Source organism: Martes martes (assembly GCF_963455335.1).
Source record: "Martes martes genome assembly, chromosome: 3".
Taxonomy (NCBI): Eukaryota; Metazoa; Chordata; class Mammalia; order Carnivora; family Mustelidae; genus Martes; species Martes martes.
This window is the reverse complement of record NC_137890.1, coordinates 70,170,396-70,314,574: the sequence shown is the minus strand read 5'-3', so window position 1 is coordinate 70,314,574 and position 144,179 is coordinate 70,170,396. Positions and strand designations below refer to the sequence as shown.

General features: G+C 38.2%; 3 protein-coding genes across 5 annotated transcripts; 1 reads left to right on the top strand and 2 right to left on the bottom strand.

The window, feature by feature from the left end:
• Window positions 1-36,406: 36,406 nt before the first annotated feature.
• ZAR1L (zygote arrest 1 like) lies at window positions 36,407-44,084 on the bottom strand (the record flags this gene model as incomplete). Its single annotated transcript, XM_080799697.1, has 4 exons — window positions 43,349-44,084; window positions 42,695-42,787; window positions 40,569-40,643; window positions 36,407-36,550 (listed from the first exon to the last, which is right to left on the bottom strand). Exons 1-4 carry the CDS (start codon window positions 44,006-44,008, stop codon window positions 36,407-36,409), a joined length of 972 nt encoding a protein of 323 aa, XP_080655823.1. The 5' UTR covers window positions 44,009-44,084.
• Window positions 44,085-46,606: 2,522 nt separating this feature from the next.
• Window positions 46,607-103,692, top strand: BRCA2 (BRCA2 DNA repair associated). Its single transcript, XM_080799693.1, has 27 exons — window positions 46,607-46,803; window positions 47,516-47,621; window positions 50,013-50,258; window positions 56,235-56,343; window positions 57,012-57,058; window positions 57,151-57,191; window positions 57,373-57,484; window positions 58,225-58,274; window positions 58,503-58,614; window positions 60,149-61,264; window positions 62,899-67,911; window positions 69,686-69,781; window positions 71,780-71,849; window positions 76,227-76,660; window positions 77,127-77,308; window positions 78,439-78,626; window positions 81,552-81,722; window positions 82,224-82,578; window positions 86,225-86,380; window positions 86,485-86,629; window positions 88,004-88,125; window positions 90,002-90,200; window positions 90,420-90,583; window positions 90,730-90,868; window positions 99,356-99,600; window positions 101,129-101,275; window positions 102,777-103,692. The coding sequence occupies exons 2-27, from the start codon at window positions 47,555-47,557 to the stop codon at window positions 103,413-103,415; spliced, it is 10,365 nt and encodes a 3,454-aa protein (XP_080655819.1). The 5' UTR covers window positions 46,607-46,803; window positions 47,516-47,554; the 3' UTR covers window positions 103,416-103,692.
• Window positions 103,693-105,709: 2,017 nt separating this feature from the next.
• N4BP2L1 (NEDD4 binding protein 2 like 1) lies at window positions 105,710-139,565 on the bottom strand. Of its 3 annotated transcripts, none has more exons than XM_080799695.1 (5): window positions 139,258-139,565; window positions 110,808-110,935; window positions 110,404-110,492; window positions 108,309-108,377; window positions 105,710-107,350 (listed from the first exon to the last, which is right to left on the bottom strand). In XM_080799695.1, the coding sequence occupies exons 1-5, from the start codon at window positions 139,431-139,433 to the stop codon at window positions 107,294-107,296; spliced, it is 519 nt and encodes a 172-aa protein (XP_080655821.1). In that variant the 5' UTR covers window positions 139,434-139,565; the 3' UTR covers window positions 105,710-107,293. The 3 variants fall into 3 exon arrangements, with proteins under 3 accessions (XP_080655821.1, XP_080655820.1, XP_080655822.1); XM_080799694.1 differs by lacking the exon at window positions 108,309-108,377 and adding an exon at window positions 108,427-108,503 and having other exon boundaries at window positions 139,258-139,564; XM_080799696.1 differs by lacking the exon at window positions 110,404-110,492 and having other exon boundaries at window positions 107,159-107,350.
• Between the last annotated feature and the right edge of the window lie 4,614 nt (window positions 139,566-144,179).

Here is a 144,179-nt window from a genome sequence, read left to right as displayed (position 1 = left end):
GAAATAGGGATAGTTTTAATATACCTCTGGGATAATATCAAGCACACAAATTAATATTCATATTATAAAGGTCCCATGAGAAGAGAAAAAGGAGCAGAAAACTTGTTTTATGAAATAAAACTTTTTATAAGAAGATACAACAGCTGAAAAACATCCTAAAAAAGGAAACAGACACGCAGTCCCAAGAAGCACAGATTGTCCCAAACAAGGTAAGTCCAAAGAGATCCACAAGAAGGCACATTATAATAAGAAAATTAAATTAAACATAAGAAAATTTTAAAAGTAAGAAGAAAAAATTAGTTATATCTAAGGGAACCACCATAAGACTATCAGCCTATTTCTCAGCAGAAATTTTGCAGGCCATAAGTGGTAGGCATGAGATATTCAAAATCCTAAGAGGAAAAACAAGCTTAAAAAAAAATGCTCTACCCAACAAGGTTATAATTTAGAACTGAGGAGGAGATCAAGAGTTAGCCAAACAAATAGAGGGACCACACAAAGAACAGCAGGAGAGAGATACATGGTACCGATGGAAATCCCACACCTGATACTACAAGATGCAGCAGAAAGAGATAGCATTAAAGGGACCATGCTCAATTCCCCCAACCTGAGATACAACAAAACAAAACAGTTTAAAGGGTAACTAGACTTTAAGTGAAGAAAACTCATTTATAACTCCTAGAGCTTCTGCCCAGCAATGGACTGCTACAACTCTCTCTGTGGCCATGGGTACTGGCGAGCACCACTGTTTATGCTCCCCCTCCACCTGATAGCAAGAGCAGAAACAGGGCCCAAATGCTTTAGCCAGTTGGCCACCTCCAGAAGCCCCAGACTCCTAGCCCATAGCAGTTCCAGCCATCATCTCAAGGCAACCACAGAACACACTCCAGTTTTGACCATCTCACCACAGCTGTCTTTGGGTGGCACACACCCTAACACCCCTGACCTTTGCCCACTACAACCAGCCATCCCACCAAGGTAGCCTGGGCATAGAGCACCTCAGGACATGCTGGCTTCTGCTCCACCCATCCCACCAAGATGCCCCTGCATGTAAAGCCTCAGCCCATACCCACCCAAGCTCTAGCCATCCTACCAGAGAATCTCCATTCCAGAGTGCCCCAAAACACTGGCCTGCACCTGATGAAGCTCCAGCCAGCTGGCCAAAGCTGCCAGATACACGCCATTAACACAGGGGATGTTGCTACACAAGGCTACTCCTTTAATATTGAGAGCAGTAGCCATTTTCCTAATTCAAAGAAACAAAACGAGAAGAATATGCTCCAAAAGAAAGAACAATACAAAACCTCAGAAAAAGAACCAAACAAAATAGAGATAAGCTACCTGATAAAAAATTCAAAGTATTGTTCATATAGATGTTCACCAAACCTAGAGAAGAGTGGATAAACTTAGTGAGAACTTCAACAAAGAGATAGAAAATATAAATAAGAGTTGAAGAACAAAATGACTAAAATGAAAAACACTAGAGAGAATCAACAGCAGATTAAAAGATACAGAAGAACAGAGCAGCGATCCAGAAGACAGAACACTGGAATGCAACCAAGCTGGAAAAAAAAAATTTTTTTTAACAGAAAGATAAGGAAGTTGGGAAGATAGCAGAGAAGGAGAATCCTGAGACACACCAAGGCAACAACTACATCTATGCAACTAACTCAGATAATGACCTGAAGACTGACAGACCAGACCTTCCACAGTTAAGTCAGAGAGAAGACCACATCAAAAAGGATAGGAGAGGCAGACACTTGGTTAAGAACCAAACTGCCAGAGTTGATTAACTATAAATGTGAAGGACACCATAATCACTGAGAAGCAAGGGGTCCAGGCCCCACACTGGTCACCCCCAGCCCTGGGATCCACACTGGAAAGATAAGTCACCCACGCCTGGATTTGAAAATCAGCAGGATTTAACTCCAGAAGCTTTAAAAGTCAGTGGGGCTTAACTCCAAAAGACCCCGAGGGTGATAAGAGACTGAGTCTCTGCCCTAAAAAAGTCGTCACACTAAATAATTTGTCCTGAGACACAAGCACAGAAGCAGCAATTTGAAAAACACCTAGGGTATACATAAAGGAGTTTTACTGACTAATTTTAGAAAGGCTGCCCCAAAAACAGGGATCTGCAGAAAACATCTCTGGGAATAAAAGTGCTGATGGGCACCATTTTTCTTGCCCTACCCCAGCCTAAAGAGCTGAACACCTATGGGAGCCAGTTCTAATCAACTTTCTTTACCTTGCTGACACCACATGCCCTGCATCAACATACCACTGTAAACCTGCCACCCAGCCCACTGGGCTTGGAAGGTGTCCCTACAAAGTGGGTCCTGTCCCTCCCTTCTCAGTAGGCAGCCAAAGTCAGACCAGACCAGCACCACATCAAAGTGATTCCTGCCCTGAGAAGGTGGGGGAAATAACCACACACCAGTGTGCCTGCAGTTCCTACAGCTGGGCCTCTTAGTTGGCTGTGCAGGGAGCAAGTGTGCTTGCAGCTGTGACAGAGGCTACTTGCAGACAGATAGTCTGAGTGCTGGCCCCACCCATTAGTAAATCCAGGTGGCTAAAGGTGGGCCTCTAAACAGCATAGGAAGCAAATCCTGCCCGGTGCCCCCACAGAAGGCCAAGTGGGTTACTGGAGTTAGCTGAGGTGAAGAACAGCCCCTACCACCAGTGTGTGCTTAGCAATCCCACCTTAGCCACAAAAGGAGGGCAGTGCAGCCTACACAGGGAATGGACAGCCCTGGAATGCCTAGTTCTGGTGACCAAGGGGTATTACATTATAGGACACCACAGGATCTCTCCTATACAAAACCACGTTCTAGATCAGGAAGAGTTGCTTACCTAAGAGCATTAGAAAAAGTAAGGAGACAGAGGAATATCTCCCCAATGAAAGAAAAACACAAACATCACAGAAAAAGATCTAAATGAAATGGAGATAAACAATATGTCCGCACGAGTTCAAAGTAAAGATCATAAAGATACACCTCACTTGAGAGATGAGCAGATGAATCAGTGAGAATTTCAACAAAGATATTGAAAATATTAAAAAGAATGAGTCCATAAAAAGTTGAAAAGAGAGCTTCCCTACAAACCAGGATTTGCATTACTGGGTATTTACCACAAAGATACAAATGTAGTGATCTGAAGTGGCACCTGCACACCAATGTTTATAGCAGTAATGTCCACAATAGCCAAACTATGGAAAAAGCCCAGACGTCCATCAACAGATGAATGGATAAAGAAGATGTGGTATATATACACGATGGAATATTATGCGGCCATCAAAAAATGAAATCTTGACATTTGCAATGACGTGGATTGAACTAGAGGGTATTATGTTAAGCAAAATAAGTCAATCAGAGAAAGACAATTATCATATGATCTCACTGACATGGAATTTGAGAAACAAGGCAGAGGATCACAGGGGAAGAGAGGGGAAAAAATGAAACAAGGCAAACCCAGAGAGGGAGACAAACCATAAGAGACTCAATCTCAGGAAACAAGCTGCAAGTTGCTGGAGTGGAGGGGGAAGGGGGGATGGACTGGCTGGGTGATGGATACTGGGGACAATATGTGTTGTGGTGAGTGCTATGTATTATGTAAGACTGATGAATCACAGACCTATACCCCTGAAACAAATAATACATTATATGTTAATAATAAAAAAATAAATAAAAAGAACCAGTCAGAAGAGAACACAATAACTAAAATGAAAACTATAGAAAAGGGGATCAACAGCAGACAAGAGGATGCAGAAGAATGAATCAGCAATCTGGAAGGCAGGGTAATGGAAAGCAACCAACCTGAATGGCAAAAAAAGAAGATCAATAATAAAAAATGAGAATAGGTTAAGCGAACTCTGCATTATCATCAAGGGTAATAACATTCACATTATAGTGATGTAAGAAGAGAGAGAGAAGGAAGCAGAAACGCTACGTGAAAAGATAACTGAAAACTTCCCTAATCTGGGAGGAAACAGATATCCAGGTCTAGGAAGCAGAGAGACCCTAAAAAGATAAACCCAACAAGGCCCCAAAATACACATAATTAAAATGGCAAAAAAAGTAATGATAAAGAGAGAATCTTAAAAGTTGGAAGAGGAGAAAACAAAAAACAAAAAAAAAAATCATTACCTACAAGGGAAACCCCATAAGGCTCAAAGGTCATTTTTCACCAGATTCTTTTCAGGCAGGAAGGTAGTAGCATGATATATACAAAGTACTAAAAGGAAAAACCCTACAACAATGAATACCCCACGAGGCAAGTATATCATTCAGAATTGAGGAGAGATGGAGTTTCCCAGATTAACAAAAGTTAAAGGAGTTCACCACCACTCAACAAGCCTTGCATGTAATGTTGAAGGGAATTCTTTAACTAGAAATAAAAGGCCATTACCAGGGTAAGTAAATTATGAAAGAAAAAATTACCCAGGTAAAAGCAAGTAATTATTAAAGATAGATTAATTACTAATTACTTGTTAATAACTTATAAAACGGAGATTAAAATACAAAAGTAATAAAATCAATTATATCTACAAAAATTAGCAAAGGACTATATAAAATAGAAAGATGTAAAATATGACATCATATACATAAAATGTGGAGGGGAGTCTAAAAATTTAGTGCTTTCAGAATGTATTCAAACTTAGCAACAACAAACTTTTAATATATACTGTTAGACACATACAATGTTATATATGAACCCAATGGTAACGCAAAATCAAAATCCTATCATAACCTATACAAAAAATAAAGAGAAAGGATTTAAGTGTAACCCTAAAGAGAGTCATCAAAATACAAAGGAAGTGAACAAGAAAGGGAAAAAGAATAACTATTAAAAAAACAAAAAACAATTAACAAAATGATGATAAGTACATACTTAACCATAGGTACTTTAAATGTAAATGGAGTAAATGCTTTAATCAAAAGACACAGGATGACTGAATGGATAAAAGAAAACAAGACCTATTTATATGCTCTATATAAGAAATTCTCTTCAGACATGAAGACACATACAGAGTGAAAGTAAAGGGATGGAAAAAGATATCCCATGCAAATGGAAACAAGAACTAAAAGCCATTGTAGTAATACTTATATCAGACAAAATAGAGTTTAAAAACCAAGACTGTAGCATTAGGGAGAGAAGGGCATTACATAAAGGACATTACATAAAGGGATCAAGCCAATAAGATGCTATAAAATTTTAAATATCTATGTACCCACCACAGAAGCACTGAAATAAGTAAACCAAATATTAAAAGATGTAAAGGCAGAAACTGACAGTAATACAGTAACAGAGGGAGACTTTAATAACATACTTATATTACTGGACAAATCATCCACACAGATAATCAAGGAAATAGTGGCTTTCAATCACACATTAGAACAAATGAACCTAACAGGTATATACAAAACATTTCTTCCAAACAGGGGAATACACATTCTTTCCAAGTGGATATGGAATATTTTTAAGGCTAGATCACACTTAAGCCATAGAAAAAGTTTAAGAAATTTCAAATTTATATCAAGGATCTTTCCTGACCACAATGTATGAGACTAGAAATGAGTTACAAGGGGGAAAAAAAAAAAAAACAGAAAACAACAACAACAACCTGGAGGCTAACAACGTGCTAATTAAAAAAAAAAAAAATGGATCAATGAATAAATCAGATAGAAAACAAAAAATATGGAGACAAATGAAAATACAGTAGTCTTAAATCTTTGGAACACAGCAAAATCAGTTCTAAGAGGAAAGTTTGTAGCGATATAGGCCAACCTCAAGAAATGAGAAAAGTCTCAAATCTAACCTTATACCTAAAGGAAACAAAAAAAGAAGAACAAATATAGTACCAAGTTGGTTAAAAGAAAGAGAGAGAGAGAGGATGAGAGAGAGGAAGGAGGGGAGGGGAGGAAGAGAGAAAGGGAGGGAGGGAGGATGGATTACAGTGGAAATAAAGAGTAGAAAAATATAGAAAAGATCAATGAAACCAAGACCTGGGTCTTTGTAAAAATAAACAAAATTGATAAACCTTAGCCAGTTGCATCAAGAAAATAAGAGAGAGGACTGAAATAGATAAAATCAGAAATGAAAGAAGATAAATAATAACTAAGGGGCACCTGGGTGGCTCAGTGGGTTAAGCCTCTGCCTTTGGCTCAGGTCATGATCTCAGGGTCCTGGGATCGAGCCCCGCATCGGGCTCTCTGCTCAGCAGGGAGCCTGCTTCCTCCCCTTCTCTCTGCCTGCCTCTCTGCCTACTTGTGATCTCTGTCTGTCAAATAAATAAAATAAAATCTTTAAAAAAACGATAAATAATAACTAAAACCACAAAAAAAATAAAAATTAGAAGACAATATAATAAAAAATTATATGCCAACAGATTGATCAACCTATATAAAAACAGATAAATTCCTAGAAACATACAACTTTCCAAAACAGAATCAGGAAGAAATAGCAAATTTGAAAAGACCAATTACTAGTAACAGAATTGAATTGGTAGTCAAAAAATTCCCAATAAACAAAAGTCCAGGAACAGATAGCTTCACAGGTCAATTCTACGAAACATTTAAAAGGAAAGTGAATACCATGCCCTCCTTAAAGTCCATCACCTGGTTACCTCATGTGATGTAATGAGCACTGGGTATTATATAAGACTGATGAATCACTGAATTCTACCTTTGAAACCAATAATACATTATATATTAATTGAATTTAAATTTAAAAATCAATCAAAAAATATGCCAACTCAAAAAAAAAAAGAAAGAAAAGTGAATCTTAGTCTTCTCAAACTATTACAAAAAATAAAAGACAAAGGAAAACTTCCAAAGACATTCCATGAGGATAGCATAACCCTAATACTAAATCCAGACAAAAACACTACAAAAGGAATACTACAGGCCAATATCCCTATTGAACATGGATGCAAAAATCACGTATATAGATAAGCAAACTGAATTCAATAAGGTTTTAAAAGGATCATTCAATATGATCAAGTAGGATTTATTCCAGGTTTGCAAGGATGGTTTGATATTTGCAAGTCAATCAGTGTGATACATCACATTAACAAGAGGAATAAAAAAAACCCATATAATCATCTCAGTAGATATAGCAAAGGCATTTGACAAAATACAACATTCATTCATGATTTAAAAAAAAAATTTGGTTTTAGAGGGAATATACCTCAACATAATAAAGACCATACATGAAAAACCCACCACTAACAACAGACTAAATGGCGAAAACCCAAAAACATTTCCTTTAAGATCAAGAACAAGATAAGGATATTCATCCTCACCACTTTTATTCAACAGACTACTGGAAGTTCCAGATATACCAGATAAGAAAAAGAATAGAAGACATCCAGATCGGTAAAGAATAAATAAAACTATTACTATTTGCAGATGCCATGACACTACACACAGAAAACCCTAAAGACTCAACCGAAAACTATTAGAATAAGTGAATTCAGTAAAGTTACAGGATACAAAGTATGCAACTAACTGTTACATATCTATATACTAATAATGAAACAGCCTAAAAAGAAATTAAGAAAACTATCCCATTTACAATTATACCCAAAAGAATAAATTTAACCAAGGAGGTAAAAGACCTATATGCTAAAAACTATAAGACACTGATGAAAAAAATTGAAGATGACCCAAAGAAATGGAAAAATAAAGTATTCTCATGAACTGGAAGAATTAATATTGTTTAAAATATGCATACTACCCAAAATATTCTACAAATCCAATGCAATTCCTATATCCAAATACCAATAGCATTAAAATTGATCTGGAAAAATTAAAAACCTCAAATAGCCCAAGCAATCATGGTAAACAGGAACAAAGCTGTAGGTATCAAAATCTCAGATTTCAAAATATACTATGAAGTTATAGTAATAAAAACAGTATGTTACTGTCAAACAACAAAACAAACAAAAAACTCCACAGATCAATAAAACAGAATACAGAACCCAGAAATAAATCCACACTTACATGATCAAATGATCTATGACAAAGGAGGCAAGAATATCCAATGAGAAAAAAAAGAATATACAATGTTGAATATACAAAATTCAACAAATGGTGTTAGGCAAACTAGACCACTACATGTAAAAGAATGAAATTGAACCACCTTCTTAGACAAAAATTACTCAAAATTAATTAAAGATCTAAATTTGAGACCTGAAGCCATAAAACTCCTAGAAGAGAACATAGGCAGTAAACACTCTGACATCAGTCTTAGCAACATTTTTCTAGATAGTCCTCCTCAGACAAGGGAAACAAAAGCAAAAATAAACTAGTGAGACTAAAGCAAAATAAAAAGCTCTTGCACAGTGAAGGAAACCATCAACAAAGAGAAAAAACAACCTAACTGAATGGGAGAAGATATTTGTAAATGATATATCCAATGAAGGGTTAACATCTAAAACATATAAAGAAGTCATACAACTCATACAAAAAAAAAAAAAACCCAAAAGAAAAACCACACACACACACACACACACACACACACAAAAAAAAAATCCCAACATATAATCCCATCTGAAAATGGGCAGAGAACATGCATAGTTTTTCAAAGAAAACATACAGGTGATCAACAGTCCAATAAAAATATACTAAACATTATTAATCATCAGGGAAATGCAAATCAGAACCACTGGAGATATCACCTCACACCAAGCAAAATAGCTAGCATCCAAAAGTACAAAGGATAAACTGATGGTTGCCAGAGAAGAGGTGGGCACAGAGACGGGTAAAACAGGTGAAGGAGATTAAGAGGTGCATACTTGTATTACAAAATAAATAAGCCCTGGAGGTGAAAAATACAACATAAGAAATAAAGTCAATAATATTGTGGTAACATTATATGGTAACAGATGGTTACTACACTTACCATGCTCAGCACAGAGTAATGTATAGAAATGCTGAATGATTATGGTAGACACCTGAAATTAATATAACATGATATGTCAACTATACTTTTAGTAAGAGAAAAGAAACGTTCATGGTAATGGTAATGTTCTATATCTCAATAGGTATTTGGGTTACACGGGTATGTATGTATGCATTTACTAAAATGTAGTGAATGTACACAAAAAATACGTTCAGTACATTATATTTAAATTGTGTATCAACAGAAAAACAGAATACTGGCCTAATGATATGCATGCTGAAGTATTTAGGATCAAGTGTTATTGTTTACAATTTACTTTGAAATGTTTCAAAAAACTAAAATGGAATGAAGGATGGACAGAGGAATGGATAAATGACTACATTGTGGAAAATAAGTATAGTAAAATGTTAAAGGTAGATGTTATGTGGTGGATATGAGTATTTACTGTAAAGTACTGTCAATGTTTGAATATGTTCATTAAAAAGCACTTTTTAAAAATGAAGATAAGCTATGGACTTGTACAACATCAAGCTTATGAACTCTTGTTCTAGAGGGTCCAAGTAGGAGAAGACAGAAAAGGGCAGAAAATTTATTTCAAGAAATGATAGTTGAAAACTTCCCTAACCTGTGAAATCCAGGTGTAGGAAGCACAGAATGCCCAAATGAGATGAACTCAAGGAAATCCACACCACAACACAAATAACTAAAATGTCAAAAGTTAAACAAAGTGAGAATCATAAAAGTAGAAACAGAAAAACTAGTTACATACAAGGGAAACCCCATATGGCTATACACTGATTTTTCAACAGAAACTTTGCAGGCCAAAAACAAGTGACATAATATATTCAAAGTGCTGACAGGAGAAAACCTACAATCAATACTACCTTACCTGGTGAGTTTATCATTCAGAACTGAAGGAGAGAAAAAAACAAACAAAAGTTAAAAGAACTTCATTACCACTCATACACCAGGACACCTCTGGTCAATACCCCTTCCATGCAAAGAGCCCTGGGATTACCACCCCAACCCCCGGCCCAGCGGGCAACTATTTCATCTTCAGCTGTCCTGCCAGGACACTATCCATGCAAAGAGCCCCAAGACTGCCTACCGTGCCTCAATTTCAGCTCAGGCCATCCCAACAGGGCAGCCCCAATATAGAGTATCCCAGGAACTCCAGACAGCACAAGTCACAACTCCAGCCAGTCAGCCAAAATCACCATGCAATCTCAGGCTACACAGGAAACAACCATATACAAGATCATAGTTTTAGAGAAGTACTTGTTCCACATAATTGATAGAAACACAGGAAATCAAGCGAAATGAGACAGAGGGATATGCTCAAATCAAAGAACAAGACAAAACTTCAAAATAAAAACCTAAACTGGGATGCCTGGGTGGCTCAGTTGGTTAAGCGGCTGCCTTCGGCTCAGGTCATGGTCCCGGGGTCCTGGGATCAAGTCCCGCATCGGGCTCCTTGCTTGGCAGGGAACCTCCTTCTCCCTCTGCCTCTGCCTGCCTCTCTGTCTGCCTGTGCTCACTCTCTCTGACAAATAAATAAATAAAATCTTTAAAAAATATATAAATAAAAAAATAAAAAAAAACCCTAAACTAAATGAGGAGGAGATAATGACTGATAAAGAGTTCAAAGTAATAATTACAAAGATGCTGACAAAACTAGGGAGAAGAGTGAAATAACTCAGAACTTCAACAAAGAGATAGAAAATATAAACAAAAATCAATCATAGATGAAGAATACGATAACTGAGATGAAAATTACAATAGATGGAATCAACAGATTTGAGAATGCAGAAAAATCAATGACTTGAAAGGGTAATGGAGAGCACCTGAGCTAAACAGCAAAAAGAAAAAATTATTTTAGGGGTACCTGGGTAGCTCAGTGGGTGAAGCCTCTGCCTTCGGCTCAGGTCATGATCTCAGGGTCCTGGGATTGAGCCCCACATCAGGCTCTAAGCTCAGCAGAGAGTCTGTGTTCCCCTCTCTCTGCCTGCCTCTCTGCCTACTTGTGATCTCTCTGTCAAATAAATAAATACATCTTTAAAAAAAGAAAAACTATCTTTAAAAAATGAGGATAGGTTAATGAATCTCCTGGACAACCTCAAATGAACAAACATTCACATTATAGGGGTCCCAGAAGAAGGGAAAGAGGGGTGGGTAGAAAACATATTTGAAGAAATGATAGCTGAAATTTCCCAAACCTAGGGAGGGAAACAGACATCCAAGTTCAGGAAGCATTGAAAGTTTGAAACAAGATGAACTTAAGTCCAAAATGTGACATATACTAATCAAATATCAGAAATTAAACAGAAAGAATCTTAAAAGCAGCAAAAGCAACTAGTAACAGAGGGAGAAGGCCCCATAAGGCTATGAGCTGATTTTTCAACAGAAACTTGAAGGCCAGAAGAAAGTGGCATGCAGTCAAATGCTCTACAATTGAGCTATACCCCCGAAAGTGGCATGATATTTCAAAGAGCTGAAAGGGAAAAACCTGTAACCAAGAATACACTACCAAGCAAAATTATCATTCAGGAATAAAGAGTTCCTCAGACAAACAAATTTAAAGGAGTTCATCACCACTAAACTGGACACCCAAGAAATGTTAAAGCAAATTTTTTAAGTGGGGGGGAAAAAAAAAGGCCACAATTAGAAATAATAAAATTACATAAGGACAGGGACGCCTGGGTGGCTCAGTGGGTTAAGCCTCTGCCTTCAGCTCAGGTCATGATCTCAGGGTCCTGGGATCGAGCCCCGCATCGGGCTCCCTGCTCAGCAGGGAGCCTGCTTCCTCCTCTCTCTCTCTCTCTCTCTCTCTGCCTGCTTCTCTGCCTACTTGTGATCTCTCTTTCTGTGTCAAATAAATAAATAAAATCTTTAAAAAAATAAAAATAAAAAAAATTACATAAGGACAAATTTCATGAGTAAAAGCAAACACACAAGAAAGGTAGTAGATCAAACACTTACAAAGGTAGTATAAAGGTAAAAGTGTGGAAGGGGGGCAAGATGGCAGAGAAGTAAGATACCCTGTTTCAACCAGTCCCCTAAAGTGACCAGAACACTCTGAACACCCATGAAATCAGCTTGAGATGTAGGATTATACACTTCTGGATCTCTATGGGGGCAGAAGATGCCAGTTGAGAGGTAAAGCTGATACTGGAGAATAAACAGAAGAGGGAGGGAGCTGCCAGAAGTGACCCATTGGAAAGTACTATCCCAATATGAGAGTGCCCTGTGATTGGGGACCAACATTAACTTGGAGTCTGGTTAAAAGCACTCAAAAACAGCAAAATATCTTAAAGGGCAACTGGTGGAATCGGGTAGGCACAGGCGCGGGCCTAAGGCCACTGACCCAGGACAGCCACCACCAGAGAACACCCATGCCAGGGAGAGTGTGGCAAAGCCTCCAGGCCCTGGTCCCTGAGCCACCTGCTTTCCGGGGATTTGCACCAGCACTGGGCCAGGTGCCCTCCCTCCAGGAGGGAGTCCGATGTGTGCACCAACCGGCGCTCTCTAGAACCACAGCGTTTTGCACTCTGCACATGCACTGCGCTACTGGGGACTGAACCCTGCTCCCCACCCACACCTGAGAGTGTTCTGTGCCGGCGCTAGCTGGTGGGTGCTAGGACTGGCAGAGAGTCTGAACACTCCCAGCCTGGGCTTGAAAATCTCAGCATGCTATCTCTAGTCTACCACAGTCCCAGCAAGGCAGCCACTGGAGCAGGCTCCCTGGACCAGTATCTCTCATGGTTTTAGTAGCACGGGGTTGCAGAGACAAGCAGGGGTGCTTTGCATGACCCCTGAGAAGGTGGCTGGGGACGTCAACTGCCTGTGGAAGGTTGACAGCTCAGCAGATTTCGCAGAGGGGGAGTCTGTGTGTTCTGGACCACCCAGAGGGGAGCAGACTGAGGCTTCTCTCTGAGACAGAGGTCTGGGTGCAGTTTGCTTTCCACTAAACCTCTAAAAAGCCACAAAAAGCTGCTAAAGAACAAAAACCTCCAGAGAGCAAAAGCCTGAAAAACCGGTGTCAACAGAGCCCAGCCCCTTGATAGGGAGTAGGAGGACTCGACCTAAGCAAGACTGACTAAAAAACAACACGACAGACCCCTCCCCCAGAAAGCCAGCCAAAAAAATGAGAGGACCACCACCACAGGGTCCACCATAAAACTGTAAAACCCAAGTATCAGGGGAAAAGAAGATATTAAGCTCCCAGTATTGCCCTAAAACTTGTACATTTCATAGATACAACGTTTATTTTTAAATTCGTTCTCACTATTCGTTTTTAATTTTTTTAAACCTATTTACCATGATAACAAGAGGTTCAATACAACAAATTCCATAATAACTTTTTAACTTGAACTTTTTTCATACATATACTCGTGTTTTTCTTTTGCTTTTCTATTTTTTTTAATACACATATAGATATAATGTTCAAGGTAATCCTCTTTCCCTAATCAATACTAACCCTATACATAAACAAGTTTTAATCTCTCTTTATCTCTGGAAAGTTGAGTCCTTTAACAAAGATATCAAGATACACCCAGGAAGAATCAAAATAACCTTCCTGGCCCATGTTGAGGATTTATAACCACCCTCCCATCTTTTTCTTCTGATGGTGTTTCTGTATATTTGTTTTTGTTCTGGTATTATATAAATCTTATCCTTGGACTTCATTTTGGCTGGGTTCTTTTTTTTCTTGTCATTTACCTTTGCCGGTCTTTTTGTTTGTCCATTTTTGTTCATACCTTATAAATCTTATCTTTGGGGCCCATTCTGGCTGGGTCTTCTCTCTCTCTCTCTCTCTCTTTTTTTTCCCCTATCTCTCTTTTTCTCTCTCTTTTTCTTTTTCGTGGTAACTTCCAGTTGCTCAGAAGCATTCCAGGGTACACCTTGCCTGGATCACAGTTGATATATTCAGCTGCACATCCCCTCAACCACCTCTCACCAAAATGACTAGGAGAAGGAATGCCCAACAGAGGAAAAATTCAGAGACTGTGCCCTCCCCATCAGAGCTATTGGATATGGACATAAACAGTATGTTGTAAAGGGAATTCAGGGTAACAATTATCCAGGCAATGGCTAGGTTGGAGAAAACCATCAATGACAACATGGATCTGATTAGAGCAGAAGCCAAAGCCACCTGGGAAGAAGTTAAAAATGCTATCAATGAGATCCAATCTAATCTAAATTCTCTAACAGCTAGGGTAACCAAGGCAAAATATAGAATTAGTGATGTAGAGGACAAAATGTAGAGAAAAAGGGTCAGGAGAAGGCCTGGAACAAACAGCTTAGAAGCCGTGAAAACAGAATTAGGGAAATAAATGACACCATGAAACATTCCAATGTCAGATTATTGGGATCCCTGAGGGGGAGGAAAAAGAAAGACTAGAAGATATAGTTGAACAAATTCTCCATGAAAATTTTCCCAATCTAGGGAAAGGAACCAGTGTCTGTGTCCTAGAGGCAGAAAGATTTCTCCCCAAAATCATAGAATCTAAAAAGATCTTGAGACACCTCATTGTGAAACTGATGAATCATAATTATAGACAGGAGCTCTTGAGAGCAGCTAGGGGGGGAAGAGATTCCTTATGTACAGAGGAAGGTCCATCAGAATAACATCAGACCTATCCACAGAAACCTGGCAAACCAGAAAGGGCTGGCAAGACATATTCAGGGGATTCAATGAGAAGAAAATGCAACTAAGAATACTTTACCCAGCAAGGCTGACATTCGAAGTGGATGGAGAGATAAAGAGCTTCCAAGACCGGCAAGGTTTAAAAGAGTATGTGACCACCAAGCCGGCACTACAAGAAATATTAAGGGGGATTCTATAAAAGAAAAAAGAACCCAAGAGTGTCATAGGACAGAAATTTACAGAGACAATCTATAGAAACAAGGACTTCACAGGCAACATGATGTCAATAAAAAGGTATCCTTCAATAATCACTCAACGTGTACAGCGTAAACACTCCCATAAAATGGCACAGGGTTGCAGATTGGATAAAATGACAGGACCCATCCATATGTTGTCTATAAGACACCCATTTTGAACTTAAGGATACATCCAGACTGAAAGTGAAGGGATGGAGAAGCATCTTTCATGCCAAGGGACCTCAAAAGAAAGCTGGGGCAGTGATTCTCATATCAGATAAATTCGATTTTAAACTAAAGACTGTAGTCAGATATAAAGAAGGACACTACATCATTCTTAAAGGGTCTATCCACCAAGAAGATCTAACAATTATAAATATTTATGCCCCCAATAAGGGAACAGCCAACTACATAAGACAACTGTTAAGATAAAGAGTCAAATTGATATGAATGTATTAATAGTAGGGGATCTTAACACACCACTCTCAGTAATAGATCATCCAAGCAGAAAATCAATGAAGAAACAAGAGCATTGGATAACACATTGGACCAGATGGACCGCATAGATATATACAGAACATTCCACCCTAAAACAACAGAATACTCATTCTTCTCAAGTGCACATAGAACTTTCTCCAGAATAGACCACATACTGGGCCACAAATCAGGGCTCAATTGGTACCAAATGATTGAGATTATTCCCTGCATATTCTCAGACCACAATGCTTTGAAACTGGAACTCAACCACAAGGAAAAGTTTGGAGGGAATTCAAAAACTTGAAAGCTAAAGACCACATTGATTAAGAATGTTTGGATCAACCAGGAAATCAAAGAAGAACTTAAACAATTCATGGAAACCAATGAGAATGAAGACACTTCAGTCCAAAACCTATGGGATAGAGCAAAGAGGGTCCTATGGGGGAAATACATAGCCATCCAAGCCTCCCTCAAAAAAATTGAAAAATCCAGAATACACCAGCTCTCTTTACACCTTAAAGAACTGGAGAATCAACAACAAATTAACTCAACCCCACATACAAGAAGGGAAATAAGATTAGAGCAGAGATCAATGAGATAGAAACTAGAGATACAGTAGAACACATCAATGAAACTAGAAGCTGGTTTTTTGAAAGAATCAATAAGATCAATAAACCATGGGCCAAACTAATCCAAAAGAAAAGAGAGAGGACCTAATTTAATAAAATTATGAATGAAAAGGGAGAGATCATGACTAACACCAAGGAAATAGAAACAATCATCTGAAATTATCATCAATAGTTATATGCCAATAAGTTAAGCAACCTAGATGAAATGGATGCATTCTTGAAAACCTATAAACTTCCAAAACTGAATCAGGAAGAAATTGACAACATGAATAGACCAATATCTAGTAATGAGATTGAAGGTGTGATCAAAAACCTCGCAAAAAAAACAAGAGCCCAGGACCTGATGGATTCGCTGGAGAATTCTACCAAACATTGAAAGAAGAAATAATACCTATTCTCCGAAGGCTGTTTCAAAAAATAGAAACAGAAGGAAAACTTCCAGACTCTTTTTATGAAGCCAATATTACCCTGATCCCCAAACCAGGCAAAGAACCCACCAAAAAGGAGAATTTCAGACCAATATCCCTGATGAATATAGATGCCAAGATTCTCAACAAGATCCTAGCTAATAGGATCCAACAGTACATTAAAGAGATTATCTACCATGACCAGGTGGGATTTATCCCTGGGATGTAAGGGTGGTTCAACATTCACAAATCAATCAATGTGATAGAACAAATCAGTAAGAGAAGAGAGAAGAACCACATGGTCCTCTGAATAGATGCAGAAAAAAGCATTTGACAAGATACAGCATCCATTCCTGATTAAAATGGTTCAAAGTATAGGGATAGGGGGAACATTCCTCAACTTCATAAAATGTATCTATGAAAAATTCACAGTGAATATCATCCTCAATGGGGAAAAGCTGACAGTCTTCCCTTTGAGATCAGGAACACAATAAGGATGCCCACTCTCACCACTCTTGTTCAACATAGTACTAGAAGTACTAGCAACAGCAATCAGACAACAAAAAGAAATAAAATGTATTCAAACTGTCAATGAAGAAGTCAAACTCTCTCTCTTTGCAGATGACATGATACTTTATATGGAAAAGCCAAAAGACTCCATTGCCAAAGTACTAGAGCTCATACAGCAATTCAGTCATGTGGCAGGATACAAAATCAATGTACAGAAATCAGTTGCTTTCTTATACACTAACAATGAAAATATAGAAAGGGAAATTAGAGAATCTATTCCATTTACTATAGCACCAAGAACCATAAGACATCTGGGAATAAACCTAACCAAAGAGGTAAAGGATCTGTACTTGAGGAACTACAGAACACTCATGAAAGAAACTGAATAAGACACAAAAAGGTGGAAGAGCATTCCATGCTCATGGGTTGGGAGAATAAACATTGTTAAAATGTCTATACTGCCTAGAACAATATATACTTTCAATGACATCCTGATAAAAATTCCACCAGCATTTTTCAAAGAGCTGGAACAAACAATCCTAAAATTTTTATAGAACCAGAAGAGACCCTGAATGCTAAGGAAATGTTGAAAAAGAAAAACAAAACTGGGGCCATCATGTTGCCTAATTTCAAGCTTTACTACAGAGCTGTGATCACCAAGACAGCATGATACTGGCACAAAAACAGATACAGAGGATCAGAGTAGAGAGCCCAGATATGGACCTTCATCTCTATGGTCAAATAATCTTTGACAAAGCAGGAAAAAATATACAGTGGAAAATATCTTCAATAAATGGTGCTGGGACAAATGGACAGCTACGTTATAGAAGAATGAAACTCGACCATTCTCTTACACTATACACAAAGATAAACTCGAAATGGATAAAAGACCTTAACGTGAGGCAGGAATCTATCAAAATCCTAGAGAAGAACATAGGCAGTAACCTCTTTGACACTGGACACAGCAACTCCTTTCAAAACATGTCTCCAAAGACAAAGGAAACAAAAGCAAAAATGAACATTTGGGACTTCATCAAGATCAAAAGCTTCTGCACAGCAAAGGAAATAGTCAACAAAACAATGAGGCAACCCACAAAATGGGAGAAGAAATTCGCAAATGACACTACAGACAAAGGGCTAATATCCAAGATCTACATAGAACTCCTCAAACTCAACACACACATAACAGATAGTCACATCAAAAAATGGGCGGAAGACATGAACAAACACTTCTTCAATGAAGACATACAAATGGCTAACAGGCACATGAAAAAAATGTTCATCATTAGCCATCAGGGAGATTCAAATCAAAACCACATTGAGATACCACCTTGCACCAGTTAGAATGGCCAAAATCAACAAGACAGTAAACAACAAGTGTTGGAGAGGATGTGGAGAAAGGGGAACCCTCTTACACTGTTGGTGGGAATGCAAGTTGGAGTAGCTGCTTTGGAAGACAATATGGAGATTCCTTAAGAAATTAAAAATAGAGAGCTTCCCTATGACCCTGCAATTGCACTACTTTGTACTACAAATTGTAGTACAATTGTACTACAATTGCACTACAATTGTACTTACTCCAAAGATACTGAGGTAGTGAAAAGAAGGGACATCTGAACCCCAATGCTCATAGCAACAATGGCCATAGTCGCCAAACTGTGGAAAGAACCAAGATGCCCTTCAATGGACGAATGGATAACAAATATATAGTCCATATAGACTATGGAGTATTACACCTCCTTCAGAAAGGATGAATACCCAACTTTTGTATCAACATGGACGGGATTGGAGGAGATTATGCTGAGTGAAATAAGTCAAGCAGAGAGAGTCAATTATCATATGATTTCACTTACTTGTGTAGCATAAGGAGTAACAAGGAGGACATTGGGAGATGGAGAGAAGTGAGTTGGGGGAACTTGGAGGGGGAGACAAACCATGAGAGACTGGACTCTGAGAAACAAACAGGGTTTTGGAGGGGAGAGGGGTGGGGGGTTGTGTAAGCCTGGTGGTGGGTATTATGGAGAGTACCTATTGCATGGAGCACTGGGTGTGGTGCATAAACAATGAATGCTGGAACACTGAAAAGAAATAAAATAAAATGGAAATTTTTAAGTAAATAAATAAATGTCAATAAATAAATAAGTACAATGCAAATAAATAAATTAAATGCAAAAAAAAGAGGTAAAAGTGGTAAAATCAATTCATATCTACAAAATTAGTTAAGGAGACCCATGAAACTTTAAAAAATGTAGCAAACAACAATCTATACATAAAACATGAAGGGCGAAGGATTAAAAATAAAGTTCTTTTAGATGTGTTATAACTTAACTGACCATTAATTTAATACTAAATTATTACTCTAATAATACTAAATTATTAATCTAATACATAAATTATTTAATGCTAAATAATTTAGTGTTAAAGTGATCCTTGTGGTAACCACAAACCAAAACCTATAATACACAAATAAAATAAAACAAAACAAGCAAAACACTAAAAGTGGTGAATCACAAAGAAGAGCAAAAGAAAGAAAAAGAGAGGAGCTATAAAACAACCAGAAAACAATCAAATGGTAATAAATACATACCTACCAATAATTACTTTGAATGTTAATCATCTGAATGTTACAACTATAAGACACGAAATGATGGAACGGATGAAAAACCAAGATCAATGTATATGCTGCCTACAAGAAACTCACTTAAGACCTAAAGACAAGTATAAGTTGAATGTGAAGACATGGAAAAAGATATACCATGAGAAAAGAAGCAGGGGGGAGGAGCCTAAGTAGTTGTACTTGTATCAGACAAGATAGAGTTTAAAACAAAGATTGAACAGCCAAAGCAACCTTGAAAAAGAAAAGTAAAGAAGGAAGCATCACAATCCCAGACTTTATATTAAAAATTTGTAGTGATCAAAACAGTATCTACTGGCATAAAGAAATAGAAACATAGATCGATGAAACAGAATAGAAAACCCAAAAATGAGCACACAACTATATGGCCAATTAATCTTCATAAATCAAAGGAGGAAAGAATACCCAATGGGAAAAAGTTTCTTCAAGTATTTGTGTCAGGAAAACTGGACAGCAACATGCAAAAGAATAAAACTGGACTTTCTTACACCAAACAAAAACTCAAAATGGATTAAAGAACTAAATGTGAAACATAAAACCATCAAAATCCTAGGGAGCCACCTGGGTGGCTCAAGCATTAAGTCTGCCTTAGACTCAGGACATGATCCTAGGGTCCTGTGATCAAGCCCCGAATCAGGCTCTCCGCTCAGCAGGAAGCCTGCTTCCCCCTCTCCCACTCCTCTGCTTGTGTTCTCTCTCTCGCTGCATCTCTCTGCATCAAATAAATAAATAAAATCTTTTAAAAAAAAAGAAATCCTAGAGGAGAACACAAGCAGAAACCTCTTTGACATCAGCCATAGCAACCTCTTTCTAGATATGTTTCCTGAGGCAAGGGAAACTAAAACAAAAATAAACTATGGAGACTACATCAAAATAAAAAACTTCTGCACAGTGAAGGAAACAATCAACAAAACTAAAAGGCAGACGACTGAATGGGAGAAGATATTTACAAATGACATATCCAATAAAAGGTTAGTATCCAAAATGTATAAAGAACTGATACAACTCAACACCCAAAAAAGAAATACTCCCATTAAAAAATGAGCAGAGGACAAAAATAGACATTTTTCCAAAGAAGACACACAGATAGCCAAAAGACACACAAAAAGATCCTCAACATCACTAATCATCAGGCAAATACAAATCAAAACTCTATACAAAACTCTATTCACACCCGCCAGAATAGCTAAAATCTAGAACACAAGAAATAACAAGTGTTGGTGAGAACATGGAGAAAAAGGAATGCTCTTGTCCTATTGGTGGGAATGCAAACTGGTAGAGCCACTCTGGAAAACAGTATGAAAGTTCTTTGAAAAGTTAAAAATAGAACTACCCTAGGATCCAGCAGTTGCACCACTGGGTATCTATCCCCAAAATACAAAAACATTAATTCAAAGGGATACACGCACCCCAATGTTCATAGCAGCATGACCTACAATAGCCAAACTATGGAAGCAGCCCAAGCATCCAGAGACTAATGAATGAATAAAGAAGTGGTACACATAAACAATGGAATATTATTATTCAGCCATTAAAAAATTAAATCTTGCCATTTGCAATGATGCAGATGGATCCAGAGAGTAAAATGTTAAGCGAAATAAGCCAGTCAGAGCAAGACAAATACCATATAATATCACGCATATGTGGAATTTAAGAAAAAATCAAATGAACAAAGGAGGGGAAAGAGACAGACCAAAAAACAGACTCTTACGTATAGAGAACAAACCAGAGGGGAGGTAGGTGGGGGAATGGATGGAGTGGAGGGATTTAAGAGTACAGTTATCTTGATGATCAATGAGTAACAAATGGAGTTGTTGAATCACAATATTGTGCACCTTAAATGAACATAACATAGTATGTTTACACTGGAATTTAAATTTAAACAAATAAAGGGGGAATTTCAATAGTACATTGTAATCTATAGTCATAAAATGTAGTGGAGAGTTTTTTTTCTTAACTTCATAAAACAATAGAGATTTGCTAATGTGGGAATTTTCTACTTTTCCTCTCTTTCTTCACCTCCTCTTCTCTGAGTGTAGGTGAGGAAAACTGTGTAAGAGAAAGGTCCCTGAAAGCTACAGCCCCACCCCAACTCAGTCTGGTAATAATTATAGACTTCTAGTCAAATCTCCTTGGGTATTATGTTGTGCCTCTGTTACTGAAGCATTAATTTTCACCACCCCAGGGACACAGAGGAATGGAAAGAAGATGAGGGGTAGAGATAGAGTAGATATCTAACAGATGCTTTCATGATAAGAGAAATGCTTCCTCTTATCTCAGTGCTCTCTGGCACTGAAACAACATGCACATTTTATCCATTGGCATAAAAAAAAGCAATTTAGATAGGTGCACCATAACTTGGACTTAAGCTGATTAAAATTATGGGTGTTTTAGAGCACCATATATTTTAGAGTTACATGCAAGTCTTATTCCCATTGATAAGTGAAAACACTAAGAAAATGTGTTAGTGCAGCTGTGAATAAAGATGCTTATAACCATTAGCAACACACACACAAACAAACATGCCCAGAAGCAGGTCTTAAGGTGCTTCTGGCTCCAAATCCTAACACTGATCTTTCCTGTGAATTGTAGAATCATAGAAACAAGGGTACCTCCTGCTGCTTGTGTCAATAGCTTATACCTGTTTCCAAATACCGGCTTGAACGGAAACATTAGTGTTCACAGGTGAATTTTATGTTAATTATATCTCCATAAAGCTGAGTGTTTCAAGTTTTTGATACACTTACTTACGATTATTAACATTTGCAGGGTTTTTTTTAAAAAGATTTTATTTATTTATTTGACAGAGAGAGAAAGTACAAAAAGGGAGAGAGGCAGGCAGAGGGAGAGGAAGAAGCTGACTTCCTGCTGAGCAGGGAGCCCAGTGCAGGGCTTGATCCCAGGACCCTGGGATCATGATCTGAACTGAAGGCAGGTGCTTATCAACCGACTGAGCCACCCAGCTTCCCGGATTACTAGCATTTAAATATTTATCATGAGCTGAGCTTTTTCCTACATTCACCAAATATTTATTGTGTGCCCACTGTGAGCTAGACACTGTTTCAGGGGATACTACCGTTATCAAAACAGATGACATCTCTCTATTCAAGGAGCTTACATTTTAGTGAGGGAAGATATACTTGTTTGTCTGTTAGGTGGTGCCGAATGCCATGAACAAAACAAGGACAGACAGTAACCGGGGTGTGGTGCTACTTCAGAAAGGGTTAGAAGGGGTTAGAGAAGCCTAAGGTGAAATCTGAGCAGAGGTCTCGGTGAAGTGAAGACACAATAGGAGCTTCTGGCAGAAAGAAAATTCCAGCAAAGGAAAAAACAAATGCAAAAGTCCTGAGGCAGGAGCATGATTCTATTGTTAAAGGGATAACAAGGAAGCCAATGACTGGAGTGAAATGAATGAAGAGGAGAGTGGTCAGAGAGGACAGCAGAAGGGATTATGTGAGTCAGGAAGGAGTTGGTCCTTTACTGAATGAAGCAGAAATTCACTGGATGTTTGGGGGCAAAGCAGTGACATGCTTTTGTCCTAAAAGGATCATTCTGTTTTAATGATGAAAAAGTTCTAGAAATAGTGGTGACGGTTTTATAACACTGTGAATGTACTTAACACTCCTGAATTGTGCATTTAGAAACAATAAATTTCATGTTATATATATTTCACCACAATAAAAGTAAATTACTTAGAAAGGATCACTCTGGATGTTGTATACAGAATAGACACAGAAGGGCAGGAGCAGAAAGGCCAGTTAGGGGCACCTGGGTGGTACAGTCGGTTAAGCATCTGACTCTAGGTTTCATCTCAGGTGGTGATATCAGGGTTGTGAGTTCAAGCCCCACATCAGGCTCCACACTCAGCAGGGATTTGGCTTGAGATGCTCTCTCTCTCTCTCTCCCTCTCCACTGCTCAAATAAATAAATCTTAAAAAAGAAAAAAACAGGAAGAAAGCTGTTATAATAGTGCAGTCAATAGATGATGAAGGCTTGGGCTGGGGTAGTCACTACAGAGGTGATTACAAGTTGGTATATTCTGGAAATATTCCAGAGGTAGAGCCAACAGGACTTGATGATAACCTGTGAAACAGGAGAGTTTCCAAAGTTTGGCCCAAACCAGTGGGATAATAGAATTGCCTTTTACAGAGATGAAGAAGTACATATTTGAGAGGTGGAAATCAAGATTTAATTTTCAGACATGATAACTATGAGATATATAATTATACATCCAAGACCAGATGGTGAGCAAATGGGTGGGTATGCAAGTCTGTTGTTGAGAAGTCTGGACCAAAGACATACAGACAGTATTTAAAACCCCTGAAGAAAAATTAGAATTCTTGCCTGTCTCCCTTGTAAGAATCCGAAGGTAAGAATGATGAAATCGAAACCTTAGTTGCACATTACATTATGTGGGAAACTTGAAACACCGTTACCCAGGCTCCACATCTCTGGATATTGATATAACTGGACTAAAGTGTACTCAAATTCCAGGGCTGTTTAAGGGTTGAAATCTGTTGCCAAGATTGAAACACTGCTTTAGTGGTTCTCAAATCTAAGAATCACCAAGGGTGCGTGACAAAAATGAAGATTCCCACAGTCAAATGCAGAACAGGGTCTACCAAATCAGCCATCCAATAACTATCCCATTTTGAAAAACATTTAATTTGGAGAAATGTATTCTCCAGCAAAGTGCTCTTCTACAACACAACAACAATCATTTTTTGATGTAGGATGTTTGTGTAGTGATTCAACCCCAAATCTGTCATTGTTTTGTGACTTTATATTTGGGATCACCAGAAGTGAGCAGCTACAATTCACTGCAGTCCATGTACAGATCAGTTTCCCAGCAGAACCTTCCTTCTGTCACCACTGCCTCCAACCCAGACCCTGATTTTAATAGCAATCTCTTGCTCCTACACTGTGTGCTAATTCATGTTCCAAGAACTTTAGCCACCCGCCACCAACTTCTAGAAGTTCCTAGGTCATGAAGTTGAGAAAACTCCTCCCTGCTTCCCTCTGTTTCCAAACATTTTCTCATTTCTATTTCACAAAGTCTGGAGACAGAAATTCATGCCACCCAGCTGTACTAGCTATCCTTCCTAAAGCCCATCACCAAAACTCACAAGAGAGGTTGTAAACCTTATCTATACAGTAGAAATATTAAGAAAACTTTTAAAAGGTTCAGAAACACAGGCCCCACCCCAGATCCCTTAAATCAAATGCTGAGGGGAGGAACCTTGCCTTAATTTATAAAGTTCTTTCTATGATTTTAAGTGGCAGCTGTGTTTGAGAACAGCTGATCTAAAACCCTCTTGCTCACACCCCTTTTCTCACTAAATAGACTATAACTTATTGCTCATTGCCTTCTTCTTCACCCCAAGGATTAGAGGATACTGTTCTCAGGGATTGCAACATCCTCATGCATGACCCACACAAAATCTTTTCCTCCTAGTTTTCACATTCTAACCTCCAGAGGTCTTCACCCCTCTACTCCACCTTGACCACCCAATTTCAAGGTTATATCAAAACCCTATCAGTAGTAGTAAGTATACCAGCTGCAGCACCTCACCTTTCAGTATTCCATGTGGGAATCCTTCCAGTTCCCTTTTACTCTCACTCCCACCCACTCTCATAATTCTTCTCCCATCATAAACGACAACCTGTAGATCTCACTATTTTTCCCACTACCCATCCCCTACCTTCACTCCTCTGCTGAAAAAGTTTAAATTCCAGGGACGATAATCATCCCTTTGCTGACATTCTCAAATATCTTACACCTGTCTCACTCAACTAGTTAAAACTAAGATCTACATTTCCCATACCTGCGCCGGAATCCCCTACATTTGACATTACTAGAACACAACTGCAACCTTAAGCATAGTTCATACAGTACCAAGTCTCAAGCTCCCAATGCTATCAGAAAATCCTATAATACAATTACGCTTCCCTGATATCAAATTCCCAGTACTTTACTTCATTCCTTGCTTTTCCTCCTCAGCTTCCCACCCTTTTTCCTTCCTACATGCCTCAGCTAATGACTTTGCTTCATAATGCATTGAGTGCATAATACCGAGGGTCTCATCTTCACCCCAAAATCTATAAACTTATTTTTAGCCCCATGTCCTAGGGCTTTTACAGTAAAGAAAATATTGTTTCCTCTTGCGCTCTGGATTTAATATCTTCTCCCCTTTCAAGGGCTTTGCTCCTGTAGGCATGTCCTCTACTGGCTGTACCATCCATTTCTCTCTACTAAATTATATTTTTTCTCTCTACTAAATAACTTCCATTAATATACAAACTTACTCAATACCACGCTTTCCCCCCAAATGCCCTTCTTGCTACCATTAATTTCTCTGCTTTTTAACAACAAAACTTCTAGAAAGCATTATCTCTATTCAGTATATTTACTTTCCTTTCTCTGGCTTTCATCCCCACCATTCCATTGAAAACTTCCTTCAAGATCATCAGTAACCTTTGTGTCGCCATTCCAACAGACATGTCTATCTGCATCTTTCTCACTCACCACAGGAATTGACTCAGTTGACCTTGAAATAGTGTTTTAGCTTTGCTTTCGTGACATCATCCTCTTCCTATCCCTCTTGACCTCCTATTTTACTAACCTCTAACCTCTTTCTAGTCAAGGTATGATCCAGAAGACCAGCAGTGTTGATAGCATCTGGGAGTTTGTTAGATTTGCTCAGATCCCAAATCTACTGGATCAGAATCTGCAATTAACATGATCACCAGATAACTACCAGAACATGAAAGTTTTGGAATCACTGCTCTAAATGTTGGTGTATCCCAGAGCCCCATGCTATGCTTTCCTCCTAAGTGGTCCCATCCACACCTGAGGCTTTAAAAACTATGTATTTTTTTAATCCTCAAGTCTTTCTCTCTCTCTCTCTCTCTCTCTCACACACACACACACACACACCCACCCACACAGAGCTCTGAAAGCCCTTCTAGATTCCAAATTCATATATTCAAAAGCCTACATTACATGTCCATTTGGATGTCTCAAATATTTCAAACCTGATATGTTGAAACAGAAACCCTCCCCCATCTCACTACATGGCTCCACTGAAGTAGAGTAGCTCAGTTTCCTGAGCCCTCACAATGCTACAGGCACGGTCTTCAGTGCCTAACACATTATCAGTTCCTTTAGTCCTCACACCACCACCAAGTACAGGTACTATGTCTGTTCCCATTTTACAGAAGACTAATTGAGACATGGAGAGTTAAGTAGAAGCATACCTTGTTTCATTGTGCTTCATTTTACCACACTTTGAAGGTTTGTAGCAACTCTACATCAAGCAAGTCTGTGGTCACCATTTTTTCCAATAGCATTTACTCACTTTTTGTCTATGCCACATTTTGGTGGCTCTCACAATATTTCTACCTTTTTCGTTACATATTTGTTATGATAATCTGTGATCAGTGACCTTTCATTTTACTATTGTAATTTTTGGGGGTTGCCTCAAACTGAGCCCATATAATATGAAAAACTTAATCAGTAAGTCTTGTGTATGTTCTGACTATACTACCAACCAGTCATTCCCCCATCTCTCCCCCTCTCCTCAGGCCTCCCTTTTGCCTGGGACACAACAACATTGAAATTAGTCCAGTGAATAACCCTGCAATGGTCTCTCAGTGTTCAAGTGAAAGGGAGAGTTGCACATCTCTCACTTTAAGTAGAAAGCTAGATGATTAAGTTTAGTGAAGAAGGCACATCAAAAGCTGAAATAGGCCAAAAGCTAGGTTTCATGTGCCAAACAGGTCACCAAGTTGTGAGTGCAAGGAAAAAGTTCTTGAAGGAAATTAAAAGTGCTGCTCTGGTGAATACACAAATGATAAGAAAGTAGAATAGACTTATTATTGCTGGTATGGGGAAAGTTTGAGTGGTCTGGATAAAGGAAGAGCAAAGTAACAACAACATCCCCTTGGGCCGAAGCCTAATCCAGAGCAAGGTCCTAACTCTCTAATTCTATGAAAGCAGAGAGAGATGAGGAAGTTACACAAGTTTAAAACCAGCAGAGGTGAGTTCATGAGGTTTGAGGGAGGAAACCAGCTCCATAACATAAAAGTGCAAGGTGAAGCTGTAAGCTGCAGCAAGTTATCCAGAAGATCTGCCTACGATAATTCATAAATGGGCTATACTCAACAACAGATTTTCAAGGTAAACAAAACAGCTTTCTGCTAGAAGAAGATGCCATCAAGGACTTTCACAACAAGAGAGAAGTCAATGCCTGGATTCAAAGCTTCTCTTGTTAGGAACTAACACAACTGATGACTAAATTGAAAACAATGCTCATTTATCATTCTGAAAATTCTAGGGTGCTTAAGAATTATACTAAACCTACTGCCTTTGCTCTATAAATGGAATAACAAAGCCTGGATGACAGCACATCCGTTTACAACATATTTTACTGAATATTTCAAGCCCACTATTGAGACCTATGGCTCAGAAAAAAAGATTCCTTTCAAAATATTACTGCTCATATTGGTTGTATAGTGGTGAGCATAGCTACCTTCCAAAATATTATTGCTCACTGACAATGTGCCTGGTCACCCAAGAGCTCTGACGGAGATATACAATGAGATTAATGTTCTTTTCATGCGTGTTAACACATAATCCATTCTACAGCCCACAAATCAAGGAATAATTTGGACATTTAAGTAGTATTATTTAAGAAATACCCTTCAAACTGCTGTAGCTATCATAGACTGTGATTCCTCTGATGGATCTGGGCAAAGTAAATTAAAAACACTTCTGAAAAAGATTCACCATTCTCGATGCCATTAAGAACATCTGTGATTCACAGGGTGCCTGGGTGGCTCAGTAGGTTAAGCATCTGACTCTTGATTTCAGCTCAGGTCATGATATGAGGGTCATGGGATCAAGTCCTATGTCCCAGCTCCATGCTCAGCACAGAATCTGCTTTTCCTGCTCTCTATACTCTCCCTCCCCATCCCCACATTCTCTCTTTCTCAAATAAATAAAATCTTCAAAAATAACAAAAAAGAACATTCATGATCCATAGGACAATACCAACAGTTTAGAAGAAGTTGGTTCCAACCGTCATGGATGACTTTGAGGGAGATTGATATCTCAGTGGAGGAGGTAACTACAGATATGGTAGAAATAATAAGAGAACTAGAATTCAAAGTGGAGCCTAAAGATGTGACCGAATTGCTACAATCTCATGATAAAATTTGAACAGATGAGGAGTTGCTTCTTATGGATGAGCAATGAAAGTGGTTTCTTGTCTACTCCTGGTGAAGATGCTATGAAGATGGTTGAAATGACAACAAAGAATTTAGAATATTACATGATCATATTCTAGAAGTAGAGAGGACAGCCCCCACAAGATCAAGGAGGGAAGATGGACCCCCGGCATGTGATAGTGAAACTCACGAATCTTAAAACCAAAGAAAATATCTTAAGGACAGCTAGGGGCAAGAGATTCCTTACATACAGAGGGAAGAACATCAGAATAACATCAGACTTGTCCACTTAAACCTGGAAATCCAGAAAGGGCTGACAAGATAATATTCAGCACACTAAATGAGAAGAACATGTATCCAAGAATACTTTATCTGGCAAGGCTGTCATTTAGAATGGGTGGAGCGATAAAGTGCTTCCAAGACCAGCAAAGACTGAAAGAATATGGGACCACTAAGCCAGCTCTGAAAGAAATATTAAGGGGGGAGGGTTTATAAAGAAAGACCCCTAGAATGATAAAGAACAGAAATTTACAGAAACAAGGACCTCACAGGCAATGTGATTATGATGATGATAAAAACATATCTTTTAATAATCACTCTCAATGTGAATGGCCTAAATGCTCCCATAAAATGGCCCAGGGTTGCAGATTAGATAAATAGACAGGACCCATCTATACGCTATCTACAAGAGACTCATTTTGAACCTAAAGATACATCCAGACTGAAAGTGAAGGGATGGAGAACCGTCTTTCATGCCAATGGACCTCAAAAGAAAGCTGGGTAGCAATTCTCATATCACACAAACTATATTTTAAGCTAAAGACTGTGGTCAGAGATACAGAAGGACACTACATCATTCTTAAAGGACATATCCAACAAGAAGATCTAATAATTATAAATATCTATGCTCCCAACAATGGGAGCAGCCAACTACATAAGCCAACTGTTAATCAAAATAAAGAGACATATTGATAAGAATACATTAATTGTAGGGGATCTTAACACTCCACTCTCAGCAATAGACAGATCATCCAAGCAGAAAATCAACAAAGAAACAAGAGCTTTGAATGACACACTAGACCAGATGAACCTCACAGGTATATACAGAACATTCCACCCTAAACAATAGAGTACTCGTTCTTCTTGAGCACACATAAAACATTCTCCAGAATAGACCACACACTGGGTCACAAATCAGGTCTCAACAGATACCAAAAGACTGAGATTATTCCCTGCATATTCTCAGACCACAATGCTTTGAAATTGCAATTCAATCACAAGAAAAAGTTTGGAATAAATTCAGACTTTTGAACTTGGAAACCAATGAGAATGAAAACACATAGGTTCAAAACCTATGGGATATGGCAAAGGCAGTCTTAAGGGGGAAATACTTAACCCATTCAAGCCTCACTCAAAAAAAATAGAAAAATCCCAAATATACAAATATTCCTTACACCTTAAAGAACTGGAGAATCAACAACAAATTAAGCCTACCCCGTGCTCAAGAAGGGAAATAATTAAGATTAGAGCAGAGATCAATAAATTAAAACCAGAGATAGAGTAGAACACATCAATAAAACTAGAAGCTTTTTAATAAGATTGATAAACCACTGGCCAGACTAACCCAAAAGAAAAGAGAAAGGAACCAAATTAATAAAGTTATGAATGAAAGGGGAGAGATCATGACTAACACCAAGGAAACAGAAACAATCATCAGAAATCATTACCAAGGGCAATATGCCAATAGGTTAAGCAACCTAGATGAAATGGATGCCTTCCTAGAAACCAATAAACTTTCAAAACTGAAACGGGAAGAAACTGACAACCTGAATCCACCAATAACTAGTAACGAGATTGAAGCAGTGATCAAAAACCTCCCAAAAAACAAGAGTCCAGAACCTAATGGATTCCCTGGGGAATTCTACCAAACATTCAAAGAAGAAATAATATTTATTATCCTGAAGGTGTTTCAAAAACCAGAAACAGAAGGAAAACATCCAGACTCTTTCTATGAGGTCAGCATTACCTTGATCCCCAAACCAGGTAAAGACCCCACCAAAAAGAATTTCAGACCAATATCCCTGATGAATGTGGATGCCAAGATTCCCAACAAGATCCTAGCTAATAGGATCCAGCAGTACATTAAAAAGATTATCCACCATGACAAGGTGGGATTTATCCCTGGGATGCAAGGGTGGTTCACCATTCACAAATCAATCAATGTGAAAGAACAAAGAGAGAAGAAACACATGGTCCTCTCAATGGATGCAGAAAAAGCACTTGACAAAATTCAGCATCCTTTCCTGATTAAAACTCTTCAGAGTACTGGACGCTTGGGTGGCTCAGTTGGTTAAGCAGTTGCCTTCAGCTCAGGTCATGATCCCAGGGTCCTGGGATGGAGTCCCACATCGGGCTCCTTGTTCAGCAGGGAGCCTGCTTCTCCCTCTGCCTCTGCTGCCTCTTTGTCTGCCTGTGCTCACTCCCTCTGACAAATAAATAAATAAAATCTTAAAAAAAAAAAAACAACTCTTCAGAGTACAGGGATAGAGGAAACATTCCTCAACTTCATAAAATCCATCTATGAAAACCCACAGTGAATATCATTCTCAATGGAGAAAACTTGAGAGCCGTTCCCTTAAGAACAGGAACACAACAGAGCTGCCTACTCTCACCACTATTATTCAACATAGTACTAGAAGTACTAGCAACAGCAATCAGACAACAAAAAGAAATAAAAGGTATTTAAATTGTCAATGAAGAAGTCAAACCCTTTCTCTTCACAGACGACATGATACTTTATCTGGAAAACCCAAAAGACCCCGCCCCCAAACTACTAGAACTCATATACCGATTCAGTAATGTGGCAGGATACAAAATCAATGCACAGAAATCAGTTGCTTTCTTATATGTTAACAATGAAACTGTAGAAAGGGAAATTAGAGAATTGATTCCATTTACAACAGCACCAAAACCCATAAGATACCTTGGAATATACCTAACCAAAGAGGTAAAGGATCTATACTGAAGGAACTACAGAATACTCATGAAAGAAATTGAAGAAGACACAAAAAGATGGAAAAACATTCCATGCTAACGGATCAGAAGAGTAAACAATGTTAAAATGTCTATGCTGCCCAGAGCAATCTATACATACAACGCCATGCCAGTCGAAATACCATTGGCATTTTTCAAAGTGCTGGAACAAACAATCCTAAAATTTGATGGAACCAGAAAATCCGAGTATTTGGGTATGGGACCTGAATCACCAAAGAAATGTTAAAAAAGAAAAACAAAGCTGGGGGCATCATGTCGTCTGATTCCAAGCTTCATTACAAAGCTGTGATCACCAAAATAGCATGGTACTGGCACAAAAACAGACACACAGACCAGTGGAACAGAGCAGAGAGCCCCGATATGGACCCTCAACTCTATGGTCAAATAATCTTCTACAAAGGAGGAAAAAATATCCAAAGGCAAAAAGACAGTCTCTTCAATAAATGGTGCTGGGAAAATTGGACAGCTATATACAGAAGAATGAAACTCGACTATTCTCTTACACCGTACACAAAGATAAACTCAAAATGGATGAAAGACCCCAATGTGAGATAGGAATCCATCAAAATCCTAGAGGAGAACATAAGCAGTAACCTCTTCGACATTGGCCACAGCAACTTAATTCAAGACATGTCTCCAAGGCAAAGGAAACAAAAGCAAAAATGAATTTTTGGGACTTCATCAAGATCAAAAGCTTCTGCACAGCAAAGGTAACAGTCAACAGAACAAAGAGGCAACCCACGGGATAGAAGAAGATATTTGCAAATGACACTAGAAAGGGCTGATATCCAAGATCTATAAAGAACTTCTCAAACTCAGCACCCAAAAAACAAATAGGTCAAAAAATGGGCAAAAGACATGAACAGACACTTCTCCAAAGAAGACATACAAATGGCTAATAGACACATGAAAAAATGTTCATCATCATTAGCCATCAGGGAGATTCAAATCAAAACCACATTGAGATACCACCTTACACCAGTTAGAATGGCCAAAATTAATAAGACAAGAAACAACAAATGTTGGAGAGGAAGTGGAGAAAGGGGAACCCTCTTAACTATTGTTGGAAATCAAGTTGGAGCAGCCACTTTGGAAAACAGTGTGGAGGTTCCTCAAAAAATTAAAAATAGAGCTACCTTATGGCCCGGCAATTGCACTATTAGTTATTTACCCCCAAGACACAAATGCAGTGAAAAGAAGGGCCATATGCACCCCAATGTTCATAGCAGCAATGTCCACAAGAGCCAAACTGTGAAAAGAGCTGAGATGCCCTTCAACAGATGAATGGATAAAGAAGATGTGGTCCATATATGCAGTGGAGTATTACTCAGCCATCAGAAAGGATGAATACCCAACTTTTCCATCAATATGGATGGGACTGAAAGAGATTATGCTGAGTGAAATAAGTCAAGCAGAGAAAGTCAATTATCACATGGTTTCACTTACTTGTGGAACATAAGGAAAAGCATAGAGGACATTAGGAGAAGGAAGGGAAAAATGAAGGGAGGGAGTCAGAGGGGGAGATGAACCATGAGAGACTGTGGACTCTGAGAAGCAAACTGAGGGTTTTAGAAGAGAAGGGGTGGGGAGTGTGGGCTGGTCTGGTGATGGGTATTAAGGAGGACATGGAGCACTGGGTGTTGTATGTAAACAATTAATCTTGGAACACTACGTCAAAAACAAATGACATAATGTATGATGACTAATGAAACATAATAAAAATAAATAAATAAAACCAAGAATTCCTTAGGGATCTAGCCTTGCTCTTCTCTGCTTTTGTCCTATACTCTGGTCCATGGCTGCTCTTACCTCTTTGTGTGTCAAATTCTCTTCCCCTACCCTACACAGAGACTTCCCACATTCCCACTGGACATGTGGCTGTTAAACAGTTCCTCAAATTCAACATGCCTGAACCCTGACACCTAGTCTTTCTCCTCGATCTTTGCTCCTGACCTCCTCCGATCCAGCACATCACTATATTCCACATGGTGGAAACTTAAACTCCTCTTTCCAAACACAAAAGTTACAACATCTGCCAAGTCCACCTCCTACAATGCCTCCCATATCTGTCCTTGCCCATTCATGAACCCCATCCTGGCTCTTGCCCTTGTTATCACTCCTGTGTCCCAGTAGCTTTTAACCGTTCCTTTGACCATGAATCTGTCCCTTTTCAAATCCATGCTTCAGGTCACCATATGACTTATCCTACAACTGCTACTCAAATCACATTACCCCTCTATGCAAAACCCAGGTCTCCCAACTACCTAAAGAAAAAAAAAATCCTTGAAGTAACATTCTGCAATCTAGAATCACCCTCATTTCTGGCCCTTTCTCCCACTTCATTTCCCAAACACCCTATGCTTAGGCCACATAAATCCTTGCAATTTCTCCAAAACTGCTCATGTAGCTCTCTTTTCTCTCTTGGAAAGAGCATAGCTTCTTGAAGCAATGCATCTGAATTCAAGTGTGTTTGTGTGATATCAAATTGTGTCTACTTCAGATTCCCCAGCTTTACAATAGGGATAACAATTACATGTACCTCTTGGAGCTTTTCTGAGGTTTAAGAGATGATGCGTTTGAAAGAGTTTAGTACAGGGGTACCTGGGTGCCTCAGTCAGTTAAGCCTCCAACTCTTGATTTTGGTTCAGGTCATGATTTCAGTGCTGTGAGATAGAGTCCCACATTGGGCTCCAAGTTGGGCATGGAGTCTGCTTAAGACTCTCTCTCCCTCTGCTCCTCCCCCACTCTCTCTTCCCCTAGATAGATAGATAGATAGATAAAAGAGACCTAAAAAAAATATATTACACCAACTTAGTTGATAAGAGACCTGTATAGTTTGAGAGTAATGATTCCAATTTTGAAAGAAGTTCTACTATGGGTAAAATGCTATCAAACAGCATCACATGCTACAGAGAAATCATTCATGAAAGGAAGAGTCCATGGATGAGACAAACTTCATTGTTGTTTTAAAACAAGAAATAAGAAATTGCCACAGCCATCCCAACCACCCTAATCAATCAGTAGGCAAGCACCACCCTGATCAGTCAGCAGCCATCAACATCAAAAATTACAACTTGCTGAAAGCTCAGATTATTTTTTACTAATAAAGTATTTTTGAATTATGTACATTTTTAGTAATAATGCTATTGCACACTTAATAGACCACAGTATAAATTATAGTATATGTAAATATAACTTTTATATGTACTAAAAACCAAAAAAATTAGTTTGATAGACTTTATTGAGATACTTTATTTCAGTGGTCTGGAAACCTACAATAGCTTTAAGGTATGCTTGTAATTTGCCCACAAGCGTACATAAGGTAGCACATCCAGGATTTGAAGTTAGGTAATCTGATGCTAGAACATGCTCCTAAATATTATACCTCTCAATTCCATCTGCACCATGGCTCAAAGTAGAAATCTAAAAGTCATCTATTTCTGTATTATCCACTTCTAATCCTTTGTAATTCCAACATTATCTTGAATTGATGTACTTCTCTCCATCTCCATGGCCATCACCCTTGTCTAAGCCATCATTTATGCCTGTGCATTCTGGTCTTCCCCCAACAGAGAGAGTTCCCTGCTGCCCTAATTTTTATTTTTATTTATTTATTTTAAGCTTTGGGATTTTATTTATTTTTTATTTTATTGTTATGTAAGTCACCATACAGTACTGCATGTTATACACAAACAATGAATCATGGAACACCACATCAAAAACTAATGTACTGTATGGTGACTAACAGAAGGTGTTTTTTTAAAGTAAGACTGATGTCACAGTCTTGTTGAAACTCCTTTATGGGCTGCTGCATGCCTGACCATGGCCAAAAGAACTTTCCATGACCTGAGCCCTGTCCTCTCCAGCCTCTGTCCCACATTAGCTTCAGGGGCCCCTATTCCTGGGACATGCCAAGTATGTGGCCCACCCACTCAGAGCCTTTGCTCTTGCTGTTCTCTTGGATCAAAACCATCTTTTCTCCAAGCTCCCTCCATCCTGCAAGGTCTCAATTCTCCTGCTCCCTCATCCCAACTACACTATCTAAAAGCTCACTCTATGATAACACTCTGTTTCCTTCACAGCACTTACCACATCTGAATCTGAGGGGGGGAAAAAATGTAAATGTAGTAGTTCAAGCCATGGAGCAAGTTCGAGTCCATGTGGGTTCAAACACTGGCTGTATACTATGATCTGTGTCTCCCTCTCCTCGTCTGTTAAGAAAAGGTATAGTAGTTTCTGCTTAGTATGACTGCTGTGGTAAACTGCAATCCCTAGCAAATAAGTGCTGTTTAAGTGTTAAGTGCTGTTTGCTGTAATTACTGAAGGCAATATTCATGCCCGTGATCATCTCTATGTCCCCAGTGCTCAGAACACACAACTAATAAAAGTTTGTCAAATGACTACAGTTCCTCTTCATTGTTCCCTTTATAAAAGTGACAGTGTCTACTATTTCCCAGTGCCATATGGAGGTTTTTACCTCGTGATCACAATTAATGTAACTTCATGGTCTATTTTACATGCATTTATTTTATTCTACTGACATTGTACAACTGTTATACAACCTACAAAAAGTACAAAAGCCTAATCCATTTTCCAATATCAGTTCAGAGCTAAGCTTCAAAAAAGGAACAGTACAGTAAGTCACAAGGAGAGTTGGGTATGGGCACCATTCGTACTGCCTGTCACATGATGTATTTAAAGCTGTAAGTATTGCCACAGGAGAATCTCTTGTCTTTGCAGCGACCACACAGTTCCTGTCGATGAGGCCTCCTTAGATCAATGTGCCTTTTCTTTTGAGAACAGGAACAACGAGACTTTGAACAGGTCTTTAGAAAACAAGGAATAGTTTGGACACTAAATAATTAAATCAGTGTTTCAGATGTAATCAAATAAAAAATACTTCTCCCCACCATCCATATCCCTCACATCTTCATACCCCTTTGAATCTTATGAGAAGTCCAGGACCAAGTTGTACAAAACCACTCATATCCTGTCAAATGGCATGCATTTTGCAAGAGGAAAGAGCAAAGATGATATTTAAGAGAATACTGCTAAGCCAAGTAAGAAGATCTAATATAAAAGACAGGTTTTAAGAGAGTTTATAGGTTGTCCTCACTAATGGGTTTTTACATCTGTAGCCAGGTGGGGCTGAGGGGCAGTGAGTGAGTAATAAGTGATTTGATTAGCTAGGCTAGAATATTTGAAAACACCAGAGCAGTGATTCTCAACCAGCTGTATTTTACCAACCAACAGACATCTGGCAATGTTGGGAGATGCTTTTGGTTGTCACAACTAGGGGGAAGAGGTTCTAGAGGAAGTTAATTCTCTTTTCTCTCCAGACATGCCTAATCTTTACTATAATGTAGAGTATTCTTAACCATTACCCCATTCTGTCTACTGACAAAAATAATACCCTATGGAGACTGGTATATTGCCCTTGTCCACCCTCCCAAACCCACTAATCTTTAAAATTGATCATCAATGTTCTATTTTATGCATATGGTCATATGCAGAAATGAATAAGTTTTACACTTTATATTGTGCAAACAGGGATTTTCACTTTGCAAATATAAGTCTTGAATATGATTTATGAAATGTTGTACTACATTTATATCTTCCACTCTTCCAATGACAAGAATGCATCCTTGTAAGAAAATTCTAATAGCTAATACATGCTGTTTACTATACATACTGTCCTAAGCACTTTATATAAATTCATTTACTCCTCACAATAGTCTTATTGTGGAAGAAAAGCCTCAATTAAAAAAATAAATAAAAATCAGTATGTACTCTAAGGTAGGTTTTTGTTTCTGGCAATGGTGGACTAGGAGGTTTTGACCAAGCCTCCTACTTAGGATAACTAGGAAAGCTGAGCTAAAGAAAATAACTTTTTTTTTTTTTAAGATTATTTATTTATTTATTTATTTGTCAGAGAGAGAGAGAGAGCGAGCGAGCGTGAGTGAGCACTGGCAGATGGAGGCAGAGGGAGAAGCAGGCTCCCTGCTGAGCAAGGAACCCGATGTGGGACTCGATCCCAGGATGCTGGGATCATGACCTGAGCTGAAGGCAGCTGCTCAACCAACTGAGCCACCCAGGCATCCCTAAAGAAAATAACTTTTAAAAGGAATTATTTGAAGGTACTGGAGAATTAGCTAATCATTAGTGAAAGAAACCCAGAAATGGGGGCACCTGGGTAGTTCAGTGGGTTAAAGCCTCTGCCTTCGGCTCGGGTCATGATCCCAGGGTCCTGGGATCGAGCCCCAGATTGGGCTTTCTGCTCAGTGGGGAGCCTGCTTCCTCCTCTCTCTCTCTCTCTCTGCCTGTCTCTCTGACTACTTGTGATCTCTGTCTGTCAAATAAATAAACAAAATCTTAAAAAAAAAAAAAAGAAAGAAAGAAAGAAAGAAACCCAGAAATGGAGATGAGCCTGACATTTGGGACTATTTCCTCTCTAAAGGTCTTTCAATTCTGGAAGAGGTGAAAGAAAGTGGGAAGCTGAAGGTAAGTTTGACAAGTTGATAAAGCTGAGGGATAATTTTAAACATGCCCAAATGGAAGAGACCTGGTATGCAGTTCAGGTTTTGTGTTGGGACCCTGGAGGTTACAACCTAAGAATAAAGATGAACCAAGAATTGACCCAGCTTTCACAGATGATGAAGCCCAGCTTCAAAACAGCTTAGAGAATAGCAATCTAAATTGTTGGTGTCTCTCATCTTCCCCAGAAGCAAACAAATCTCTTGTGGAGGAAGATACTATCATGGGCTTCAAATTATCACTATAATTCTTCATATTCATTAGAGAGCACTCAATCAAAAATAACCATACGAGGTGTATGAGGAGACAGAACCACAGGAAATGAAGAGCATAGCAACAGAACCATAGGGCATTAAGTTAATGGAGTCACCTAATACAGATCTCAAGATAATTACACTTAATACATTCAAAAGAAACAAGACTGATATTTTCAGCAGAGATCTGGAAGTTATTTTTTCAACACATAAAAATTGTAGCACTGAGAAACAGAATAACTGAAATCAACTCAATAGCAGATTGGAAATAGCTGAGGAAAGAGAGAAATGAAGGATAGTTTAGTAGATGATATCCAAACTGAAGCAAGGAGAGACAAAACCATAAGAAATATAGAAAAGAGCATAAAAGGCATAAGGGAGATGGTGAAAGGTCTAATATGAGTAACTGGAAGAGAGAATGGGGGCAGAAGTAATATTTGAAAAGTTAATGGCTGATAACTTTCCAAAAGAGATAAAAATCTTCAAGCTACAGATTCAAGAAATACAATGAATCACAAATAGGTTAAATACAAAGAAACCACAACTAGGCATATAATTGTAAAAGCAAAGCAGAGAGAAATATTTAGAGGTAAATAGATTTAAGAAGGAGACAAAGAACAGGAGATATTACTTCAAAAGAGCTACAAAATACTAATAGCCAACTTCACAAAAGCAATGAAGGTCAGACCCTTAAAGGGCAAAAAGGAAACTACTGCCAACATAAAAATTCTATACCCAGCAAAATTATCCTTTAAAATCCAAGAGGAGATGCCACCTTCAGACCTGCACTATAGTAAATATTAAAACATGGGGCACCTGGGTGGCTCATTCAGTTAAGCATCTGACTCTGGGTTTTGGCTCAGGTCATGATCTCAGGGTCTTGAGATTAAGCCTTGTGTTGGGCTCTGTGGTTAAAGATTCTCTCCCTCTGCCCTTCCCACTACTCTGTCTCTAAAATAAATCTTTAAAAAAATATTAAAAGGTAGTCTTCAGGTAAAAGGAAAGTGGCCCTAGATACAGAAAGGACCTAAACAACGGAAAAGAAACATGTAGCTAAAGCTGATGAATGACTATATAAAATAATGTCTTATAAAGTTTAGAATTAAAATATACAATAGCAGTATAAAAACTAGTATGAGGCGATAAGGAGTTAGAGTGTTCTAAGTTCATTGCATTGTCAAGGAGATCAAAAATTCACAATTTATGTAGACATTGATAGCTCAAAGAATCATGTTGTATTGTCTAAGGTAACCACCAGAAGAATAATAAACAATGAAAACTACAAAGGTAATAGAGATGGGGAATCTTTTATTAAAAAAAAAAAGTCAATTCAACTGAACACAAGAAAAAAAAAGTAGTATAATAAAAATATATTTAAACCTGACTTATATTTTAAAAACAGACTAAAAATCTAAAGGTAAATAATTTAATTTCTATTATTTCTATTAATTTCTATTTCTATTATTTCTATTAATTTCTATTATTTCTATTATTTGTGTAAACTTGAGCAAGTTATTTTCTTATTGGACTTTAGCTTTCTGGTCTGTAACATGGGGATAACACCTACCTCAAAGTTTAGATAACAGGAGATAATGCACATAAAGCACTTAGCCCAAAGTTTGGTACATAGTAAAGCTTAATACCGGTAAACTATTAAGTTACTATATCCCTATGGAATTGTCAAAACCTTATATTGTGCACCTGAAACTAATATAACTGTATGTTAACTAACTAGAACGAAAATAAACTTTTAAAAAGTTGCTACATCCAAACTACACACAGGTGTTTGAGAAACACAGATAGCCCATACATAAAACACACCATATAAAGCAACTTTAAAAAGTCAGTCTTATTCCCCTCCCTACACCCCTCCAAAATCTAGAATTTATCTTTTATCTAAAATATTATTTAAATTCAAGGTATAGAAAACTTAACACTCTGATGCAAATACCCAATTCTATCAAATCACAACATTTTGCCACAACATTTTGCCACAGAAGCTTCTATTTAAAAATGGCAACATTAGAGACACAATGAAAGTGCTCTATATGCTTACCTGACATTGGATTGCTTCTACTCGATACGGGTTAAAACTCTTTAGGCATTTGCAACATAGTTGTTTGAAATAAACCTAAAGAGAAACAAGTCTATTTTTTTAAATACAAGATTATTTGTACCTTAGGCTCTGAGTTCTTAATTTAAGTACTCCATTCCCCCAGTTTGTGCCTGGCTTTTGCCCCTCTGCCCTGAGGTCTGAAGCTCTTCTGGTGCTACGAGCCACTTTTTCCTCACTCTTTGCACCTCAGTTTCCTTACCTGTAGAATCAAGATACTACCACTTATTTTCTATAATTGGCAACTACCTAATAATGTACACAAAGTACCACAGTAAAAATCTTCAATGGGAAGTAGCTATTATAATTTTATTGTGTGGGCTGAATCCTTGACCTTCTCCTTCTGACCTAGTGTAGGAGCCTCTACTTTTTCATTTTCTCATATTTTCCCACCTGAACTTCAAATTATTTGTAGCTACCCACCCATACTTACTGTTTCTCAACTCCGCATTTTCTTGTGCACATTTTCTCCCTGCCTTACTTGCTGAACTCCTATTTATCCTCTGAAATCCTGCATGGCCATCAGGATGCCTTCCCTCCAAAATGGTAACCATGCCCCTCCTGTGTTACTTCTGCAACACCTCCATGCCACTGGGGCCACTGTGTCTACCACTGAATTGCATTTTATCTGTGTCACTCCTAGGAGAATAAATTTCTTAAGAATGAGTTCTAGGGGGGCACCTGGGTGGCTCAGTGGGTTAAAGCCTCTGCCTTCGGCTCAGGTCATGATCCCAGGGTCCTGGGCTCAAGTTCCACACTGGGGTCCTTGCTCAACAGAGAGCCTGCTTCTCCCTCTGCCTGCATGCTTGAGATCTCTCTGACAAATGAATAAAGTCTTTAAAAATCCATTTGCCTTCAGGGTCTAGTAAATGGCTAGTATGAAAAGTCAAATTTTCACTCAGGCTTTAGCATGCTTTCTTGCCCTCTCCTCCTACAGATCATTAGCCAGAAAAGCAGTATCTAAAATGTGAAAGCACAGGGAACTCAAACTCAAATGCTCACCCAAGTTAATGAAATAGACCAGGTGTAGACTGTTGCAAAATGAAGTGTGCATGCCCACTGAAAAGAGCTAGAAGCTGCTGAGCCCCAGCCTACTGTCGTCACACTGAAATGAGAGTCTATAGTGACCAGAGTCTATCAGGGAAATCTGGAAATGCAGATTGTGAAATCTTTCCCAACCTCAATACGTTTTCTTTTTTGTTTTTTAAAAGATTTTATTTGTGGGGCACCTGGGTGGCTCAATGGATTAAAGCCTCTGCCTTCAGCTCAGGTCATGATCTCAGGATCCTGGGATCAAGCCCCACATTGGGCTCTCTGCTCGGCGGGGAGCCTGCTTCCTCCTTTCTCTCTCTCTGCCTGTCTCTCTGCCTACTTGTGATCTCTGTCTGTCAAATAAATGAATAAAATCTTAAAAAAAAAAAGATTTTATTTGTTTATTTGACAGAGAGAATGGGAATACAAGCAGGGGGAGTGGGAGAGAGAGAAGCAGGCTTCCCGCCAGGCAGGGAGCCCGGTGCAGGGCTTGACCCCAGGACTCTAGGATCATGACCTGAACTGAAGGCACACACCGAACACCTGAGCCACCCAGGCACCCCACAGGTTTTAATATGTTGACAACTAATTCAAATTAAGGGGGAAAAACTGCTTAGCCTAAAGAAGTCTCTCCAAAGTTAACCGTCACAATAGATTATTTCTCATATTGCCCCACCTTGTGGCCAGACCATGGAAATTTCCAGGAGCTAAGGCCCAAACAGGTTCAAAATATACCAATTTTAAGACTATAGACAGTTTCACCATACATAAGGACAAGAGTTCACTTAAATAACCTGAAATTTTGTTCAACAGAACTACCAAACCAAATGTAACACCAGCTTTAAGAGCCTCAGTAGTTCATGTAGACAGTCCAGTTCAGTTTAAGTATTAATTAAGTACCTATTAAGGGCCCCGCACTAAGGCTGCCAAATGAATGAGACTGCCTAACGGTCAGGCTCCATCAGGAAACACTCTCCCTCGATATAACATCTGTGTCTCCCCCATCCTCCTCCCATGTCTCGCTCACTTTTACTTACCTTATTAGTTCCAGAAATGCACCACACGTAAGCACTCTCCCATCTGGTCTTACAATCTTTACAGTGAAAATAGCCATATTTTGGTTCCAAAAACTGCAGATAAGGAAGAAAAGTCTTTTACAATCTTGGGGGGGTGGGCAGTGAATCCAGATCCTCTTCCATCGTGGCTTCATATAAAAAAACAAAAAGCCAAAAATAAAAAATAAAAAACAAAACAAAAAGCCTCCTAACCTCATTCATAGCTGTTCTCAAGGCTACCAGGCTAATTTAGCATCTCATCTCTCAAGGATTACTCTGGGATCCTTATTGTTCCCATCTCCTGTACTTTTCTAATGTTCTTTCAACAATGCCACCAGCACATTCTCCCCTAAACGGGAAACTGATCATATATTTGACAGACTTGAAACCCCATTTTATCTCTTTCCCAAGACCAGTGGCTGCCAGACTTTGGGTTTTCACATGCTTAAAGTTGGCAAAAAGTTTCACCAAAAAGTTACAAAACCTGTAGGACATGTAAAACACATGTTTTCAGAATAACCTCTCCTTCATCAAGTAAAGGGAGAAAGTGAAAGATCTTGCTATATTGCCCCAGAAATGGAAAAGAAGAGAGGATGAGGCTAGCCGAGGACTGAGGACAGGGAGGAGAAAATTCACCTGGAAATTGGGTTTCCTGAGCAGATCTTCCCCACCAACTCCCTGTGCCTGCTTGCTCTTCCTTTCCGGAGGACTTGAGGCATCTTCCTCCTCCAACTCATTGTGCTGGTGAAGTTCCTCCTGTTCATCCTCTTCCGACCGTGGCGTTGGTGGTGGCTGCTGCTGCTGGCTGGCCTCAGCAGGACCCAGAAGTGCCTTCCTCTCCTGGTCTTCCTCCTCCCTCTGCAGCTGAATCAAGCCCCTGCGACCTATCACTGGTGAATAGACTCCCCAGGCTGACAGGGGTGCCTTGTGGCCTGTGCTGCCCCAAGGGGAGCGGCTGCGCAAGGTGCGAGACCCCAGTGAGCACTGCACTGACTTGTCCACCCGAGGGCTCACCTGCACGCCCACCTCCCTGGTGTGGGCCTTGTAAAGACGCAGGCTTAGGCTGGGGTTCATCTGGGAGAGAACAGCCTTAAGCTGCGCCCTCTTGTAAGGGTCCATGCAGTAGTCGGAAGCATTTGCAGGCACCAGCAACCCAGGCCTGGCCAGGAAAGTGGGGGGACCAGTGTTTGGCCTCCAATCAGGCTGTTTGTGTTCAGAGAGTCCAGGATGGCCCGAAGGCATTGGATTTCCATAGCCCTGGTACAAGCCATAGGGAACAGGGACAAAGCGCTCCATCGGCCCAGTGCCCAGGCGCAGCACAATATCCCTGGAGGGGGTTTGTTTGTCTCCTTGTTTTGCCTTCCACCTTCATCCACCCCCCCTTCCTTTTTACCCTGATCAAGTTAGTGTTGGTTCATTCCAAGCTGCTCCCTTTATTTCAGATCCTGATGGAAGCTGCTGCCTATTATCCTAATTAAAGGACAGGCAATCTACCTGTCTACAGAGGTCTAATTTCCACCTGATTCCTAATTGTTCTTCCCTATCTCTTCAATTCACTGTTCCTGAATCTTCTTCAAAGTTGTTTTTCATTTCTGACTTCTTATTCATACACATGCTTTCGTTAGCAAGTCACTCGTGTATCCTATAGTAACTATTTTAGAGATCCTGTTTTAAAGCATATACTAAATCAAATACAAATAATAATTTATCTGAGCAGCAAACTAGAAGAGTATAAGGAAGTAAGTATACTGTGGCAGAGCTAATGAATGTAAAGATCCCAGAACCACAGAAGCAAGGAGCATGGGGGGAATGTTATATATGAGAAAATGTATTGCAGAGGGTTGTAGGGCATGCCAACAAATCTCGTTAATTCACTCCTAGTGAGGAGGATCCCTCTCCCAAAAAAGGTGAAAAAAGTCAATTATTTTTATCTAGAGGGTAAACAGAAACTTAACCATGGGTTTAGTGTCTGAAATCAAAGGGACTTGAATTGAAACCGTGGCCTTGTTACCAGACAAGTTACTTAACCAGGTGATTTGGTTTCCCCAGCTGAGAGTACTAATATACATGATTGTAAGATTTAAGTGTTCAGTAAGTGGTAACTATCACAAGCTTTAGTATCTGTATTGATAAGACTTCCTGCTTAAAGCTCAAGACTATGATCAAACTAAAATGACACCTATATAACCACATAGAGCCCACCCTTTTTCTAATCCAAGGTTGTTTCGCTGTTTACTTGCTCAAGAGCTTTCTGGAAGCAGCAAGGTCTATGAGCAGCTCTCTCTCCACACCAGTTGAAAGCTTTCTAGGTTATACAACAAATCTGAACTAAGGCTCTTGCTGCACATGTCACAGACCCTGTGAACGAGGACAGGTTCCCTTCTCCTGTTATGGCCGAGTTTTCGCGTCCGAGAGACCACCAAGGAGCCAAGCACTGATGCAATCACACGAGGGTTTATTTGACAAGCTTAAGCTTGGGCCCAAGTATACCCGACACAGCAGAGTAGGGACTTGGACTCTGAGGTGACATGCTTTGGCTTGGGCCCAAGTATACCCGATGCAGCCGAGTAGGGACTTGGACCCCGAACCAGATTATAGTCAGAGTTTTTAAAGGCAGAGTAGGGGTGAACTCGGCAGTGGGTGAGGACAAAGGGGGTTATGGATGATGTAAGTCTCTAAGGAATTTTGGAAGCGAGGTCTCCAGGACCTTGAGGGGCTAGCTGTTGTCTGGGGAAAAGGTTATTCATTACCAATAACAAAAATCTTCTTGTGAGACCCTTTAGATGTATATCACTGGGCCATATGCTTCGGAATGATTGCTGACACTATCTTGGAGGTTTAGAGATAAAGTTTCACATTTCTCCTACCAAGCGTCCTTGTTAGTGAGATTTAGGTTTAGAAGAAATTTAACTTCATTTACATTTCCTTCTGCCTCAACCTCCTTCAGTTTTATGGTGGGGATGGCGACATTAGGGCTTAAGGAACTGAGTTATTTGCCTCTGGAAATTGTGCTATTGTTAAGATAGCTTCTTTGTTGTAAATCTCTAGGACATTGGTAAACCAAGGGAGACTCCTGTCTTGCAGGATTGTGATCTCTGCAAGTTAACTATTTGTTTTTCTTTCAGGGCAGCCAGGGGTGGCTGACGAATGTCACACATACTACTGAGGAGAGGGGAGCAGGTGGAGAGGGGGTGCAAGGTGCCAGCTTTTGCTTTGCCAAGATGGCTGTACTTATGTCAGAGCTAGACTCGAGGTGGGTACAGCCTTGTTTTTCTTGGCCTCCACACTCCCAGGGCGACTTGGAAAGAAGACAGGCACAGAACGAGGTCATCACCACCCCAAGAAAGTAAAGGATGCTACGGAAGCCTGCAGAGGGTAGTGAGTGGAAGAGTAGAGAGTGAAAGTGGTTTCACAATTTTTAAAGGGGGCAAACAGCTTGGAGGGCTTGAAAACTTGCTACCTAGGAGCAACACGCGGGCTAGAACTTAAGCCCTCTGGCTTCGAATCTCATCCTTTTCCACTCTGTAGAGAGCACGCAGCAGGCAAGTCAGCTACAACCACGGAACACTTTGGGGGACCGCCCTCTCTAAGGGCAAACAAAGGTCTTTCAAAGACCCCAGGCCATCCCCCCGCTGCCACCCAAACGTGAGGTGGAGGAGAGAGAAGGGGGAGGAGTCGGGGAGTATACACAGTGGGCGGTCGCGGGCAGGAGCGCCACCTCGTACTCCGAAGGCTCCGGGAAAACAGAACACCACCCCAGCTCTCTCTTCACGCGGTTCCGGGCCAACTGTCCAGCGGTCCAACAACGACTTGGCTTCCGCCACACAGATGCGCCAGCCGCCCTCCCAGAACCTGACTTCCGGGTCGCACGCACGCTGCGTGTTACGTCACGGCGACACCGCGCGACGTGTCGGGAGAGCGGGCTTTTGGCGCGAGAGTCTGAAATAAGATCGGCGGAGGCGGAGCTGCTGGGGCTCGGCGCAGCCGTGGATCGTCGCAGAAAGGAGCCTGCGGGTCAGCTTTCTGATCGAAGTGCCGGCGCGGTTTTTGTCAGCCTTCTCCGGCCAAAAAGAGCGGCACCTCCGGAGGCGGTTAGTGTTGGCCGGGTGGAGACCGATAGGCCTGTCTCCCGCGGTGTGGGGCTGAGGGGGACCGCTTCCCATTCCCTGGGTGGGAGCCGCGGCCTCCAGACCCTGACGGTCTCCTGCCGCGGACGGTCTCTGCCAGCCGCGAGCCCCGCCCCTTCCCTGGAATTCCGCTTCCCAACTTTGCGCCCCGCCCGCCGCCCAGGGTTTACCCCTGAGCTGCCCTAGATGTCCCACTCTGAAATTTCCTTAGTTGGAAATACGATTACTTTAAGGGAATATTGTAATTTTAGAAGATGTTTCACAGCTCCTGACACACTGTATCGGCCTTACTTAACCCCCAGGGAATTGCTGTATTACGAAGACTTACTGATTTGACATTGTCAAAAGGTATTTATCTCTAATAGGACCCCTCGTTGGCTGTGCACCCTCTAGCCACACGTGACTAGTTAATTAAAATTAAATATTTAGAATTCTGTTCTGAGTCCTACTTGCCGCATTTCAAATGCTTAATGGGGATAGTGGCCACTGTATTGCACAGCACAAATAAAGAATGCTCCCATCATCGCAGTAAGTTCGATTATTGTCCCGAAAGATGGGACTGAAGACAATAAACAATATAACTTTAGGCAAGTTTACCTGCTTTTGATTTTTACTTCAGAGTCGGTTAACAAGGACTGCATCACTGTGAAGTGTATTTTGGTGTTGTCTTTTGCAGAGTTATTTACCTAGCGTTGGAGTAATATTGTAGATAAAAATGCCTATTGGATGCAAAGAGAGGCCGACTTTTTTTGAAATTTTTAAGACGCGGTGCAATGAAGCAGGTATTACAAAGTTTATACACATCGATCATTTATGTTGCGAAAATGTTTTCAGAAAAATATGTAACTGCTTGCTTGCTAAGAAGAATCCAATACCTAACGTTTTGTTTTCCTGTAAACTGTTTCGTATGGGGTCATAAATCCAGTTAAGAAAATGATCATTTACAGTTAATGAAATGAAAACTATAGAACCCTGGGGATAAAGAGGGTACTGGCCTCTTGATTAGCAGGAGAATGTACTGTTTTTAAAGCACAGAACTTTTAGCACGGGTAATGTTACTTTATATTAGAAGTTGTCAAACTTTAGTCTTAGTATTCCTTACACTCTTGAAAATGATTGAGGACCTCAAAGAGGTTTTGTTTATGTAGGCTACCATATAGAAATTAAAACTTAGAATTTTTTAAGATGTGTGTTAATTCACTTAAAAAATAAAAAAATCCATTGCATATTAACACAAATGAACCATTTTATGAAAAATAACTTTTCTCCCAAAAAGAGTGGCTCTGTTTTACAGTTTCGCAGTTCTCTGTAATATCTGGCTTAGTAGAAGACAGCTGAATCCTCATACCAATTTCTGCATTTCATCTGTTGCAGTATAGTGTTTTGATAGAAGTATATAAAGAAAAGCCAGCCCCCCACAACAATGTAGTTGAAAAAAGGAGTATTTTAATAGTCTTCAGTTAATTGTGGGTATCTTTGATAATATACCAGAACTAGACAAGTGGTAGTTTTAAGAGTTGCAGTATGGAATTGGAAATCATAACATAAACTTTTCCTTCCCTTTGTTACATTTAACTCTATTAGTCTTTCTTGCACTTTGAACAAATTGTTTATCCATGCTGTAACATCAGGCACTGATCATTGGGAAAGGTCAGTGTTCTGAATTACACAGATATTCCATGTATTGACACATTGTATTAAGTTATAAAAAGTACGTTTGGTACTTTTTAAGTAAATCTCATCAGAAAAGTCTTTTAATATTAGGAAGATGTCTAGTTTACAGGGGCTCATAAAGTTTAACAAAATTCTAATTCCCTTTTAAAAGCTCCTATTTGGGGGCACCTAGGTGGCTCAGTCAGTTAAGCGTCCAACTCTTAATCTCAGCTTAGGCCTTAATATCGGAGTCATGAGTTCAAGCCCCACATTGGACTCTGCACTGGGCATGGAGCCTACTTTTAAAATTTTTTAAAAAATAAAAACATAAAAGCTCCCATTTTATCATTGACAGCAAACTTTTTTCTGGGTGATAGACTTACTTCTTTTTTAAGGAAATGTCTACCAAATCACCCAACTCAAAATGACTTGTTAGTTGTTCTTTCTATTAAAATTGGCTTTCCATGAGAAAAAGTGCTAATTCAGCTCCTAACTCATCACAAGTGCCTTTTTAGATATCTGTCATACTTAAATATGCAAAAATGCTTTATGCATACTTTCCATTTTGTCACAGAGAATATTAAAAGATGTGCTCAAGAGTTGGGCTTTATAAAACTAATTTTTACTGCTTAATTAATGATATTTTAAGTTGGACTAGCTTTTTGGTTTTGTTTTTGACAAGTGTGTGATGTGAATACAATTACTAGCAGTTTATTGCCACTGCCTTGACTCATGCAAAGATGTCATCAGTTTTACTCACCAGCTGCGCAAATGTCAGCATTGTGAAAAAGAGAAACAATGCCTTAGTATTATTATAAAAATAGTTTTACATCATGGACCTCCTGAAATTGTCTTGGGGACCTCCCCACACCCCCTCACTATCCCCTGCCATAGTCCACAGACCACACATTGAAACAGTACTTTAAGGGTGGATAGATCATGATATAGATTTTGTCATTTCTCTTTAACAAGGACTCTTTTTATTCCATTTTATTTCTGAGTCTACATGTTCCTGTACCTGTAGATTTATCACATCCATTTATATTGTCATTATAATTAAATTGTATCTGTGGAATGCATTCTGATTATTGAATTATTGAATTATGAATGACTTTTGTCTCTGAATCATGAATATAAGAGAAAGAAAACTTTAGAAAGGCTAGCTAATATAGCTAGGAGCAAGCACCTTATAACTTTTGTAAACCCTTGTTATATCTTGCTACAGATTGAAAGGATAACAGGTTAATGTTTAGTAAATATGCTTTATTAAAGTATATTAATAATATGCTTTATTAAATAATAAAGGTTTTGTTAATTTTTTAATTTTTAAAATTTTTTTTAAATTTTTAAATTAATTTTATTAATTTTTATTAATAATAAAGTTGTTTAATAAATATGCTTTAACGAAAGTAATCGACAGTCAAAATCTCAAGCATTCTTTTCTTTATTATGATTTTTACAGGCCATGAACTTACCTGTCACTGATTAAAACCAAGATGGAATTTTTATTTTTCTTACAGATTTAGGACCTCTAAGTCTTAATTGGTTTGAAGAACTTTCTTTAGAAGCTCCATCCTATAATTCTGAACCCACAGAAGAATCTGCATATAAAATCAGTTATGAACCAAACCTATTTAAAACACCACAAAGGAAACCTTATCATCAGTTGGCTTCAACTCCAATAATATTCCAAGAGCAAGGTCTAATTGTGCCAATGTACCAACAATCTCCTTTAAAAGAATTAGATAGATACAGATTAGACTCAGGTAAGTAATGTGGTATAGTAAACTAGGGAAAAACATGAACCAAAAATTCAGACAAACCTATGTTAAAACTCCCAGCTCTGTTGTTAATTGTGTCATGTTGGTCAAATCAACATCTTTTGCTCACTTTCCCCACCTGGAAAATAGAGATTGTGAACATAATATCTGATTAAGTAAAATAATGTGGGTACTTAGTAAGTGCTTCTTTTCCTCCCTCCTTTCATTATATATCCTGTTTAGTGAGATTTGTTAAATTATGTCTTTCCTTTACCAAAAAAAAGTAGGACTTGTTTTGATGTTAATTAAATAAGTTCTGTTCCTTTAGGTTATCACAGAGGACAGGGAAGGTTATTTTTATCAATTTTCTTTAAATGTCTTGACTTGGTAGCTGTTTCCTTGGCATACATGCCAGATACTCCAGTCAATCATGTAATAAGATAATATAGTCAGTCATCAAATGTTTATTACCTATTTAAGTGACATATTCTCCCTTTCTTTGGAGTATGACTCTCAAATAAGGGGAATTAACAGTAGACCGAGAACAGTCTAATATTGAATTTGGTACGTGTGAAAAACGAAGTACAAAAAGTGCAATGAGAGTTGAGAAGAAAGATCATAAATAGGTTTGGGACGAGTTAGGGAGTGATTCATTTGAATTAAACCTTGAAGGATAGGTGAGATTCAAAAATTTGAAGATGGCATAGAGTAATAATGTACGGGGGGGAAAACATGAGGAAGATGATGTAGGTTGTTAAGAGAATGTTAAGTAATTCAGATTGTTTGGAGTGTTGCATGTCAAAAAGGGACCAATAAACTTAACCTAAGGCTAAAAAGAGCACATGGAGCCAGGTATTGATTGCCAGACTTAAAAAACTGAAACCATTTGAGAGGTTGTTGAGCAGAAAAATCCCATGTAAATTTGATCATGCTACTTCCTGCCTCAAACCTTGATTACCTCCTTTTGCCTTCATGATAATATCTTAACTCCGTAATATGATTTACAAGATTCTTTATAATCTGGTCTCTCATTAACTCCTGCCTCATGCTGCCATAATCCCCCTCTCACCCATCCTGAAATTGCCATTCATTCATTCTGAATTTTTTTTTGAAACCACCTTGCTCTGTGGCTCTTTATACATTGTTACCTCTACCCAGAAGTTAGTTACTTCCTATCTTTTTATCTAGCTAACTCATGCTCATCTTTTAGGTCGTTTTCCCTGTCATACTCATTTAGCTTCTAATGGAGGAGACTTACATGAGCAATTAAAGTGGAACAAATGCTAGGAAAAAGGAAATTCCCGGTACTAGAAAATGTATATACAAAGAGGATTTAGGTATGGGCAAAGGTTTTCTTGTATGTTGTTGGATACCAAGTGGCATACAGAGTGACTACTCAGTGAAAATTTCATAGAATAAACGAGTATTTGTTTTGCTTTAGAAAGCCTATAACTGGGGCGCCTGGGTGGCTCTGTCAGTTAAGGATCAGACTCTTGATTTCAGCTTAGGTCATGATGTCAGGGTCCTGGGATCAATCCCTGCATCAATCTCTGTGCTCAGCAGGGGGTCTGCTTGAGGATTCTCTCTCCCCCCTCTCTGTCCCTCCCCCGGCTTACAGGCTCTTGCTTTCTCTCTCTCCTTGTCTCTAAAATAAAAAAATCTTGAAAAAGAAAGAGAGAAACAAACAAAGAAGGAAAGCTGGCAGCAGTCTTTGGAGATGTGTTTTCAAAATGTGATGCCTGGATCATGAGAATCTCCTGTAGTGCTAAATGAAAGAGAAGATTTCGGGCCCTGATACTCTGAATCTACTAAATTAGAATCTCTAGAAATAAAATTCATAGGTGTACATTTTAAACTAACCAGGTGATTGTCATGGAAACAAAGACTGAAGGCAAACGGATCAATTAGACCTATAATGGTCCAGGTGGTAGGGGCCAAGTGCCTGAATTAGAGAAATGGTAGTGAAAGTGGATATGGGAGATAGAAACTATAAGACCCCACAGTAGTCTAGACCTGGAGATTTCAAAGAAAGGATCAAATCATAGGTTTAGAGTATAACTAGGAGTATAATGGTGACATTCATAGACATCGTAAGCACTGGCGGTAAAACGGGTTTAAGAGGGAAAAGGCTTCAGGGCACCTGGGTGGCTCAGTCAGTTAAGCATCTGCCTTTGGCTCAGGTCATGATCTCAGGGTTCTGGAATCAAGTTCCACATCAGGCTCCCTGCTTAGTGGGGAGCCTGCTTCTCCATCTGCCTCTGCAGCCCACCCCCCTATCCGGTCTCTCATGAAAAAATAAAATCTTTAAAAAAAGTGAAAATGCTTGAAAGGATCAAAAAACTAAAAACAGGTTGAGTTTTGGACTGCAATTTGGAACAGTAAAAGGTTGTTAAGCTGATGTCCCAAAGGCTTTGGGAAATACAAGACTGAAACTAAAAGGGTACAGGCAGAAAAGAAAGTCATAGGAACCAACTATCTATTTGGAAAGTGATAAAGTCATCACATGTAGTAAGGAAATTGATTGTAATGAGGCCTAGGATAGAGCCTTAAGGAATATTTAGCAGATGAAATGCAGAACACAGAAGAGGGAATCATTCATTCAATATTCCATGCTTACTTTGTGCCTGGCAACTTGCTAGGCATTCAGGATACAAACTGATGACTAGATGAATAGATGACTTTTGACTTTTAGGAACTCAGTCTTGTATAGTACAAAATATATAAATAAATACATTGGTGTAGTACATGTTATAATAGGAACATATACAAAGTGCTGTGTTGTGGGCATAGTAAAAGGGACGGCCATCTTTTTTAATGTGCTCAGGAAAAACACCATAAACCAGTTAATGCCGAATCTACTGAATCTTGGAAGACCTACCTAGAGTCACTGGTTTATTCTCTAATTTAACCTGTTGGAATTGGTCCATCTATAATTAGGGAAGGATAGGAATGAGTAAATAAGGCTACTCTGGGCTTGCTGCAAAAATATTAAATTTTTTAAGATCATAGTGCATAAATAATTCTGACTGTAGTTTCCTGATACCTTTTGTTTTTGTTTAGTTTATATTCAGAATTAAAATGTAAGGCTTAAGCTGTTTTTTTAACATACATGTTTAGTTCTAACATCTACTATTTAAAAAGAACTATCCTTAAAGTTTCATGAGGAAATGTGCTATTTCTGCTTCTCAACATCCTTAGTTTTACATAAAATCATCAAGTTTATCTCACCATTATTCAGCCTATTTATGAGATTCTCAGGTTACTTGGGAAATGTTTATTTGGGTATGAACTTATTTTTGCCTGGTTCGTTTTTTTACTTTTTTTTTACATTTTGGTTTTTCATTGCTAAGCCAATACTGATACTTTATTATTAACTGAAGTTGTTTGTTTCTATTAGAGTTCATTCTCTGTATTGGTTTATGGATTTTGACAATTATATAATACCATGTATACACCATTACAGTATCCTACAGAATAGTTTCACTGCCCTGAAAATCCCTTGTGTTTCATAGCACTCCCCACCCAGCCCTGGCAACCACTGATCTTTTTATTGTCTATGGTCTTTTCCAAAATGTCATATAGCTGGAATCATACAGTATATAGCCTTTTCAGGCTAGCTTCTTTCACTTAGCAATGTAAGTTTCCTCTACGTCAGTTCATGGTTTGATACTTCATTTTTTTGTTTGTTTGTTTGTCTGGTTTTAAAGATTTTATTTATTTGAGAGGGAGAGCATGAGTTTGGGGAGAGGCAGAGGGAGAGGGAAAAGCAGACTCCCTACTGAATGTGAAGCTAGAAGCAGGGCTTGATCCCACCCAGGACACCGGAGATCATGACCTGAGCCAAAGTCGGTCAGACGTTTAACTGACAGAGTCACCCAGGCATTCCATAGCTCTTTTCTTTTTATCACTGAATAATGCTGTGTATGCATATACCACTTTGTTTATCTGTTCAACTACTAAAGAACATCTTGGTTGCTTCTAGGTTTTGGCAGTTCTGAATAAAGCTACTGTATCATGTGCAGGTTTTTGTGTAGATCTAAATTTTCAACTCATTTAGGAAAACACCAAAGAATATGATTGCTGGCTTTTATGGTAGGAATATGTTTAGTTTCGTAAGAAACTGCAAACTGAATTCCAAAGTGGCCACATCATTTTGCTTTTCCATCTACAGTGAATGAGAGTTTTTCTTGTTCCAAGACCTCATCTTTATTTTGGACTTGAGCCATTCTATTTTAAGTGTGTGTAGTAGTAGCTCATTGTTTGGTTTATTTAACTGCGGGGTTTTGGGGTTTTGTTTTGTTGTTGTTGTTTTTTTTTTTTCCTGATTAAGATCTTTGTTAAAGTGAACAGGGAAAAGGTGAAATTTTAAAAAATACATTTAGATAATTTTTAGTATCTTTAACTAAAAGTCTTGTTAGAGTTGGGTATTTTGTTCAGGTGGGGTTTTTAACTCAATGTTTATTTGGCTTGTTAGTGATTATAACTATTTCCTGTTACTTGAGAAATGAAAATATAAAGCAGTGTTTTGTTTGTGCTACTGCAAAGAGTTCTCAGTTTGGTCTTTGCCTCATTAACATTGATATGACTTATTTTTCCCAAAACTTTTCTCAGTTGGAGATTATAGGATCAGTTAAAGAACCTATTGTTTTAAATCAATTTTTATAAGAATAATAAGTAACCGAATGCCATATTTGTGAAACAAAATAGGAATTTTGAAAAACTATAAATGGGATTTGATAGAGCTACATATAGCTTTAGAAACCCTATCTGAGCATTATTGCTCAAAAAGTAGATGTGTTCAACAACAGAAGTATTTCCTAATCATTGCTAATTCATTCAGCCAGGAATTGTGGTATGACTATAATATCAGACATTGATTGTAGTTGCTAAAGACAAGCTCTCTACCTCAAGGAGCTCAGATTCTAGTAGGGGAAGCAGGAATGGAGTATGATAAAATCTGCGGGACCATATGGTAGCAACAATCACTTAATCTCATGTTAGGGACCACTAAATTTTTCCAGAGGAGGGAGTTTCAAAATGGAAGGCTGAAAGAGGATATTTGAGATCAAGAGAAATAAAGAGAGAGAAACAGTTTGTACAAAGGCCTAGAGTAAAAGACTGCATTCTTACAGGGTATGCAAGTGGTTGGGTATGGCTGAAAAGTAGAATGTGAAAGAATGTCCTAGAAATTAAGAAGTCAGAGCATGAAAGTCCTTGTCAGAGAAGTTAAGAAGCCAGATCATGAAAGTCCTTGTTATTTGGGAGTTTTGGGGTTGTTTTGTTTTGTTTTGTTTTGGGGAGTTTAAGCCCGATCTTGAGAACAAGATCTTGAAAGGTTTTCAGCAGATCAAATTTGGTTCCTTGGTAGATTTTGGTAAATGTCTTTTGCATTATTCTTTGCCTCCATGATACCACAGTGCATGGTAATAATCATCAGAACATATAACATTCTGTTCTGTATTCCATTTGTGTGGAATTTCAAAAAATTCCTCCTGCTATATTATAAACTCTTTGAAGTTAAAGCTGTCTTGAATTGCATTTCCCGAAGTGTCTTATGTATATTATATGTTTGTTGAATAGGGGCAGACATCCTTTGAGACATCCCCTTTTGGGAGGAATCAACAAACTGAGAAACCATTTCAGGCTAAACTTTACATACATTCTCCTTCCCAGTATAGATGAGACTTTTTGTTTTTAAATACTTGTAGGGATGGGGGCTTCTGCGTGGCTCAGTTAAGCGTCTGCCTTTGGCTCAGGTCATGATCTCCGGGGTCCTGGGAGGGATTAAGCCTCATATTAAGCTCTGTGCTCAGCAGGGAGTCTGCTTCTCCTTCTCTCTCTGCCACTCCCCGTGCTTGTGCTCTCATTCTCTTTCTCTCAAATAATAAAAATCTTTATAAAAATAAAAATAAATACTTTCAGAGAATGAAAATTCACAATCCAGAGCATATACATCCTCACTGAATTATTGTTCTGTTTCAGGAAAGGATATTACCAATAGTAAACATAAAAGTTGTTGCACAATGAAGTCTAAAATGGATCAAACAAATGATGTTACCAGCCCACCCCTAAATTCTTGTCTTAGTGAAAGGTATGTTATGTTATATTAAAATATTTAAATGCAACATTTTCCTACATATGCTATTTGTTTTATAGAAATGCATCTAATTTTCATGCTAATACTTTGAGAGCCTGAAAGAGGATTTTCTATTTTTAAATAATCTTCTAGGTTGAATCCTTTAATACAGTAATTTTTACATTAGAAACATTTACTTTTTTTTTCTTATAATGTTGAACTCATTGGTCTTTGTATCTATTCTATGACTTTTTTAGTTACAAAAATAATGATGAAAAGCAGTGCCCTTGAAATAGCAGCTTAATATAAATTATTTGTGCACTTGGAATCGTTTAAGAGAATATGATGCTTTTATAGATTCATGTTACATAATTTTTAAATTCAAAACATTCAAAACAGTTCCTAGGAGCTGAAATTTGTGAATACTTTATACATTACTTTTAGTGGACATTTTAAGTATAATTTGGTAGTCACTTACAAAGTAGTTACTTTGTTACTTAAAAAGCAAACATTGCGAGATGTTTGCTTTTTAAAAAGTAACAAAATATTAGAAAGTAGTGTAAGTCTAATAATTGTGACTGAGAATCCTTTTTTCCAATAAGATTAATGTTTTGTTTCTTGCCATTTCTGTTATCTTTGGATAATCTGAAAGGTTTGTGTGATTTTTTTTTTTTTCATTTTAGTCCTTTTCTACGATGTACACATGTAACACCACAAAGAGAGAAGTCAGGTATGATTAAAAACAAGGCTTTTTATTTCTAGAAGACTCTTAAATTTTAATAAATATAAAACTTAGTAATTTTTCCCTCATTTTACCCCCAGTGGTATGTGGAAGCTTGTTTCATACACCGAAGCTTATGAAGGTAAATATTCTGCCTGGTTTTTTTATTCTGTAGTAATTGAGAATTTGACAACAGAGTCCTACATTTGCCCTGAGATTCACAAACATGTACCTACAATCTCACGTAGGCATTCAGTAAATGATAAATGAAAAAAATAATCATCAGTGCATTTCTGTGAAATAAATATTTTCTTTATTTCCAGGGTCAGACACCAAAACGTATTTCTGAAAGTCTAGGAGCTGAGGTGGATCCTGATATGTCTTGGTCAAGTTCTTTAGCCACACCACCAACCCTTAGTTCTACTGTGCTAATAGGTAAAACTAGCAAATGAGTATTATGTAAGACAGTAGATGATGTTGGTATAGTGTCATCTCTAAGCCTTCTGACAAAAAGAATATATGAAAAGATAAGTAGTAATTAGGTAATACTGTCTTTGAGAATTGTGTTAGTAGTTCAGAATAATTCTACTTAGTGTAGATTGGGACAAATCACAAGGACATAAAGTGGTGTTCTAGGAGTATTCTATAGGAATCCATTTATGGGCAAGCAAGGATTTTTTAAATTATTATTCTAACAAAAATACATTCAATTTTGATTTCTCTTTAGCTGGGAATTTAACTGTTTTTTTGTTGTTGTTGCTTAGATGAGATAACAGGTAAAAGCATGTTAAAAAGTATGAAGTATTTAACATAAAGTAAACTTTTAGACAGTAATATTATCTAAATAAATGCTTAAGTCTATAAGCTTTGTCTTTTAAGTCATGATCCCATAGCTCTATCTGATTCCTTAAGTCTTCATGGATAATATCACCTAAAGTCAGGGTCATCAAACCAGTTTCTTAGAAGCACCTTATGAGTGATACTAAGGAATTGAATGTAGCTTATGTTGATTGACCTTTCTAATTACCATACTTGAGTCAATTTGTTTTGTTTCAAATGCACCATTTACTTTAATAGTGTGTCTTGTCTGACCAAAAAATACTGAAGTTTTCACATTAACTTTAGGGTATGATGTATAATACATTATAGATAAATTGAATTTTTTTTTTTTATAGTCAGGGATGAGGAAGCATCTGCAACTGTATTTCCTAATGACACTACTGCCGTAAGTAAATATAACAACTTGATTATGCTGTTGCAGTTGCTTACAATTTTAGAATTCTTGAAAAATTACTGATCTTGCATTTTTTCATTCCTTAATTTATGAGTTATCTAAGCCTGATCCTATATGTGATTTTCTTGACTTCATATGAAGTAATTCTGTCTCTGAGGTTGAATATAAATGCATAGTGAGAGTTTTTATACTAGTGACTTTAAAATATAACTTTTGCAGATTTTTAAAAGCTGTTTTCCTAAACATGATGAAAGTCTGAAGAAAAATGATAGGTGTATCCCTTCTGGGCCAGACAAAGAAAACAAAAATCAAAGAGAAGCTAAAAGTCAAGGTAAGTCCTTCTGTTTAATTGAACTGCTATTTTTAACTGACATCATTGAAGTATTGCTCTTCCTTTCTTAAAGAGAAAATGCATTGTTTTCCTTTCATTCTTGGTTACTGAACATACCGTGCATAGAAGGTAACTTGATTTATTTTTAAAAAATATTTATTTATTTGAGAGAGAGGGAGGGAGCAAGAGAGCATGAGCAGGGGGAGGGGCAGAGGGAGAGGAGCAAGCCGACTCCCAGCTGAGCAGAAAGCCCAAAGCAGGGCTGGATCCCAGGACCCTGAGATCATGACGTGAGATGAAATCAAGACCCTCAGCTGAGTCACCCAAGGTGCCCTGAAACTAACTTGATTTAAATGAAAATGTTTAATCATGGTAAGATAATACCATTCAAGATGCTATTGTAGGGGCACCTGGGTGGCTTGGTCAGTTAAGCTTGGTTTTGGTTTTGGTTTATGCTTGGTTTTGGCTCAGGTCATGATCTCAGGGTCCTGGGATCCAGTCCTGTGGTGGGCTCAGCCAGGAATCTGCTGCTCTTCCTTTCCCCCTGCCCCTACCCCAGTTTGTGTGCACTCTTTATCTCAAATAAATAAATCTTAAAAAAAGAAAGAAAAGAAAAATGATGCTATTATGACACAAAAACAAAACCTATAACTCAGACCTTACAGAGAGAAGAATAAAACTAATAATCAACAAATATAAAGGTCTTATTTTCTAATTACAAGGTAATTAGGGTATCAGGGGTACCAAAAGTTACCTAATCAGATTATCAGAATATTGCATTCTTGGGGTCACCTGGGTGGCTCAGCTGGTTAAGCATCTACCTTCAGCTGAGGTCACGATCCCAGGGTCTTGGGATGGAGCCCCACATTGGGCTCCCTGCTCAGTAGAGAGCCTGCTTCTCCCTCTCCCTCTCCCTCTGCCCCTCCCCGTGTTTGTGCTCTCTCTATTGCACTTGCTCATGCTCTCCCTCTCTATCTCAAATAAATAAAATCTTAAAAAAAAAAGGAATATTGCATTTTTCTTAGTATATGTGTATGTGTAAATATGTAGGATTGGATAACCATGTGTATGTGTATGTGTGTATAAAATCATATTTTACTCTCAGTTATTGTAGGACCACAAACCAAGAGCTGAATGCTTAACCAACTTTACCCTCCAGGTGCCCCGGGCCACAAAATTAATTTGGAACATCTGGTTTGATAAAACCTAGAATGTTAAATTGCATATATATAGTAAGATTAAGTGAGTTTTAAGTGTACAGAGCTGATAAAAAAAGGTTATTGGGACCTGGAGTATGAATAAAAAAGGCTTTGGGGACATTGGAATCAGTCTTTACCAGAAGAACAGTAGAAGGGTGGCACTCCCTTCCTCTCCCAACCCCCAAAAAAGCTAGCACTCAGGATAACCCTTTAAATACTACTTTTTGTGTTATTTAGTGTATACTATTTCTATGAGAAAGGTTGCAAGAATAGTATAAATCATATGACTATATTTTGAAATGTTATTAATATACTTCTGTTTTAAATTTAAACAGGTTTGGGGAAAATGCTAGGGAATTCATTTGGTAAAGTAAATAGCTGCAAAGACCATTTTGGAAAGTCAACACCAAATGTCCTAGAAGATGAAGTACGTGAAACAGTTGCAGATGTTTCTGAAGAAGATAGTTTTTCATTATGTGTTCCTAAATATAAAACAAGAAATCTACCAAAAATAAAAACTAGCAAGACTAGGAAAAATATTTTCGATGAAACAAAGACCAATGAATGTGAAGAAACTAAAAAGCAAATGAAAGAAAATAAACATTCATTTTTATCTGAAATGGAACCAAATGACAGTGATCTGCTAGATTGGAACGTAACAAATCCGAAGCCCTTTGGGAATGGAAATGAGAAAATCTCCAAGGAATTTGTACCATCTTCAGCCTCTGAATGGTCCCACCTAACTCTTTCAGATCTAAGTGGAACCCAGATGGAGAAAACACCTCTACTGCATAGTTCTTCTTGTGACCAAAATAATTCAGAAAAAGACTTCACAATTACAGAGAAAGAAAGCGCCAACTTTATAACTTTAGGAAATTCTTTGCCACAGATTTCAAGTGTACCAAAGTATTCAGAGACAACATTCAATAAGGAAACAGTGGTAAATAAGATAGATGAAGAGAAATGTCTTGGATCTCATGAAGATTCTGTTCTTTCAGGAAAGCAAACAATATCTGAAACTGCTGTAATACACTCTCCACTTCATGGTATCAGAAAGTCTATATTCAGAATAAGAGAATCACCTGAAGAGATGTCCAGTGCAGTGTTCTCAAATCATATGACTGATGTAAACTCTAAAGAAGAAACTGACGCCCCTGAAAGTGCACTGGAAAAATATACTATTTGCTCACAGAAAGAGGATTCTTTAGGTTCAATTGATAATGGAAGCTGGCCAGCCACTACCAGACATACTTCTGGAGCTTTGAAGACTTCAGGTTTAATATCCACTTTGAAAAAGAAAACAAAGAAGTTTATTTATGTTATAAATGATGAAACATCTTATCAAGGACTGAAAAAGCAGAAAGACCAGGAATTGGGACTAACTAACCATTCAGACCAATCTGAAGCAAATGCTTTTGAAGGACCACTGACATTTACAAATGCTGATTCAGGTACCTTTGGGTGTGTGTGTCTGTGTGAGTGAGAGAGAATGGTGCATGTAGTTTTATGGATGGTGACAAGTTGTCTTATTTGAATATGTGTCTCTTTAATCTTCCTAAAAAATATACTGCCTGCTTTCCTTCTTTAGTTTCTTTTTTGGTTTTCCTTCTTAGTTCTTTGGTTTTTTAAAATCTCTCTATCTTCTATTCAATGTTAGGCAATGTCTGTAGGCATTGCTTGGGCCTTTGATTACCAATGTTCAAAATTGTTTTATTCACACTTGTTGAATCGGTTTGCATAGTATATATACAATCATTACTCTTGAGACAGAGCATGTGATACATAAGAATCGAGAATTTCACTACTTCTGCTTTAATTTTATTGTATACAAACTAGGCAATTCTGTAAATATTTTGTGCTGTTTACTTTATATTCTCTAAGTCAGGTAAAAAAGATAGGAAAAAAGCTAATTGCTAGCTAAGTTTAATGTAAGCTGGTTCTAAAATAAAAGTGATATTTGTTATTTTAGTTGCATACTTTTCTTAAATATTTAGAGATTATTTAGAGTTATTATTGTATCTCTGGGTGTCAGAGTGTGCACAATGAAACTCAGTTTTTATTTGAGCAACGATTCCTTTATCAGTAGCTAAATTGTATGTTAAAAAGATGATTTCATCTTCCTTTGAGAAGATTTTAGTGGGTGGAATATCTCTGTGAATATTAGGTTTGGTGGAACTGGACTACAGAGGAACTGTTTGAGAGTTGGGCTAATTTACAGAGAAAAATGTCTGATACTCTGTATGTCAGAATTAAAATCAATGAAAGAGCTAATATGTAGTGGTGGTCACTGATTAAATAAAATGAGATTAATAATTTTGATTTGCTAATAGGGAATTCAGAGGATTGAAAAAATTAGAGCACTTTAACTCATTTGCCTTTATAATTGAGATTAGGTCATACTTAAGGCATTTCATCTGTAGAACCTGTTTTTAAAAATTGATTTTTGGGGGGGCATACCTGGATGGCTCAGTTGATTAAGCATCTGACTTCAGCTCAGGTCATGATCTTTAGGTCCTGGGATCAAGCCCTGTATCAGGTTCCCCACTCAGCGGGAGTCTGCTTCTACCTCTCCCACTGCCCCTCCCCCCACTCATGCATGCACATACATTCTCTCTCTTTAGCTCTTGCTCTCAAAGTTTTTAAAAAATAAAAGTTGATTTTTTTCAATATCAAAGACCAAATTATCTAAAGGAAGTGATTACTTTTCTAGTTCCTTTCCTTTGCTTTGCTTTTTTACCTGCTATTACGCCAATATTAACAATGAATTTTTCCTGATTTTATTTTCCAGTGAAACACTTTTGAGTCTTACTTATGGTAGCTAGCTGCTTTCTTGAACTACATACTAATTTTGATTGAATCGATAAATGTTAGAAAAAAATATTAAGTCCTATTTATCTTTAGTTGGAAAATGTAATAACTTGAAATAGAGTATATTTAGAATTCTTTGTTTTAAGCCTGACATTCTCTTCTTACTTTTCATGTAATTCTTGTTCTACATACTGCTTTTTTTACTTGGTGGAAAATACTTAGTGAATCTAATTGATGGCACTTCAATTTAATTTTGTCACTTTGTCTTCATGCTTAGGTTTATTACATTCTTCTGTCAAAAAAAACTGTCCACAGAATGATTCCGAAGAATCAACCTTGTCTTTAACCCGCTCTTTTGGGACAATTCTGAGAAAAGTCTCCAATAATGGAACCACTTCTGTTAATAATAAAACAGCACCTCGGGATCTTGATTATAAAGAAGCAAAAATTAATAAGGAAAAGCTGCAGTCATTTATAACCACAGAAACTGATTGTCTATCATCCTTGCAGGAAAAACATTGTGAAGATGATGCAAAAAGTCAGAGAGTTTCAGATATAAAAGAAAAGGTCTTGCCTGCAGTAAGTTACCCTCCTGTGCCACATTCAGAAGTAGAAGATTGTGGTATTCACTTTCAATCTCCAGAAAGCTTTTCATCTGACCATGATAATACCAGTCTAACTCCTAGCTCCAGAGATCCTCCATCAAACCCAGTCATGACTTGTAGAGGAAGAGAATCATATAAAATGTCAGAGAAACTAAAATGTAAGAATCATGAAGGTAGTTTTGAATTAGTCAAAAATATTCCCATGGAAAAGAATCAACAAATGCATGTTTTAAATGCAAATTCTAAAAATACTGAGGTGTTGTCAACTGAAAAATATGTAATAGTAGCATCACCTTCCAGGAAGGTACAATTCAACCAAAATGCAAATCTCACCACAATCCAAAAAGACCAAAAAGAAACTACTTTAATTTCAAAAATAGCTGTCAATTCAAACTCTGAAGAACTTTTCCCAGATGATGAGAATAATTTTGTCTTAGAGATAACTAATGAAAGTAATATTCCTGTTTTAGGAAATACTAAGGAACTTCATGATGCAGACCTCTGTTGTGTAAGAGAACCTGTTCTCAAGAACTCTACCATGATGGTATATACAGACATGGATGACAAACAAGCAGTCAAAGTGTCGATTATGAAGGATTTTGATTCATCAAACATAGATGATCTTACAGAAAAGAATGGAAATAGCATAAAGCAGCAATTAAAAATGACTCTAGATCTAGATTCAAAATCAGACATCACCTTGGATGTAGGTAGGAAATCAAATGGAAATAATGACTACATGAATAATTGGGCAAGACTATCAGATCCAGTTTCAAATCACAGTTTTGGAAATGGCTTCAGAACAGCTTCTAATAAAGAGATAAAACTATCTGAACAAAACATTAAGAAAAGTAAAATGCTCTTCAAAGATATTGAAGAACATTATCCTACTAACTTAGCATGTATTGAAATTGTTAATACTTCATCGTTAGAAAGTCAAAAGAAACTAAGCAAATCTCTCGCACTTGATCCACAGTCAATTAATAGTGCATCGGTGTTTGTGCAGGGTAGTGCTTATGTTTCTGATAGTGAAAGTGGTCACATAGCCCCTCCAACTTCATCTTTAAAGCAAGATTTTAATTCAAATCATAATTTAACACCTAGCCAAAAGGCAGAAATTACAGAACTTTCTACTATTTTGGAAGAATCGGGAAGTCAGTTTGAATTTACACAGTTTAGAAAACCAAGCCACATAATAGAGAAAAATCCATTTGAAATGCCTGAAAACCAGCTGACTATCTTGAATAGCACTTCTGAAGAATGCAGAAATACTGATCATCTCACAATTAATGCCCCATCTATCATTCAGTTAGACAGAAGTAAGAAATTTGAAGGTATACTTGGAGGTAACCAGAGGTTTGCTTGCTTTTCGAGAACCAACTGTAACAGAATTGCTTGTGGCTGTTTAGCAGATAAAAATGAAGTGAAGTTTAGAGGCTTTTATTCTGCTCGTGGCACAAAACTGAATGTTGGTAGTGAAGCACTGCAAAAAGCTAAGCAGCTGTTCAGGGACCTTGAGAATATCATTGAAGAACCTTCTGTAGAAGTAGATAGAAGAAGTTTCTCCTCAGTTAAATGTAATGATTCTGCTGTTTCAATGATTCAGATAGAAGATTGTAACAATGATAAAAATTTTAATGAGAAAAATAATAAAAGCCAACTAATACTACAAAATAATACTGAAATGACTGCTGGCATTTTTGTTGAAGAAAATACTGAAGGTTACAAGGGAAATACAGAAAATGAAGATAACCAGTGTACTGATGCCAGTGGAAATACTCACAACTTAGAATCTGTTGGCAATGATTCAAATAAAAATGATATAGTTTATATTCATGAAGAAGAAAACAGCTTGCCATGTGTTGATCAGCACAACATCGATCTAAAATTATCTAGCCAGCTTATGAAGGAGGGAAACACTCAAACTAAAGAAGGTTTATCAGATTTAACCTGTTTGGAAGTTGCAAAAGCTGAAGAAACATTTCGTGTTAATACCTCAAATAAGCAACAGTTCACAGCTAATACAATGGGACAAAACATAAAAGATTTTGACATTTTTGATTTATCCTTTCAGACAGCAAGCGGGAAAAATATAAGGGTTTCCAAAGAGTCATTAAATAAAGTTATAAATCTGTTTGATCAAAAATGGACAGAAGAAGAATTGAATAACTTTTCAGATTCCTTGAATTCTGAATTACTTTCTGGCATAGATATCAACAAAATAGACATCTCACGTCATGAGAAAACAGAAAACAGTGAAAGAAAAAACAAAATAATGAAAGAAAGTGACCTAACTGGTACTGAAAATAAATTACTGACCCTCCAACGAAGACCAGAAAGTGAAATAAAAAAGATCAAAGAACCTACCATGTTGGGTTTTCATACAGCTAGTGGGAAAAAAATAGAAATTGCAAAGGAATCTTTGGACAAAGTGAAAAATCTTTTTGATGAAAAAGAGCAAGGTGATAGTGGAATCACTAATTTTAGCCATCAAGGGGCAAAGATGTCCAAGGACAGAGAGAAATGTGAAGATGGGCTTGAATTAGCACGTGAGACCATTGAATTAACTGCACCGAAGTATGAAGAAATGCAGAATTCTCTAAAGGAAAAAAAACTTGTTTCTAGTGAGATTGTGGTGGCACCCAGGCTCTTAAGTGGTAATTTATACCAACAAACTGAAAATCTTAAAATATCAGATCAAGCCTCTCTGAAAGTTAAAGTACATGAAAATACAGAAAAAGAAACAGCAAAAAAGCATACGATTTATACAAATCAATTCACTTATTCAGCTATTGAAAATTCACCTTTCGCATTTTACACAGGACATGGTAGAAAAATTTCTGTGAGTGAGACTTCACTATTTGAAGCAAAAAAACGGCTTAGAGAAGGAGAATTGGATGATAAACCAGAAAAAATAAATACTGCCAGGGTTATCTGTTTAAAAGAATATCCTGATGATTATGTTGAAAATCCTTCATGTGGAAATAGTTCAAGTAGTACCGTATCTGAAAATGATAAAAATCCTCCCTCTGAAAAACAAGGCTTGACCTATTTAAGTAATAGTACCGTGTCTAACAGGTATTCATACCATTTAGATTTTTGTCATTCCAGTGAGGTGTATAAAAAATCAGAATATCTTTCAAAAAATAAAGTTGATAATTCTGATACTGAACCAGTAGTGAAGAATGTTAGAGAAAACACTATTTTTTCTGAAATAACATCCACTGTAAGAGAAGCAGACACAGACCCACAAATTATAAATGAAGATATTTGTGTTCAGAAACTTGTGACTAACTCCTTGTGCAAAAATGAAAATACAGCCATTAAAGTAGCCATATCTGATGCAAATAATTTTAATTCAATTCAGAAATTGAATTCAGATTCAAATAATGCTGTACCTGCATACAGTACAGCAAGTAGTAAAAGAGTCTTTGTTGCACACCAGACAAAAGCGACAGAGGGATTTACAGACAACTGCAGTATGATAATTAAGCAAAACCCCAAGAGTAAATCAGACACTTGCCACATGAGAATTGTGGCAGGTTATCCTAACACACTGGACGATTCGGAGGATATTATTTTTCCTGACTCTCTGGATGATGCAGAACATAGTTCATCTTCACGTAAGGTTTTTGCTGGCATTCAAAGTGAACACACTTTACAACTTAACCAAAGTATATCTGGATTGGAGAAAGTTTCTGAAATACCAACTTGTCAGAATAATTCAAAAACTTCTGATACATGTAAACTTAATACAGGAAAGCTTCCAAAGTCAGTCTCTTGTACGAATGCTTGCGGGATTTTTAGTACAGCAAGTGGAAAATCTGTACAAGTATCAGATGCTGCATTACAAAAGGCAAGGCAGGTGTTTTCTAAGATAGAAGATAGTGCCAAGCAACTCTTTCCCAAAGTATCATTTAAAAATAGTGAACATTCAGACAAGTTCACAAATGAAGAAAATGCTATGCTACAAACCTCCCAAAATTTACTGTCATCTACTTTCTCCGGATTTAGCACAGCAAGTGGGAAACAAGTTCTAGTTTCTGAAAGTGCCTTATGCAAAGTTAAGGGAATGTTAGAAGAATTTGATCTGATCAGAACTGAATGTGGTCTTCAGCATTCATCTATATCCAGACAAGATGTATCAAAAATACCTCCTCCCTCTTGTATTGATAAGAGAACCCCAGAACAATGTGGCAACTCCAGATTGGAAAAGGCCTACAATAAAGAATTTAAATTATCAAGTCACTATAACATTGAGAGGGGTTCTTCAGAAAATCATCGCTCCATTAAAGTTTCTCCATGTCAGTCTCAGTTGAAACAAGACAAACAGCAGTTGCTACTGGGAAGCAAAGTATCTCTTGTTGAGAACATTCATCTTTTGGGAAAAGAACAAGCTTTACCTAAAAATATAAAGACAGAAATTGGGAAAACTGAAACTTTCCCTAATCTTCCTGTGAAAACAAATATAGAAATTTGTTCTACTTACTCTAGGGATCCAGAAAACTATTTGGAAACAGAAACAGTAGAGATTGCCAAAGCTTTTATGGAAGATGGTGAGCTGACAGATTCTGAACTGCTAAGTCATGCCAAACACTCTCTTTTTACATGCCAAAGCACTGAGGAAATGGTTTTGTTAAATTCAAGAATTGGAAAAAGAAGAGGAGATGCACTTGTCTCAGTTGGTAAGTGTCTATTTTTTCCTTTTAGGTTGCCAGTCACTTAAAATTAAGTCTTTAAAAATCATGGAATGTTAGCTTAAAGCAGTGCAGGTATTATAACCTATATTTTTATAGACTTTTATGTATAGTTTAGGGGAATGGGATTTCACTCTTGATCTGAGTCTGAACTAAGAAACATGTTTTATATTCTTTAATGTATTTTTAGAGATTATTAGTATAGTTATAATTGAGAAATTACTGTAAAAATTTGTTTCCCTAGAAAATCTGAAACTTCTATGCTTATAACAACCTATATAATACAACCTGCTGTTTTCAAGTATGAATGTGTTTATAGAGAGAGCACCCAGAGGTTCCACAACTCTGGCTCTTAACGAATTTTAAAAGTAGGTTTCAGCTATGGTGCTGGTTTGCCTCCTTTTTTTTTTTTTTTTATCTAGGAAGTATTCTAAAATCAGTTATTTTTAGCAGATAGCATTCTGGTCTTAATGCTATTTGGACTGTAGTCTAACTTCTCTTTTTGAATGTATATGTAACAACTTAGTTCAATTAGGTTAATTGGAGGTGTGATTTTTTTTCTCTTAGTATTTCTGACTAGGAATAGTCTTAAATAATTTAATCTGTTGATCAAATACAATTAAAGTAAATGCCATAACTAACTTTCCTGCTTTTAAGTGGATGATCTTAAATAACTAGCTCCTTTTAAAAAACTATAAACTCATAGACTTGAGTTATCACAGGTCTTGTCCAGTCTCTTCAGATTATAGGGAAAAACAAGGAAGCCAATCAGTTCACTCTTTCACTTGGTGCCTTCAGTAACCTTGCTGGGTACAGATTTGCTTAAGTGTTATCCAGGTCACATTATATACCAAGTTTATGTTATGGGAATAGTAGTAAGTTTATGATACTTACTTTAAACTATTGCTGGGATCTAGCAAAAATTCTGAAGTGCAGATGCTTTAAGAGATTCATAATTCTTTTATGGAAAATAATGGCTTTTTGTTCATACATATTCACAAATGGGTTGGCCTGCTTAGGAAAAAAAAAAAAACTCAGACTTCTAATAAATGTTCTCAATAACATCACTGTTTAATTTCCCTCACCTCTATTATATATAAATATATAGGTTAACCACCTTCTGCCTCCTTGAATAGTACCGGCCCTTGTTAAACAATTAAATCACTTCGTAATCTAACACTTGATAAAAGCTTATATGGATAATTTTACCTCTTATTAAATTCTACAAATTTATTCCCTTTAATAAAGCATCAAAAAGCAAAGTACCTATTATCACATATTATCTCAGTATGACATGAATATGCATAACTTGAATTATGATTTAATTTTACTCTCAGCCTTTGTAGAATTTTTAAGTAAGTAATACTTTTAATTATATATTCTTGTAATTTTGGTAATTTTACAAAGTCTTTTCTTCTCACTGTAATTCAAGGACCTACACAATAAATTTCTTCTCAAGTTTAATGCAGAGTTTATTTGAAGAAATTTTGTTTGTCCATATTTCCAGTAAACCTACAGTTCCATTCAGTGCCAATATATTTTATTAAAAAGTAGTGTATTTTCAGTAACTGGTAACATACTTTTATCCCTAGACCCTATTAGACAGTGGTGTTTAAAACAGTTCAAAATAATTGATATTGAAAAATGAATTGTCTCTTTCAAAATAGAATGGTTGCTATTTAAATTATTATTGTGTATTTTTTTGCCTAATAAATTATAAGAGTCAGTTCTTTTAAAAACATGTATGGAAATTTCTTTTTAGGAGAACCCCCAATTAAAAGAAACCTGTTAAATGAATTCGACAGGATAATAAAAAATCAAGAAAAATCCTTAAAAGCTTCGAAAAGCACTCCAGATGGTAAAATTTGCTTTGCATTCATATCTTTTTCCCTCTTTGTAGGTACTACACACAGTATTTTTAAGTTCTTTTTCTAAGCTTTTTGGGGTATATAGATAATTGGATAAGACTTTACAGTGTGGTTTGCTGAAGTTGCATCTTGCTTTGTTATGTGAGCTCTTCCTTCATAATACCTGGTATGATGTGGAGGTTCTCTATAATTGGGAAGCATGAAGTAATTATAAAATAATGACTTTTTAAATTAAACTGTAAAAATTTAGTAAGATAAAATTTAGTACAATAATTTAGTACAAAAATAATATAATACAAAAATTTAGTAGAATAATTTAAATCTTAGGTTCTGTAATCTAGTCAAGTTTTTTACTGATCTTCACCATTCCACCAAGATCACTCTTTTCTAAGTCATATGGTGATCTCCATGTTGGCAAATCCAGCAGTCATGTCTATGTCATTTGGGTCCATCTTTCAGCCACACATTAGACAGTGGGTCACTCTTCTGAGACTACCACATCCTCTTGGTTCTCCTCCTGCATAGCCACTTCTCCATTGTCTTTGCTGGCTTTTCCTTATTGTTCCTTTCTCTAAACATAAGAGTGCCCCAGGGCCCTGTCCTCAGAGCTCTTCTCTGCCTAAGCTTCAGTGACTACTAAAATTGTATCTGCAGGCTTAACCTGTCCTGGAACTCCAGACTTATTTATTTTTTTGCCCTTGATACTTTTGTACTTATATTGCAAATAGGCATTTCCAAGTCACCACAGCCAGTGCTGAACTCCTGATTCCATCTCTCTCCCAAACCCACTCTTCCTGTTCTTTCCTTTCTCACTGTCATTCTGCCAATTGACACATCAGAACCTTAGTGTCCTCATTTACTATTTTGTTTCCTCATACTCCACATGCAGCCCATCAAGTTATATAGGTTCTCCTTTGAAATATAACAAGAATCTGATCATTTCTTCTCATCTCTGCCCATACCAACTTCATCCAAGCCATGGTCATACCTTCTAACTCATCTCTCTGTTTCTGCCTCTGCCCCTCCTCCAGGCTGTCAACACAGCAGCCAGCATCATCCTGGTAACAGAAAAGTCAGATCATGCTCCTTGATTGCTTAAAACTCTCCATGGCTTCCTATCTCATTACCATGGAATACTTAAAAATAAATAAAACCTTTAACTATTGCTCACTATATACTTGGTTCCTGGGTTTGGAAAGGAAGAAGTCAGGTAGTGAGGAATAAATGATTTAGACTATAGAGGCTTAGTTCTGAAACACATGGAATAAATCCCGCAATAAATCTTTTATGACTATGTAGAGATCTTTCTCATTCTTTTTTATGGTTGCATAGCACTTGATCTATTGGTTATATCAATGTATTCTAGTTTATTCAGCCAATCCCCTACTAATGAACTAGTTGAAGGTTTAAGAAGTACAAGTTGCGGGACACCTGGGTGTCTCAGTTGGTTAAGTGTCCAACTCGTGGTTTCTGCTCACGTAGTGATCTCAAGGGTCATGATGTTAAACCCTGTGTCAGGCCCTGTGCTTGGTGGGTAGTCTGCTTGAGGTTCTCTCTCTCACTCTTCCTCTGCCCCTCCCCCTACTAATTCTCATACACTTTCTCTCTTGCTCTCTAAAATAAGTAAATCTTTTTTAAAAAAAAGTACAAATTACATACTGAGAATAATATCTAAAGTTTAGCTTGCAATCATAAGACTAAATTTTAAATTCGATATTTGCATGGCAATTAGCAAACACATTTGAGTTATGATTAATGTCAGCTGATTAAATTTATACTGACTTCCTTTTTATATTTACACTGAGTTATTTGGTATATAAGTCATCAATTTTTGAGTCAATATTTCATTTATAATATCAAAATTTTATGTAAATATTTACAATACTGTGTAAAAACAGGCATACAAAATAAAATCTCCCATTAGATTTTCATTAATACATAATGTAAAATACATTTCCATTAATACATAATGTGAAATATTTTTCTAGGCATCCTAAAAGACAGAAGCTTGTTTATGCATCATATTTCTTTAGAGCCAATTACCAGTGGACACTTTCGGTAAGACATACTTAGTTTTGTTTTGTTTTTTTTAATTCTAATATAGCGTAGGAAAGGTACAGTTTTTGAAAATAAATATTTCTAAAAATAATAATGCCACTAATATGCAAAAAGAAGTTAACACTTCCCTTTTTGAAATAACCTACAAGATTAAGTAAGTGTACTTTGGTAGTACTTTATAGTGCTATTTGGTAGTATTTTATAGTGCTATTATTATCTCATTTTTCAGTTTCTTAACATCTTTGGAAAGTAGACAGATTTTATTCCAACTTTATGGATAAGAGAGATTAAGAGAGAATAAATCAATAAATAAAATCAATTTCAAATATATCAAAAAAGATGGAATGTATTGAAAATATCTCTTGCCTCTCCTCCCTCTCAAAGCCCTACCCAAATTACTAAGAGAATTTTTTTAACTTACAAATCTACAAGGACAGTTATGAGAGAAAAAAACAAATTTTGGAACCCAGAAGCATGAAAGACTTAGTAAGCCCATAAAAAGCTAAAACCTCACACTGGAGCAAGCAGAGAAGCTACCCAGTTTCCCCCAAAGAACCCAAGAAAGACTCAAATTGGCAGCACCATGTTCTTCTGAGGGTGAGGTAGAAAATAGATCAATTCAAAATCTGTTTAAGAAACATCTATATCCCCTCCCCCACTGCAGGCAGCCAGTTATCCCTTTTGTGCCAGAAGACCAGAAGGTTATTATCTGGAAAAGATGAATTGGAGGGATTCTGAGTTGGGAGGGTGGAGACACAGCAGGCACAGTTGGGAGGTACTGAAAACTGAGATTAAGTAAAAAATCTGTTTATTGAGTAGTGAGACTCCCCAGCCTCCTTCCCACACTTGGCTCCCAAATACTGGCAATGAGACTCTAGGCGGAAGACTGGAAGATTTTTTTTCTGGGGAACATGACTAGCTCAATAGAAAAGATTATAAATACTGACAGTTGCAGGTACTCCAATGAAACCACATAGCCAGAGCACCAGGCTGTAATGCCAACAGTTGAAGAGCCCCACCAGCACACACTTCACTCTTAAATAAGAAGAGAGAATCAAGTATCACTAGTTATTAGAAGAAAGCCTCTCTGAAAGATAATATCCACAGTACAAAAACAAACAAAAAACGGAACTTAGAGGAAATAGATCATGCAAAGAAGTGAGTGAAATTTCAAAAAACTTACTAATATTCTCAGGATAGAGAACATATGGCATCCTTAAAATAAGAATTTGCTATAAAAAGAGTTCTTATAAAACTATGATGACAAATTAACTCAGTAGAAGTAATAGAAGATAAAAGTTATGAAACCTCCAAAACTACAGAATAAAAAGAAAAGATGAAAGAAGAAAAGACAGTTAGAAAAGTCAGTCCTATAGGCCTAACGTCTGAAAATTTGGAGTTTGAGAAAGAAGGAAAAGGGATAATTTAAGATACTTTATTCGTACTGAAGGACAAGAGTTTCTTTGATTAAAAGGGCCCTCTGAATCAGCACATGAATAAAAATGACTCACATTAAGGCGCATCCTTATGAAATTTTAGAACGCTAAGGGCAAAAGGAAACCTTAAATTTTCTAGTGGGCAAAAAAATCACATTTTCAACAAAGTTGCAAGGGTCCTAATGGTATAAATTCTCTTTGCTGTTAACAACGGAGGCTAGAAGATTATGGATTCTATAATGTATACTACAGATCAGTGCCTTTAAAATTCTGAGAGAAAGTGATTTCCATCCTAGAATCCTATCACTGACCAAGATATCAAATAAGTTGTGAGGTATACATTTTTCAGACGCAGAGTACCAAAAGGTGTATCTTACACACACCCAAGATAGGGAGACCACAGTGGCTGTTTTTCAAAGTATATGGGAGAAAACGGATTCAAAATCATAATGGGGAGAGGAAAGAGCCAACCATGTTACATTTGGAGAAGCCTCAAAAACGGAGGAATTCATGAATCTTCAGAATTGATGGTGAAGAAGGAGGGAGCCAGAACAAGGGTACAGGTTGAAAATACATCCCCTCCTCCACTCCATGAAGCTAGACAACTACCTCTTGTGCACTCTAACAGAAGACTAGGGTTAATTCTCCATGGAGGGTACATAATTAAATATTGGCAATCAAATACATAACTTGGGAAGCTGGGGAGGCAAGGAAGAGAGGAAGGAGGGACGGAGGGAGGAAGAGAAAGAAAAGAAAGGGAAAAGGGGGGAGGGGCAGGGATGGAGGAAAGGAAAGAAAGAAAGGGTGTTTAGTAAAGGAGAAGTGTTGACAAAGAGCTAAATCATCACTTTCCAGGTGGCTCTTCAAGAAGTAGTTACAGAGATGCTACTTAGGGATAATGTATTTGAGTATCATAGAAGCATCTAAAATTGTAGAAAGTGGTTGTGATTTTTTTTGGTTTTCATTTCCAAAAGCAGGTTGTAATATTTAAAGTAAATGCTGATTTATCTGCATATTACTTTAATTTATACATATAATGAGAAAACAGTCTTGTGCATTTAAGTAAGCATGCATAAATTCCTAAAGATATTTATAGTGTACAAATATCACCTTACCAATAATGTTTACCTCACCAACCTGTATAAAATATTACTTACTTACTTCTGTTGGACACTCCCTGTCCCACTTACCATGCTTTATTTTTCTCTATAGCATTGAATATGAATATTTGTTTGTCTATTTCCCTCCACCAGAGTATAAACCCTGTGATTTTATTTTGTTCCAATTATATCTTCCACCCAAAACAGTGTCTAGCACACATAGTAGGAACTCATTAAATATTTAATGGCTAGGGGCTTCTGGATGGCTCAATCCATTAAGCATCTAACTGTTGATCTCAGCTCATATCTTAATCTCAGGGTCATGAGTTCAAGCCTTGTTTGAGCTCCACAGTGAATGTAGAGTCTACTTTAAAAATAAATAAAAATAAAATATTTGATGACTAGATGACTAAATAAATGAGTTCTAGGGTGACTTTGAGTTCCAGGGATTCAGGTTTGATTAAAAGGAAGTATGGGATTTTCAACAAAATATCAAATATGAGGAAAAACATGTATGCTAGGGAAGGTGATTAATTTAATGTTGAGTTTGAGATGAGTGTGGAACATCAAGGCAGAGGTATATGGTGCTCTCCGAAGTTCAAAGTGCAAGAATAACACCTGGGGCAAAGTTGGGCATGAAGATACAGATTAATACTTTTGTTATATGATAATTTAAGCATTTGAAATGACTCACATTACCCAAGGAGAATATCTAGGGAAGAAATCCAAGTTTAGAGATGGGAATTTTTTTAAGAGTCAGAAATAGGAAAAACCAGCAAAAAAAAAAAAAAAAAAAAGAAGAAGAAGAAACAGAGGGACAATCATGGTATAGATATTAGTGGAGAGAACTTTAAGAAGGAAAGAAGTCAGGGCACCTGGGTGGCTCAGTGGGTTAAAGCCTCTGCCTTCAGCTCAGGTCATGGTCTCAGGGTCCTGGGATGGAGTCCCGCATCGGGCTCTCCGCTCAGCAGGGACCCTGCTTCCCCCTCTCTCTCTCTGCCTGCCTCTCTGCCTACTTGTGATCTCTCTTTGTCAAATAAATAAATAAATAAAATCTTTAAAAAAAAAAAAAAGGGAAAGAAGTCAGTTGTCAGAGGCCAGGTAGAATGAGTTTACACACAAAGCTATATGAGTATAGGCACTTGGGAGGTCTTTAGCAACCTTATTGAGAACAATTTCTATAGAACAGTGGGAGAAATGAGAGTTCAATGAGTGGAAATTGAGGAAGTGAAAATAGCTAGTTCAGATTACCTATTAGGGAAGATTGGTCATGAAGGGTATGTCACAATGAGTATTAGCTCAAAGGGGAGATAAGGCTAAGAAAAAAGTGTTTCAAGGATGCACTTGGCTTTCTGGTTAAATGAGAGGAGCACTAAAAAATAAAAGTATAAATAGGTAGTAGAAAGAGAAAAGAGAGGTAGAATAATAATTCAAAGAGTGCATTTCCTGAGGAGACTGAATTATTAAATTAGGTGTCAAGAGTATAGTTGAGGGTGTTAGCCCTGAGAGGAGGACGAATAGGTAGAACCTTCTCTGGTAAAGGATTTAAGTAAGGAGTACTGTGATAGAACTAGAGGAGACAAACAAGATCCATGTTTGACAGATTATATGAAGTAAGTAGTAGAAGCTGGACATCAGTGTGTGAAAAATAGTTAGACTTGAAAAGTGTGGTATTGTCTTGGATGGCAACCGTAATGAAATGCAAAACAGTTGCTGGAGTAGGATTGCCTTATGGCAGTTGAGGTTGGAGTAGGGGAGGGGGAATAAAGCATATTCCAAAACATTTACATATATGTCCATTTATTGGTAAATAATCAAACTTAAATATTTTCTCATTGTAGCACAACTAAGGAACGGCAAGAAATGCAGAATCCAAATTTCACCGTACCTGGTCAAGAATTTTTGTCTAAATCTCATTTTTATGAACACCTGGCTTTGGAAAAATCTTCAAGCAATTTATCAGTTTCAGGGCAACCATTTTGTAAAGTTCCTGCCACAAGAAATGAAAAAAGGAGACACTCGAACACTCCAGGCAAACCAGTGAAAGTCTTTGTCCCACCTTTTAAAACTAAATCACGTTTTCACAGAGATGAACAGTGTATTAGCAAGAACACTAATTTGGAAGAAAACAAACAAAACCCAGAAAACATCGATGAACATGGCCCTGGTGAGAGTGAAACAAATATTAATGATGGTGGAATTCATCAGCTTAAGAAAAATAACTCCAGTCAAGCAGCAACTATAATATTCACAAAGTGTGAAAAAGAACCTTTAGGTATTATGTGAAAATTTGTGTTGACACATTTTTGCCTTCCAGTTAGATGTTTCTCATATTTAAATAATGCCTTGAGGATTTGACCCCTTTTGTGATGATTAATAATTTCAGAACCTTTTTTAATGCTTTTAGATTTTTCCTAAGTCCAAATATTAGATTTAAAGTAATCTAATGTTTCTTTCAAAGGTAACTACTTGTGGCCTTTCTTACTTTAAAAAAAAAAAATTGAACAATCTAAGACTGCTGTTACTGGAATATATATTTAACAATCTACTGGGTTTTTTCCAAATTTAAAATAAAAATAATAGATCTATTGTTTACAAATTGAAATTTGCTTACCCCTGAAGATTTAGACCAAATTAACCCTGAAAATTAGAGCAAATTCATATACGACTTTATAAAACAAAGGTTGTGCTTTTTAAATGTTACATGCAAGTTTATTTTTTGCTAACTTATTCTTTAATAGATTTAATTACAAATCTTCAGAATGCCAGAGATATACAGGATATGCGGATTAAAAAGAAACAAAGGCAGCACATTTTTCCACAGCCAGGTAGTCTGTACCTTGCAAAAACCTCCACCGTACCTAGAATCTCTCTGAGAGGAGCAGTGGAAGGTCAAGTTCCCTCTTCGTGTTCTCATAAACAGGTATGCTTTTGCCCACAATGCTGCTAAGTTCTATAGTCAAGTATAATTTCATTTTATTAACTAGTATCTCCTCATTGTTTTATTCAAAGAAAGAATAAATGAAAGTGCGAGTGGATGAATGAAATCATTTTGTTTCCTAATCAACCAGCAGTGGCAGCCTCCTTCTCTGCTGCCTTATCCCGCTAAAGTGATCTGTGCTCCAAAATTCATGTTTCTCTTCCCCCTTCGAAACGTACTCATTTTATTACTATAGTGCTCTCAGGTGTTAGAAGAAAGTAGTCTACTTGAATTTGAAGTGTGAATAACTCATAGCCCTGAATCCCTTAAGAGCTATTGACATTTTTTAAAAAGCATTCTTATTAAGTCAGTTCTGTCTAGTTAGAATTTTAGGCAATGGAGAGGTGAACATAATCTGAGAATATTATTAGGTAACATTTATTGAGTAGTTTTTGTGTGCTCATCACCCTTCTAAGCACTGTGCCTGCACTGGTTCCATCTCACTCAATCTTCACCAGCATCTAAAGGAAAGGCACATCGTTTTGTTCACTGTTTGCAAATGAGAGAACTGAAGCACAGAGAGGGTTAAGTAACAGCCCCAGTGTCACTTAGCTAGTAAGTTTTCCTCTGTTGGACGCAGTTCCAAAGCAAAAAGTGTGACTCCAGAGTCACATCTAAACAAAGGGAAAGATACTTTGGATGAAGCATGCTGGGGTGGAAGTAGGCTAGGCCTGCGTACAGATCTGAGCTCCTGATGTCAGATCCCCTAAAATACTTAACGCTTTTCACTGTTCTTTCCTTTCTGAATTTTTTAAGAGATTTTGTAAAATATTAAATAACTTTTTTATCCCCAAAACAACTTCCTATGGCAGCTGTAGCAGGAGGCATATGCACAAGGGGAATGAAAAGGCTATAGCAAACTCTTGAATGTAGGAGTCATTTATATTATATTAAAATGTTTAGCTTCTAGTAAGTAAGTTAAATATTTTGATGGTGAATATTTTAATATTTAAATGAGAAATTTTGTAAATTCAGTTTTGATTTAGTATAATTTTTATTCTAAGAAACATGCTCTTTTGTTTGATTTTGTTTTTCATTCATTATTAAATTTTTCTATCATTTATTTTATGCAGCTCTACATGTATGGCATTTCCGAACATTGTGTAAAAATTAACAGCAAAAATGCAGAGTCTTTTCAGTTTCACACTGAGGATTATTTTGGTAAGGAAGGACTATGGTCTGGAGAGGGAATACAGTTGGCTGACGGTGGATGGCTCATACCCTCCAATGATGGAAAGGCTGGAAAAGAAGAATTTTATAGGTACTCCCTGCAAAAAGAGATTGTGTTAACTTTTCTGTATTCCACCATCTCTCTTTTTGTCACATATCTCTTTAAAACTTAAGTTGGCTAGAAGTCAAATTTTTATCTAGTGACTTATTTTAAGTACATTGTGGTTCAACATTGTGGTTAAGTACATTGTGGTTCATTCTTTTGTAATCTTTTGAAAAGTGAATTATAGTTTGTCCTAGAATTTAATGAATTGGTTTTTCTTAAATTGAGACATTTTTCATATGCGTTTATAAAATTCTGGTAAGAAAAGATAAGTTTGAGTGACCTTACTGTAGATACACACACAGACACACATACACTTATATCCTATTCCCTTTCATTGTATATTTTAATATATATAAATACTAGGAGCTAAGCAGAAGTACTCAAGTGTCAGTAATACCAAATAACTAGTAAATTTTACTGCCCTAAAACATCAAGTTTAAAAACTATATAACCTCTTTATAGTTCTAATGTTTTTACAAAGGTGATTTAAAATTTTTGCTATCAAGGATGAAATTAGCATGCCAAGGGCAAGAGAGTAGAAACTTTTTTCTAATGTGCTTATTTTTTAAAATCTCTATATGTCTTTTCAAAATTTATAGTTTGGGGAAATTGGTAAAACATTTTTCCTGAAACTTCTGTTATGTTTTTGGAATACTTTAAGACAGGAATATGATTTACATCTTGCACTTGTCTCCCATAAATATCTGCTATCAATTCTAGGTGGAAAAGTATACTAAATAGTTACATTGTTTTCTTGTATTAAGTATATATTATACCTGCAGAGTATAGAAGTTAAGAGTAATTATCCTGTAATCAGGTGAGCATGATTCATAACTTTGACTGTTGAAGCTTAAGCTGTTTTTTTGATCATTCAACAAATATTTATTGAGGACCTACTTGTGCCAGATTAGTCTTCTGGATACTCAGGATAACAAAAGAAAACAGAAATCTCTGCTTTAATAAGTCATACATTATAGTAGAGGGGTTTGGGATGGGGAATGAAAATTTTAAAAAGAAATAAGTTATGTAGTGTATTAGAAGGTGATGAATACTATGAAGATAAAACTAGAAAGAGCAGAGCTCAGGTGAGGATAAGTACAATTTAAAATAGGCTCAGTAGTCAGGAGTCTTCACTGAGGCCCTGACATTTGGTCAATGTCCTGAAAAAGGGCAAGGGAGTAAGTGTAGGACCCTGCGGGGGAAGCATTGATTGTAAGCAGGAAGCATGCTTATTTGGGGAACAGGAGGAAAGTGAGTGTAGCAGGAATAGAATGGGCAAGAGAGGAGTAGTAGCAGATGAAGTCAGAAAGATAGAGCCATATAGACCTATAAGAAGTTTGGCTTTAACTCTGAGTAACAATTTTTGGCCTAAGTAAGAATGTTTAAAGGAGAGGAATGACATGATCTGCCTTGTTTTTGAAAGAATAACTCTGGCTGCTATTAAGATTAGACTATCAGGTGGGAAGATGATGGAAGGAGAGAGACCACTTAGGAAACTGTTGAGGTCATCCAGGTGAGATGTGGCTACTCAGACAGAGAAGGTAGCAGTGGAGTTGGTGAAAAGCAGTTGGATTCCGGGGTATTTTGAAGGTGGCACCATCAGGATATGATCAAGGAATGAAGAGTGTGAGAGAAAAGGAGAATAAGAATAGCTCCAAAGAGTTTGGCATTAATGGCTGGAATTCCATACATGGAGAATTGAGAAGATCAAAGATGGAAGAGAAATAGAATGTCCAATTGGGACATTTTTTTCAAGTGGGCTGGGCTTGAACTCATGACTCTGAGATCAAGACCTGAGCTAAGATCAAGAGTCAGATACTTAACCAGTTGAGCCACCCAGGTACCCCACATGGGACATTTGAAGCTTAAGATATTAGTAGACACCCAAGTGGAGATGTTCAGTAGGCAGTTGGATATGCAAGTCTGGAGTTTATAAATGAAGTATGGGCCAAAGAAATCAATTTCATAGTTATTAGCATATAAATTAAAGGTATAAAAGAGAGACTGAGAAAGAGCAACCTGAAAGTTAGAAATTAATACCAAAGAGTGTGGTATGTTGCAGGCTAAGTGAGGACAGAGCTTCAGGGAATAAAGAATGACCAGGTGTCATTCACTGCTGATGAGTAAAGGAAGAAGAGGACTGAGAATTGACCATGGATTTAATGACCAATGTAGAGGTCATTATTAGTCTTAATGAAAATAAGTCAGTAAATTGATGGGGTGAGAAAGTGACAGTATCTAGAGAAGGAACTGAGAGTAAAGGGTATAAGTTTTATTGTGTTTAAGGAAGAAACTTAATTTTATACTGGATGGAAATTGTTCAGTAGAAAAGAAAGAAGTTGAAGATGAGGAGAGAGAGGAGGCATTTCCTAGATCAGGGTCCTTAACTAGGCAAGAAAGGGTGGGAGCTAGTGTGGCAGGAAAGGCAAAGTGTAAGGGTCCAGATGCTGGTGCGTTGGTGAATGTGAGGGTGGAAGCTTCCAGAAGTCCTCTTGATTATTTGTTTCCCTAGTACTCAAAGTGAGAATGGGAAAGGAAGAAGAATTAGAGATTTGAACAGAGAGAGGAAGATCTCTAAAAAGTACCAAGACAAGAGAAGGATGTTTTTAGATAATTTTTAGAAAATAATCTCTTTTAAGAAAAATAAAACATAATTATTTTAAATTAAGGATCTCATTTTGCAGTTGAAATAATTGTTGTGACTAGTGTGTTTTCTTAGTATATTTTGATACATGTCAAATTGTTTTCTAAATTATATAACTTATAGTCTAACTCATAAAAATTTACTAAATGATCTTGTATGATGCAGTGTTTGTGCAAATAGTGGTCATGGTTATTGAATATCATTATTGAATATCATCTTATGTGTTTGTTTGTTTTTTTAATATTGTTCTACCTTAATTTGTTCAGGGCTCTGTGTGACACCCCAGGTGTGGATCCAAATCTTATTTCTAGAGTTTGGGTGTATAATCACTACAGATGGATTATATGGAAACTGGCAGCTATGGAATTTGCCTTTCCTAAGGAATTTGCTAATAGGTGCCTAAGCCCAGAAAGAGTGCTTCTTCAGCTAAAATACAGGCAAGTTCAATGCATTATATTATGTAATCACATATTTGTGTTAAGGGTCAGACTTCTGCGCAGGCTGTGACTTCCCCATTGTAGAGGTACACAAGTCAGTTGTCAGTGACAGTCGCCATCCCACCCTGCTGTTCAGTTGTAGACAGCAGTTCTCTTGTCATCTTCCAGCCCCCATAAGAGAAATTACACATTCCTACACCTCTTGTTGCCCTCTTCCCCCACCCTCCTTAACCTCTTGGCCTGTGAGAAGAATATGAATTACTAATTTGATCCACTCTTCAGGTCTTGCTAATAAACCATGTTTGCAGGGGAGTTTTAATATTTAATTCATATTTTAATAAACTTATTATACTGGTAGCTACCAAATTTTAAATTCTCTTCTGTCTCAGTAGTTCTTCAGTAAAGGTATTTAATTTTTATTCTCAATTATTTGGTGACCTTTTCACAATGAAATTCTAGACTCACAATTCCTAAAATATGCATTTTTCTTTTTACTTTTAGATATGATGTGGAAATTGATAGAAGCAGAAGATCAGCCATAAAAAAGATCATGGAAAGGGATGACACGGCTGCAAAAACTCTTGTTCTCTGTATTTCTGAAATAATTTCATCAAGCGTAGATATATCTGAAACTTCTAGCAGTAAAACTAATAGTGTGGGTACCAAAAAAGTGGGCATTGTTGAGCTCACAGATGGATGGTATGCTGTTAAGGCCCAGTTAGATCCTCCCCTCTCAGCTCTTGTAAAGAATGGTAGACTGACTGTGGGTCAGAAGATCATTATTCATGGAGCAGAACTGGTTGGCTCTCCTGATGCCTGCACACCACTCGAAGCCCCAGAATCTCTTATGTTAAAGGTAAATTAAATTAATGCATACTCTAGGTAAAAATCAGTCACTGATTTAGTTAAGTTCTAGGGAGGTTTTATATTTTAAATTTTAAACTTGGGTCTATGAAAGATGCTCCATTTCTTGAAAACATACTAATAGTTGGAGTGTAAGTGGCAAAATTCTCAGACTGTCAATTTTTTTTTTTAAGATTTTATTTATTTATTTGACAGACAGAGATCACAAGTAGGCAGAGAGGCAGGCAGACAGAGAGGAGGAAGCAGGCTCCCTGCTGAGCAGAGAGTCCAATGCGGGGCTCGATCCCAGGACCCTGGGACTATGACCTGAGCCAAAGGCAGAGGCTTTAACCCACTGAGCCACGCAGGCGCCCCAAGTCAAATTTTTTTTGTGCTACTTTTAGGAAACTGAGAAGTATATATTGAGCTAAAACAATGCAGGAGCAAATTTGCACTGGATTTGATTTGGGGCAATGGGTGCCTATAGCCCTTGGTGCCGTATTGTTCTCATACTATTGCTCTGCTTCCATCCTGATTACCTGATTATTAGATCTTTATTTCAGTATGATTAGAAAATTAGGTTTCAGTGATTCTTAAATAATAATAATAAAATGTTCCTTTCATCTCTATGTAGACTTAAACTTATGTAATAGGACTTTGTCATATTGAATAGTCTACAATATTGATATGAGAAATTACTAATATTGTAAGTCAGATTTATGAGATGAAACAGTTTACTTCTGTCATATTCTGGATCACTCTATTTCAGGAAGGTGTTTAATAAATTAAACATTTTTAAGGTAAAGAGATACTTTGTCATTAACTCCACATTGTTGCTTTTAGTCAAGCTGAAACAAGCTTTATGTAAAAATCAAAGTTGGGGTAGCTTTCAATCTTTTTGGGTTTTTTTTGTTTGTTTTTTAATTTTTTATTTTTTGTTAACATATAATTTATTATTAGCCCCAGGGGTACAAGTCTGTGAATCGTCAGGCTTATACACTTCATAGCACTCACCATAGCACATACCCTCCCCAATGTCCATAACCCACCCACCCTCTCCCTACCCCCCTCCCACTCTGCAACCCTCAGTTTGTTTTATGAGATTAAGAGTCTCTTATGGTTTGTCTCCCTCCCAATTCAATCTTTTGTTTTGCTTTTATCAAATCAGTGCGTGTGCATAATTTCAAAACTCATGTAATGTAGCCTTATGACCACCACCCCGCCCGCCTCCCCCCCCCCAGCAGAAAAGCAGTCACCGAAGCCATCTTACCTAAACTCTGTTCGTGCTCCCCAAAGGCAACCACTTCGAATCTCTGGCAGTTTCTTTTGCTTATACTGCTATGTTATCTTTTCTCCTTTTGTTAAGACATTAACTGTTAGCTTCCTGCTATGAAAGTTGAGGAGTGAAGTCTGTATTCACTGTTTACATTATAATGATTGGGAAATATTTTTCAGAACACAGCATATAATATACCAATTACATTTTCCTTATAACTTACTGCTTTCCCTGGAGTGAACACCTGTCTTGTTTTTTGTTTATTTGTTTTAATTTTCTGTACCCTTATCACCAACTCATTCCCACACAAGAGATATATAAAGATCATCCCAATATGTTATAATGCCTTTATTGATTCTGTTTCTTTTTCTTGGCAGTCTCTTGGACCTTTCCATACTCCTGCTCCATTCTGAAGCAGTTACCTTCTATGTATGCAGCACAGTTACATTTCTAGAAATTATTTTCTCCTCTTTCTGTGTTGGAAACCTTATTTTCTGGATTTCATATCTCTATGGATTTATTTCCTCGCTCTAAGGGCATACAAGCAACCCCCCAGATACTTCTTAAGAGAAGGAGTTTGTAGCTTTTTCTTTGAGCTTTTTGTTAGGTGGTTGAATATAGAAGTTGAGAAGGAAATAATCTTCAGAATTTTGAAGACATTTTCTCTACTACCTTTTTTCTTCTGGTATATCTTCTGCTACATTCAATGCTATTCTTATTCCCAGTCCTTCACTATATGAACTGTTTCTGGAAAGTTTTGAAGATCATTCATCTGCAGTGTTCTGAAATTTCACAGCAAGTTACTTTGGGGTTGGCCTATCTTGTAAAATCGTGGCCCTGGGTACACAGTGGCAAATAGTCTATAAACATATGTCCTTCACTGAGTTCTAGAAAATTTTCTTGAAGTAGTTCTTTGATAATTTTGTCCCCCTCCATTTTTCCCTTTTCAATTTCCTTGAACTCTGATATTTGATATTTGGGCAGTAGGCCTCTTTGAGTTGTCTTCTAATTTTCTCATCTTTTCTCCTATTTTCCATTTTGTTGTCTTTGCTCCCCCTACTTTTTAGTTCTAATTTTGTAGTTCCTAAAGTGAATATATGCCTATTGACATAATTTTCTGTTCTCTGAGGCCCTTATTACTCCCTAAATGTTTCTTTTTTTTTAATTACATCCTTTTCTTGTTTGATAGATGCAACATCTTATCATCTTTCTAAAGATTAATATTTTGCTTTATTTTGTTTTTTTTCTGCTTGCTGCACTTTTACCCCCCTATAATAATCTCCTTCAACTGATTGTTAGCTGATTGTTAGCTCTTCTTTCCTCTTCCAGACTGGGGCACTAACAACCTGATCAGAAGCTCTGTGTGAGGTGGGCATTTGTCAACTTGTAGAGTGATAAGATGGGACTTGCTTTTGTTAGGAGACCCTCAAATATCAGTGACTGAGAGCTGAGCAGATTAAGAAAAGTAATAAGGAGACTCATAAGGATTTTTATTGCATTCTTGTTTTCAGTATAGCTTCTCATCCCCTACCCACCCACCCCCCCCACCGCCAGATGCCTCTGCCTTGTGTTCCAGAGTCCAGCATATGTCTGGTTCAGCCTTTCCAGAAAGTAAATTGTCCTGGGTTCTTGGTGTAAGGGAAGGCCTCCTTGGGATAGGAAATGAAATCTGAGGTCTTAATTATCTTTCCTTCCATTTTCAGCTACAACTCATACTCCTTCCTTCAGAGGTACCTGTTGCCTCCAAATTCTGAGTGATTTCCTTAAATTTTGATTCCTAGTGGTGCCATACAACTTTGCCAGCTGAGTAATGTTGGGCAGGTTATACTTGAGTTTCATCATTTGTAAAATGGGAATAAGTCTTCGGATTGTTGTAAAGATTAAATGTTAGTAGATGTAAAGCACTTAACACAATCCAGGCACCATAATAAGTGCTTTAGAAATGTTTCTTATTTTTATTAACTGTAATCATTCTCAGGCTGCTTCATTATTTACCAGTTGTCCAATAAATTTTTAGCTTCCAAGATTTTGCTAATGTCTTTTTCACTGTCCTTCTCTCCCAGTTCTTTGTCCTTTAGGTCTTTTGAGGGAACCTAAATAAATAAGTATATTTTAATCCATCATGTTTAAATTGAAGTCTCTTATTAATTTTCTAAAAATAATATTTACATTAAGATTCTACAACAACATAAACAATTTTTTGAGAGACTGTATTTTGAAAGTGTTTTCACTTTTGCACAGGTTTTCTACATTCTTATTTTCATGAGGCTTTTGAAAATGAGTATATTTGAATGAATGGAAGAAATGAATGAAAATGTTATGCCATCTGAAATAGTATTGAATATATAAACTTATAAATCAATTTGTTCATTAATTTGTCCAGATTTCTGCTAACAGTACTCGTCGTGCTCGCTGGTATGCCAAACTTGGATTCTCTCCTGATCCTAGACCTTTCCCTCTCTCCTTGTCATCACTTTTCAGTGATGGAGGAAATGTTGGTTGTGTTGATGTAGTTGTTCAAAGAGCATATCGAATACAGGTATGATAACATTCTTGAAGCTTACTATGTATTTCTTCCTTTTGGGACAGTTAATTTGAATGATCCCTCCCTAACATGTGTCTTTGTTTGACACGTCTTTACAGTGGATGGAGAGGACCCCATCTGGATTATGCATATTTCGGAATGAACGAGAGGAAGAAAAGGAGGCAACGAAATATGCAGAAGCCCAGCAAAAGAAACTAGAAGTCTTATTCAATAAAATTCAAGGGGAATTTGAAAAACATGATGGTAAAATGAATTGTATATTACAAGTTCTTTTTAAGACTAAGGTTTTTTATAAAACCTTATTTATAAAAATAAGGTTTTATATATAAGGTTTTTTAGAGACTTCTGATTTAACGTCTGTAATTGAGTGAATTTTTTTAATTTGAATAATAGACTTCTTTCCTAATCCTGTATCTGAATTTTTTAAATTTTTAAAAAATATTATTACAAAGATATACAAATAAGCATAGAAGTGACCCCAAATTATCACCTCTTTATTCAACACATTGGCCTTTTAGATACTTGTAATTATCTTAGACAATAAAACATTACATAACCACAACACGTCTCAGAAGTCTTATGTAAACTTCCTCTTAAGCTTCAATATTAAAGTATTTATAGTATCCTTTTTTGGTATTAGAGAAAGAATAGTAGCAAGGGAAAAAAATTGCCAAATTATTTTCTCATAGACAAGTACAGTATGATGTCGCCTAGGTACAGAGTGTAACTAAAACTCATTAAAAAATATAAAGTAAAATGGTGGTTATCAGCAGACGAGGGGTGGCAGGATAAAATTGATGGTGTTTAAAGGTAAAACAACAATGAGCAAATAAGCTATAGTGATCCAGTGCTCAGTGTAATGAATATAGACAATATTGTACTAATGTGACACGATGAATATCAATACAATGGCAATCATATTAAGTATATAAATGAATCAAAGTAATACATTGGACACCTTAAATTTATACAATGTTATATGTCAGATATATTCAATAAAAAGGAAGGATAAGCTCTCAAAAAAAATTTTTCCCAAGCCATATATCATTTTCTTCAGTATCCTTACCTACTTTTTATATAACTTTTGTATTTTCATTGTTGTAGTTGGTTTATGTATTATCACACCTAGAGCTAGATCTTGTTTTCCCGGTGGCAGCAATTTTAATAATTAAAAAATTATAGTATTTTTAGCATAAAGGACATGAAATTGATGTTTGTTTTTTGCTGAAATTTTTGTGTTCTGCATTTCTTCATGATTTTCAACTTCCTGTTCTATATAAATCTGTACAAAAATTGGACTCTCAATGTTCGATTCACCAGCTTATGCTGTTTTCGTGATGAAGTAAATCATGAAATCATTTACTTAATTTACAAATTACTCTAAGTGCTCTGTGTGACAATTTTTTAAACCAGGAGTGAGTGCACTAGTTTGAAATTTTCCTAGAAAACTTTTAGCAGATAAATTGTGTTTTACTTTTTAGCCTCCCTTCTTTGGCTACTTTTTGCTTGTTTCTCTAGCTTTCAAGGTTCTTAAATTTGTGTTATGGCTTATTTGTGTGTGTGTGTGTGTGTGTGTGTATGTGTGTTATGGCTTATTAATGATGCTTTTTTTCCTAGAAAATATAACAAAACAATGTAGACCATCATGCGCATTAACAAGACAGCAAGTCTGTGCTCTGCAAGATGGTGCAGAGCTTTATGAAGCAGTGACGAATGCACCAGACCCGGCTTATCTGGAGGTGGGAGACTAAGAGGGCATCCTGGGAGGCTTAATCTTCCTCCTTTACAGTGGGAAGCTTTGGTTGGTCTTCTGGCCATCAGGGCAAGTGCTGTGTTGAAATAGTGTGTTTCTCAAAGAGGGTGTGTACATTTCTGGGGTCCTCTGTGATGTGCCAGACCAGTGCAGTACATTTGCGATTCTATACAAAATGGAGGATAGAAGGATTAAGTAATTTTATATGTTAAATAAATGTGGTTTAAAATACAGGCAAAACTTGTTTACATTTAAGGTAAAATAAGTATTTTCAAAGCATTGTCTTAGTTTCCATATGCTCACTTCTTTCTCAGATCCTATCTAAAGTTTATCTCCTAATCTTCTACCTTAAGAATGTGTTGGTGGAAAAGTGTCCGAAGCATGAACCTGTGTAGGAATTATAACTATGCCATTTATTAGCCAACAGGGCACAAAATAGCTATAAAATGGGCATAAAATCAGTTGTTTAAGGATCAAATTAAATACTGTATATTGTTTTATTTTTATGGAATTTATTTAAAGGAGGAAATAGGGGGGCAGAATAAGAGTTAGAAGACTAAGTTGTAGACCCGGTCCTGCTACTCTGTAGCTGGACAGGTGATTTCTCTCTTGAGCCTCCCCACCACCTCTGTCAAGGGAAAGCCTGTGAGGGGCTTCTCACTAGGTCCTGAGAGTACATGATTCTGGAGATTTTACTTAGATACAATTTTCATTGCAATTCTTGGAGGAAAAAGTAGCCATCCATTTCTAAAAGACCCTGCCCTGCCAAAGGGTTTGCTTTCAGTGACCATGTTGAATGTTGGGGGACTTTGTGTTTCAACTAAACATTGTCTGCATATTTAGAAAGACCTGTTCATGGGGTGCCTGGGTGGCTCAGTGGGTTAAAGCTTCTGCCTTTGGCTCAGGTCATTATTCCAGAGTCCCGGGATGGAGCCCCACATTGGGCTCTCTGCTCAGCAGGGAGCCTTCTCCCCCCCACCCCCACCGCCTCTCTGCCTACTTGTGATCTCTGTCAAATAAATAAATAAAATCTTAAAAAAAAAAAAAAAAAAAAGGAAGACCTGTTCAGGGTACCAAGATCTCATAGTGTCCCTTCCCAGTATGAATTTGGCTATTAAGATGTATGAGGCAGCTACAGTCTAGTGTGTTGTGTGTCAGGATTCCATTTCCTCTTTCATTTGATTTTATTTTTTGTTTATTCATTCATTTTTGTTGTACTGGGTGTAGAGTCCCAAGAGATACAGACAGCACTTTGCTAAAATAACCAGGAGAGAAGTGTGGAGGCAGAAATAAGTGCTTATAGCACGTGTGTGTTTTCAACAGTATCTACTGTTCCAGAGAGTTAATAAAATTATACTACCGCGGGTTAAGAATGAGAGCTCTTGAACTACCTCTACCCGTACACCCCTGAAAGTTATTTATTCTCTCTGTACCTCAGTTTCATCTTCTATAACATGCAAACAGTACTAGGGCCCACCTCATTGGGTTATTGTAAGGCCTAAATGAATTATTATATTTACCATGCACAGATCCATTCCTTAGATACAGGGAGCACTTAAATGTCAGCCATTTATAATGTTGATGGTGGTTATGATTATTAGAGTATACTTTTAAGTAGGGGGTTGTCTTGGCCCTCAGGAAATTTGTCACAAAATAAGTGACAAGTTTAAGGCACCTGAAAATATTTGTTATGTGATGAGCTGAGTATACTAGTCTCAATTTTTACGTTGTCACATTGTTAAAGTGAATTCGAATTCTATTGTATTTTATACCCATTTAGACGGTTTCATTTACAGTGGGTGAGGTTTTTTGTTTGCTTTTTATTCTAATATCATTTGCCTTAATATATTAAATGATCCTAGGGTTACTTTAGTGAAGAGCAGTTAAGAGCCTTGAATAATCACAGACAGATGTTGAATGATAAGAAGCAAGCACAGATCCAGTTGGAATTCAGGAAGGCTATGGAATCTGCTGAGCAAGGAGAGCAAATTTTATCAAGGAATGTTACAACTGTGTGGAAGTTGCGTATCATAAGCTATGGAAAGAAAGAAAAAGATTCAGGTCAGTATATAAATTTTTTAAGTTAAAGTACTAATTAATAAAATGAGCTCAAATGCTACATAAAGTATAAAGTTAATGTGTATCAGAAGAGCAAAAATGGGCTACCACTACCCACAAAACAATGGTATAATCCTTGGATCTTTGTTGTTATGGTATTTGTTTTACAAGAATTGTAATGCTTATCAGTTCTTCCATTATGTCTTTTTCCTCTTTACCTAGTTACGTTAAGTATCTGGCGTCCGTCATCAGATTTATATTCCCTGTTAACAGAAGGAAAGAGATACAGAATCTATCATCTTGCAACATCACAATCTAAAAGTAAATCTGAAAAAGCTAACATACAACTAGCAGCAACAAAGAAAACCCAGTATCAACAGCTACAGGTACAAACTTTTCATTATAGTTTTTTAATTTTGATGAATTATTAGCTTGTAATATTAGTTTATATTAATATAGTTTATATTAGTTTATATGGCATATTAGTTTATAGAATATATATGTACACATTGATTTTTTTTTTTCCTTGTAGGCTTCAGATGAAATCCTATGCCAAATTTATCAGCCAAGGGAGGCCCTTTACTTCAACAAACTATTGAGTCCAGACTTCCAACCACCTTGTTCTGAGGTGGACCTAGTAGGATTTGTAATTTCTGTTGTGAAAAAAATAGGTAATACAGAATGTGTTTTTAATTATAGCTTCTTATGGATGCTTTTGAAAAATAATAGTTTTTAAAATTTGTCTTCCTTATGATTAATTAGAATTACAAATCAGCAAATTTGGTGACTAATGATTTGAAAGTAGGCCTGTTTTAACCTTAATTCTTAATGAAAAGCAGTTCTGCATTACTACAGGGAAAGAACTTATATCCCAATTCAGTGCTACTTAATTTTAAAGAAATTGCTAGAAATGTTTTGTAGCATTTGAATGATAACTAGACAAATAATTATAATCTCCCTCTGCAGTTTTGAGCATTCAAGTCTCCACCTCCAGCTTCTCTGCAGTATCCCTCATCGTAGGGACTAAAGCCCCTTGTTCTAAAACCTACTTTGTTTAGTGTGGCTCCTCCTACTTATTTATTGTTATTTCTTGTTTATATGGTACTTCTTTTCCCCACTCTTATTTTTAACCCACCAGCGTCTTTGTATTTAAATTGGGCTTCTGACAGCATGGTTGGATCTTGTTTTCTTATCAGTCTGAGGGCCTGCCTGTCTTTTAACTGGTTTGTTTAATCTGATCAGCTTTAATGTAGTAATTGATACAGATGGGTTAAAATCTACCACCTTGCTAGCTGTTTTCCCCTTGTCCCATTTGGTTCCTTGTATTGGTAGGCTATTCTCTGTGATGTTTATGCACATTTTATATCAGCCATTGTTTCAGACTCTCACTTTAAGAATGCTTTTATAGCAGAAGATCTTCTGCCTCCTACATAGAGGGCAGATTTGTTTCTCAACCAGGAAATCTGATCCCTTTTTCTGAGTTTGGTTTTTTTGTTTATTTTCATTGCTGTTGTTACTGTTGTTTAGATTCCACATGTAAGCAAGATTCTGATTGTACTTGGAAGGAGGTGGACAGTATAGGTAAAGAGAGGACTCAAGAAGTCAATGCCAAGGTGTTTGGGAAAAGAATTGCCATTTACTGAGAGGGGAAGAGTGCAAGAAAAACAGTTATGTGTTGACAGTCAGGAGCTCAGTTTGGTCAGTTAAGTTTTAGGCACTTAATCTAAACAAAGATTTCTCCTTGACTAGCCCTTTATCTGTTATGTCATTTGCAAATATCTTCTCCCATTCTGTCGGTTGTCTTTTGGTTTTGTTGATTATTTCCTTTGCTGTGCAAAAGCTTTTTATCCTGATGAAGTCCCAATAGTTCATTTTTACCCTTGCTTCCCTTGCCTTTGGTGATGTTTCTAGGAAGAAGTTGCTGCGGCTGATGTTGAAGAGGATGCTGCCTCTGTTCTCCTCAGGGATTTTGATGGATTCCTGTTTCACACTGAGGTCTTTCATCCATTTTGAGTCTATTTTTGTGTGTGGTGTAAGGAAATGATCCAATTTCATTCTTCTGCATGTGGCTGTCCAATTTTCCCAACACCATTTGTTGAAGAGACTGTCTTTTTTCCATTGGACATTCCTTCCTGCATTGTTGAAGATTAGTTGACCATAGAGTTGAGGGTCCATTTCTGGGCTTTCTATTCTGTTCCACTGATCTATGGGTCTGTTTTTTGTGCCAATACCATACTGTCTTGATGATTACAGCTTTGTAATAGAGCTGGAAGTCTGGAATTGCGATACTGCCAACTTTGGTTTTCTTTTTCAACGTTCCTCTGGCTATTTGGGGTCTTTCCTGGTTCCACATAAATTTTAGGATTATTTGTTCCATTTCTTAGAAAAAAATTGGTAGTATTTTGATTGGGATTGCATTAAATGTGTAGATTGCTTTAGGTGGCATAGACATTTTCACAGTATTTGTTCTTCCGATCCATGAGCATGGAACGTTTTTTCATTTCTTTGTGTTTCCTCAATTTCATTCATGAGTATTTTTTAGTTTTCTGAGTACAAATTCTTTGCCTCTTTGGTTAGGTTTATTCCCAGGTATCTGATGGTTTGCGGTACAGTTGTAAATGGGATCCACTCAATTTCTCTTTCTTCTGTTTTATTGTTAGTATATAGAAATGCAACTGATTTCTATGGATTGATTTTATATCCTGACACTTTACTGAATTCTTGTATGAGTTCTAGAAGTTTTGGAGTGGAGTCTTTTTGGGTTTTCCACATAAAGTGCCACGTCATCTGCAAAGAGTGAGAGTTTGACTTCTTCTTTGCCAATCTGGATGCCTTTTATTTCTTTTTGTTGTCTGATTGCTGAGGCTAGGACTTCCAGTACTATGCTGAATAGCAGTGGTGATAGTGAACATCCCTGCCATCTTCCTGAACTTAGGGGAAAAGCTCTCAGTTTTTCCCCATTGAGAATGATATTCGCTGTGGGTCTTTCATAGATGGCTTTGATGACATTGAGGTATTTACCCACTATCCCTACACTGAAGAGTTTTAATCAAGAAACGATGCTGTACTTTGTCGAATGCTTTTTCTACATCTATTGAGAGTATCATATGGTTCTTGTTCTTTATTAATGTATTGTATCACATTAATTGATTAGCAGATGTTGAACCAGCCTTGCATCCCAGGAATAAATCCCACTTGGTCATGGTGAATAATCCTTTTAATGTATTGTTGGAACCTATTGGCTAGTATTTTGGTGAGAATTTTTGCATCTGTGTTCATCAGGGATATTGGTAATTCTCCTTTTTGGTGGGGTCTTTGTCTGGTTTTGGGATCAAGGTAATGCTGGCTTCATAAAATGATTTTGGAAGTTTTCCTTCTGTTTCTATTTTTTGGAACAGTTTCAGAAGAATAGGTGTTTTTCTTTAAGTGTTTGGTAGAATTCCACTGGGAAGCCATCTGGCCCTGGGCTCTTGTTTGTTGGGAGATTTTTGATTACTGCTTCACTGTCCTTGCTGGTTATGGGTTTGTTCAGGTTTTCTATTTCTTCCTGGTTCACTTTTGGTAGTTTATATATCTCTAGGAATGCATCCATTTTTTCCAGATTGTCTAATTTGTTGGCATATAGTTGCTTATAATATGTTCTTATAATTGTTTGTATTTCTTTGGTGGTGGTTGTGATCTCTCCTCTTTCATTCATGATTTTATTAATTTGGGTCCTTTCTCTTTTCTTTTTAATAAGTCTGATCAGGAGCTCATCAGTCTTATTAATTCTTTCAGAGAACCAGCTCCTAGTTTCATTGATCTGTTCCACTGTTCTTTTGATTTCTATTTCATTCATTTGTGCTCTCATCTTTACTGTTTCTCTTCGCCTGCTGGGTTTAGGCTTTATTCGCTGTCCTTTCTCGAGCTCCTTTAGGTGTAGGATTAGGTTCTGTATTTGAAACTTTTTTTGTTTCTTGAGAAAGGCATGTATTGCTATATATTTCTCTCTTAGGACCATCTTTGCTGCATCCCAAAGATTTTGAACAGGTGTGTTTTTATTTTGATTTTCCATGGAATTTTTTAAATTCTTCTTTAATTTTCTGGCTGACCCATTCATTTTTTTTTTAAGATTTTATTTATTTATTTGACAGACAGAGATCACAAGTAGGCAGAGAGGCAGGCAGAGAGAGAAAGAGGGGGAAGCAGGCTCCCCGCCGAGCAGAGAGCCCAATGCGGGGCTCAATCTCAGGACCCCGGGATCATGACCTGAGCTGAAGGCAGAGGCTTTAACCCACTGACCCACCCAGGCGCCCCTGACCCATTCATTCTTTAAGAGGATACTCTTTAGCTCCCATGTATTTGAGTTCTTTCCAATTTTTCTCTTGTGATTGAGTTCTAGTTTCAAAGCATTGTGGTCTGAAAATATGCAGAGAATGATCAGTCTTCTGGTACCAGTTAAGGCCTGATTTTGACCCAGGATGTGATCTCTTCTGGAGAATGCTGCATGTGCACTAGAGAAGAATGTGTATTCTGTTGCTTTGGGATGGAAGGTTCTGAATGTATCTATGAAGTCCATCTGGTCCAGTGTGTCATTTAAAGCCCTTATTTGCTTGTGGACCTTTTGCTTAGATGACCTATCCATTGCAATGAGGGGGATATTAGAGTCCCCTACTATTATTGCATTATTATCTATGTGTTTCTTTGATTTTGTTATTAATTGGCTTATATAATTGGCTGCTCCCATGTTAGGGGCATAAATATTTACAATTGTTAGATCTTGTTGGATAGACCCTTTAAGTATGATATAGTGTCCTTTGTCATCTCTTATAGTCTTTGGCTTAAAATCTAATTTGTCTGATTTGTCTGATTTCCACCTCAGCTTTCTTTTGATGTCCATTAGCTTGGTAAATCATTTTCCACCCCCTCACTTTAAATCTGGAGGTTTCTTTGGGTCTCAAAGGAGTCTCTTTCAAACAGCATATCGATGGGTCTTATTTTTTTATCCAGTCTAATACCCTGTGTCTTTTGATTGGGGCATTTAGCCCATCTTCATTTGGGGTGACTATTGAAAGATATGAATTTAGTGCCATTGTATTGCCTGTAAGGTGACTGTTACTGTATATTGTCTCTGTTCCTTCCTGGTCCATGTTACTTTTAGGCTCTCTCTTTGCTTAGAGGATCCCTTTCAATATTTGTTGTAGGCTGGTTTGGTGATTGCAAATTCTTTTAGTTTCTGTTTGTCCTGGAAGCTTTTTATCTCTCCTTCTATTTTCAATGACAGCCTAGCTGGATATAGTATTCTTGGCTGCATATTTTTCTCGTTTAGTACCCTGAATATAATATGCCAGTCCTTTCTGGCCTGCCAGGTCTCTGTGGATAGGTCTGCTACCAGTCTAATGTTTCTACCATTGTAGGTTACAGACCTCTTGTCCTGAGCTGCTTTCAGGATTTTCTCTTTGTCTCTGAGATTTATAAGTTTAACTGTTAGATATTGATTTTGAGGGGATTCTCTGGGCCTCCTGGATTTTGACGCCTGTTTCCTTCCCCAAATTAGGGAAGTTAGCCACTATAATTTGCTCTAATATACCTTCTGCCTCTCTCTTCTTCTAGGATCCCAATTATTCTTTTTTTTTTTTTTGCTTTATGGTATCACTTATCTCTCGAATTCTCCCCTCATGATCCAACAGTTGTTCATCTCTCCTTTTCTCAACTTCTTTATTCTCCATCATTTGATCTTCTGTATCACTCTCTCTTCTGCCTCATTTATCCTAGCAGTTAGAGCCTCCATTTTTTAATTATACCTCATTAATAGCCTTTTTGATTCTGACTTGGTTATATTCTCTCTCTCCAGAAAGGGATTCTCTAGTATCTTTTTGCATTTTTTCAAGCCCAGCTAGTGTCTTTATAATTGTCAGTTGGAACTCTAGTTCCAACATATTACTAATGTCCATGTTGATTAGCTCCCTGGCAATCGATATTGCCTTCTGTTTTGTCATTTTTTCAGGAGAATAGATGAATGAGAGAACAAAATGTTAAAAGGGTAACAGCGACCCCTGAAAAATATATAGTAAATAAATCAGAAGAGACTTGAATTGGGGCAGGGAGGGGAGAAAGGGAAAAAAAAAAAAAAGAATATAATCATGCTGATGAATAGAACAGAGCCACACACTGGATTTGGGGTGTATTTTGGTCTGTTAGAAGAAACTGCCACCCAAAATATAACAGAAAGAAAAACATAAATATATATACATACACACACACACACACACACACACACACATAACAGTAAATACAGTGAAGGGATGGAATATGACTATAAAAATGAAAATTTAAAAAGATTTTTAAAAAGGAATTGATATGAAGTTGGTTGAAAAAAGAAGAAAATTTTTTTAAAAAAGAGAATATGATCAGGCAGGTGAATAGAACAAAGCCTAACACTAGATTTAAGGTATATTTTGGTCTGTTAGAAGAATCTGCATCCCAAAATTTTAAAGAAAGAAAAATGTGTGTATATATATACACACACACACACACACACACACACACACATAAAATAAGGTTAAATAAAATGAAGTGATAGAATATGACTGTGAAAATGAAAATTAAAAAAGATTTTTGAAAAAAAATAATAAGTTGGTTGAAAAAGGAAAGAAAAATAAAAAAAGAAAGAGAAAGAAAAGAATTTAAAAATTTACTTTGAATGACTAAAGAATCATGGGGGGAAAGCCATGAATTCTATGTGCTGTATTCCCCTAGTGCTGGAACTATGGTTCTCATTGATCAGTAAACTTGGTCTTGGCTGTATGTTCTTGCTGATATTCTAAGGGAGGGGCCTCTTGCAGTAATTCTCAAATGTCTTTGCCCAGGGCAAAATTGCACCACCCTTGCCAGGGGCCAGGCTAAGTAATCTGTTTGGGTTTGCTTTCGGTAGCTTTTGTTCCCTGAAAGATTTCCTTACAGATTTGGAGGACTGGAATGAAAATGGCAGCCTCCCAATCTCTGTCCTTAGAGGAGCTGAGAGCTGGGGCAGGCACCTCCTCAGTGTGTCCTCAGAGAAAAGCAGTCAGTCACTCCTGTTTCCCTGGTCTCTGGCCACACTCTGTGCTCACCCGGCCTATGACTGAGCATTTCTATCTCTGGTGCACGGCCCCGTTTGGAGCCTCCAAACCCAGCAGATTCCTGTGGTGGGCTCTGTGCTGCTCCTCCCGGGAGAGGAAGGAGTAGTCTCCCCAGATCTGCTGCTTGTTGGGCCTCTTAGTTTTTTACATAGTATCAGATCATCTGCAAATAGTCAGTTTTACTTCTTCCTGACCAGTTTAGATGATGTCTTTTCTTTCTCTCTCTCTCTCTTTTTTTTTTTTTTTTTTTTGGTCTGATTGCTGCAGCTAGGACCTCTAGTACTGTGTTGAATAAAAGTAGAGAATGTGGGCGTCCTTGTCTTGTTTGTGACCTTAGGAGAAGACCTCTCTCTCACTAGTGAATATAATGTTAGCTATTTGTTTTTCATATATGGTCTTTATTATGTTGGGATATGTTCCCTCTAACCCTACTTTGTTGAGGATTTTTATCATGAATGTATATTGTACTTTTTCGGATCCTTTTTCTGCATCTGTTGAGGTGATCATATGGTTTTTAGCCTTTCTCTTATTGATGTGATATATCACGATGATTGATCTGTGAATACTGAAGCACCCTTTTATCCCAGAAATAAATCCCAGTTGATTGTAGTGAATTTTTTTAAATGCATTGTTGGATTCAGTTTCCTAATATTTTTCTGAGTATTTTTACATCTGTGTTCATCAGGGAATAAATTTCAAAGTTCTCCTCTCTCTCCTATTTTTTTGGAATAGTTTAAGAAAAAGAGATAGTTGTTCCTATTTAAATGTTTGGTAGAACTCACCTGTGAAGCCATTTGATCATAGACTTTTGTTTATTGGGAATTTTTTAATTACTTTTTCAGTTTCATTGCTGTTAATCAGTCTGTTCAAATTTTCTGTCTCTTCCTGATTCAGTTTCTGGGGCATCTTGGTGGCTCAGTCAGTTAAGTGTCTGCCTTCGCCTCAGGTCGTGATCCTGGGGTCCTGGAATCAAGTCCCACGTTGGGCTCCCTGCTCAGTGGGGAGCCTGCCTCTCCCTTTCCCTGCTGCTTGTGCTCTCTCTCTCTCTCAAATAAATAAAAACTTAAAAAAAAAAAAAAAGAAAGTTACATGTTTCTAAGAATTTATGCATTTTTTCTAGGTTGTCTAATATGTTGGCATATATTTCTTCAGTGTTCTCTTAATAATCCTTTGTAATTTTTGGTGTCAGTTATTATTTCTCCTCCTTCATTTGTGATTTTGTTTGCATCTTTTTTTTTTTTTTGATGAGTCTGGCTTCATCCTGGTTTATCAGTTTTATCTTTTCAAAGAACTAGCTTCTGGTTTCATTGATCTTTTTTTTTTTTTTTTGTCTTATTTATTTCTGCTCTAATCTATATAATTTCTTTTGTACTACTGGCTTTGAGTTTTGTTCTTTTTCTATTTCCTTTAGGTTATTAGGAATTTTTCCTGTTTCTAGAAGTAGGCCTGTATTGCTATAAACTTCCCTCTTTAGAACAGCTTTGCTTCATCCCAAAGATTTTAGACCATTGTGTTTTCAGAGCATTTCCTCATTCTTTTGTACAGCTGCATAGTACAGCATTGCCTGAATATGCCATACTACTCTCCAGTAATATAGGCTACTTTAAATCGTTTATAATTACCTACAAATGGTGCTTCAGTGAATAACCTCATACAGCATATTTTCATGATTCTTGTTCTTACATATCTCGCTATTATTGGAAATACATCTTCAGAATAGAGTACTAGAAGTGGGGTTGCTGTGCAAAGTGCATCACTGTGCTGGGTTCTACCAATTTTTTTTTCTCCAGAAGATTGCACAAATTTGTATTCCCACCAGCAGTGCATACCTGCTTCCCCATGGCCTCACTAATAGAATATGTTGTCATATTGGCACTAAAATTTAGCACAATAACCAACAGGCTGTTTTGGAAATCCTAAGCTTTCTCTAAATTTAGTTATTTTGATCTCTTTTTACCATTAGCATACCAAAACAAATGGGCATATTAGAAGTTCCTTGCATTTTTTAAATTTATCTAACATATATAATGAAGTGGGTGTTTTGTTTTGTTTCTTTAGGTCTTGCTCCTTTGGTCTATTTGTCAGATGAATGCCATAATTTATTGGCAATAAAGTTTTGGACCGATCTTAATGAGGACATTATTAAACCTCACACCTTAATTGCTGCAAGCAACCTCCAGTGGCAACCAGAAGCCAAATCAGGAATTCCTACTTTATTTGCTGGAGATTTTTCCAGGTTTTCTGCCAGTCCAAAAGAGGGCCATTTTCAAGAGATATTCCACAAAATGAAAAATACCATTGAGGTAAAATTACTTTGTGCATTACCATGCATTTTAGTATTTTCCTATTTTGATGGTCAAATATTAAGGAAATGGTGGCTTCTGTGAAAATTGGATGGTTGAGATATGACGTAATGAGGTTTCATCCTGTGTAAATTGCTCACGAACCTGAGGAGATGGGAGGATAACAGCGGGGAGAAGATGATTTGGAGGGGACTGAGTGAGGGGAAATTGTGAGGAGGACGTTCAGAGCTAGATGGTTCAGAGCAGTTGGTAGTTAGTTAGTTAGTAACATGCAGATTCCAAATTTACATTTTAAATTCCATATCTAGTATTTTATAGGTTGTATCTGTCTTTGATTTGAAATACTCCCAAATAGGAGAACACTGAAATTATTTTCCCTGCATAATGTATGCATTTTATGCTTAAATTTATATAGACAGCAAGTAATAATAATATTAGCTAAAGTTTAGAGTGCTTATTGTGTGTCAGGCCTTGTTCCAAGCCTGTCGCATTTAATTCTGTCACCAACCCTATGAGGTATGGAGCTTTTTTCTAGAAAGTTTTTATTGATGAAAAACAGATAGGTTAAGTCACACAGCCAAGTTGTTAGAAGCAGGATTCATACTTAAGCCATCTGAATGTGTAGCCCAAACTATTAACTACTTTGCAGTGCTGCCTTCCAATGAAATTTTGGATTTTATAAATTGCTAACTAGTAAAGAATCTTCAAGATAAGCCTCTTTAATATTTGAAATGTGTTACTCAAAATATACGTAAATAAAATTATGTTTTAAAAAACATTAGAGTAGCTAGCTATGTGAAGGAAGTTGGTGTAATATTTTACCTAAAGACTCAATACACATAGTGAAGAATAACACCCTGATTTATCTGGTTTCTAAATTGGAGGGTGGAGTCGGGGGTTGTCATTATTTGGCTCCCATACAGAGTACATCCAGATTTTCTGAGACTGTTCAAGGGCAGTTCAGAGACAACTGACTGTCATTGACATAGCATTTTTAAGTTTTATAAAATAATCTCATGAACTAGGTTAAATCCTATAAAATTGCTGGTATTTGACCAGTGTAAAAACAACAGTTTTATGTGGTTTAACCTACATATTGTTTCAGTTAATTATTAAAACAGACATGAGGTGATTCTCTCATTTTACTACTAACCTAAGGCATACTCTGTAGATGTTAGATGATTTATAGCTATCAGGTAAGAAATAGAGCTGGACCTTGAGACCATCTTCTAGCTCCAAATCCAGTATCATGTGAAACCTTGCTTATTAAGCTGGATGACTGGAAAGACCTCTCCCATCTCTTTCCTTCCCTGACATACAGACTCCCTCTCTCTCTCCACCAACCATGTTGGCTTTGCATTTTTACAGTGGCAGATTGTTTGACAATTGCTGTCAAATTTGGGGTGTGTCATTCTTTTTCTTCTCGTCTCAACCTTTTATTTCTGGTTTTAAAAGTAACATTTTCTGAAAACATGAATATGTACATTTTCATTTTACAAAACAGTTCTTTTCCCATTTATTTTCTTAGAATATTGGTATGTTTTGCAATGATGCAGAAAACAAACTTATGCATATACTTGATGCAAACGCTCCCATGTTGTCCACCCCGACTAAAGACTATGCTTCAGAGCCATACTCTGCTCAAACAGTCCTTGGCATGGGAAATAAATTTCTGGTAAGTTAATGCAGATTTAAGGAATTTTGTAAGTATTATAAATGAAGGCAATAATATGTTTTGGTGTATACGTAGTAAACATGGTAAAATGTAATTAAACTTACCTAGAAAGTATAGTCGATTATTACCTGACTCCTGTAAATCTAGGTTATCTAGAAATTCTATCTTATCAAAGCCAGAATGTAACATTCTTTGGGGCCAAGTTTTACAAACAGGTGCTTTCATATTTTGCTTTGCAAGTACATGTGATGGAAAATACTTTGCTTGTGTCCTTTTGCTCGAAGGACTGTTCTGTACAGTTAGGGTTGTTTCTAAACTCAGTTTGATTTAACTCTTTAAATCATAGTACATGCATATCAAGCCGTAAGGTCTGAATACTGGCTGTTGAGTAAGTAGCTAACAGTTGCTAAGTGTATCTATATTAACTCACTTAATCTTCACAGCAATCCATGGGATGGAAATTATCTCCGTTTACAAATGAGGAAACTATGGCCTAGAGAGGTTGAGCAATTGCCTCAAGTCACAAAACTAGAAAAGTATACTTACCAGAACCCAGTCAGTCTGTGCTCTTAAAATGGTTTAAGAATGCTTATCTTTATTTAAATTGTTAATCAATTGTTAATAAAGAGGGGCATCTGAGTGGTTTAGTCATTAAGCAACTGCCTTCAGCTCAGGAGTCCTGGGATCAAGCCCCATAACCAGGCTCCCTGCTCAGCGGAAAGCCTGCTTCTCCCTCTCCAGCTCTCCCTGCCTATGTTCCCTCTCTCGCTATGTTTCTGTCAAATAAATAAAATCTTAAATAAATAAGTAAATAAACTGTTAATAAAAAAGAAAAGATTAGTGCATATGTCCCCCTACCTCCTTTTTTGTCTTTTTTTTTTTTAAGATTTTATTTATTTATTTGACAGAAAGAGATCACAAGTAGGCAGAAAGAGAGGAGAAAGCAGGCTCTCCACGGAGCAGAGAGCCCCATGCGGGGCTCGACCCCAAGACCCTGGGATCATGACCTGAGCCGAAAGCAGAGGCTTTAACCCACTGAGCCACCCAGGCGCCCCTCCTTTTTTGTCTTTTAGTATGATTAGTCTTCATTCTTCTTTCTTTTCGTGTCATTTTTATATCCTTTTATGCAAAACTGTTTCCTTCTGGAATGAGCACAACCATATAAATGTCTCTCGGAATCGTCTGACCTGTGAGTCATGAGGGGAGTGACAAAGTTTGTGGTATTTGTGTGTTTAAATATCTCTAATGTGGGGTGTATGAGTGGCTCAGTCAGTTAAGTGTCTGACTGGTTTCAGCTCAGCTCAGGATCTCAGAGTTGGGATTGAGGACTGCATCAGGCTTCACACTTAGTGGGGAATCTGCTTGAGACTCTCTCTGTCTGGCCCTCCCCCCGCAAATAAATAAATGAATCTTTAAAAAAAAATTCTAATGAAAAGCTAATTTGATGATGTTTTATATATTAGTGCATAATTATCTAGGCTGCTTTTTGTTTTTTTATTAGATGTCTTCTCCCAGTGGTGAGATGAATTACCAGAGTCCTTTATCACTTTCTAAGCCAAAAGAGAAGTCTGTTCCCACACCTGGATCAGCCCAAATGACTTCAAAGTCTTATCATAAAGGGGAGAAAGAGATGGATGACCCAAAAAATTGCAAGAAGAGAAAAGCCTTAGATTTTTTGAGTAGACTGCCTTTACCTCCACCTGTCAGTCCCATCTGTACATTTGTTTCTCCAGCTGCACAGAAGGCATTTCAGCCACCACGGGCTTGTGGCACCAAATATGAAACACCTATAAGGAAGAAAGAGTTGAATTCTCCTCAGATGACTCCACTCAAATTTAATGACCTTTCCCTTTTGGAAAGTGATTCAATAGCAGATGAGGAACTCGCACTGATCAACACTCAAGCCCTTTTGTCGGGTTCAGCAGGAGAAAATCAACTTATGTCTCTCAGTGACTCCACTAGGACTGCTCCTAAGAACTTAAAAGATTATGTCAGGCCGAAAAGGCATTCTCTGGCATCGGGGGCCACAGGATGCTGGAGCCCCCAGGCCCACAACGAAGAGCAGGAGACCAGTGTACAAGACGCAAGTCCTGTGAAAAGGGCATCTATGAGACTGCAAAGGCGACAAAAACAAAAATGACAATAAATCAGTTACTGATTCAGCCTTTCCAACTTGTAGAAAACATAGCTTCACCCTCTCAGGATTTGCATAATGAGAAGAAAAAGGACACCTGTGCTTGTCTATCTCAGGAATGCCCCTGGCCTGTCTCTGTAATGATATACTCTAATTTCAGTTATATGTCTGAAAATTGACTGGGTATTTATTAACTAATCAAGAAAAAAATCTTTATGACAGGATTTGATCACTGGATTTGATCAGGTATATTTTACAAAGTAAACATAACTTTTTCTTTAAATTGTGTCCCTAATTAAATGAAACTAAGGTTTCTAAGTAGTTATTTTGACTCCTATAATTCCTTTTAGTTTAGTTCCTATTTTAGGTTGTTTTGTTTTGTTTTGTTTTGTTTTTCAGAGGTAACACACTACAAACCACTTTTCCTTAACAAATGTTGGTTCTCTTATAGTTCTATCCTGATCAAAGTCAGGAGTAAGAAACAACAGTGGTGTTTTCTTTAGACCAATTCTTCAACCTTAAGTCAACATAACTGCAAGAAAAACAGAATCTTCAATGTCATTCCTTTTTATGAGTCCAGTGTGATCACTGAATTATTTTAATTAAAAATTCAAATGCTTTAAATCAGATTTCATAGTGTTCATGTTTTTTAACAAAATGATCATCTGCAACTTAAGAGAAAATCTTTCAAATTGTCAGTGCTTCTACCTGCTTTATTTTTAGCCCTATCATAGGACTCAGCAAGTACTTCCTTCACACCTGGTTTTCTCTAACCACCAAGGCAGACAGTAATGGGTCAATATAAGAAGACATTCTCATCTGTTACCTTCCTATGCTTAATAGAGAAAAGAGAATTCATTTCTAATAGGAGCTAATAGCATGGAGAAGCTCTTCAATCAGGTCTTTTAATATGTCTTAAATTTATATAAAATACCATGTTTTCAAATCTAATTATAAACACATTTTAAACCCAAGAATAAATCTTTTAAGCGGGTTTTTTCTTTTATAACTGTGATCCATGATTTTTCTCCCCTCTAAAAATTAACATAATAAACAGTCCATTCTGCGTTTTTAACTGAGGTGTTCTGCCAGTCTTATTAATATGTGATTTAAGTTTTGTTCATAAAACAATTTGGTCCTAGGGGCACCTGGGTGACTCAGTCGGTTAAAGCCTCTGCCTTCGGCTCAGGTCATGATCCTGGGGTCCTGGGATCGAGCCCCACATGGGGCTCTCTGCTCAGTGGGGAGTCAGCTTCCTCCTCTCTCTCTGCCTGCCTCTCTTACTTGTGATCTCTGTCAAATGAATAAATTTTTTAAAATCTTTAGAAAAAAAAAACCAATTTGGTCCTCACATCCCAATCATTTTCCAAGCGATCCACTGTAGAACAGGGAATAAAACTTGAATCTCAGGTGAACAAAAAGAACTATAAGAATTTTACCTGAATTATAAGAATTTTATCTTTTTTTCATTCCTAGAAAACCTGAATTACTAGTACTTCCTCCATTCTTCATTACCATTTCGATCATAGAGAGATCTCATGCACGCACTCCATTTTTATATGTTGTAAGTAATAAAGCTGCATAAGCAAATTACGAGGCTTAAGTATATGTGGATATTATTCCCTAAGAAGAGACAATGATTACAAAGTCAAGAGTGTACACTGTCCGATAAGGGATAAAATGTAAAAGCAACTTGTGTTATTCAACAATCACTTAATGAGAGCCTATCTTGTACATAAAGCCCTATGCCAGCTATATGAACGATGCAAATATTAGTAATACAAAACACTACAGGCTAAAGTTGAGTGTTCAAAAAATTATATATGAATTAGGAAACTTGAGAATTGAGAGAACAAATAGATCACTTCTAGCTAGGATAAAGCTGGAAGCATTTAATCCTTTTTATGTTTCCAAACCAAGTATTTCAGGAGTCATATAGGGGGAAAAAAAAAGAAATAGGGAAACTACTCTTCCGAGCGCTTTAAAAGCTCTGGATCTTAATCTGGGGCCACTTCATAATGGTTGCATAGCAGTAAGACTTCAGTCATGTCAGGTATTGAAATGTTAAAGTAATAGCCTTTCTAATGTGCACAGATCAAATAATTTGAGCATATGAAATACAAGGTTGCGCTTGTTTTTACCTTTATGTCTCCTATCTATTAAAGGAGACGGGCAAACAAGTTTAGGATATAGAAAACTGGTTCTTAATATGGTAGAATTCTATGGTATTTAGGTAATTAATTTTTTATATCGTTGAACCAAAAAAAGTGTAGATTCAATGACAAATCCATAGAAAGCAATACCATATATAATTTTTAATAACCATAAAAGCACCATTATATAGGACACTTAAAATAATATTTCACAGAACGTTAGAAAGAAGCTGTTGGCCAACAAGAAATAAAGCATACATCCTATATGGTCTTACTTATCATGGTCTCACACCAAATTAATCTGATTCTAACCTGTTGAGATTTAACTTGGAATCATAAATTCAGAATTGGTATAAGAGGGACATTCCAGAGTTGTGGCAGAACTTTATTGTCTTAATGCTACATAAAACACCAGCGGGCATGGCTTTGACATACCCTTGAATGATTTCTGCCTTGGGATGTTTAATTATTTGCACTTCCAAACATTTGGGCAGCCATCTGATCACATACATGTTTATTAATAGGCATAATTTTAAAAACTGCTTAACTCTTCCTCTTAAAAATTCATGTTTTATAAAGTCAGGCTTCTTTTATTTACATGGTTAGCACAACAGCCAAAAATTAATCAGGTTTACTCTTATTCAGTAAAGTGGTAGTTAAAGCCAAGATGTGACTCTAATGACACTGATTTTCCTCACCTTGTACAGCTGTTAAGGATCTGACAGGGGCTCCTGGGTGGTTCAGTTGGTAGGACACCCAACTCTTGATTTCAGCTCAGGTCATATCTCAGGGTCATGAGATTGAGCCCCACGGTGGGCTCCATGCTAGCAAGGAGCATGTTAAGACGCTCTCTCCCTTTCCCTCTGCCCCTTCCCGGCTCTCTCACTCTCTGTCTCTAAAAAAAAATTTTAAAAGAAGGATCCAATATTTTTAACAATGACACATCACTAGAATAAAGGAATAATTTCCCCAAGTATCTACTTTGAAGGACAATATTCCCTTAGATGTATGCTCTCTGGCATGTGCACTTTAAGGGAAAATCAGTATCATCATGACAGCCACACATCTCACATTTTGGGATACATAGATTATCAAAGTAGCAATGGCACTAATATTTTTCCTGCCTCCCACTTCTCCCCCACCTTTCCAACTTTCCTGATGAAGATGAATTTCCTGGAAAAGTAGATAACTTCAGAGAAAGTGGTACTAAAGCTTCTATATATCGAACTTAGGTGACTGCGTATGTGCATGGGTACGTTCTCAGGTTTCTGTTTCCAATTTCTGGTCTCCCTAGGGAAAGGGACTTTGTTTAATCAAGTCAGCAGAATTCCCAGCATCAGACCATGCATATAGGATCACTGTAACAAATGCCTGTTGAAGATGAGTATAATGATTTCTGCTCAAAAACTTTCAGGTCCGACTATTTACACTGGAATTAGAGCTCTGAGGAAAACCGAACAAAGAATAAATACCAAAATTTGCAGTAAAAACTGATTTAGGAAAATTTCGATTGCATGTAAGATAGGCCTCTAATATCCATGGTGACAACCACCTCTTCTGTTAAAGGAGCCATCATTTGTGAAGCCCCCAGGAGCCCTCCGGTTGGGAAACTCAGTGTACGGATTCCAGTATCGTGCGCCATTGGAAGGTGAGGCGTTATTCCTGTCCTGGTTTCTGTTCATTCTGCCGGGCTTTTCTGCGTGAAGCACGCTGTGAAAGGTAACATCGTGTTCATACCGCTCCTTCATTCGGTGTATTTTTTCTCTGGGGACTCCATGAATGTTTCTTCTACGTGAGAACAAATGCAAACATTTACTTAAGGCAGCGTATTATCCGAAGGAGTTACCTGTATTTTACAGAGATGCACTCCCTCCTCTCTGGATTTAACTCTCACAGAAGCCAATAGTCTCCTTAAGGAGTTATCTTTCAGGCTCCACAGCTGTTTTGCATTCCGCCCTGAGGCTAGCAAAGAGTAAGAGCTTCACCAAGGCTTATTTCTCGAAATCTCAATTTGGTGCCTCAAGACATAAAAGAACACCGGGAGCCCTTTTTATTATATATTTTTCTGTTAATCATGCATATCTCTATAATCAATTCATGTCAGTCAGTCCTAGACACTTCTAGATGCTAATTAAAATAATCTTACATTCAAGTGGGCATGAGAATCCACTGGGGATATAGCTCGAAATGCAATCACCAGAGATTCTCTCAAGAAGGCCAGGCAGTGAACTAGGATTTCAACAACCCCCTCAAGCAGTCCTGATGGGGGTGGACCACAGGCCCGCTCTGGAAACGCTATCTGCTTGTAACCATAGAATGAACTAGCCTTATTCCTAAAAAGTAAATTCTGATCTCACTGATCACTTTAAATCACTGGCATTATCTACTAACACAGATAGTGAACATCAGAACTCATGCACTCAGTCAAGTTAGTATTACTTGGACACGTATTGCTTTATAAATTAGAAGCAGCATCTAGACCATAAATGAACCACAGACTGTTGAACAACTAAAGATCTTTATTTAGCCTAAACGCAGAAACACCACTGACATGTGCAATCCCATGCAGAGAAAAGTGCTTTCAAACACTCATTAATGAAGAAGCATTTCAGCAGAAAGTTAAATGTGTCCTTTAAAAGGACCAAGTCCAAGCCATGGTTTAGCATTTAGCATTATATTAGAAAACTGACCCAAAACTAAAGTCTTCACATTAATAATGCCAAAGTTATCAATTTCCAAGAATTACCATTTCTGGCCTGAAAACTACCATGTCCATTTCCAGCCTGAAAAGATTCTTTTGTTCGGTCTGAAATACCTGAAAATAGCAGGATACATAATGAGGAACTAGAAAAACAAAGAAGTACCTTGCTAACTCTTGAACGTTGAATTTCCAGCGAGTGTCAGGTTCTCGGAATATAACTTCATAGTTATTTTCAAGCGCCTGATTTTTCAAAAGTACATAAAACATTGAAGACATGGTATGTATGTTTGGGAATGTTTATGCTGCCATTTCACATTTACTACAAATCCTTTCTACAATTCCTCTGTTTTTACCAGAAATCCAAGGCCTGAGTTTATCTTAACAAGTACAGTTGGTTCATTTCCATACTTAGCCACTCTCAGATTTTGTTATGGTTGTGATAAATTTTAGTCCATTTTATCTACTATGTAGGAAAAGTATAATGGTTCTTTGTTTTGGACATTTAAAAAAAAATAGATAGCTGAACTCATTGTAAATATCCTAGTCATAGGTATGAGAAATGCATTCAGTGGCTTCTCAAAGTCCCTAATATGATTTTCATAGAGTTTCTTCTGTCAAATGCTCTGTCCCATCCCTCACACCTTGATTAGAAAGTGAGGGTCCCACAGGAACAGAGCTTATGAAAGAAAAGTGATTTTCCCATACTTTTTACAAACACTTCCCGCCAAAAGGAACTTTCCCCTCTATGCAACACAGTTTGGCTCAGTGTACTTGTGCCCCATTTTTCTTGAGTTTAGAAAATGATTACAGTTTCCATATAAACATCCAATTATTCTTTGCTTTCATAAATTGACTACTACTTTTTTTTATCTCAAAATCTGAACATCATTATTGTTTATTGTATTCTAAAACACAGAATGAAAAGAGCAAAGTAAAAAGATTTCCTCTTCATTCTTGAGATGGACTCCTCTAGTTAGAGAAGAATTCAAATATCATACATGGAAAATATCTAATTTCTGGGTCTAATAGCTGTGGATGGCTGAAAAAGATTGTACATTCCAGATAATACAAAATAAGAAAGGAAAATGTCCTCCCTCAAGCCACTCTCCACTAACTCTTGGTTTTGAGTCATGCCTTCATTAGACTATTCGTGTTCCTGTTCATTTCTCTACCAAGTGGACTCTTGGTCCACGAACTGAAGTAACCACAAAGCTGATGTTCATTCCTTCCTACATCCACCCAAGGTCCCACAGGCTGGGCCCAAGTTACCCTGACGGACATACAGTTCGAGAAAAGTGCACCCGTATACAAGCTAGTTTGCCCCCAAATTAAAAAGAAGCCACAAATAGATGGGCCACAAGCCCCGTTTCAGAGATATTCCCTTTACAGTTAGCCAAGTGGGGACTGTATGTGACAAAATGACACTACTCAGCTGTCTTCTTCCTGCCCTGTGTGTCTCAGGATCTTTTCTCCGGTGTATATACCCCATAGGAAGTGAAACTTATTACCATAAGAGGTGAAATACGTCTGAAAAAAAAATCAGATATATTTCAAAATTAAAAATATGCACGTTTTATTCATCTTACTGTTCTTTCCTATTCCGACAATAGAGAGCTGATTTGTTATCTTTGTATATTTATATTCTAATATCCTTTACAGTGCTAACCCTCAATCTGTTCTTAAACCCCAAAAAATAAATAAACAAATAAAAAGTGGCCCAGACTCTCCCACAGCAACACCACCCAGCACTGAAATCCCTGGCTTGCCAAAGATGAAAAAGTGTCTTATTATCATCCACCACTCGGCTAGCATAGTCCATCCAGTTTCTCTGCAAGTCTCAGAGGGCGCTCCTGTGCACATATGTCTCCCCTTGGGAAAACAATCAAGACAGAAGAATTCACAAGAATTGGGACCAAGGAGGATTTAAAAACGTACCCTGAGGTGATATTAGCATCTCAGCGAATTTCAGCCATCGAACAGCAGAGAAACACTAAAAGAAAACCTCTTTACCTGCACCCTGAGAGAGCTACGATTAATAAAGATGAGATCATGGCAGATCAGAAGAAGAGGAAAGAACAAATGTTGCAACTTTCTCACAGAATGTCCATAACTGAAAATTCAGAATGATGCTTCTTCCTACCATGACTGCATAGGGCTTCATTTCCCAGGCGTGGAGGTTGGTATTATCAATAATAATGGGGGATATGCCATTCCTCATTGCTTTTCTGGCTGCAACACAACGTTACATAACAGTGAACAACATGCAACAATCGGAAGAGTGAACATACTCCATATTTTGTTATTTTCTTATTACAGGTGTCCTCATTACACAACTTTAGTGCCACATATTTCAGAACCCATTACCAATCATTTTCTTTTTCCTGGAATCTAGGGAGTTTATGCTCTGACATTCTGTTTGGGGGCACGGGGGAAAACGGCAGAACTTTTGATTACGCTCCTTCTCGAAAACGTATTCATTCTGCAGCAGCTACAATCTATGTGCACAATAGGATTTCCCGGGGAATTTGGAAAGAAATTTGTCACCTCTTTTCTGGTTCCACTCATGCGCTTCCTCCAGGAAGTCGGGATTGAACTCATAGGCACCGTCTTCCCTGAAGAAATAGTCATCCGTGCTGAAAATCAGGGCCCTGGGAAAGTCGTGTTGCAATTGTCTAGAAAGTGGGGAAATAAGAGATTGCTTTATGATTATGCACAGCCATTATAGAGATTATTTCCTTCCATCTCCAACATTCAGCAGCTTGTAATTATGAGGCCACCAGGTTGTATGTTGTTGAAACTCAATTTAAGGAGAGAGATGCTTATCATCTCTAGAAGGTACCAGTCCTTCACACGAGGCAGCCCTGTCCTTCCCCCCATCTCTCACCTGTCCCGATCCCAGCTCCTTGGAGCTCTGGTCTCTGTAACGACCCACCTGAGACACTAGTTCTTGCTGATGTATGAGAGGCGGATAAAAGGGCTGCGTGTGTGTAGAATCCCTATCCAGGTAACAGTTTACATCTTATCAGTGACCTATACCAAGTGAGAATAAGCACACTGGAAGGCAAGAGGTAGAGCCAGCCTTCCCCAGGCCTTCTTAAACTACTCTCTCACACTCTCGAAATATGAAAATGTCACAGAAAAAAGGAAAAGGAGTGTCCCCTTTAAAACAAAGCAAAACAATAAAAAAGCTATTAAATTCTGCACGAAATCACTTCCAAGAGAAGAGATTTCCACTTAAAATCCTTATGCAGACAATTTGGGGAGAAGTTGGATATGACGGTAGGTAGTAACTGGGTAAATATCTGAGCCTCCTCTCATCATCTTTAGAAATGAAGGATGACTCCCCCATCCTGCTAGGTTACCACACTGATCTGATAACATGGGGAGTCACAGGTGCAGTGCCCAACGCAACGAATGTCCGTTTCTTTCCTTCATCCCTGTGGCACCAACAAAAATTCAGCAAGCAAACAGAACATAGGACCAAATGGATATGCTCAGAACAGGGGTGCCTGGATGGCTCAGTCGGTTAAGTGGCTGCCTGCGGCTCAGATCATGATCCCAGGGTCCTGGGATCGAGCCCCACGTCAGGCTCTCTGCTCAGCAGTGAGTCTGCTTCTCCCTCCCTCTCTCTCTCTCTCTGCCTGCCACTCTGCCTACTTGTGTTCTACTTCATCTCTCTGTCAAATAAATAAATATCTTTTAAAAGGGGGGGGCGGGAATAAAAAGGAAAAAGATTGGAGAATGACAAGGACAGGAAATGCAAGGAGAAAGCAGAGCTGCTCAACTGTTGTATGTTTGTCCTTCTCTGCGAGGAAAAGCTCTCCTTGATCAGGATGGAGCAGGGTATGTGTAAGGCACCAGAGCCCTGATCTTACACAAGCTCCTAAATTGCTCTGAAAGGCTTGGGTTGAATTCTAGACTCTTCTCTACCCAGTCAGGTGACCTCTCTCTCTCTAAGCGGTTCCCTGACCGAAAACCACAGATAAGCATCACCACCTATGAAATGGAGCTTTGAGTGAGGCTCAGGTGAGAGCAGATCTGAGGAAACGTTTTGCAAATGGTGAGGCACCTTGACAGTGTGAAGTACTATTATTGTATTAATAGTTATAATGCACATGATCAAATTTACCAACCCCAGGGGTAGATGTGCCACGTAGTAAAATACGCTGGAGTGTGTATGTAATCTTGAAATTATTGCAAGGGAATTCGTATGGCAGTGAGTGAAAGAGATGATAAACCAAAATAAAGCAAATGCCTCAGTGTTCAAGAATGAGTGAACACATTCCAGAAACAGAAAACAAACAAACATCTCTGTCAAGATTCTTCAGCAGGCTTGATAGCATTTAAAAAGAACGCAGCATAGCTGATGGGCTGAGTTGGTAAATGGAAACATTCAATGTGCATAATCTCACATCTTGATTTAAACAGCAATCTGATGGTGTCTCTCATGGCCTTGTGGAAAAATGTAGACGAGAAGATAATGTATTTTAATGCCCAGAGAATATTAGATAATTATCCAACTCATTAAACATTTACTGAGCATTTAATATATGCCAAGTACAGGGTGAAGCTTTAAGGTACCAAAAGAAAACAAAATAGCTGCTTTCAAGGAATTCACAGCCTAGCCAAGGAGCCAGACACAGACGACCTCACAGTCAGTGTAAAGAGCTATACAGATGAAGGACAAGAGAACTTGGGGTTGGGAACAAGTTCAGACAGCGAAACATTAAAAGGCGACCCCAGTGGACTTGGATCCTGAGACAAGAAAATTTCCGCCACTGGAGAAGGGGGTTAAAAGCACGAGCAGTAAAGCTCAGGCTTCAGGGCCTGTTACGAGAACGGAGCTCTAGGGGGAAAATAAGAGCAAGTTAAAAGGGGCAAATCATATTTGCAGCGGTTTTCCATTCGGGGTGCTACACAATGTAAGAGAAATTTGCTAAGCTGGACTAGGTCCAGAAAAGAGTGACCAGGTCAGTGTAAGGTCTGAAAACCATGGAAACCACATCAGATGAGAAGAGATCATCAAAGGGATGTGGGGTGCTTAAAGTGGGAACCGATGATCAGAGTGATTCCTGATAGGGCTCCCGGCTCAAGAAGCCTGTTGCGTGGAAAGGTAATGACCTGAGTTCACAGATCAGCAGTTGGGTTGGGCTCATGGGGGCAGTTCTGCTTGTCTTGTCTGGGACCATTCACACAGCCACAGTCATCTGACAAGGGACAGGCTGAGTGTTCTCCGTGGGCCTCATCCGTTCACGTGTGGCTGCCTTTCGGCCCACGTGATCTCCCGACCTCAGGGAGGTTAACCCAGGCCTCTTCACACACCCCAGTCACTCAAAGGGCAGGAGGGCAAGCGGTTAGGCGTCGGCCACGTTCTGCTGCTCAAAGCAAGGTGCTGTGGGGGCCCCCAGTGAAAGGGGAGGGAACTAAACCACGGGAGAGGTGGCAAGGAAAGGCGGCCACTTAAACTCTACCACGGGTGCAGAGAGTGACACAAAAGAAAAGTATGAAGGAGGTTTGATGAAACCAGTTTTCCTCATTTGTATGTACATGTATTTTATTTGACTTTAAATATACTCAAGCTGAAAAGCCCAAATCCTAAGTCCAAATTTTAACCTCCAAGGCAAACAGTGATTATGACGACACCTTAGAAAAAAATCTAAAGGCAGCACTGAGAGGAGCCTGGGTGGCGCCGCGGATTAAGCAACTGACTCTTGGTTTCAGCTCAGGTCATGGAGTCAGGGTCATGAGACTGGGCTCAGTGCTGAGCTGGCTTGAGTCTCTCTCCCCCTGCCCCCTGCCCCCTGTCTGCACACACACACACACACACACTCTCTCTCTCTCTCTCTCTCTAATAAATAAATCTTTAAAAGCAGCCCTAAGTCCGTGTGTATTTTATATTTGTGGATATTTTACAGTTCCTAAATTATTTTCATTAATGTTATCTAGTCTAAATAATGAAAGCTGCATTCGGAAGTTCAATAATAGTGCATAATTTATTTTCCTTATCTTTGTATATATACTAAGTTAAGTAAAGTTATGGATATTGGTTCCAAGAGTTTTGTTTTTCTTTTTGGTTCCAGATTTGCTACCCTTCTAAATCTGGTTTCGTTTGTTTTCTTATTAAGTATGCCATTCATAGGTTTCATTGTGGTCTTTTACCATTTTCAGAGTTGAATTTTTCTTCTCGTGTACATAGCCTTGTCTACTTTTGTTTTCCTCTTTAAAGTTTGTATTATCTATTGGAAGTTAAGATTCTCACTCTCTAATGTTTAAAAAAGCTTTAAGACATGAATGTCCAATTCACATTTTATTTCAATCCTATTTCCTTTCAGAAAACAAAACACATACACACACACACACACACACACACACCCCAAAGAAACTACTGCCCTCGATTGTAAAATTCTGCCTTAGAGTAAAAGTTAAATTGTTCAGGGCCCCCATGGGGCTAGACCACTGCTCATCATTTCCTGAGAGATATCCGACTATAGCCTCACTGGTCCTCCTAACCAACAGGCAGGCAAAAATATGAGCGTTTTCACCTTTACAGCTCTCACAGAACCTGGAGAGGCTGGGGAGAGTGGGAGATTTGTCTGTGTGATCTTCCTGAATGATCATTCCTTTCAAAACCTTGTTTTTATCTTCAGCTGAATGTCGAATTAGCACTGGCAAGTACAGTAGCATCTGGAATCTGCCAGACAATAAAAGCTCTCCTAGCTACATAAAGAACTGATGAAACAGACAAATTTTGAATTTCTCAAACTTAGGTGGAAGCAATAAATACCATTCCTTCGGCTTCAGAAGTGATGAGGACAGTGCATTAGCTCTAGCTTTCTTTATGGTGGTCAGGAGCCTCATGCATTGGGTAAGTGGAGAGGATGAAAATAAGAGAAAAGGAAAAAATGGAAAGACAATTACTTCCACATAACTTTCACTTCCACAGCTCCCCCCGCGACTCACTGAAAACCACTGCTATGAGAGAAATTTGGGTACTAATCTTGATTTCAAACTTATCACTCTCCTGTGTAATTTTTTATTTAATAACAAATTCCCATGAGAACATATTTAGCTACTCCCTGACAAAGTCCAATGTTACTATGAAATTTTGAGTTGCACCCTCAACTTTTCTATGGAAGTTTCCCAACATGCAAAAGCAGACAGAGTAATACAATCAGATAGAATAATACAATCACTTCCTATGGACCCATGACCCAGGTTCAACAATCATCACAGCAAGGGCACCTGGGTTGCTCAGTCAGTAAAGCATCTGACTCTTGCTTTTGGCTCAGGTCATGACCTCAGGGTTGTGAGATCGAGATCCTCAGACAGCTCTGCGCTAGGGGTGGAGCCTACTTAAGATTCTCTCTCCCCTCTGCTTCTGCCCCTACCTCCTGCACATGTGCTCACTCTCTCAAAAAAAAAAACAAAAACAAAAAAAAAACAAACACACAATTATTGCAGCCAATCTCATTTCACCTGCTTCATACTTCATTTCACCAAACATCCCGTCAGCGTTCAGATTTCCCTGATTCTCTCATAAATATGTCCCTAGGGTTGATTTTTGGAAGCGAGAGCCAACAAGATCCACACATTGTACCTGGATGCCATATCCCTTATGTCTCATGTATTCTACTTTTCTTTCTCCTTTTTATTTCCACCTGAACTTTCCCCCTGTAACCTTTCCTATTTAGGTGTTCAAACCCTTAGAAATGAGTCAAAAGAATAATTCAATCAACATTGTTTATCGATCAACATTGTTTGCCCTTCATCTCCAGTCACCAGTTATCAACAATTGGCCTCGTTTATTTTCTCTCTCACATGCGAACTGTTGATGAATCATTCAAAAATTAACTTGCAGACATTGTGACGCTTTGCTCCTAAACTCCTTGTCAGGTATCTCCTATGGACAAGGACATTCTCCTGCATAACTGCAATAATACGATCACATCTATAAAAAGGAACATGAATTTACCATAGCTAATGTTAATAGAATTTTTTTAATTTAAAATTTTAAAATTTCCCTGATGGTCCCAATATTGCCTTTCATAGGTTCAATACTGCATCTGGCTTTTTATCTCTTAGGTGTCTTTTATTTATTTTTTTAAGATTTATTTGTCAGAGAGAAAGGGAGAGCACAGAGGGAGCTGCAGACTGAGGGAGAAGCAGGCTCTTCACTGAGCAAGGAACCAGATGTGGGACTCTCTCCTCTGTAAAGGCACATTGCTTCCCTTGTAATATTAGGTAACACCAGGGCAGGGGGGCTGGGATGGGGGATGGGGGGTGACACTGTGAGACCCCATGTAATGATCATGTTGTCCACCAAACTTTCCCTCAATGATCATTGCTAATCATTACCTGAATCAACTATTACATTAAGAATTGCAGAATGTTGATTTTCCTCATTATGTAATTTCTTCTATATTTATTTCATGGCATTGTCTTGTGAAGAGGAGCTTTCTTTCCCCTTCCCTTTTAATAATCTTTAACATCTTTATTCTTTATGATGTTCAGGTTGTCCATATTTGGCCAGTAGGTATCCCTTCAAGCTGGCTCCTGCGTCTTTGTCTACACAAACATTTTCCTTTCTAATTAGCAAAGAAATATATATTCACTGCAGAATATTTTTATTTTTTTTTTATTTTAATAAACATATCACTGCAGAATATTTTTAAATAGAAAACTGCAAAAAGGGGGAGGTTCCCATATTCCCCCATCTAAAAATAATTATTATCATTTTGATCTTTCCCGGAAATAGAAAGATAGGTAGGTGAGTAGATAGGTAGGTAGGTAGATAGAATTTCTTTTTTATCTGAGGTTTTGTTAAATAAAAACAGAAGCATAATATAAAGTATACCAAGTTTTCATCAAATTTATTTCCAAAGCAATTTTCTCCCACCTCATGAAATATCTTGCTATGACATTATTTTTAATGAATATGACAAAAATATTCACTTGGATGTATCATAATTTACTTTTCCAATGCCCTGTAGTTAAGCATTTACTTTGTACCAACTTTTTTGATTATCAGCAAGATTATTTTACATGTGCTGATCATTTAGAGATACTCTTTTACAGACTGCATTTTCATATCCTTTGTTAATAAACATTACCTCCTTCCTACTGAATACATAGATTTCTTTTTAATTTTGTTTATGATAAATTCTAACATAAAAGTCTAAACTTTCAGAAATTTTTCTAGTCACATGTATCCATCTTTTACTTTCTATTTTCTGCCTCTGATGATACATTTACAAGTCTTTCCCACCCCAGATTTATGTAAATATTCATATTTGTTCTATTACATTGTAATCCCCAATCCATCCAAAATTTTATTTTGGTATGCTGTATTGGCTAAGGATCTAACTGGATTTTTTTTTCCACATGGAAACCTGGTTATCCCAAGCCTATTAAAGGAATACTTTGTCAATTCCCCATTGCTTTAAAACACTTTTTTTTAAATGTACTAAATGACAACAAATAACTAGGTCGGTTATTGGACTTTCTGTTTTGTTCCACTAAGCTTGACATATAAATTCTTCATTATCTTCTTTTCCCATATTTTCTCATTTTTTAAATTATATCCGGTAGTTATGAATCTTTCCTTTATACAATTTATACTTTTATTTTCTTATCTTGCTGAAGAGACATTTCTGACCAATACCACGTAAAATGATTTAAGTAGCTCTTATGCTCAACATGAGGTTTGAACTCACAACACTGACATCAAGAGTCACATGCTCTATGGACTAGGCCAGCCAGGTGCCCCAAGGATATCCTTTTCTAGATGTCTTTGATTCTTCTTCTGGTGGGCTAAATTTGATTGTTGCAATAAATTTTCTTTTCAATACTGCTAAGCACTACACAAGGGATTTTGCATATAATATCTCTCCTTAACCTTTATAACAATCTCATGAAGTAAATAATATTTTCTCTAGTTTTTAAAGAAACTAAACCTTCGTGAGGTTAAATAATTGGCTCAGGTTTACACAGACCGGATGCTGTGCTGCCTGAATTTTACCTCAGATCTACACAGAGTCAGGATACATGGGTGTTATATACTTTGAGAGCTCTTGTGTGTCTGAGAAAGACCTTCAATTGTCTTCACACGTTAATAGTTTGGCTGACTGAGAACTAGTGGATTATAGTCCTTTCCCACAGATGTTTACAATTCATATATGTTCCAGTTAGACATGGGTTTGGTTGCATTTAGCAGAAAACTCAGTAACCGTGTCTTTTAAAAATATATATATTACATATAAAAAATACAGTGATATCACATGGACCCAGGTCAACAATGGACCCAGGTATCTACCACCTTTCTTAGCACGAGGCTTCCATTCCTTCCTGCCTCCATTCAGTGCCTTCTAGTGGGTACAGAATCCCACTGCAGCTCCAGCTTTCACATCCATATTCTGCATGGTGGAAAGAGGCAAGAGAGCCTTGAAAATGTACTTTTCTATTTGGCACGTTGCCACACCTAACAAAAAGGAACGAAGGAAGCTGGGGTAGTTAATTAATAGTTTTGCAGCAGTCTTACCAGTATATGTCTAAGTACTGAGTTTATCTTTTTTAATCACTTTTGTTTAGGTCTTCAACTCAGAAATATGGGCTATTCTATTTGTAATCATTGCTTTGGTTGTATTTACTATGGTTTTATTTGATTATATTTATTATCACATTTGTCATATACATTACTCTCTGATTTTCTGTATTGTGATTCTATTCTTCTCTATTTCTATTGGATTTTTAAAGTCCAATATTTTCTTTGGATTCTTTTTTAAAAATAGATCTTATTTAGCTCCTTTTCAAATCTTTTCTGCTTCTTAGCCAACTCCCCTCGTATTTAAGACTCCTTATTATTATTATTTTTTTATCTCATAGCACGGAGAGGAATTTTCAAGAAAAAAACTTTAAATACACAGAAAAGGAAAAATAATATAACAAATATCTGTACACTTACCATCTGGAGCTATAATTGTTAACATTTTCTCATATTTGTTTTGTTGGCTTAACATTCAACTAACACCCTGCCCTTAACTCTGGCATTCCCAACACCTTTACTATACTTCTCTTTTCCCTTTTCCAGAGCACTTATCCCTTCTAACATATAATTTCTTTGTACTTTACATCTGCTTCCCTACCTCTGGCATACGAGATCCATGAGGGCAGGATCTTTGTATTGTTCACTTACTATTCTCAAGTACCTAGAAGACTGCCTGGAATATAGTAGACACTCAATAAATATTTGTTGAATGAATAAATGAAGGAAAAGTATATTTTTATATAAATTCATGTTTATATATAGACTTAGTCCATTCCTTTTAATCACTATATGTAGTACTCCATTATCAGCAAATATAGCTAATATTTATTAAGTGCTTACTGTGTTCCAGCACTATCCTAATGGCCTTCCATTTTTCATACAATGCTCAAATAGACCTATGAGATAAGTACTGTTAGTAACCCCTGTGATACAGATGAAGAAATTAAGACTCACTTCAGCTCTAATGACACACAGACCGAAAGTGAAGAGATAGAAAAAGATATTCCGTGCCAATGGAAAAGAAAGTTGGAATAGCAATACACATATCTGACAAAAAACAACTTTAAAACAAAGACTGGGGACACATGGGTGGCTCAGTCAGTTGAGCATCCTACTTTGATTTCAGCTCAGGTCATGATCTCAGATTCGTGGGATCGAGCCCCATGTTGGGCTCTGCACACAGCACAGAGTCTGCTTGTCCCTCTTGCTCTGCTTCTCCTCTACCCCCACTCGTGCTTGTTCTCTTTCTTAAGTTCTCTTTCTTAAGTAAATAAATAAAATCTTTAAACAAACAAAGACTGGAACAAGAGACAAAGACACTATATACTGATAAAGGGGTCAATGCAAGAAGAGGATAGAACATTCATAAATATTTATGCACCCAACATAGGAGCACCTAAACAGATGAAGCAACTATTTATAGACAAAAAGGGGAAAATTGGCAGTAATACAATAATACTGGGGACTTTAATGTACCACTTTCATCAATGAATAGATCTTTTTGCAGAAAATCAATAAGGAAACATTGACTTTAAATAACACATTAGACCTAATGGGCTTAATATACAGAATGTTTCATCCAAAAACTGCAGAATATACATTCTCTTCAAGTGCACATGGAACACTGTTACCCATAAATTATATGTTAGGCCATAAAACAAGTCTCAATAAATTCAAGAAGACTTAAGTCATATCAAGCATCTTTTCTGATAACAATGGTATGAAGCTAGAAATCAATTAAGAGAAGAAAACTGAAAAAAATGCAAACATTTGAAGACTAAACAACAAGCTACTAAACAACCATTGTATCAATGAACACATCAAAAAGAAAATAAAACAATACTTTGAGACAAATTAAAACAGAAACACAGCTTTCCAAATCTGTGGAGTATAGCAATAGCTGTTCTAAGAGGGATGTTCATAGTGATACACACCTACTTCAAGAAATAAGAAAATCCCAAATAACAATCTAACTTTTTAGTTCTTTTTTTAAAAAGAACTAAAAAAGAAAAAAAAAAAACAGGGCCCAAAGTTAGTAGAAGGAAGGAAATAATAAAGATCAGAGCAGAAATAAATGAAATAGACTAAAAAAAGGACAATAGAAAAGATCAATGAAACTAATAGCTAGGTTTTCTTTTTAAAGATAGACAAAAATCAATAAACTTCATGAAGGGAAAAAAGCTTAAGGAAAAAAGAGACAGGACCCAAATAAATAAAATAAGAAACTGAAGAGAAGTTGCAACTGACATCACATAAATATAAAGAATTATAAGAGACTACCACAAACAATTATATACCAACAAATTGGAAAACCTAGGAGAAATGGACAAATTCCTAGAAACACACAACCTTCTAAGACTGAATCATGAAAAAATAGAAACTCAAAATAGACCAATTGCAAGTAATGAAACTGAATCAGTAATTTTAAAACTCCCAAAAAACAAAAGTCCAGGACCAGAGAGCTTCACAGGTGAATTTTACTAAACACTTAAAGTAGAATTCATTGCTATCCTTCTCAAACTATTCCAAAAAATTGAAGAGGAAGTAACAATTCCAAACTCATTTTATGAGGCCAGCATTACCCTGATACTAAAATCAGACAAAGACACCACAAAAGAAAGAAGATTTTGGGCCAATATCCTGATGAACATAGATGCAAAGATCCTCAAAAAATGTTAGCAAACCAAATTCACCACTACATTAAAAGGATCATATACCATGTTCAAATGGGATATATTCCAGGGATGCAAGGATGGTACACCATGCAAATCAATCAATATGATACACCACATTAACAAAACAAAGGATAAAAATCACATGAACATTCTGTCATGAGCACTGGGTATTACACTTACCTAATGAATCATTGAACACTACATCAAAAACTAATTATGTACTATACAGTGGCTAACTGAACATAACAAAAAAATCATATGAACATCTAAATAGTTGCAGAAAAAGCATTTGGCAAAAATCAACATCCATTTTTATCCTCCTGGCCACTAGACACCATGACAGGTAGCCTGTGTGGCCCAATCGAGGTCCTTTAGATATTTGTCTGAGCAGCCCTCCTTGGAGTCCTAGCCATGAGGCCAAGAACTCAGCTGGAAGTATAAGCCTGGTATGTGGGCCCTGAAGGGAGATCATGCTGTGGGACTGTCTAGGCCCAAGGTGGGGTTGGGGGAGGTGGCAGGGAGAGCCTGCAGCAGGAGTGGTGGCCCTTATCTCACTCCAGTGCTCACTCCAGTGATTGTCCTGGGTCATTCTTTCAACATCAATTTATAATTAAAAACTCCCAACAAAACTCCCTGGTTTTGGAAGGAATGTACCTCAACATGATAAAAGCCACATAGGACAAATCCACAGCTAACATCATGCTCAATGGTGTAAAACTAAAAGCTGTTCCTCTAGGATGAGGAACAAGATAAGGATGCCCACTCTTGCCATGTTTATGCAACATAGTACTGGAACCCCTAGCTATAGTAATCAGATGAGAAAAAGAAATAAAGGCTTGATTCAGATTGGTAAGGAAGAACTAAAACTGTCACTATTTGCAGATGACTTGATGCTATACACAGAAAACTAAAGACCACAAAAAAAAAAAAATTAGAACTAATAAATGAATTCAGTAAAGTTCCAGAATACAAAAGTAACATACAGAAATTGGTTGCATTTCTATATACTAATAATGATCAGAAAGAGAAATGAAGAAAACAATCTTATTTAAATGCATCAAAAAAAATAAAATAAAATAAGAGAAAAGAAAAGACCAGACCAGACCTAGGGATAAATTTAACAGTAGGTTAAAGACCTGCTCTGAAAACTGCAAGAAGATTTTATTTAAAAAAGCAATTGAGGACAACAAAAATAAATTGACAGATATAACATGATCACGGATTGGAAGAATTAATATTATCAAAATGTCTATATTACCCAAAGCAATCTTCAGAGTCAATGCAATCCTCATCAAAATACCAACAGTATTTTTCACAAAACTGGAACAAATAATACCAAAATTTCTATGGAACAACAAAACACCCCAAATAGCCAAAGCAATCTTCAGAAAGAAAAACAATCCTGGAGGTATTATGCTCTCGGATTTCAAACTACACTACAAAGCTATAGTTATCAAGATAGTATAGTCGTGGCACAAAACAGACACGTCAATGAAACAGAATAAAGAGCCCAGAAATAAACCTGCATTTATATGGTCAATCTAGACAAAGGAGTCTAGATAAACAATGGGGAAAAGAGAGTCTTTTCAATAAATGGTGCTGGGAAAACTGGAAAGCCATATGTAAAAGAATGAAACTGGGCCACTTTTTTTTTTAACTGATATAATGCATATTTTATTTTAATTTTTAAAATTTCTTTTGTGTTCCAGAATTCATTGTTTATGCACCACACCCAGTGCTCCATGCAATACGTGCCCTCCATAATACCTACCACCAAGCTCACCCAACCTCCCACCCCCCTCCCCTCCAAAACCCTCAGTTTGTTTCTCAGAGTCCACAGTCTCTCATGGTTCATCTCCCCCTCCAATTTCCCCCAACTCACTTCTCTCCATCTCCTCATGTCCTCCATGTTATTCCTTATGCTCCCCAAGTAAGTGAAACCATATGATAATTGACTCTCTCTGCTTGACTTATTTTACTCAGCATAATCTCTTCCAGTCCCTGCCATGTTGCTACAAAAGTTGGGTATTCATCCTTTCTGATGGAGGCATAATACTCCAGAGTATATGTGGACCATATCTTCCTTATCCATTTGTCCGTTGAAGGGCATCTTGGTTCTTTCCACAATTTGGCGACTGTGGCCATTGCTGCTATGAACATTGGGGTACAGATGGCCCTTCTTTTCACTACATCTGTATCTTTGGGGTAAATACCCAGTAGTGCAATTGCAGGGTCATAGGGAAGCTCTATTTTTAATTTCTTAAGGAATCTCCACACTGTTTTCCAAAGTGGCTGCACCAACTTGCATTCCCACCAACAGTGTAAGAGGGTTCCCCTTTCTCCACATCCTCTCCAACACATGTTGTTTACTGTCTTGTTAATTTTGGCCATTCTAACTGTCCCCTAAAGTGAGCTGATTATCTTACCAGAACACTCTGAACACCCATGAAATCAGCCCGAGAGGTAGGATTATACACTTCTGGATCTTTACCAGGGCAGAAGACGCCAATAGACAGGTAAAGCAGAGTGGGAACATCAGACTGGGCCACTTTCTTACACCATACACAAAATGAACTCGAAATGGATTAAAGACCTGACTGTAACACTGAAACCATAAAACTCCTAAAAGAAAATAATAGGTAGTGAGCTCTTTGATATCACTCCTAGTAATGTTTTTTTGGACCAGTCTCTTTACACAAGAGCAACAAAAGCTAGACCAAACAAATGGAATGACATCAAACTAAAAAGCTTTTGCACAATGAAGGAAACCATAAACAAAATAAGAAGGCAACCTACTGAATGGGAGGTTATTTGCAAGCCATACATCCAGTAAAGGATTAATATTCAAAATATGTAATATAAATTTAATATAAAAATACAATTTAATATGAATACACAATTTAATATAAAAAATCCAATTTAAAAATAGGCAGGAGGGGGAAGGAGCAAGATGGCAGAGGAGTAGGAGACCTAAGTATCATCAAGTCCCAGGAGTTCAGCTAGATAGTTATCAAACCATTCCGAACACCTACAAACTCAACAGGAGATCAAAGAGAAGAAGAGCAGCAACTCTAGGAACAGAAAAGTGACCACTTTCTGGAAGGTAGGATGTGAGAGAAGTGAATCCAAGGCAATATATGGAAAGAGAGGCTGTGGGGGGAGAGGCCGGCTCCCAGCAAGCATTAGAGCCACGGAGCACAAAATGGGAACTTTTAGAAGTCTGTTCCAATGAGGGATGTCGCTCCAGAGGCTAAGCAGGAGGTGGAGCCCTTGTGGGGACAGTTTGGTCTCAGGACCCATGGGGTCACATAAAGACCTGGGGTGCCTGAGTGTGGCAGAGCTGCCAGGTATCAGAGCAGGGAAGTTGGCAGTAGAGACTGAGCCTAGGAGTATGCTCTCAGCTTGGGGTTACCTTAAACCGTGATCCGAGGCACAGTCAGACCACTGCTCTTCGAGCAGGGACCTCACAAGTGGCAGATCCAGGGAAACTCCCTCCTTCATCCTCCGGGAGAAGCAGCACGACAGCATGCTGCAGGAATCTGCTGGGTTTGGAGACTCCAAATGGGGCCATTTGACAGAGACAGAAATGCTCCATCACAGGCTGGGTGAGCTCAGAGCACTGCCAGAGACCAGGGAGACAGGAGGGATTCACTGCTTTTTTCTGAGGGCACACTGAGGAGTGGGGTCCTGAGCTCTCAGGTCCTCTGGGGCCAGAGACTGGGAGGCTGCCATTTTCATTCTCATCCTTCAAAGCGGTATGGAAAGCATTCAGGGAACAAAAGCTACCAAACTCAAACCCGAGATTACTTAGTCTGGCCCCTGGCAAGGGTGGTGCAATTCCCCCCAGGCAAAGACATTTGAGAATCACTGCAATGGGCCCCTCCCCCAGAAGATCAGCAAGAACATCCAGCCAAGACCAAGTTCACCAATCAGTGAGAACTGCAAAACCTCAGAGCTACAAGAATACAGCATATAGAATTTGTGGCTTTTCCCCCATGATTCTTTAGTCTTTCAAAGTTAAATTTTTTTAATTTTATTTTTTAATCTATTTTTTTTATTTTTGTTCTTTCCTATTTTAACTTTTTTTTAACTATTTTAACTTATCAGTACCTTTTTAAAGATCTTTTTTCCTTTTCATTGTTATAGTAATATTCTATCCTTTCATTGTGTTTAACCTTATTTTTTGTATACATAGTGGATTTTCTTTCTTTAAAATTTTGGGATACAGTTTCTTCTAACAGATCAAAATATACCCTAAACCTAGCACATGACTTTGTTCTAGTCTCTAGAACACATTCTTTCCTCTTTTTTTTAAGCAACTTCTTATCACTTCCTTTTTTAGAATCTTTTTAAATTTTCATCTTTACAGTCATATTCCATCCCTTCATCTTGTTTACCGTTATTTTGTATACATATGTTTTTCTTTCTTTAAAATTTTGGGAGGCAGTTTCTTCTACAAGACCAAAATACACCCAAAACTAAGTGTGTGACCCATCATATTCATCAGTCTAATATATATATAATTTTTTCCCCTCCTTTCTTTCCCAGTTCCAGGTCTCCTCCAGTTTGGTTAGTGTACATTTCCCTGGGGTTGTTGCTATCCTTTTAGTATTTTATTTTCTCATTCATCTATTCTTATCTGGATAAAATGACAAGGCGGAAAAACTCAACTCAATTTAAAAAAAAAAAAAGAGTAAGTGGCAATACCAATATCTAGGGACCTAATTAATATGGACATTAGTAAGATGTCAGAACTAGAGTTCAGAATGATGATTATCAAGGTGCTAGCTGGGCTCAAAAAAAGCATGGAGAATACTAGAGAATCACTTTTTGGAGAAATAAAATCCCTTTCTGGAGAAATAAAAGAACTAAAACTAACCAAGTTGGAATAAAAAAAGCTATTAATGAGGTGCAATAAAAAATGGAGGCTCTTACTGCTAGGATAAATGAGGCAGAAGAGAGAATTAGTGATATAGAAGACCAAATGATGGAGAATAAAGAAGCTGAGAAAAAGAGAGACAAACAACTACTGGACCACAAGGGGAGAATTTGAGAGATAAGTGATACCATAAGATGAAACAATATTAGAATAATTGGGATCCCAGAAGAAGAAAGAGAGAGAAGGGAAGAAGGTATATTGGAGAAAATTATAGCAGAGAATTTCCCTAATTTGGAGACGGGAACAAGCATCAAAATCCAGGAGGCACAGAGAACCCCCCCCCCACCACCACCCCGGTCAAAATCAATAAAAATAGGTCCACCACCATCTAATAGTAAAACTTCCAAGTCTCAGTGACAAAGACAAAATCCTGAAAGCAGCTCAGGACAAGAGGTCTGTAACCTACAAAGGTAGAAACATTAGACTGGTAGCAGACCTATCCACAGAGACCTGGCAGGCCAGAAAGGACTGGCATGATATATTCAGAGCATTAAATGAGAAAAATATGCAGCCAAAAATACTATATCCAGCTAGGCTGTCATTGAAAATCGAAGTGGGGATGGGAAGAAAATAGAAGGAGAGATAAAAAGCTTCCAGGACAAACAAAATCTAAAAGAATTTGCAAACGCCAAACCAGACCTAGAGGAAATATTGAAAGGGATCCTCTAAGCAAAGAGAGAGCCTAAAAGTAACATGGACCAGGAAGGAACAGAGACAATATACAGTAACAATCACCTTACAGGCAATACAGTAGCACTAAATTCATATCTTTCAATAGTCACCCCAAATGAAGATGGGCTAAATGCCCCCATCAGAAACATAGGGTATCAGATTGGATAAAAAAACAAGACCCATCAATATGCTGTCTGCAAGAGACTCATTTGAGACACAAAGATACCTCTAGACTTAAAGTGAGGGGGTGGAAAACAATTTACCATTAATAAAAGAAAGAACAAGAATCATATGATACTCTCAATAAATGCTGAAAAAGCATTTGACAAATTACAGCATCCTTTATTGATCAAAACTCTTAATAGTGTAAAGACAGAGGGTCTATACCTCAATATCATAAAAGCCATCTATGAAAAACCCACAGCAAATATCATTCTCAATGGGGAAAAACTGAGAGCTTTTCCCCTAAGGTCAGGAACATGGCAGAGATGTCGTAATCATCAAGACAGTATGGTACTGGCACAAATAACAGAACCATAGATCAGTAGAAAAAAATAGAAAGCCCAGAAATGGACCCTCAACTCTATGGTCAACTAATCTTCCACAAAGCAGGAAGGAATGTCCAATTAAAAAAGTCTCTTCAACAAATGGAATTGGGAAAATTGGATAGGCACATGCAGAAGACTGAAACTGGACCATTTCCTTACACCATACACAAAAATAGACTCAAAATGGATGAAACAGGAGCGTGAAACAGGAATCCATCAAAATTCTTGAGGAGAACACAAGCAGTAACCTCTTCAACCTCAGCTACAGCAACTTCTTCCTAGAAACATAGCCAAAGGCAAGGGAAGTAAGGGCAAAAATGAACTACTGGGACTTCATCAAGATCAAAAGTTTTTGCACAGCAAGGAAACATTCAACAAAACCAAAAGACAACCAACAGAATGGGAGAAGATATTTGTAAATGACATATCAGATAAAGGGCTAGTATCCAAAATCTATAAAGAACTTATCAAACTCAACATCCAAGGACAAATAAACCAATCAAGAAATTGGCAGAAGACATAAACAGACATTTCTGCAAAGAAGACATCCAAATGGCCAACAGACATATGAAAAAGTGCTCAACATCACTCGGCATCAAGGGAACACAAATCAAAACCACAGTGAGATACCACCTCATACCAGTCAGAATGGCTAAAATTAACAAGTCAGGAAATGACAGGTGTTGGAAAAGATGTGGGGAAAGGGGGACCCTCCTACACTCTTGGTGGGAATGCAAGCTGGTGCAGCCACCCTAGAAAACAGCATGGAACTTCCTCAAAATGTTTAAAATAGAGCTACCCTACAACCCAGCAATTGCACTACTGGGAATTTACCCTAAAGATACAAATGTAGTGATCCGAGGGGGCACATGCACTGAATGTTTATAGCAGCAATGTCCACAACAGCTAACCTGTGGAAAGAACCTAGATGTCCATCAACAGATGAATGGATAAAGAAGATGTGGTGTATATATATACAACGCAATACTATGCAACCATCAAAAAACCACAAAATCTTGCCATTTGCAATGACATGGGTGGAACTAGAGGGTATTATGCTAAGCAAAATAAGTCAATCAGAGGAAGACAATTATCATATGATCTCTCTGATATGAGGAATTTGAGAGGTAGGGCAGGTGGTTGTGGGGGGTAGGGAGGGAAAAAATGAAACAAGATGGGAACAGGGAGGGAGACAAACCATAAGAGACTCTTAATCTCAGGAAACAAACTGAGGGTTGCTGGGTGGTGGGAGGGGAAGGATAGGGTGGCTGGGTTATGGACATTGGGGAGGGTATGTGTTATGGTGAGTGCTGTGAATTGTGTAAGACTGATGATTCACAGACCTATACCCCTGAAGCAAATAATACATTATAGGTTAAATAAATAAATAAACAAATAACAAAAAATTAAAAATTAAAATAGGCAGAAGACATGAAAAGATATTTCTCCAAAGAAGACATGCAGATGGTCAACAGTCACATGAAAAGATGCTCAATCACTACTCATCAGGGACATGCAAATCAAAACCACAAAGAGATATCACCTCACACCAGGCAGATTGGCCATTATCAAAAAGATAAGAAATAACAAGAGTTGGTAAGGATGTGGACAAAAGGACGCTCATACACTGCTGGTGAGAATGTAAATGGGTATAGCCACTATGACAAAATGTGTGGAAGTTCCTCAAAAAATATTAAAAATAGAACTACCATATGACCCAAGCATTCCACATCTGAGTATCTGAAGAAAACAAAACACCAATTTGAAGAGCTCTATGCACCCCTGTGTTCCCTGCAGCATTATTTACAATAGCCCAGGTATAAAAGCAACCTAAATGTCCCTCCACAGATCAATGGATAATGCAGATGTGGGTGCATATATGAAATATGACTTGGCCATAGAAAGAAAAAAATCTTGCCATTTGTGACAACATGGGTAGACTGGAGGGTATTACGCCAAGTAAGATACGTCAGACAGGGGAAGACAAACACAATATGATTTCACTTATACATGGAACCTAAAAAAAATAAAACAAATGTTATATGCCAATGACATCTCATTAAAGCTGGAAAAAAACAAAGACCCATGAGTGGTACAGCTGGATTAAATCCTAGACTTCCGGTCCCAGAGCTGTACACTATAAAATAAACAAATCACATTTATTTATCCTTTTCTCTAGTGACATCTAATTTGTTTGCAATTTTCCCTACCATGAAAAAGTTTTAGTGAACATCACAGATAGGCACAGTGATGTGAACGTCCCTGTGCCTATCTGCCTTTGCATATGTGGAACAGTTGCTGAAGGTATATACACCACGTAGAATAGCCATGGAATGAGTCCTTTTCTGTTTGTTTTTTGAAAGTACAGAGCAACGCAGATGTTATTTAAAAGTTTCTTCTTCCCTTCAGAAATTTTTTTTCTCTGATAGAATTTATGTTCCATGAAGGCAGGGAATTTTGTCTGTTTTGTTCACAGCTCTTTTCTAGGCAAACAGAAGAATGTCAAGCACAAGAGAAGATACTCAATAAGTACCTGCTGAAGATATGAATGGTTCTTGAATATTAGACTCTATTGCCTTAATTATGCAAACACTTTTTATACAACTCCAAACTGTGTGAGGAGAATTTCTAGTTACTCATCTTTGTACATTGAGAATTTTACCCAAGTCTTGGATTTACCCCCCAAAAGGCATTGGAAGAGAGGATTCTTCTTGGACGTTATGGTATTGGTATGTTATTGGTATTCTCCTCAAGGACTTTAAATTGGGGGGTTAGGAACAAGTTCTATGACTCAACAGCTTGAAGAGAAAGGGGTGGTAGCCACAGCTGTAAATGACATGGGACAGTCTCCCCTGAGTCCTGGTGTGGTTTGGCTTTCTTGGTGCTGCCAAACACCATGCCAAGACTGAGCCTTGCCCTTAAGGAGATGAAGCTCAACCACTTGTCAGCCCCATGGACACTACCAAGCCACAGTGGCTAAGGAGACTCCAGTCTGTCCTACTGCTCACTCTTGCCCTTACCCTTTGTGCCTCTGAAGTAGGGCATATTTATGAGATCCAAAACTAGACTCTCAGAGAGCCCCCTAGTCGTGTGGTCCCACTCCACTCTATCTAGAGCAACTTCCTTTCTCTTGCATATGAATAGCTCCCTTCCATAGAATCTAGCAAGGGTGCTGGTTTCCCCCATGTTTCTATTGTGGATGAATTCACCCATGCTCAGGAAAGAAGACATCAGAAGCGCACCTACTGGAGTATTAACTTGTTTTTAGCTGTGTCTTCCCAAAATGTCATAAATCAGTTACAGAAAAGGGAACAGTAGTTGAATAGGAAAACTGTCACTTGAGACTCTTTCTTGACTGCTGTTTCTATGTGAAAGCAGCTGCATCTTTGATTCTAATTTTTTAACCTCTTTTTAGTGTAACTACCGATGGTAGAGATGGCACATCCAATATCTTCATGTGTAAAACATGGGAATGGTTCTCTTGTGCACAGATGGAAGAGGACTTTGGAGGGAATGGCTGGACCCCTTTTTTTCTCTCGTCTATTTTCCACAGCCCGTTCATTCTTTCACAACTCACGTTATGTGAATAACCTCCTTTTCAATTTTGTGCTTTACTCAAGACCCATGTTGATAACTGAGCTGACAACTCTTAGGAAGCCTCTGGAATTAACAGATCCATCAAATATTTAGTGATTTAGGCCTACGAGGTGCCAGACCTTCTCTCAGAAGCTGAAGAGAAAATATTTCCTGATCTCATGGAGCTTACAATACATCATCTCACGAAGCTTACCTCCCTGTGAAAGAAATAGATAATAAATAAGTAACCATGTCAGATGGTGATAATGTGGGAAAAAAGAAAGTCAAAGTACAGGGCAAAGAGTGTTGGAGAGATGCTACTTTAGGGAGCAGAGAAAGCCCCTCTCAGACTCTCTTCTTCATCACATCCTTAGAAAGCATGGAAAAAGAACACTGAAATATCCTAGTTATACAATCATACCTCAACAAGATTCCCTAGTAACTGTGAAAAGTGGATGTAGGTGTGTTTGTTCATGAACATCCCTAGTAAGGTAAGACCACTTTGTGTATTATGAAATCTGGACTCTCAGAATCAAATGTGTGATTCTCCAATCCTAATGCCCTCACTTATAAAATGAAATCACCTATATCATAGGGCTATTGTAAAGATCCAATAAGCCAGCATATACAAAGTGCCAGGCATACAGTTAGCACTTAATAAATGTAGGCTTTTTTTCCTCTTTTCCCCTTTCCCAAGCTCTTACTCTGATAAAAACTTTGATAAAATAGCCTTCTCGCCAAGCCACACACATGAGGCAACAGAGAGCTTTATGAAGGAAAAATTAGAAATTAGATCAGTTTTTCTTTATCATACTATTTCCTCAATCCATAGAGCCTAGATCTCTTTAGATAATTTGGAGTGAAAACAAACAATTTCTTATTGGGTTCCTCTAGAGTCTGAATGAGCCTAGAATGGTGCCAACATATAGAAAAGAGTTCATTGAAATGCCACGAGGGAATGAAGGCACTAGATTGAATTACAAATATCCTATCACGTGAGTAGATGAGGAAGCGGCATGAGACCCTCCAGAGCTGGGTGTTGACAACATCTCTCTTGAACACAACATAGGATAAATATGAATACTTATTTAAAAATCTAAATCATTACCTCCCATTGTCCCCAGTGGTACCACATTCATAAAGTAAATAAATTCCCTGGTATTTTTTTTATAGCAGAAGAAACATATCATGAATACTAACAAATAATAAAATATGGCTTTCTTACCCTAACAGTTGAAATCCAGGTAAACTTTTCCCTTTTAATAGGCCATGTAAGTGGTTGGGTTTGTTGTTGTTGTTGTTGTTTTTAAACAACAGATCAAAATCAACCTCTATTATTCTTTCACGAAGTCACTCCCAGTAGCCTCTTCCTTTGGTGTAGAAGTAAATGCTCTGGACTAGAAATACGAAGTCATCCCTATGACTTTGATCAACATGTCTCACTTCTCAGAGCTCAGTGTCCTGGGCTTGGACTAGATTAACTCTCTGGAAAATTATTGTGCATGTCCTAAGATTTTCCTATGAAAACATTTTTCCCCTTTCATTTCTTCCTCTATTTCTACTCCTTCTCTAATCATAAACCACACCTGCTATATGATATTGCTCCAACTCAGCAGGGTTCTCTCCCACTATCCCACTGGCTCCAGAACCATGGCGGTGGTGAATCCCTTGTATAGTTGGGCAGACTTTCCAGCAAGTAATTACAAACACACGCTGCACTGTGTCTACTTACTTTCCGTGAAACATTTATTGCATTCATAGCCCTTATTCATCCCAACCTCCGGAAAGAGGTATTGTAAGGACTCACAGCAATGGAGAGAGATTTAAAATCCACCTTGGGAAAATCACTGAAAATATAAAAGGCTAGTAGTTTCTCCAAGTAGACGTAAGTGAATGAAGATCTGCTATGTCAGCTGATACTTTATTTTTATATACACAGACTTGGAATACTGCAAATTTTCAATTTTGACCTTGCTTTTATGTACAAGAGCCCTGGGCTCATCAATAAAAACACCATGGTCCAAGCCTGCTGGCTAGGGGTGCTATGGAGCCCAGGACGCTTTGGGGTCTAACTACTCACTACTTAGCTAACCTAACTGATCCCTTCTTCTCAACTGTTTCCCATATTTCACTGTGTTTGCTTGTAAAGTATACCTTTATCCTCACCTTTTCTGATCATCACATCAGGAAAGCATCCTGTCACTTCCTTGAAAAGCTCTAGTGCTTCTAGATGGAAAGGTACTTCTCTTGAAGGAAAAGTTCATGCTATGTGGAGACATGAACAAAAGAAAAGACAACTGTCAGCAAGCATCCTTTGAGCCTAATGGAATCCATGTTACAAACCATTTGCGATGGTGCCAAAAGGAACTGACTGGAACATCAGAAAGGATGCAACATGTGCTACTAGGGTGTGGGTCTCAAACTTTGCTTTGACTGATATGTAAAGATTCAAAGGAATTCCAGGGAACTGACATAAGTTTGACAACATTTTTCATATATGGCCTTAAAAACAAAAGGAAAAACTACCCTCTTCTACTGCCATTTCATTTCATTTCATTTCAAACGGACAATATCATGGTATAGCCATGTCGTGGAATATTATTTAGCTATAAAAAGTAATGAGGTTCTGATATAGACATATATCAGATATATCAGGCACAAGAAGACAAATATTGTATGATTCCACTTGTGTGCGGTATCTAGGGTAGTAAAATACATGATGATGGAAAGTGGATCAGAGGTTACCAGGGATTGAGGAGAAGGGAGGATGGGGAATTACTGCTTCACAGGTAGAGTTTCTTGAACTAGATACTGGTGATGGCTGTGCATCATTTAATTAATGCCACTGAATTGTATACTTAAAAAATGGTTAAAATGGCCCCCAAAAGGGACATGTTCACACACACACCCACACCCACACACACACACACACACACACACACTGCTAAGCACAGAGGCAAACAGATGGTCCACAGAAGCTTTCACTGATGTAAGAGGAAAGGACAGATCCAGATCCAGGTGAGTTTGTCAGTTTAGCTGTAGAAACAGGTACTTCTGGATCATCTGCTGAGAGTGAAAGGGTCTTGGGATTGGAATCCTACTTCTTTGATCAACTCGGTACTTCTTTGTGCAGGTTTTGATGTTCCCCATGATCTGGCCCTGAGTTTACCTAACCAACACATTCACTAATTTGAACCATTCACTTCAGTTAAGCCATTCTCTTCACTAGCTGAGGAGACCATCCAGCTGTCTCCCATCTCCATCTCCCTACTCATGTTGCTAACCCTTTCCTTTGCTCAGCCACATCCTCCCTGTCTTCGTCAGCTCAGGAACCACTTTCACACGGAAGAGACTATCTCTCATCCATAGTTTTCCTATCTTCCTAATCATCCTAAGTGACTTCCCTGGCCTTGAAGACCAATAGCATATAAAATGCTCTTCCCCATTATAGCTTACTTACCCACAGCAGTGTTTGGATTATTGTTTCCCATTTGCTAGTCTTTTGTAGGCTCCCTTAATCTTATTTGCCAAGCAATTATTAATAGTCTTTTAAGTACCCAGCAAATACTATTATTGTTGATTAGCGAATAATAATTAACAATAGTTGGTATTTATGGAGCCCACGCATTCTACAGTGATTTCACACATACAGTTATGGAATCATTGTTTACCAGTCTCCTAAATCCCCACAACAAACTTATTAGTGAAATGTTAGCTACATTTTAATGAAAAAGAACCGAGGTGCTGAAGAATCAAGAGGTCCATGCAAGCTTGTATGCTAATTAATAAATAATGAGTATATTTAATAATAAAATAATTAAAATTAATCTTGTGTATTAAAAAATTTCCTAATATATGTCCAACTGAGAATAAACCTAGGAAAAAGACTTTTTATATAGAAAATGACACATTTAGGGGCCCCTGGGTGGCTCAGTGGGTTAAGCCTCTGCCTTTGGCTCGGGTCATGATCCCAGGGTCCTGGGATCGAGCCCCACATCAGGCTCTCTGCTCAGCAGGGAGCCTGCTTCCTCCTCTCTCTCTGCCTGCCTCTCCACCTACTTGTGATCTCTGTCAAATAAATAAATAAAATCTTTAAAAAAAAGAAAAGAAAATGACACATTTATTTTGTTATTTAATAAATGTTTGGTCACACAACCTGAGTCTATTTAGCCAAGTTATTTTCCAAAACTATTTTTTTTTCCAAAACTATTTTCAACCTTTTTTTTTAAGATTTTATTTATTTACTTGAGAGAGAGAGAGAGCATGAGCAGGGAGAGAAGCAGAGGGAGAAGCAGACTCCCTGCTGAGCAGAAAGCCCAATGTGGGGCTCGATGTGGGGCTTGAACCCAGAACTCTGGAATCATGACCTGAGCTAAAGATGGATGCTTAACCGACTGAGCCACTCAGGAACCCCTATTTTCAACTTTAAAAAGTTAACAATTAATATATATTTGTTATAGAAAAATAAGAAAATAAGGCAGGGAGGAAAGTCTATAATCCCACTATCTAAAGTCAACAACGAGTAACATATCTTTTCACACATTGTCTATGATTATATGTAGACCCCCCCTTTCTTTGAATAGAAAATGGAATTTTTGTATAGAGAGAGAGATAGATAGCTTCGCTAATAGGATTTTTAACTTAATGGGGGGGTGAATATATTTGCATGTCAAATACACCTATGTTCCCATTAATGACTGCGTGACTTATAAGCTAATCCTCTATTTTTGTATGTTTCCGTTGGCTCCTATTTTTTCTAGCATATAAAAAAGCTCTGTGATGAACACATCTCTATCTTCATGCACTTGTCCAACTATTGCCTTAGGATGAATTCCTGGAAGTGGGACTTACAGGTCATTGGTAAGAAACTATTTTTGAAAAAAAATTTTTTTATGAATTAGAGGTGATAAAACAGATTTAGGTGCATGCTAAGTTTCCAGTACTCTGTCGTACTCAATTTTTTTTTTAACCAGATAAAACTGTTTTTTAAATGTCCGAAGAATTTAAATAGATGGTTTCAACATCCCAGTCCCTTCAAACTATATAAATATATAGATGACAAGCACAGAAACCTAACATTGATTTGGAAGACAAGACATATCCTAATTTCAACAACACTTTTATTATTTCTTTAATCAGATGAGAAAAGCAGGGAAAAAAGAAGAACCCACATTTGTAAAAACGATCTTCTCCAATTTTTAAAAACTTGTTTTTATTTTTCTGATTTAAAAAATTACATATTCGTTATAGAAAATTTGGAAAATACAGAGAATAAAGAAAATACGAATTTCCCAGAATCCAACAATACAAGAGACAGCCTTACAGTTTTACTACTTTCTCCACATGCGCATTTTTTAAACAATTTGCCGTACTCCTTCTCTCCCCCACCGGACCCACCAGAAAGGAGGGGAAGGCAGGTCCTTGAGGTCCGCCACACCATTTCATCCTCACCGAAGGCTTCCTCCTTGCTGAGCTGTGGCCTGTTTGCCTTCTTACTTCCCAGATTGCTACACAAAAGCAAAAGCCACCCCTCTACCCTCCCAAAACAGGGCCAATGATCCTCTGCCTCCAGAACTCGGAACCAGAGAACCGGAGAACAACAAAGTCAACTTCCAGCTGCCTGCTGCATTTCAGAGCCAGGTTTCTCCCCGGTAACACCTTGAAGATTTATCTCAGCTGATCAACATCTGAAGCAGCAACTAATACCTTATAAGATGTATACAGCACTTTAAAGTTTAGCAAGTTCTCTGACATTTTAACCTCTGCGAGAGTCTTCTGAAATGGACAAAGCAGATATCCCTGTGTATCAGAAAAGGGAACCAAGGTGCAGAGGAGCTGAGTAAAGGTCATCCATAGTGAATGGCAGAGCTTGGATTTGAAGCCATAAATTGACTCCAAGGTCAGAGCTCATTGCCTAGCCATTGTTAACAAACCATTCTTCAGACTGACAACTAGAAATTAAGAGCCAGAAGGATCTTCAATAAATCACCTAATCTAATCCCTTTTTAGTAGTCACGCATAAGGAAAAGAAGTCCCAGAGAAGCTAGGTGATTGCCGAAAGTCACCAGCTTTCATGATGAAGAGGATCTAAAGGCCCGATCTTCAGACTCCCAGGCCAGTGCTCACGCCAGTCGTCCCTAGAGAGATGTTCTTTAATAAGCTGGTCTCTCATCCGGAGTCTTCTGGTTAGCCAAATGTCAACCAGGAATTAAAATCCTAAAAGTGTAGAATGTTAGAGCCAGAAGGGACCTTGAAGACCACCCCAGGCAACCCACTCACTTGACAGATGAGGAATCTAAGGTCCAAATCCCATGGCTTTTGATGTTCAGTTCTATGCACTTCCCTTCCACTCAACCTATCACTTCCCTTCTGAGTAGTTAAAAACAAAATCTGGCCAAAGATTTTACTTCCTTCTTTGACACTCAGTGTGCCACAGGCCACAGATCAGCAAAATCAAAAGTGAAACTAAACAGGATTTGAACTCAGAAGATACTTCGTTTGCAAGAGATGTACCCACCATGACTTTCATCACAAAATATCCGAGTTCTGTGGGGTTCTAAGCAGGCTCCCCCACTCTCCGCCCTCCACCCCCCAACCAGAGAGACGGCCTACTGAAATCCCTGCGTCCTAGGAAAGGGTACCTATGACCCTTTGGAAGTCACCATCCCTTTAATCTGCGAAAATGTAGCAATACTGTTTCGCTAAAGGCTTTTACTCCACAAATAAACCAGGAATCCGAATTAAAACTGGCAGCACATCACCAGAGCTGTCACAGTTCGCTGACCCCAATGGACTCAGACCCTGCTCCCACCATCTTTGTGTACCCCCAAATCAGCTCCTCAACGCTAGCTAACCTTGACTCTCCTGCAGCAGTTCCACGGTTCTGCGGCTAGCCTTACTTCTCTAATGAGATGGAAAGCTCTTTGAGGGCAAGAGGCTCCTTCTACCGCCCCTAGCTTCAAGAAACTTGAAGGATAAACCAAACCATGTGTAAAACCAAGCGCGGTCACAGAGGTGTAAACAGGAAGCCAAGGAGCGCAGAAGACGTGCGTCTACTGCTGGGGAGGAGGGTAGCTGCTGGGTAAGGGAACAGATCCGAGTCTTAAAGGGCTAGTGGGATCAGCTGGGCAAAGGTAGGCGGAAGGCAAAGCCAGGCAGGAGGGCCAGCGTCAGCAGAAGCAAGGAAAGAAACAGTTCAACGTTGCCGTAGCATCAAGTGCAAGGCGGGGAGTGGTGAGAATTGAGGCTGTAGCGGGGGGCCCAGCAAGGAGGCAACAGGCAACAAGCGCGCGTAATTCGCGCTGACCTGTACCGAGAGAGCAGCTTACGCAATTCGCGAGTAAACGAATTTGGGCGCCCATTGCGAGGCTCTCTCAATGACCGCCGCGCCAGCCCCCTCCCCCGTGCACCTGTGCGCCTTCGCAGCTGCCAAAGCAAACGCAGGGCTGCCTCAATCCGCTAGATTTTCAACGCGGGCCGCACGCCGCCCCCACCCCGGCCACGGCCACGGCTGCCTCGGGCCCCCCGCCCCCCTGGCCCGCTCATTTCTCCGCTCTGGTTTAAAACGCCTGTTGACGCACTGTGGCGGGTGCCTGCGCGCTGGCGGGCGGCCCCGCGGTTTTCTCTGCAGTTGTCACCGGGGTTCCTGAAGAAGAATCCCTGCGGGCCTCTCGACCCCGGGCTGGGGAGGCCGGGGGGCGGCCAAGGCTCCCTCTGCCGGGCTGGCCCGGGGTCTGGCACGGCGGCCGGGCAGGGGCCGGTGCCATCTGGGGCTTGCGCAAGGCGCAGTGCCGAAATCAGTCCTCCCGGGAAAGCGCAGCATGGAAACAAACAAACAGGACGGGCCGCCCTCTCTCGGCCCGCGGCTGAGCGGGCACCGGGGACAGCGCGGGCTCCCCCGCAGCCAGGCTCGAGCCGGGGCCGGGGCCAGGACCCAGGCGGGCGCGGCGGCGGAGGTGCGGGGGGCGCGGGGCGGAGCGGCCCAGGGCAGGGGCTCGCTCGCTCGGGGTCTGCGCGCCGGCGCCCAGGCCGTTGTCATTACCTGGCCAGTGTAGTTTTCCCCGAGCCCGGGAGGCCTCGCAGGAGGTAGAGGTGTTTCCTAAAGCTGTGGCGGCGCGGAGGTGTCCCACGCGGGGGTGGCGGGGCCGGCGGCCGGGGTTTCTGCTGTTGCTGCTGGAGGCTCAGCCTCCCAAAGGATTCAAGAAAACTCTCCTCCATGGGGTGGGGGCTGGCTGCGAGAGCCCTGGGTTCCCTTTCCTGAAGTCACCGTCTTGGCCAAAGCTGTTGTTTTTGTGGCTCTCCGGCCATGTGATAGATGGAGGGGCGGGCGCTCGGAGTCCAGCCCCTCCTTCCCACCCGAGCGAGCCGCGCTGCGTGGGAGGGGGCGTCCCTACCTGGAAAGCTGGGGACTCTGGGAGACTGGCAGCCAGGAGACCCTGGGTGATGCTCCCTACCCCCTGACCCCCAGCCCGCTCGCCGACCCCCTCCCTTGCCTCTCGCTGCCCTTCGCCCTGAGGGGAAAGGGCCTGCGGGTTGAAACACAGATACTTGCCCCGGGCCGCCCGCCCTGGAAGTCAGGCCCTCTGCAACAACCCTCCTCCACCCACCCCCCACCCCCGACTGGCCTAGACCTTGAAAGTGAAATAATTTTAGTCAACGATTAAAGAACGTGAACAGCATTTTGAATAGTAACAGTAAAGCCCATTGTCTTCCCCAGTTTGGGAGCACCAGTATCTGGCTAGTGTCCCAGCGGCTCATACCGCTGTCCCACGGCCTGTGTCATTTGTTCTTCTTCTTCTTCTTCTTCTTCTTTTTTTTATCCTTCTTTAGCCTGCCAAAAATATTCTTAGAAAGCTTTGTTGCTTCTACATAACTTTAAATCTCATCAGAAAAAGCACCCCTTAAAACTCAAATTGAGTATGGACAGTAGCATAAACGAGGTCTCATGAGAAGACCTGCACTGCCCAGGTGCTTGCTTGGCTGCCACCTGAGAAGACGCGGCCTCTCTGGAAGGATTTCAGCTCCCCAGGGAAAGGAGCAGTCTCTGGAAATCATTTATAGTGAAGTATCCAGAATTAAGTTCTAAGTTCCAGGAACTGGTGAGTGCCAGTTGCCTGATCACCATGGCACTCCCCAGTATTTCACACTCAAGAGTGTGATAGACTGATTCTATTTTTTGAACCAAAATTCGAGATGCATGGACCGAAAGAGACAATATTGAAAGTACCATGTTGGAAAAATCCACGATATATGGTGGCTTTGGCTGTAATAATTACAGTAATGCAAATGTATTTTGTTTCTGGCAGCTAAGGTATGAACATTTTGAAAAGGAATTGTGAAGAAAAACAATTTCCTTCTGAAACAAAATCCAGAGATTTCATAGTAAACTTTTGAAAGCAGAACCTAAGTAGGGAGGGGCTCTGTGCTGAGAATCACACATTCCCCTTGGGATTCCCCTGGGGTGGTGGTGGGGGGGAGATGAGCCGCTCACCCTTGGAATTCCCTTCCCAGAATCAGAGGAAGGATCTTGGCACTGCTGAGAAAACTAGAATTTCAAAAGCTTCTCTAAATATTAGGGGAAAAACCATAAGGAACAGAGAACACACATGACTCATAAAAATAGTGATGCTTAAATGTAGGTATTCTCTATTTCTATGTATTCTATCATACTTCTAATAAGAGAGTTTTTGCCCAGCCTCAAATACTACCTTTTTCATTCTAGACTTGCATCGTACAATACAGGAGCCACTAGCTACACAGGGCTATTGAGCACTTGAAATGTGGCTAGTGCAAATTGTGATTAAAATGCACACTGAATTTTGAAGGTTCAGTATGAAAAAAAATGTAAAATATCTCAGTAATTTTTATACTGATTATGTGTTGAAATAATATGTTGGTATGTTTGGTTAATATATAATTAAAATTAATATCACTTGTTTCTTTTTGCTTTTTTAATGCAGATACTAGAAAAGTTTAAATTAGACACGTAGCTAGTATATTTCTATTAGTGCTGCATGAGACCTCCCATCCACTTCTATTTTCTTCTACAGAGGGGGTCCCAGGCAATGCGGGATAGGGCACAGGAAGACACACAGCTTTGGGGTCTAGAGGTTGTAGTATATGGAGTCTGCAGTGTCTGGCAGATGGAACGGCCGAGTAGAGGCTGAGGAATAAGAGTGTGTTGCTCAGAAGAAAGGTCTGAGCTAGAGACAGAGCTTTGGAAAGCTTTGCCCTATGAGAAAAAGATAGACAAATACAGCAGACAGCTGAAGAGGGGGCCCTGGGGACACCAGCATGTAAGTACTGTGCCTTTGAAGTGGATCTGCCAAAGGAGAGTATGGGAGAATGATCAGCAAAGCAGACAGAACTCTAAACTAGAGGTGTATGAAGGCCCAGGGAAGAAGAGCTTCAAGGGGGAGAAAACGGACAGCAGTACCTGGAAGTGAACCTGGACACTTTTCCTTTTTTTCAATCCCCACATTTAACTAGTCAACAAGCTCTAGCTGTTTTTTCTGATTTATTCCTCTAAGAGACACTGTTTAAAGTTATCTGTGCATGTGTTTCCCCCCACTAGACTATAAGTAGAAACAGTATCACCCTTGTCCCCCCAAGATCTAACAACACAGCCTGACACTCAGGAGGTGATCAATGATTATATGTGGACCGGAACTACTTTCTCAATAGATAAGTGTGATCTTGGGATTTACTAAATATTAAGAGTAAACCAAGATCATGGTAATGTCAGCGAAGGAGTAAACAGTAAACGTATTGATGGATCTGAGATCCAGCTTCCTAGGAGCAGCAATCACATCTTTGCTGGTTCTCTCTAGGTGGCAGCCTCCCGAGATCCCGGATCCCTGTGAAAACACTCCTTAGTGCCCTCATTTCATCCAACCAACTTTTCAACTCTAGGGCTCTGTTCCATTTCTCGCTTATATGATGACTAGCACAATCTTACTCTGCTGCACTTGAAACCATTACCATGACAGATGGAAACAAAATTATAAATCATTTTCAGCAAATGAAACATTCAAATATTTCTCTAATTATTACTGTTTAAAAGACATGGAAAAATGAGGTACATAAGAAGAACTAGTGAAAACCAGGAACTTAACCCTCAAACCTACAGCTCCAAATAACCCAGGATTTGGAAGGCCCAATTATAAATCAGCCCCAGGTTTCCACCCCAGAGATGCCAAGATGGCAGAAAGTCTGAGACCAAGATGGAGCTTTCGAAGTAGTCTAACCAAAGTCCCTGGAATGTGTAGAACCAGTGAAAACATGTAGGTGCAGCTTTCCCAACGCTTTCCAATCCTATGTCTTTTCTTCCCCTGCCAAAATTTTTCCGAATTTTTTTCCTCAACAACATCAACTAGACTTATCCACATCCATATTCCTCTTGTCATATGTAAGTGGTATCAATGGAAAGGACCGGAAGGAAGTCTAGCTGTGCATGTGTGTAGACTCCTGATTGCCCAGCAGCTCCACTTGCACCTTCTGCCACTTTCTGCCCAATCTGACCAGTCAAAGACAGGACCTTATCCTCCTCTCTACCAACACTGTTCCCTCCTGGCTCTTCCCTCATCCTTCCCCTAGAAGCCAGATGGAGGCTGCAGGAAGCTAGAAGAAGTTAGGGAAAGGGGGACAAGGGAAGAGAAATGATGCAGCATATGTATGTCTACTTGGCTGAATTGACATGGGAAATGCACAGGACTCTGGTGGCCTGGGAGAGGTCTGCCATGCAGAATGTCCTCTGGATAAGCCTGATTTTGCTCACTGTACTCCACTGTCTCTGCCTCCCACAATCCATCCCTTATTCTTTTTAGTGCCATACTCTTTCCCCAAGGTGAGGACCATATCTTCTTTCCCACAGCACATATTTGCCACTGTGCACAAGATTACTTCAGGACTATGAGCTTCAAAGCCTGGGAGCAAGAGAAAGTAGGCTCAGCCCATTTTTCTAAAGTTCCATTCTGGAAATTAGGGCCAGATAATAAAGACAGGGGCTGGAGAAAGCTGGGGACATTCTGGAACCTGGCACAAGCCTGGATAGATGGTCAGCTGGTTTGCATCAGTACAGCAGAAAGGTGTTTCAGAACTGGTCACTACTCATGACATAGTCATTGTTAAATACTTATAATATTATCCTTGGGTAAGGCACGGCAGTGTGGATTCTAATGTATTCATTAGAAATCCATATAAATATTGCCAGTGAAGGCCCCTAAGAAAGCAAGGCTTTGCCAGATACCTGAGTCCCCTCTGCCAATGTTTATGCCTCCACGCTAATACCAGTCGTCTTCCCTGAAATCATCCCACCCACAGCGAAAAGCAAGTCCAGTTTCACAATGGCTCTAGGAGCCTACAGAGAGAGCAAGACTCTCGAGGAGTTCAAGCAAACCCCGAAGACCCTGGTCTCCATCTGGAACAGACCCACCATCTGGTAGAAAGATGAACTAAAGCTGTACGAAATAAGCATAAGGGAAAAAATAAAGCTATTTTAAATAAAGCCCTTAATTCCCAATAAAGATGGCAGATGGAACACAAATATTTAATTGCCACTCTCTCCTTGAAACCCCACTAAAATGTCGGGGAGTTTGTTTTGTTATTATATTTAAGTATAAACTATAAGAAAAAAGAGAGAAGATTGCAGCAACAAAATTCTGAAAACTGCAGAGCAAAGGCCACGTGTTAATTTGGCAAAAACAAACAACTAAACAAAAAACCCTGAAGTAGAGAAAGCTGTGAGTCAACACAATTTACCCTGCATAACCCCTAAAATCTCAGGAACTAGAAGATTTGGGGTTGGAGGCAAGGCTCTAAACAGGAAGGTCAGTTGGAATTCTGTTTAAGAAACAAACATCCAGAGTCAGGCAATTGCCCACCTCCTAGAGAAGCCTGGAGGTTTATTCCCTGGAGATCAGGCAGGATAGGGTGGAGTAGGAGGTAAGATAAGACAGTTGGGGC

Coding starts and splice junctions, on each gene's coding strand:
- BRCA2 (XM_080799693.1), top strand. CDS start 47,555: ATGCCTATTGGATGCAAAGAGAGGCCGACTTTTTTTGAAATTTTTAAG. Junction 81,723..82,223: donor CTTCTTCAGCTAAAATACAG/GCAAGTTCAATG, acceptor TTTTACTTTTAG/ATATGATGTGGAAATTGATA. Junction 90,869..99,355: donor TTCTGTTGTGAAAAAAATAG/GTAATACAGAAT, acceptor TTGTTTCTTTAG/GTCTTGCTCCTTTGGTCTAT.
- N4BP2L1 (XM_080799694.1), bottom strand. CDS start 139,433: ATGGAGGAGAGTTTTCTTGAATCCTTTGGGAGGCTGAGCCTCCAGCAG. Junction 110,936..139,257: donor GGGAAAACTACACTGGCCAG/GTAATGACAACG, acceptor CCCACTTTCTAG/ACAATTGCAACACGACTTTC. Junction 110,493..110,807: donor TGAGTGGAACCAGAAAAGAG/GTGACAAATTTC, acceptor GTTGTGTTGCAG/CCAGAAAAGCAATGAGGAAT.